This window comes from Alnus glutinosa, chromosome 1 (genome assembly GCF_958979055.1).
Source record: "Alnus glutinosa chromosome 1, dhAlnGlut1.1, whole genome shotgun sequence".
NCBI lineage: Eukaryota > Viridiplantae > Streptophyta > Magnoliopsida > Fagales > Betulaceae > Alnus > Alnus glutinosa.
The window spans coordinates 43,969,741-44,076,104 of NC_084886.1; the positions used below are offsets into that span (position 1 = coordinate 43,969,741).

The 106,364-nt window shown below is 35.3% G+C and overlaps 12 protein-coding genes across 26 annotated transcripts in view; 4 read left to right on the plus strand and 8 right to left on the minus strand.

Annotated features, from left to right (window-relative positions):
* The window catches only part of LOC133851289 (pto-interacting protein 1), a 4,894-nt gene extending 3,396 nt beyond the window's left edge, over positions 1–1,498 (plus strand). For both annotated transcript variants that reach the window (XM_062287629.1, XM_062287638.1), the window contains exons 6-8: positions 251–383; positions 536–622; positions 907–1,498. In XM_062287629.1, the coding sequence (XP_062143613.1) occupies positions 251–383; positions 536–622; positions 907–1,038 (352 nt within the window). In that variant the 3' untranslated portion in view covers positions 1,039–1,498. The remainder of the gene's footprint in view (positions 1–250; positions 384–535; positions 623–906) is intronic.
* A 2,064-nt stretch (positions 1,499–3,562) lies between these two features.
* On the minus strand, positions 3,563–8,309 carry LOC133851279 (probable receptor-like protein kinase At5g18500). The gene is made up of 8 exons (XM_062287619.1): positions 7,819–8,309; positions 6,352–7,021; positions 6,141–6,245; positions 5,671–5,793; positions 5,419–5,589; positions 5,105–5,234; positions 4,495–4,707; positions 3,563–4,014 (listed from the first exon to the last, which is right to left on the minus strand). The coding sequence occupies exons 2-8, from the start codon at positions 6,999–7,001 to the stop codon at positions 3,889–3,891; spliced, it is 1,518 nt and encodes a 505-aa protein (XP_062143603.1). The 5' UTR covers positions 7,002–7,021; positions 7,819–8,309; the 3' UTR covers positions 3,563–3,888.
* A 20,883-nt stretch (positions 8,310–29,192) lies between these two features.
* On the plus strand, positions 29,193–34,600 carry LOC133851302 (probable sugar phosphate/phosphate translocator At3g17430). 3 transcript variants are annotated; one of them, XM_062287665.1, is made up of 10 exons: positions 29,193–29,521; positions 29,648–29,746; positions 29,817–29,924; positions 30,516–30,547; positions 30,677–30,727; positions 32,123–32,184; positions 32,278–32,539; positions 33,055–33,320; positions 33,411–33,505; positions 34,203–34,600. In XM_062287665.1, exons 2-10 carry the CDS (start codon positions 29,663–29,665, stop codon positions 34,383–34,385), a joined length of 1,143 nt encoding a protein of 380 aa, XP_062143649.1. In that variant the 5' UTR covers positions 29,193–29,521; positions 29,648–29,662; the 3' UTR covers positions 34,386–34,600. The 3 variants fall into 3 exon arrangements, with proteins under 3 accessions (XP_062143649.1, XP_062143640.1, XP_062143633.1); XM_062287656.1 differs by having other exon boundaries at positions 29,653–29,746; XM_062287649.1 differs by having other exon boundaries at positions 29,193–29,425; positions 29,587–29,746.
* A 468-nt stretch (positions 34,601–35,068) lies between these two features.
* On the minus strand, positions 35,069–41,745 carry LOC133851320 (novel plant SNARE 13). The gene is made up of 10 exons (XM_062287677.1): positions 41,342–41,745; positions 39,065–39,157; positions 38,482–38,575; positions 38,239–38,276; positions 37,846–37,943; positions 37,214–37,293; positions 37,080–37,136; positions 36,912–37,004; positions 36,748–36,822; positions 35,069–35,569 (listed from the first exon to the last, which is right to left on the minus strand). The coding sequence occupies exons 1-10, from the start codon at positions 41,416–41,418 to the stop codon at positions 35,471–35,473; spliced, it is 804 nt and encodes a 267-aa protein (XP_062143661.1). The 5' UTR covers positions 41,419–41,745; the 3' UTR covers positions 35,069–35,470.
* Positions 41,746–58,077: 16,332 nt separating this feature from the next.
* LOC133851329 (pyruvate dehydrogenase (acetyl-transferring) kinase, mitochondrial) lies at positions 58,078–61,818 on the plus strand. Of its 3 annotated transcripts, none has more exons than XM_062287690.1 (6): positions 58,078–58,578; positions 59,506–59,764; positions 59,916–60,096; positions 60,376–60,523; positions 60,824–61,031; positions 61,446–61,818. In XM_062287690.1, the coding sequence occupies exons 1-6, from the start codon at positions 58,330–58,332 to the stop codon at positions 61,523–61,525; spliced, it is 1,125 nt and encodes a 374-aa protein (XP_062143674.1). In that variant the 5' UTR covers positions 58,078–58,329; the 3' UTR covers positions 61,526–61,818. The 3 variants fall into 3 exon arrangements, with proteins under 3 accessions (XP_062143674.1, XP_062143692.1, XP_062143683.1); XM_062287708.1 differs by having other exon boundaries at positions 61,327–61,466; XM_062287699.1 differs by having other exon boundaries at positions 58,081–58,578; positions 61,467–61,818.
* Positions 61,819–62,611: 793 nt separating this feature from the next.
* Positions 62,612–65,636, minus strand: LOC133879447 (rRNA-processing protein fcf2). Of its 2 annotated transcripts, none has more exons than XM_062318392.1 (6): positions 65,505–65,636; positions 64,906–65,136; positions 64,553–64,613; positions 64,106–64,183; positions 63,845–63,960; positions 62,612–62,943 (listed from the first exon to the last, which is right to left on the minus strand). In XM_062318392.1, the coding sequence occupies exons 2-6, from the start codon at positions 65,133–65,135 to the stop codon at positions 62,832–62,834; spliced, it is 597 nt and encodes a 198-aa protein (XP_062174376.1). In that variant the 5' UTR covers position 65,136; positions 65,505–65,636; the 3' UTR covers positions 62,612–62,831. The 2 variants fall into 2 exon arrangements, with proteins under 2 accessions (XP_062174376.1, XP_062175117.1); XM_062319133.1 differs by lacking the exon at positions 65,505–65,636 and adding an exon at positions 65,271–65,483.
* Positions 65,637–70,508: 4,872 nt separating this feature from the next.
* On the minus strand, positions 70,509–77,179 carry LOC133851344 (uncharacterized). 7 transcript variants are annotated; one of them, XM_062287736.1, is made up of 8 exons: positions 76,971–77,179; positions 75,048–75,184; positions 72,891–74,275; positions 72,110–72,796; positions 71,943–72,026; positions 71,784–71,859; positions 71,331–71,644; positions 70,509–70,885 (listed from the first exon to the last, which is right to left on the minus strand). In XM_062287736.1, the coding sequence occupies exons 3-8, from the start codon at positions 74,214–74,216 to the stop codon at positions 70,673–70,675; spliced, it is 2,700 nt and encodes an 899-aa protein (XP_062143720.1). In that variant the 5' UTR covers positions 74,217–74,275; positions 75,048–75,184; positions 76,971–77,179; the 3' UTR covers positions 70,509–70,672. The 7 variants fall into 7 exon arrangements, with proteins under 7 accessions (XP_062143720.1, XP_062143729.1, XP_062143704.1 ...); XM_062287745.1 differs by lacking the exon at positions 76,971–77,179 and adding an exon at positions 76,309–76,522 and having other exon boundaries at positions 75,048–75,174; XM_062287720.1 differs by lacking the exon at positions 76,971–77,179 and adding an exon at positions 76,309–76,522.
* An 18-nt stretch (positions 77,180–77,197) lies between these two features.
* On the minus strand, positions 77,198–78,985 carry LOC133860598 (pentatricopeptide repeat-containing protein At5g66520-like). Its single transcript, XM_062296178.1, has one exon. The coding sequence runs from the start codon at positions 78,983–78,985 to the stop codon at positions 77,198–77,200; it is 1,788 nt and encodes a 595-aa protein (XP_062152162.1).
* Positions 78,986–80,745: 1,760 nt separating this feature from the next.
* On the minus strand, positions 80,746–81,786 carry LOC133880819 (uncharacterized). Its single transcript, XM_062320072.1, has one exon. It carries the CDS (start codon positions 81,621–81,623, stop codon positions 81,006–81,008), a length of 618 nt encoding a protein of 205 aa, XP_062176056.1. The 5' UTR covers positions 81,624–81,786; the 3' UTR covers positions 80,746–81,005.
* A 399-nt stretch (positions 81,787–82,185) lies between these two features.
* On the minus strand, positions 82,186–85,838 carry LOC133851379 (large ribosomal subunit protein uL3m). Its single transcript, XM_062287785.1, has 5 exons — positions 85,396–85,838; positions 84,795–85,004; positions 84,226–84,330; positions 83,217–83,330; positions 82,186–82,687 (listed from the first exon to the last, which is right to left on the minus strand). Exons 1-5 carry the CDS (start codon positions 85,750–85,752, stop codon positions 82,514–82,516), a joined length of 960 nt encoding a protein of 319 aa, XP_062143769.1. The 5' UTR covers positions 85,753–85,838; the 3' UTR covers positions 82,186–82,513.
* A 116-nt stretch (positions 85,839–85,954) lies between these two features.
* LOC133851387 (probable GTP diphosphokinase CRSH, chloroplastic) lies at positions 85,955–90,072 on the plus strand. The gene is made up of 4 exons (XM_062287795.1): positions 85,955–86,366; positions 86,446–87,369; positions 88,709–88,993; positions 89,700–90,072. The coding sequence occupies exons 1-4, from the start codon at positions 85,986–85,988 to the stop codon at positions 89,832–89,834; spliced, it is 1,725 nt and encodes a 574-aa protein (XP_062143779.1). The 5' UTR covers positions 85,955–85,985; the 3' UTR covers positions 89,835–90,072.
* Positions 90,073–92,170: 2,098 nt separating this feature from the next.
* Positions 92,171–97,105, minus strand: LOC133851397 (CBL-interacting serine/threonine-protein kinase 1-like). 3 transcript variants are annotated; one of them, XM_062287807.1, is made up of 12 exons: positions 96,568–97,100; positions 96,257–96,319; positions 94,854–94,925; positions 94,662–94,769; positions 94,469–94,549; positions 93,834–94,013; positions 93,520–93,729; positions 93,337–93,441; positions 93,110–93,226; positions 92,889–92,951; positions 92,724–92,798; positions 92,171–92,472 (listed from the first exon to the last, which is right to left on the minus strand). In XM_062287807.1, exons 1-12 carry the CDS (start codon positions 96,733–96,735, stop codon positions 92,407–92,409), a joined length of 1,308 nt encoding a protein of 435 aa, XP_062143791.1. In that variant the 5' UTR covers positions 96,736–97,100; the 3' UTR covers positions 92,171–92,406. The 3 variants fall into 3 exon arrangements, with proteins under 3 accessions (XP_062143791.1, XP_062143807.1, XP_062143799.1); XM_062287823.1 differs by lacking the exon at positions 94,469–94,549 and having other exon boundaries at positions 96,568–97,105; XM_062287815.1 differs by lacking the exon at positions 96,257–96,319 and having other exon boundaries at positions 96,568–97,103.
* Between the last annotated feature and the right edge of the window lie 9,259 nt (positions 97,106–106,364).

A 106,364-nucleotide genomic window follows, 5' to 3' on the forward strand; every position in this document is an offset into this window, starting at 1 on the left:
CAAGAAGAAAAGAATATGTTAATTTATCACAATGAAGCTACTGGAAAAAGGAAAACGAAAATGCTGGAAGGGTTGACGAGGGGGATGTAGTCACAAGTCTGTATGAAGTCATTATCCATCTAAGTAATAAACTGTCATTGTGGTTTACCTGCTCTACTACTAATAATTTGGTTGGGCATGTCACTTTCTAATTGCCACTTTGAAGTAGAAACCTTCCATAAGGCCTAAGTTTTCTGAATTCGGATGGCAGATATGCAATGACTGGACAGCTGAGTTCAAAGAGTGATGTATACAGCTTTGGTGTTGTCCTTCTGGAACTCTTGACTGGTCGTAAACCTGTTGATCATACACTGCCGCGTGGACAGCAGAGCCTTGTGACATGGGTACTAAATCTTGGTTCTGCTAGTTACTTATTTTTGTCCTTTTTTTTTAAAAAAAAAAGAGAGAGGGACACACAGAGAAAGAGAGTTTTGCTAGGTTATAGACCTGAAAGTTCTATTCAACCTGACTCGTTTTCAATTCTGGATTCAATTAGGCAACACCAAAACTCAGTGAAGATAAGGTAAAGCAATGTGTTGATGCCAGACTCAATGGAGAATACCCTCCGAAGGCAGTTGCAAAGGTAATCAAGTCTATATTCTGGAATTACAAAATGAATTATTGTTTGCCGTGTTTGATCACTCCATTTCAGCAGCACTCTTTATTTTCTCAAGTCCTTTGAATTTCTTGAATTTTAAATGACCAGTATATTGTAACCTATATCTCCTTTAATCAGTTTTAGACTAAATAATAAAGTATGATGAGCCACTCTCTAAAGAATTTTGCCTTCAAGATGACAACTTGTAGCTGATTGTATACTTCACATCCTTTGATGGTCACATTTTTATTGGTACATGCTGGAAACAGATGGCTGCTGTTGCCGCTTTGTGTGTGCAATATGAAGCTGATTTTCGGCCGAATATGAGCATTGTAGTTACAGCTCTACAGCCTCTATTGAATACTCGGCCCGCTGCCCCACGCGGAACACGGCACTCGTGAATTCCTTCTGACACCTCAATCTTCCTTGCATGGCATATGTCACACGGTGATTCCAAGGAGGAGGAGCAAGCGGCAAAGGTGCGATTTTGGGAGAGAAAGAGAGAGAAGGGGATGTTCTGGAGTTCGCTGAAGGTCAGTTACGTGGCAGCTGCTGAAGTGGTCGAATGGGTGGTGCAATCCAGCTGGCTTCTAGAAGGGCTTAGCAAAACGGTGTGTTTTGGCTAGCCTAGGGTTATGCGTTTTAGTCTTAAGCTAGTGTTGTTTTATGTCTTGATAGTATATGTCGTTTTATGTCCTGGGGGTTGCGTTTTGCAAGGGGCTCTATATAAAGCCTCGGGGTGTTTTTATTAGGTATCTTGAAGACTACTGAATTGTGTTTGTTTTGGAGGGTGGCTTCCTCGAATTGGCCTGGTTCTGTTCTATCAGATTTATCAATATATTTCAGTTAATTTTCTTCCAATTTCATCCTAAAATTCCCCAAAAACCATTGAACAGTAATTGTCCTGTTCCAGCATATTGTTCAAATTTGTTTTGTAGACAGTGTGTTTTATATCATATTAACTTTATGTGGAACCTTTTAGTCATTAAAGCTTACCAGAATTTTGTTTGTAATTTACATAATCAGTCTACTGATTTGATTCTTTTAGTGGCTAGAGAGTTTGTCTTGATAATGGATTTCAATACAGATTCTGAACTGCTTTGGGTGATTGACTGCTCTATGGTTTTCATTACCGTACGAGATCAACATGCATGTACATCTCAAGTTCTCAACTGCTGTGTATTTTTACCAGGCAGTCGTGAGAAACGAGAATTTTGCTGGGCCCTGTGCTTCTTTCTGTTCATGCTTGTCATTACTGTTATTGCCTTCTTCAATCATGTTAGAATCCATAAGATTTTATTCTATATTTCTGAGGATGACAATATTAGTGTGTTTAGGATTTTCGTCATATTGATAATAGTTGCCTTGTATGGCTTAGCTCACCTACACTTGTAACACCTATTACAAGTTGATACAATAAGGCTTTGTTTGGTTCGCAGAATAAACCCCCGGAATGGAATAACTATTTTCTATGTTTGGTATGGGTCTATTTCTTGGAATAGTTATTCCCATTGGAATACCTATTCCATTACGAAGATAAATACATATTCCTTTAAAATATGATAGGAATAGCTGACTAGATTTTTCAAAAAAAAAAAAACACTATTATTTTTTATTTTCTTTCCAAAAAAAAAAAGGAAAAAACGAAACCCCAACCCTCCTTAACTAATGGGTGGTCGGTTAGCTGCATATGTTGTCGGGAATGGTGTGACCACGCCCGGTGCTTGGAGGTAGCACAGGCCACCCTAGATGGGCTTTGGGCCGGGTGGTGGCCGCGGAGACCACTCCGAGGGTGGTTGCGGCCACCCTTGGCTATTTGGTGGATGGCCGACCACCCCACCCTGTAGTTTTCAAAAAAATAATTTTTTTATTTTTATTTTTATAATTTAAGTTTATATATATATATAGTGTGAGGGTTTTTTTTAATAATTTTGATTGTATTCCAATTAAAGTATATGAGTTGTTACCAAACTAAAAATTAAAAATAACCATTCCATTCTACCACATTCTATTCTTAAGAATAACTATTCTTTTTCCTAATGGAATAGTCATTCGTAAACCAAACGAGACCTAAAGATGTAGCCTTATATGATACTTGTTAGTGGTGGATGTAGGCCTTTAAGGCTGAATCATCTCAAATTCTTTATTTTTTTTCTCTGCTTCCGCCTTCTCTTATTCTCTATTTGGTATCATAACGACTTTTCTTAGGCCTCCAATAGTGTTTGCTGGTAAGCTTTTTTTTCACAGTTGCACGTTTTCTTCTCAGTTAAGGTGTCTCTAGATAATCTATATAAAAATAAATAAATATTTAAATATTTTTTTTTAAAAAAAAGGTGTCTCTAGATATACTATTTTACAAAAACAATAATATCCAAAAAGACTAATTATCCCAATCAACACCATGTTGGTAAACAAAGTCATTCTCACTTGCCATGCGCCCTCAAAAGATTATCTCTGCCTTTGACGTGCTTCATACGTCGTCATGGTCATTTGTGAGTATTCCAAGTGTAGACCCACTCAACCAAGGTATCCTTAATTGAGTCAAACTATTGCCAACCCAACAAATCACAACCGAGTTAAAAAAAAAAAAAAATTAATTAATTAATTAATTAAGATATTTGGAAATTGATTGTCTACTTTTGCAGTTTTGCTGTCCTAGAGTGGAAGAAGCTGCAGGGTCGAGAATTTCTTTCAATCACCCAAAGTACATATAAACTATACATAACCGCCATAAAATCCTTTCCATTTACTAGTTTTGCTAAGCCAATATATATATGAGTAATCTGGAAAAGTGGGGAGAGATAACAATTTTATACAGTGAATCTTGAGGAAAAAAAAAAAAAAAATCTTAAATTGCAATCGATATATCATATATCGGCCGTTTGTTTCCCTTCCAATATCTCATTCCACAGCAAGAAATTTCCATTGATAATCCTTGTGAACTGGAATAACCTAAGAGCTATCACCCAAAAAGAAGAAATAAAAATGGAGAAAATATCCAGACCTGTACACACCACCGGTGGCCGGGATGTCCGGTTAAAGTGCCACTTTCATAAACAAAACAACCTTTTTTCCCAGCATCTAAATCTAGGTATAAGAAAAGGAATATAGCCCATCCCTCAAATCACTCATTTCATGTTTCCATCCCACGATCTCAACAAGGGCGCAGACCTAAGAATTTACAAGTTTGAAAGAATGCAAGCTTTAACCTTGAATTAATTCCATCAGATTCTGTAATTGGCTCGCATTGTCTATGCCCGACGGTTCCTTCTGACATCCGACCTCAAATCTGGATTGTCGCCCCTATCTGTGTCAGAATTCTCTCTCAGAGACTCAGGCTCTGCATTCCCTGCCTGACTCCTCCTGTGTCTTCGATCCTGAAAATTCCAAGCATACCACATTTGGAGTGTAAATTTGTGTACCCCTCAGACACTGCTCTGTTTGTTAATGCTTTTTGGAGGGTGCATTTTGTTTTTTGTTTGAAAAAATGTTCTAATGTGACATAAAGATGAAAACAGTTTTGTGCATCTTGTGAGTGTTGTGTTTTAGGTTTTTGCTTTGAAAACAAAACAAAAGTGAGAAAGAGAGTGGTTTAACAAACAAAGCAGAAAAACTTTCGACGGTTATATACATATATATTAAGGAAGTAATTGTGTTTTAACGGATGACTTTTTGGCATTCAATAAATCTAGTTCTGTAAGAAAACATGGATTTTCCAAACTTTCAGATGTTGACTACCCTACACACGAAGTGAAAAAAGCCACCAAGTCTGTATTTCTTACATGCACATTTTTCTAGTTATGAGGCACTGCACTAAGATGGGTAGATCTTGTACTAAGAAGATTATAGAATCAAACCTCTCTAGGTATAGGATACTCCTCAGATTCAAGCATGCGAACAACTTGACTCATCTTTGGCCTTTTGTCAGAATCGGGATCGACACACCTCAAAGCAGTCAAAAGGGCTCGTTTGAGGGCACTTGTTGATGGCCTAGTCTCAATGTTTGGATCCACAACCTCTTCGGAGCGCCTGCTTCCAACCATCAGCTTCAGCCAGTCAACTAGATTTACCTGCAAGAACCACCCAATAGGATCATATCAAGACAATAGTGACTGTAATAGTGCCATATCATGCATTTGATGAGAACTCTGAAGGTCAATAGATCAGTAGCAGGGAAAGAAGAATGCACGATAACAAATTAAGCTGCTAAGAACTGCAAAGTAACTTTGGGATCCATGTAGTCAACTTATTAAATATATATATTTTTTTTTTATAAGTAAATGTAGTCAACTTATTAAATTACATGTTATATTTACACTAACTCATGCAACCTAATGCAAAGTTGAGAGGGGAAAGCTAAAACATATAGAACAGCTTCAGTAGCTGATCAGCAACATATACAGTGAAATAATAATACCATGTCGAATTTCAAATTACTTCAGCAACAGAAGAATATTGATTTTGTACCTCATGTGGTTGCCGACCATAATCAACCGGGTCTCTTCCAGTAATTGCTTCCAGAAGCACTACACCAAAACTATAAACATCACTCTTCTCATTTAGCAGACCCGAATTAGCATACTCCGGAGCAACATATCTGAAATACAATCAAGGTAGGTGGAAAAAGAATAATTAAATTTCAATCAGTGACGGTAATATTTTCTTGTACACATACTACCAACCTAGGAAACAAAGCAATGTAAAAAGGGAAGGAAATAAATTGGTGCGATATTAGCGTTGCAAGAAACTGTTAATCAGAAAAAGGGGGAGAAAAAACTCACCCAAAGGTACCCATAATTCTAGTTGTAATATAACTTGTTCCAGCACACAGCAATTTGGCCAGACCAAAATCAGATATCTTAGAATTGAAGTCATCATCAATCAATATATTGCTTGATTTGATATCTCGATGGATAACTTTAGGCTCAATAGCCTCATGTAAATAAGCCAGCCTGCAAAAATGTAATACGACTCTCAAGGAGATGAACTCAAGACAAGGTTAAATAATCAAATTAAGGTATGGATGGACTTACGCCTTAGCAGTTCCAAGAAGGATTTTCATCCGAGCTTCCCACGTAAGATGTCCATGTTGACGCATAGCTCCATGCAGCCACTGCTCTAAATTGCCATTGTTGACATACTCATATACCAATAACCTGACAAGGGAATTAATTCAACACGTGCAGACTTAGCTCCAAAAACTCACATCCATAGATTAACATAAACAATATTGTTAGATATTCAATTGCAAAGATGCGCGCGAAGTATATGACTATGGGAGTGATTAGAGTTTCCTTTGTTTTCTTTTCAACAATATTCTTGTGGCTAGAATTTTTTATGCTATTATTTTTATATGGAAACTATTAATCGATAGAATAGCTATACTGTATGAAACATTGAGAGAAAAGACAAATTTCATATGACAATTAATTCTTATAGATTTATTCCAAAACGTAGTCAAGAAATTAAAAGATAAGTTACTCATGTGAAATGGATATGATACCTTTCGGTTCCTTCGATGCAATAACCCAAAAGTCGAACTAAGTTCTTATGCCGCACATGACCAATAGCCTCAACTTCCACTCTAAATTCCTTCTCAGCTTGTCCTCTATAAGATAATATACATAATTATATAAAGAAAATTATAAACAAAAAAAATTCAATGAGGGTTAAAAAAAAAATGTGAAAGGGAGACATGCTTGTACACAACTTACAGATTGTTGAAGAGCTTCTTAACAGCCACAGGAGTCCCATTAATCAAATTACCTCGAAAAACAATTCCATATCCACCCTCACCAATAATATTTTCCTTTGAAAACCGGTTTGTTGCACGATCTAGGTCCCTTAATGTAAACCAGTGACCCCAACCAAGGTGAGAGAACTCGGGCAGACCAGACAGAGGTGAAGGAGCAGTTACGGGATGCGAAGAAGGCCTGTATACAGAAAGTGTTCCCATACCTCCCTCTTCTCCCGATTGAGAACCAACGCCTTCTTGCTCTGCATGATTAAATGAACCTGATTGGCTACTTTTATCCCCATTCTTTGGGTGGATAGAAACCTTCTCCAACTCTCTGTCAGTCGATTTGTCAGTGACAGTAAGGAAAGCACCATCACGGGAAACATAATTGTTAGCTGAAACTTGATCAACCTTAATCTCTTTAATTTCTTCCGAAACCGTTGGAATTTGGCTGATGGGGAGCATGTCATTAGCCCTTCTGGATTTCTTTCTTGAAGTAAGATAAAAGGATAGTAGCACAAGGATAATAACAATAAACAACCCCACAATGATCCCCATTAACACCCACACCTTCAGACCAAAAACAAATGTCTTCTTAGACAGTCCTGTGTTAAGATCAGTCGTCATTTTTTCTGATACCAAGTTACCTGCAAAAGTAACAGTGAAACATTTCAAAATGCAGTTCTATTTGTCCAAAAACTCTAATTTTGGCATGTCACCAAACCTGCCACGGTGCCACCCAATTTTCACCATACCATCAACAGAGAACATAAACCTATCTCTAAAAAAGAATAAAAATCCGGAAATTGACAGCATAACTAAATTGTCAACTGCTTCGTGACACAGAAACCACGAGAAAGAAAAGAGACGGTGAAAGAAGATAGTTTAGGCACCAAAACAGGTACGTATAGAGAAAAATAGAAGAAAAGAGAAAATGCTCAGAAGAAAAGGCACGGCTCAATCTAAAAATATTGAATTAGGACGAACAAGAGGCACGCATCAGAGAAAAACAATGCTCAAAATCAATATTTTTCATGTAAAAATTAAAATTAAACAGATAAAGATGTTATTTTCTGAAATAACAACACATTAAACAGGTACATTTCGTATATCATTTGAATAAGCCAACAACCATTCATCTCCCCAGGAAAAAAGAAAAACGCATACAACCCAAAAGACTCAAATTCTCATCGTTACGGACCCAAGAAAACCGATACAAACCACTTGCGCCTATCTGACTTCGGCCCTCACCGACAGTAAGTCTAGCGTGTTAGACTTCTGGCAAACACACACAACGAAGAACTAAACTTCAAAGTTTTCATCTTCTTCTTAAATTTTCCCCAGTTTTCTCGGAAACAAAACAGTGAACAAATAAACATAAACACAAGCAAAAGAGAAGTGATAAACAGATAGTCTATGTACCGAAAAGCTTCTCATTGCATACCTGCTTGCAGAACCACTTCTGAAATCACTTCTCCACAACCTCCTCCTCAGAAAATGAACCAAACTTAAATTCGGGATCTCTTATTAAAAGAATCCCAAAACCCAGACACCGATAAAATCTCATTCCCACTCACCCAAATCAGCCTCATTGTCCAAAATCTCCTAACATACAGGCATTTTGTTTGGGCTACCTTTCTGGGTTCACCCAAATGGCCAAATGGGTCCCTATATCCAAGCTCAAAAATGGAGTTTTCTCCAGCCACACTTGCCCGTTTTGGAACACCAAATCAAAAGAAAGCTCCCAGCTAAAGCATAGACCCCCCCCGTCTTTTGCAGCCCAAGGGAATTGAAGAATTTAAGAGGCACGTGGAATTCTGAGAAGTGGAAATGGTGGTGGGGTTATGAAAGAGAGAAGGAATGGAGTTATCAGTGTTTGGTGACGAGGAGAGGCGTGCCCTCACATTACATACAGTAAAAGAGAAGCATGAGACTTGGAGGAAGCTTTTCCTTGCTGTTTCTTCAATTTTCTTTCATTTCTTCTCTCTGTTTTTATTTTTTTTTTCATTTTTACTTGTGTCCTAATTGCCGAGGTTGACAGATAATCACACTTTTTACTTTTTATTTGAATTTGCAGTAAGAAAAATTTACTCAACCTAACACTAAGATTGTTAAGTCTAATCTATTTAATTACTTAATTTGATTAAAATAAATTTATATAACTTATATTTATACATGGATAATTCGAACTCAACACGCAATACAAGAGTCAACAATTTTAAAACGGCATGCAAATTCAATACAAGTTAACACGAATTTAACTAGAATTAAAAAATCTGACTTATTTAATTAAGTTATATAATTTTATACTTAGTCGGCAAATTCCTAATCAAACGGCCAGTTTATTTTGACAAAATGCTATGATTAGTGGAGACAAGTAATCAGTGGGAATGAGGAAATGTTTAAGTGGCGTATTAGTAAAAAGGTTGAAAGGTCAAATGGACAGACTGGGCACCAAATTGATCCCAGAACCAATGCGGTTCAGTCATTATGAGTTCTTTCTGCACATCCATGAAATCAGCAGCATCATCTCTCTCCTCTTGAGTTTTCTGTCTTTTTTTATTTATTTATTATTGTTTATTTAATGAGATTAGGTTGTCCAGTTTCTTAGGTCGGATAGTCAAAGAAACAGACTGGACACCAATCACCATACCAGGTTGTTCTTTATACCCAAAATACCCCTGTTCTAGCTTCAAAATAATATTAAGTTTATACCTATTGTGAGGAAGTTGTGTAATGTGTACAATCTAAGAAATAGCACAACCACCGTACCCAAAATCTGCAGATCTCTTATGGTGAACCTCTTGTTGTTCTTTTGGCAGTGTAATTCATAATTTTTTTTTTTTATGGGATTATTCAACTTTATTTTAGAAGATAATTCGCTTATGGTTATTCAAGCTTTCTAATTATCCGTCGTTACTCAAAAAAAACAATAAAAATGACGCGATAATGAAAAATTGGCCCTTAGACCAACAAATACTTACAAAAAAAAAAAAAAAAAAAAATTATAATTGATTTATATCATCACGTCATTTTAATTGTCCAACAGCTGTCTGTTGAATTTGTTTTTTTCTTTAGACACTACTGCCCCAAGAATGCAGCATAGTTTCTGATATAAACCAGATGTGAAGGAATCAGAATGGTACGGAGAAGCAGCATAATATAGATGGGTGAAAGAGAAAGCAAAACCCCACCTTTTGCAGTGAGGAGAAAAAGCAGAGTGTCATCCATCCCTGCACATTTTTTAACTTCCAATGCTTTTCTTTTCGATCTGTGTTGTGGAACAGTGAACAATCATTGAGTTTTATAACACTTCTTTCTACATTTATTAAACAGAACCCATGTCCTGTTTTGCTTTTGTGGTCCTAAATAAATTTTAAAAAAATAAATATTTATATATTTATCTCCGGACAAGATGTTCCTTTTGGTGAAAAAAGTGTTGTCCTGATTTTGGATTAATAGAGAAAAGCACATGCAAATAAACAGAAAGAGGTCAGTGATCAAATGCACCAGTTTGACTTTAAGAGTTTTCTCTTTAGGCATGGTTCATCTTAAGGAGCAAGATGGGTCCATTGCTGAATTCTTTTCTCTCTCTCTTTTTTTTTTCTTTTTTTTTTTCTTCAAAGAATTGCCGGCTAAATTGCCTCCAAGCCAAGCAATCTAGCCGAGATGTCAGATTGGAGATTGCTTCACACTTCAAATGCATGGTATGGTCTGTATTTTTTAAGATATTATGTCTGATGTTACAGCATGTTGCACGACCACGAACGCCAGCAAAACCGAGAGAAAACGAGATCGGAAACTTATCGGAAATCTCCGCAGAAATTACTCCGATACCTAAATTAACAAGTATGGAGATCAGGTGTAATGAATTCAAGTAATAATAATATAGGTGTCTCTTTATACTTGTGTGTATCTTCTTCTTAAATATGGGACAAGCTTGCCAGGTGTCGTTTACCAATAGGACAGTTGCTCATATATATATATATTTATGATTGCCTATTTTTATTTATTTTTTAAATGAGAAACAATATCAACGTGAGAATAGCAAAATACGTGCTATTACTGCTAATTATGATGTCGTGACATTGTAATTATTGCAATAAGAAGTCATTATGTATGGTACACGTACTCTTAAATATTTATTAAGTGAAATGAAAATAATTTATTTTATGATTAGTATTTAATAATATAAGCAATGTTATGTTATTTAAAATTTTAAATAATAAATTTAATCTAGACAATGAAATAAATGATCTAAATTTCTCTCACATAAATGTTTATTTTTTTCTAAAAAAAAAATGTGTTAAATGAAGAGATCTTGGCCCTTAAATATATTGCTTTAATTCTCATTTACTTTATGCCGACTGTGATTTATCCTTTGTTTTATGATGCTTTTTAGCAAGTCTAAAACAGGGGTCGTTGCTTTAAAGAATCATTACACATTTTATTTATTTATTTTAATTTTTGGAATATTGAATAGGCCCCGCCAAAAAGGAAAATAGAACAAGACAAGCATGCTTTGAACTTTGAAGGACCTAATTCTCCTTAACACTAATTCAAAGTCTAAAAGTGAGATTAAAGTGTAGACTGGTGATCTATTAGATGGTTGCCCAACCGAATCCTAGGGATGTTTTGATGGAAATTTTGAAAACGAATCACCACAATTAAACATTTGAGGTTAGGGCTTGCATACACTTCACTAGCTGAATTTGAATTAGCATGCTCATATTTAGGGTTGGCAATTTTTGACACGACCCATGAACCCGACACGAAAATACAGGATTTGGGTTTGGGGTAATTGGGTTCGTGTCGGACCCGATTGTATATTCCGGTCGGCCGGGTTGACACGAACCCGACTTGAATGCACAAATTGCCAAGCCTACCCATATTTATACCAGGCATGTGATAACAGTGAATGGGAACGAAATCAAGATTTCTCGTCGAAATGAATCAAGCATAATTTTTAAGCTATATGATAAAAAGCATTGCAGATGTTTGCACTTAAATCATGTGAGATACTAAAGATCGTAACATACCACCATACACTTATGTCTACAACGGCTTATTCTATCAACATTGACCTGATAGTAGTATTTTCTTTTTTGGTGACTCCACAAACTTATTAGTATTTAATTACTTTAGCTCTATACACATGTGTCACCCCTCCATCACTCAACCATATTTTGCGAATCCATATTTTTTGAAAATTAATGTCTGAATTCTACAAAATTAAGGTAGAGAATGAAAAAAGGGGTGAAGGGTCTGACCATCCTAATATCTTAAACAGGCAGATCTCGTAGGGGTGTAAATCCGGAGTCTATTTTCAGTTATTGGCCAATAACCGGTAACCAGTTCCGAGGTCCCCAATTACTGAATTTCAATAACCGGAATCGGGGACCCCAGATAACTGGGAGTTACTCGATTACTTCGAGTGAACCGGTTATCCGGACTTGGTACTTAAAAAAAAAAAAAAAAAATCAAACAACAATCAGAATTTCAATTCTGTTCATTTATCACATTTTCTCAACAACCAAACAGCAAAAAATAAAAATTCACAACCAAATCCAAAACGTTATAAGACCTTAGCTCATACAAACCTCTGAGCCATAGCCGGATCCACTATTTTCTGGTCTCGTGGGCGAAAGCATCAGTGAAATGGTACAGATCAAGAGAACAGCCACAGTGATCAACAACCACCCCACCATTCCCTTCAAGCCTCCCACTCCACCTAGCTTTAGTTATAATCGGGTGTTTAGGAAATAAATAACCGACTCTTGATACCAAACCGGTTTCTCAATTTTTCTGTTACCCGAAGTCGATTAGTGCACATAACCAATTTTTCAACCGGTTATAACTGGTCCGAAATTACACCCTTAAGATCTTGTACATTGAACTATTTAAAATACATGTACTCCAATCTTCCTCTCTCTCATTTTCTATTCAAATCCTAGAAATTTTGAGCAGGAAATTTTAGGCCTGTCCATATTGCAATAGGTCCTACCTAACAAATTATTGCCTTGTAGTACGATATATATAACAAAGATTATTATCTCAGAATTATGTATTAGATATAAATGCTGTCACCAGGTAGTTCAGTGAAAAGGAAATGCAGGACAAGTTATATCCCAATAGTCAAAGTTCAATGACACTTGTTCCTATCCCCTTTTGCCCCATTCCCTTCTTTTCAAGTTAAATTAACTGCCAATCACATCATAAAATCTCATCGCATTTGTTTTTCTTTCTATTTTATTTTACAGGAATTTTGCAGCCATCAACATTGATAGGATAACTAAATTTACCAAACCTTTGAATAATAAATAAAAAACCTAAGACAAAGAGGTATGTTTGTTGATGAAACATCTTTATAATTATTTGTTTAAATTTTAAAAAATTAAGATATATAATTGTGAAAAACTACTTATAGAATCTACTTGATTAAATAAGTGGTTAAGCAGTTCAATTTTTATTTGGACAGGTGAATCTTATAAGTGGTCTCTCACAATCACTTGTCTGAATTCTTTTAAATTTGAACAAATAATTATAGAAAATATTTATCCAACAAACATAGCCTAAAAACATGGAAAGAACGAAATGCTTAAGTGTTTTTTGGTCAACAACTCTAAAATTTTATACTTAATTCCGGAAGCCAACCAGAGTCAACTTCCGGATGACATTTTTTTAAACAAGTGAATCAACGAAAAAACAAATAATGATCTCCACGTCATATCTTTCTTGAGCCAGACGTGTAATTCACACCAAAAGTACTTGAACTAAAATAAGCCTCCAAGGTCTCATGTATTAGACCTTGTCATAAACACAAAAGGTTTTCATTTTTTTATTTTTTATTTAATTGTGCTTATTAAATTGATCGATATAGCTTTGTGTTCGTTAAGTTTACGAGTTGAAAATAATCGGATTCGAACGGCTAACATTTCTCACAGGATAAACCGCTGCCTTTCGAGCGTCCGACTAGAAATGCATGCGATACGTTAATCCTATAAAACACGTATCGGTATCGGAATAATAGATTGAAATATGGCTTGAATTAGAACAGGAACCGGACATTCATAAACCACAATGATTTGTTGAACAGGAATCTTTCAAAAACTATTTTGTTTTCCGATGATCTTCACTGTCGGTTCCTGCGAAGAAGCCATTGGCCGGTGTGGCTTTCACAGCTCATTATCGATCTTGTTGTTGTTGATTAAAGTAAGATGATTAATTAGTGTGCGACATTCGCATGATTAGTGTCCGCATGCGACATTTGTGTGCTCCCAACACATAGCACTGGTGGTTGAAACTGCATTATCTATTTAGCTTATGTGGTGGTTGTTAGGTGGTTTGCATCAGGCTGTCCAAGAAGAGATCAATTATGTGGAACAAAGATATTATTAAACTTGTATCGATTTATATCGGATCGGGATTCTTTGAAATTATTTGTCCGAATTCTAGGGTTTAATCCTAGGTAAGGCGACCGAGAGCTGTGAATGATCTCTTGCTCACGATGAAAGCGAGTTCCCAATACAAGGTATAAACACCGTATCTGCGTGGGGCTTTCAATTGCCTTATTATGTATTGCACTATACGTGATTGTAGGTATGACAGTAGAACTGTCAATTTTTTACATGGCTTGCGAATTCGATACGAGCCCAACATGAAATTAGTAGATTAGGGTTAAGAGGTCTGATCCGTTTAATAAAATAGTATTATATTTTTACTTCGAAATGACCTGAACTCTATACGCGATATTTATGGCTGGTAATTTTTTACACAAAATTAGTATGTTGGGATTAAGGGGTTTGGCTTGTTTAATTAAATGTGTCGAATTATGACTGACTTATATAGTCTTATTCGTATATCTCAACATGACCTGAATTCGACCCGTGAACACGAATTGCCATCTAAGAATGGGCAATATGATGGGTTAATGTAGATGAGGCATTGAGTTCTTGAGCACCATCAATCCTGATGATTCAACATCATGGTGGTCCAAACTGGAATTCTGATCCTATCTTCTCACTATCATCTGGTCCGAACACATTTTACCAGAGAATCGAACAGGAAAAAGTTGGTCTCAACTCTCAATCTCATTTCCTAATGTACTTTCGGACTTTGTGGCTGTAATTTCTAGGAAAGGTCCTACTTACTGACAAAACTTTGGCTTGTATTCATTGTTGTCTACCGAATGTCCTTTGAACGATGGGAAATGTTTATGCACCTTAGATAAAACAATTAATGTTCCTCTTATTTCTTTTATATGTTCTTTAATTTCAATCTTTTAATTTGGTTAATATATCATATAGATATACTATTGGATTTGCAAGGTCCCTCTTCTACAAGAAAAAAGAAATAATAGTACCCTCCATTATATAGAAAATTCAGAAAAACCAAATCAAGAAAAAAATTAACTCACGGTCACATAATGGGTCTGGTGACCCGCCCTTTTCCCACATGGATTATGGGTAAATAGATAAATACAAGGAGGCTCGGATAATATCCACCCGCCTGCCTACACGCATACATGAATTTAAAAAATTTTGTTGTTTTGGTTGCATAAACACCATACCTTTCGCACAACCCTACATTTATTTTTCTTTTTATGACGCTTCTTACAACTTTACTTAATCATTTATGGTTTGTTAATTTATTTATTTATTTTTTTTCCCGAAATCACCTTCATCTCTTAGTCTCTCATTGCTGTCACTGAGTCTGTGTCTCTCTCATTCTCTTAGAGAATCACCTTTACCTTTATCCCTAGCGGATTTCTTGGGCGATTATTTGGAAAAAAAAAAAAAAAAAAAAAATTAAGTTTTTCTAATGTCATTTCTTGGGATTTTTTTTCTTTTTTTTTTTTTTTAGTTTTTTTACTGATATTTTTGTCTTTTCGGGTAAAAGGCGGACATTACAACCCTAATAGTATAACCAAATTAAAAGAAGATGAGACTTGAGAGACCTTACAAATGGTGTAATAGATTGAGACCAAGTATAGCTTCCCTTAATTATTTCAATAAAAAGGACCAAATGAGTCAATAACTTGTAGAGAAGGGAGAGGCAAAATTAGCAGCATGTTTGACATTTTTGATGTATTGATCTGCATCAGGCCATCAGCCATTGGTTGATGATGACCCAAGAATCTGTAGGTGACGTGGACAGCAGGTTGTAGCATATTTGACATTTTCGATTCTAGTAGTTCAAATGTCAATTTATAATCCAGCTATACAAGCCCTACATATTGCCACCATGAAATCAACAAAAATCTTCATCATCATCACCATCATCATTCTGCACACAGATGTTAGCCAAACTAGCCATGACTTTTTCTACTCTTTCAACCTTTCCCTTGTCTTCATTTGTCAATGTATATCTTCATATCAAGATGGTGTCTCACCCAAATCTTTACACAATATTTTATAGGCATTATGATTTGATAATAGAAATTGTTTGAAATACTACAGCTTTTACTTTTAATTTTTTATAAATTTATGTGAAATGCCATATTTTAGTGATTCACGTGATAAATACTGTGTGCACTGCTACGTAACTAGAGACGAAGGGAGGGGAGGGTCGGTATTGACCCTGGCCCTCCCCCTCATTTGATATTTTATTTTTTAATTATAGTATATAAATAGCTAATTTCATATATTTTGGACCAAATGAATTAAGTTTGGCCCCTGCTCGAAAAGAAGGGTTAGGCCACTAGTCCTACTATAATAAAAATAATTTTATACCTAAATATTAAACAACCAAAATCTATCATGAGCAACAAGTCAAATATGTCATTAAAAAAAATTAGGCATGAGTAGTAGCATCTAGGAGCAACTTAAAAGAGTTTTTAACATTGCAAAGGCATCAACGTATGCCTACTTTTCCCCTTTATATAGCAATTACAAAACGAGCATTTTTAGTCATGAATATTGTCAAAATTAGGCTTCGTAACAAAATTGAAGATTTTTTTATTGATTATTTGATGTTATACATCGAAAGAAAAATTGTTACGAAATTTAGTGTAGATTCAATCATAGATGATTTTTGAGATACAAATGAAAGACGGGTTCCATTTTGATAAGTGTTTGAATTGAAAATTGAAATATATTAAGAAACAATTATGTTGTTTCTTTTATTTTGTTTATTTTTGTTAACACTGAATGGATACTATTTTTTATATATATATTAATTTAATATTCTTTCTTAATATATTTCTTATTCATGCTTTGGCTCATATCTATACATTTTTCATTCATGCTTTTTTGGCCCATTCCGATAAAAAAATTATGGCTCCGTCCTTGCATATCAGTTTGTAAATGTGAAATGTACCATGTAAACTGTCACGTAACAATCCACATGTTAGAACATTCTCTATATTAAGCTTTTTATTCAGTTTCCTTATAAGACTATAATTGATTGTAAGGTTTTCTTATTCACCGCTCCTTAATTCCTTTATAAATATCACTAATTGTAATACAATTTTAATATATTTCATTAGTAAAGACGTAGCCTTAATGGTCTTCGTCAATCTCTTTCTCTTAATTTATAATAAAAGTTGTAGTACCTCTCGATACCGTCAAAATTTCTTTGGTGGCTTCAACTGTTGTCTCTCTTGTATTTTGGTGGGATTTGATTTATTGTAATGAAGTAGCTGTTGATGGTATGAAAGCAGCCCACCGATTGAGAAGTAGTCCAATTGTTATGTGTTGAGTAGCTAAGAAATGGCCCAATTCTTAAGAGGGCTGCCTAAACTTTTGGATTGGGGCTCATTTCAACGTCAATCCCTTTTATATCCATTATCCATACCAATTGAATTTATTATTATTATTATTTGTTTGTGGTTAGAATTTATAATGCAATTGAGTAATTATTGATATTATGAATCAGTTTATTGCAAATGGTTCCATTTGTTAATACTTTTTCAACGGTTTTTTTATTTATTTAAACAAGTGTTATAATGTAACATAAAATTGAAGCTCATTTAGAGTGTTTTGTATTTTGTTATTGTTTGTTAATATTTTTATTTTGAAAAGAAAAAAGAAAAAAAAAAGTGTTATCAAATAAAGTTAATTTATAATTTGTGAGAGACTTGTTTTTCTATGAATGTAAAAATTAACTAAGTTATTTATGTGTATAAAAATTAATTTTTCTATGAATTTTGGAAGAAGTAATCTAGTAATAAAAAAATATATATTTAAAGTATTACAATTTTTATTACAATTGCCTTATAAATTGGCTCAATCTTGGAGATGGAAATACTTCTTTCTTCCACAGGTCTGTTAAGATGAGGAAATAATTTTGCCAATCTTGTGAAAGTTTTAAAAGATGATGAAGGCAATAGAGTGGAAGATTGGGAGCAAATCAAATCTATGGTTGTTGGCTATTATCAAAAGCTCCTTGGGAGTACTAATCATGATTTTTCTAGTGAAAAGGCTGATAAGCTGATGGAATCACCAAGTTGATTACAAGGAAGTTTTCTTCGGCTTGTGTTGGTGGTATGGTTGCTGATGTTACTAAAGAAGAGATCCGAAAGGTGGTGTTTTCTTTTAATAAGAACAAAGCTCCTAGTCCGGATGGCTTCCCTGCTGATTTTTTTAGAGAGCTTGGCCGATTGTTGGGGAGGATGTGACTGAAGCTATTCTTGACTTTTTCTCTTATGGTAAGCTTCTTAGAGAGGTTAATGCCACAATTATCACTCTTGTTCCTAAGAGATCAAACCCCTCTGTCGTGGTGGACTTTAGGCCTATATCTTGCTGCAATATAGTGAGCATCTCTAAAATTATTGCAAATAGGTTTCTTAAAGGGCTGGATGACATTGTGGGTCCTAACCAAGGTGCTTTCATTCCCGGTAGGAGTATTGCTGAGAATATCACGTTAGCTCATAAATTAGTCTGCAATTATCATAGGGAGAAGGGGCGTCCGAGATGCACAATTAAGGTAGATCTTATGAAGGCTTATGATTCAGTTAATTGGAGCTTTCTTCTCCATTGTCTGGAGTGTTTTGGAGCTCATAGGAAGTTCATTGGATGGACTCAGGAGTGTATATCCAGCCCGAGTTATTCTGTGGCTTTAAACGGTTCTTTGGTTGGTTATTTTCCTGGCCAAAAAGGGTTGAGGCAGGGTGATCCCATGTCTCCCTATTTGTCTGTCATAACCATGGAAGTTCTTTCCTTTCTTTTGGAAGAGACTGCTGCAGATCCTCATTTTGGGTTTCATTTGAGGTGTCACTCTCTTCAGCTTACACATTTATGTTTTGCTAATGATCTATTGATTTTTTTAGCTGCTAAGATGGATTCTATTCATGCTATTAAAGGAGTTCTTGCTAAATTTGAGGGTCTCTCGGGCTTGAAAACTAACCCTGATAAGAGTATTGTTTTTGGGAAAAGTACACATAACCCCCTCAAACTACCACTCAATTGTCAATGTACCCCTAAACTACCAATTGTGTCAATGTCCCCCCCCCCCCTAAACTACCAAAAAATGTCAATGTCCCACCTAAGACTAACAAAAAGACAAAAATGACCCTAATTTTTTTTGAATAAGACAAAAAATGTCCTCATTAATTCAAAAAATTAAAATTAAAACTTAAAAACTTAAAAAAAATAATAATAATAATAAAAAAAAAAAAAAAAGATATATTTTAAAAAAAAAAAACGAAAAAAAAAATTAAAATAAAAGAACAAAATTTTTAATTTGTTTTTTTTAAAAAAAAAAAAAAAAAAGCAAACAAAAAATAACAGAAATTTATTTTTTTAAAAAAAAATAAAATGAAACAAATGAAAAAAAGAAAAAGAAAGAAAAAACCAGTTTTTATTAAATTAAAAAACGAAAAAGAACAATTTTTTTAAAAGAAAAAGAAAAACGAAAAAAAAAAGAAAAAAAAAAAAAAGAAGAAGAAGCTAACTGAAATTTATTTATTTATTTTTAAAATAAAACAAATGAAAAAAAAAACAGTTTTTATTAAATTAAAAAACGAAAAAGAACATTTTTTTTAAAAGAAAAAAAAAACGAAAATACAAAAAATAACTGAAATTTATTTATTTTTTTAAAAAAATAAAACAAATGAAAAAAAAAACTGTTTTTATTAAATTAAAAAAAAAAAACGAAAAAGAACAATTTTTTTAAAAAGAAAAAAAAAAACTGAAAATTATTATTTAAAAAAAAAACAGTTTTAATTTTTATTTTTTTGGAATAAATTTTTGTTATTTTAGATTTTTTTAATAATTTTTTTTAGTTTTTATTTTATTTTAATAATTTTATGAAGGGCATTTCTGTCATTAGGAGGACATTGACATTTTCTTGTAGTTTAAGGGGGGAGATTGACACAATTGGTAGTTTGGGGGGTACATCGACAATGATATGGTAGTTTGAGGGGGTTATGTGTACTTTTCCCATTGTTTTTTGTGCTGGTTTGACGGGCAAGGGTAAGCAGGATGTCCTAAACCTCTTACATATGAGTGAGGGAACTCTCCATGTACGTTACCTTGGAGTGCCATTGATAACTAAGAGTTTGTTGGTTATGGATTGTGATATTTTGGTGAATAAGATTACTAATAGGATTAATTCCTGGTTAATGAAAAATCTATTATTTGCAGGGCGATTGCAGCTGATCTCTTCTGTCTTATGTAGCTTCCATGTTTTATGGTCTAAGGTATTTATCCTTCATAAGAAAGTGGTTAAGTTGATTGAGCAAAAGCTTAACAGTTTTCTTTGAAGTGGGAAGGATTCTAGAGCTAATGCTAAGGTGGCATGGGATGAGATTTGTACTCTTAAGAAGGAAGGTGGCTTGGGTATACCGTGGGCACTGCTACATCACTAGAGACGAAGGGAGGGGAGGGGAGGTATTGACCTTGGCCCTCCCCCTCCACCTCATTTGATATTTTATTTTTTAATTATAGTATATAAATAGCTACTTTTATATAGTTTGGACCAAAATAATTAAGGTTGGCCTTGCCCGAAAAGAAGGGTTACCCCTAGTCCTATTATAATAAAATTAATTTTATACCTAAATATTAAACAACCGAAATTTATCATGAGCAACAAGTCAAATATGTCATTAAAAAAAATCAGGCATGAGTAGTAGCATCTAGGAGCAACTTAAAAGAATTTTTAACATTGCAAAGGCATCAACGTATGCCTACTTTTCCCCTTTATACAGCAACTACAAAACGAGCATTTTCAGTCATGACTATTGTCAAAATTAGGCTTCGTAACAAAATTGAAGATGATTTTTTTATTGATTATTTGATGTTATACATCGAAAGAAAAATTGCTGCAAAATTTAGTACAGATTCAATCATAGATGATTTTTGAGATACAAAAGAACGACGGGTTCATTTTGATAAATGTTTGAATTGAAAATTGAAATATATTAAGAAACAATTATGTTGTTTCTTTTCTTTTGTTTATTTTTGTTAACACCGAATGGATACTATTTTTGTTGTTGTTGTTTATATTAATTTAATATTCTTTCTTAATATATTTCTTGTTCATGTTTTGGCACATATCTATACATTTTTCATTCATGCATTTTTAGCCCATTCTGATAAAAAATTTATGGCTCCGTCCTTGCATATCGGTTTGTAAATGTGAAATGTACCATATAAACTGTCACGTAACAATTCACATGTTAGAACATTCTCTATATTAAGCTTTTTATTCAGTTTCCTTGTACGACTATAATTGATTGTCAAGTTTTCTTATTCACCACTTCTTAATCCATCTATAAATATCACTCATTGTAATGCAATTTTAATATACTTCGTTAGTAAAGACGTAGCCTTAATGGTCTTCGTCAGTCTCATTCTCTTAATTTATAATAAAAGCTGTAGTACCTCTTGATACCGTCAAATTTTATTTGGTCTCATTCTCTTAATTTATAATAAAAGCTATAGTACCTCTTGATGCCATCAAATTTTATTTGGTGGCTTCAACTTTTGTCTCTCTTGTATTTTGGTGGGATTTGATTTATTGTTATGAAGTAGCTGTTGATGGCATGCATGAAAGCAGCCCACCGATTAAGAAGTAGTCCAATTGTTATGTGTTGAGTAGCTAAGAAATAGCCCAATTCTTAAGAGGGCGGCCTACACTTTTGGATTGGGGCTCATTTCAACGTCAAATCCTTTTCAGCTTAAAGTATCCACTCATGTCTTAGTTGTATAAATTATATCCAATATCCATACCAATTGAATTTATCATTATTATTTTTATTTTTATTTGTTTCTGATTAGAATTTATAATGCAATTGAGTAATTATTGATATTATGAAACTGTTTATTGCAAATGGTTCCATTTGTTAATGCTTTTTTAACGGTGTTTTTTATTTAAAAAAATGTTATGACGTAACATAAAATCGAAGCTCATATAGAATGTTTTGTATTTTTTTAATTGTTTATTAATATTTTTGTTTTGAAAAAAAAAAAAGTGTTATCAAATAAAGTTAATTTATAATGTGAAAGAGACTTGTTTTTCTGTGAATGTAAAAATCAACTAAGTTATTTATGTGTATAAAAATTAATTTTTCTATGTATTTTTGGAAGAAGGAATCTAGTAATAAAAAATAAATAAACAAATGTTTTGCCTTATAAATTTGTGTGCTAGTCCATATTAGTGTCATGTGGCATAATGGGAGTAAAAATAAAGCAACAAAATTTAATAAGTAAATTAAATTATTTAGTAATTAACATAATAAATAGGATTAAACACACCTCTGGTCCCTGAATTTTGAAATCTTTATTTTTTAGTCCTTGAGTTTTAATTCGCATCACAGATGATATTTCAATTTTGGGAAATGACCAAATTAGTACTTCAGTAAAGTTTTCCGTCTAAAAACTAACGGCTCGCCACGTGTCAACCTTAGAAGTTAACACGTGACACCATATAAAAAATTTAAATATTAAAAAAATTAAAAAAATATCACACATTGTCATGACAGTTTTGTAAGAGACTTGTGTTTTTTGAATTCTTCAAATAAGATATTTATAGAAAGAGTAATGTTAGAAACTGTATTTTTATTTGCTCTCGCCGTTATCCGCAACGCACAGCATTGTATGTGAATCCCATCTTTGTTATCTCTTCGATTCATTCTTTTTCAACAATTCGTCTTCTTTCAGGTCTCGTTTGTGGCGAAGATGCTCTGGGGATTTGATAGCTCGTTTGATTTTGTTGATAGCTATGTCACTAGAGACGAAGGGAGGGGAGGGAAGGGGAGGTTTTGACCCTGGCCCTCCCCCTCCCCCTCATTTGAGATTTTATTTTTTAATTATAGTATATAAATAGCTAATTTTATATATTTTGGACCAAAATAATTAAGGTTGGCCTTGCCCGAAAAGAAGGGTTAGGCCACTAGTCCTATTATAATAAAAATAATTTTATACCTAAATATTAAACAGCCAAAATCTATCATGAGCAACAAGTCAAATATGTCATTAAAAAAAATCAAGCATGAGTAGTAGCATCTAGGAGCAACTTAAAAGAATTTTTAACATTGCAAAGGCATCAACGTATGCCTACTTTTCCTCTTTATACAGCAACTACAAAACGAGCATTTTCAGTCATGACTATTATCAAAATTAAGCTTCATAACAAAATTGAAGATGATTTTTTTATTGAGTATTTGATGTTATACATCGAAAGAAAAATTGCTGCAAAATTTAGTGTAGATTCAATCATAGATGATTTTTGAGATACAAAAGAACGACGGGTTCCATTTTGATAAATGTTTGAATTGAAAATTAAAATATATTAAGAAACAATTATGTTGTTTCTTTTCTTTTGTTTATTTTTGTTAACACTAAATGGATACTATTTTTTTTTTTTATTAATTTAATATTATTTCCTAATATATTTCTTGTTCATGTTTTGGCACGTATCTTTACATTTTTCATTCATGTTTTTTTGGCCCATTTCGATAAAAAAATTTATGACTCCGTCCTTGCATATCAGTTTGTAAATGTGAAATGTACCATGTAAACTGTCACGTAACAATCCACATGTTAGAACATTCTCTATATTAAGCTTTTTATTCAGTTTCCTTATACGACTATAATTGATTGTCAGGTTTTCTTATTCACCACTCCTTAATCCATCTATAAATATCACTCATTGTAATGCAATTTTAATATACTTCGTTAGTAAAGACGTAGCCCTAATGGTCTTCGTCAGTCTCATTCTCTTAATTTATAATAAAAGCTGTAGTACCTCTTGATACCGTCAAAATTTATTTGGTGGCTTCAACTTTTGTCTCTCTTGTATTTTGGTGGGATTTGATTTATTGTTATGAAGTAGCTGTTGATGGCATGAAAGCAGCCCACCGATTGAGAAGTAGTCCAATTGTCATGTGTTGAGTAGCTAAGAAATGGCCCAATTCTTAGCGGCCTACACTTTTGGATTGGGGCTCATTTCAACGTCAAATCCTTTTCAGCTTAAAGTATCCACTCATGTCTTAGTTGTATAAATTATATCCATTATCCATACCAATTGAATTTATCATTATTATTTTTATTTTTATTTGTTTCTCATTAGAATTTATAATGCAATTGAGTAATTATTGATATTATGAAACAGTTTATTGCAAATGGTTCCGTTTGTTAATGCTTTTTCAACGGTGTTTTTTATTTAAAAAAGTGTTATGATGTAACATAAAATCGAAGCTCATATAGAGTGTTTTGTGTTTTTTTAATTGTTTATTAATATTTTTGTTTTGAAAAAAAAAAAAAAATTGTTGTCAAATAAAGTTAATTTATAATGTGAGAGAGACTTGTTTTTCTGTGAATGTAAAAATCAACTAAGTTATTTATGTGTATAAAAATTAATTTTTCTATGTATTTTTGGAAGAAGGAATCTAGTAATAAAAAAAAATAAACAAATGTTTTGCCTTATAAATTTGTGTGCTAGTCCATATTAGTGTAATGTGGCATAATGGGAGTAAAAATAAAGCAACAAAATTTAATAAGTAAATTAAATTATTTTGTAATTAACATAATAAATAGGGTTAAACACACCTTTGGTCCCTGAGTTTTGAAAACTTTATTTTTTAGTCCATAAGTTTTAATTCGCATCACAGATGATATTTCAATTTTGGAAAATGACAAAATTAGTGCTTCAGTAAAGTTTTCCGTCTAAAAACTAACGGCTCGCCACGTGTCAACCTTAGAAGTTAACACGTGACACTATATAAAAAAATTAAATATTAAAAAAATTAAAAAATATCACACATTGTCGTGATAGTTTGGTAAGAGACTTGTGTTTTTTGAATTCTTCAAATAAGATATTTATAGAAAGAGTAATGTTAGAAACTGTATTTTTATTTGCTCTCGCCGTTATTCGCAACGCACAACATTGTATGTGAATCCCATCTTTGTTATCTCTTTGATTCATTCTTTTTCAACAATTCATCTTCTTTCAAGTCTCGTTTGTGGTGAAGATGCTCTAGGGATTTGATAGCTCGTTTGATTTTGTTGATAACTACGTCACTAGAGACGAAGGGAGGGGAGGGGAGGGGAGGGGAGGTTTTGACCCTGGCCCTCCCCCTCATTTGATATTTTATTTTTTAATTATAGTATATAAATAGATAATTTTATATATTTTGGACCAAAATAATTAAGGTTGGCCTTGCCCGAAAAGAAGGGTTAGGCCACTAGTCCTATTATAATAAAAATAATTTTATATCTAAATATTAAACAGCCAAAATCTATCATGAGCAACAAGTCAAATATGTCATTAAAAAAAATCAAGCATGAGTAGTAGCATCTAGGAGCAACTTAAAAGAACTTTTAACATTGCAAAGGCATCAACGTATGCCTACTTTTCCTCTTTATACAGCAACTACAAAGCGAGCATTTTCAGTCATGACTATTATCAAAATTAAGCTTCATAACAAAATTGAAGATGATTTTTTTATTGATTATTTGATGTCATACATCGAAAGAAAAATTGCTGCAAAATTGAGTGTAGATTCAATCGTAGATGATTTTTGAGATACAAAAGAACGACGGGTTCCATTTTGATAAATGTTTGAATTGAAAATTGAAATATATTAAGAAACAATTATGTTGTTTCTTTTCTTTTGTTTATTTTTGTTAACACTAAATGAAAACTTTTTTTTTTTTTATATATTAATTTAATATTATTTCCTAATATATTTCTTGTTCATGTTTTGGCACATATCTTTACATTTTTCATTCATGTTTTTTTGGCCCATTTCGATAAAAAAAATTTATGGCTTCGTCCTTACATATCAGTTTGTAAATGTGAAATGTACCATGTAAACTGTCACGTAACAATCCACATGTTAGAACATTCTCTATATTAAGCTTTTTATTTAGTTTCCTTGTAGGACTATAATTGATTTTCAGGTTTTCTTATTCACCACTCCTTAATCTCTCTATAAATATCACTACTCCTTAATCTCTCTATAAATATCACTCATTGTAATACAATTTTAATATACTTCGTTAGTAAAGACGTAGCCCTAATGGTCTTCATTAGTCTTATTCTCTTAATTTATAATAAAAGTTATAATACCTCTCGATACGGTCAAAATTTCTTTGGTGGCTTCAAGTTTTGTCTCTCTTGTATTTTGGTGGGATTTCATTTATTGTTATGAAGTAGCTGTTGATGGCATGCATGAAAGCAGCCCACCGATTGAGAAGTAGTCCAATTGTTATGTGTTGAGTAGCTAAGAAATAGCCCAATTCTTAAGAGGGCGGCCTACACCTTTGGATTGGGGCTCATTTCAACGTCAAATCCTTTTCAGCTTAAAGTATCCACTCATGTCTTAGTTATATAAATTATATCCATTATCCATACCAATTGAATTTACCATTATTATTATTATTTTTATTTGTTTATGATTAGAATTTAGGGTTAAATACATATTTGTCCACCGTGCTTTACAACCTTTATATTTTGCCCCTTTAGTTTCACTTTTTATCAAATTTGGTACCTGTGGTATATGAAAAGACGAAAATGGTACCTCCGTCTGATTTTCCATCCAAAACTAACGTCCACCCACGGCATTTTCTGTCATGTTGTTGTCTGAATGTTATTGGAAACGATGTGTAAAGAATTGGGTTCTAGGCTTCAAATTTTTAGATACCCAATGACGTGGGTGAACGTTAGTTTTGGACAGGAAATCAAACGGAAGTACTATTTCCTTCTTTTCATATACCACATGTACCAAATTTGATAAAAAGTGAAACTGAGTGAACAAAAAATAAAGGTCGTAAAGCACAGGGGACAAATATGTATTTAACCCTAGAATTTATAATGCAATTGAGTAATAATTGATATTATGAAACAGTTTATTACAAATGGTTCCATTTGTTAATGCTTTTTCAACGGTGTTTTTTATTTAAAAAAGTGTTATGAAGTAACATAAAATTGAAGCTCATATAGAGTGTTTTGTGTTTTTTTTTTTTTTTTTTTGGGAGGGAAAGTTGAACTTTCATTGATATAATCAACCATTACAACAAACATTTCAGAATACAAACATTTCAGCACTCATCCACCCTAGGTGTACAAACAATTTGAGTCAGACTCAAATAAATACAGACAGTTGCAAACTAAAAAAATTCAACCAACAGAATGGTGCCTCTGCGTTGATATACACCTTTACTTGAACAAGGAGTCGGTCACACAAACTGGGCAAAAGCCAATGATTGAATTAGTACACGCACAATGCAAACTGTCAGAGAAACCCACAACTAAATTAAATTAAAACACAGGAGAGCTCAATGGGGAATCTGTCTTCCGGGAGAGCCACCGTCAGTGGCGGCGCGTGTAACACACGCGCCGGCGCCAGAGCATCCCCTCAACCCCCAAACACCGAAAACCTCCGGTCACCACTAGCCCCACCATACACGCCGAAAAATCACACGGATTGAAGCCCCGCGCGCGCCCAAATCAGAAAGAAAGCACTGGCGCGTGAAGCCCACGCTCCGACCACCGAGAAACCCCGCGGCCGTGAAGAGCGGCAGAAGCACCGGAGACTGACAGCGAAAAAGGCTAGAAGGCGCGTGTTCACCAGAAGACGACGGAGAAACGTAGATCTAGCCACCAAAATCCGACCATGAGAAACGCAAGCCACAGAAACTCCGCCGTCGAACACACCGAGATCAACCACGCCCCTCCGACATCCTCCACAGAGAACTCTCTTGCCACCACAAAACTAAAACTAGACAAAGCAAATAAACTCCACCGGATCAACACCGAGGAGACAAAACTTCCACACCCCTAAAGGGTGGGAGACTAAACAAACACTCAAAAAACCAAAGAAACCAAAGGAGGAGGGAGGCGTGAAGCCCCCCTCCCCCACCACAAAACAGCCAAAGACGCCTCTCTCTCTCTAGAAAGTCGGGAGCTTCTCTCTCTTGTGTTTTGTGTTTTTTTAATTGTTTGTAAATAATTTTGTTTTGATAAAAAAAAGGGAAAAAAAAAAGTGTTATCAAATAAAGTTAATTTATAATGTGTAAGAGGAGAGCTGATAACCCCTCATTTTAAATATAAAATTAAAAAAATATAAAAAAGTGTTATCTGATGTGATACCAGAAGACACGTTTTTATTATTATTTTTTTGATTTAAAAACACAAAAGGTGAGGGTGGGGGACGGATTTTCGTCCCCACCAAATAATTTCCCGTGTAAGAGACTTGTTTTTCTGTGAAAGTAAAAATCAACTAAGTTATTTATGTGTATAAAAATTAATTTTTCTATGTATTTTGGAAGAAGGAATCTAGTAATAAAAAAAATAAACAAATGTTTTACCTTATAAATTTGTGTGCTAGTCCATATTAGTGTCATGTGGCATAATGGGAGTAAAAATAAAGCAACAAAATTAAATTAGTAAATTAAATTATTTAGTAATTAACATAATAAATAGGGTTAAATACACCTCTGGTCTTTGAGTTTTGAAAACTTTATTTTTTAGCTTTTGAGTTTCAATTCGCATCACAGATTATACTTCAATTTTGGAAAATGACTAAATTAGTACTTCAATAAAGTTTTTCGTCTAAAAACTAACGACTCACCATGTGTCAACCTTAGAGGTTAACACGTGGCACTATATAAAAAAATTAAATATTAAAAAATATCACACATTGTCGTGACAGTTTTGTAAGAGACTTGTGTTTTTTGAATTCTTCAAATAAGATATTTATAGAAAGAGTAATGTTGAAACTGTATTTTTATTCCATAACTATTTCACAATGCTGAAGTGACAGTCCCAACTAACTCTTGAATAAGTAACCATTCTTAAAAAATAAAAATTGAAATAATAGTTAAGACTGATACATCAACATTGTGAGATAATTGTATGATAAAAATGTATAATATAATAGACTAGTTTTATTTACTAGACTCATTTACGACTGTTATACAACTGGATGACATGGCAGTAAAGTCAATCAGATTAGTTATACATCACGTCACGTCACGTCGTCATCCAATTGTATGACAATCGTATAAGAATCTACTATGTATTTGAGATTGCAATTTCGTAGACAATAAATGCGATTTTAAACCAAATCGCAGAATATAAATCGTTTAGGAACTGCGTTTTTAAAAATGCAAAAAATCTGCTTTTTCAAATCGCAAGTAAGATGATGCTTTTTCGAAAACATAGAATTTTAAAGGCTAAACTGCGATTCTGTCAAACGCTTAACTGCGTTTTGAAAAATCATTTTTTGAAATCGCATATTTTAAAATTATTATTTAAATCACAATTTTTAAAATTACAAACTAACCTAAATAACGTTACTTAAAAAGTAAAATAATAATAATAATAATAATAATCACACTCGGAAAACGTGATGTATTCGCTGCGCGAAGACAAAGCCACAAACCAACAGAGACGGTGTCTTTTCTCTTCAATGGTAAGAGCTAAACGGAAGACGAAGGCTCACGCGCTCACTCACACGCTTTAAAGCCTTGTACAATCCACATCTTCTTTGTACTGATTTCCACGCTGTCCCACACCACGCGCCTCGTTCGTTATTCGTTTCTTCTTCTTCTTCTTCCCCGAAGACTCCTCAGCTTCTCAATCACCGGGATCTCTGAGATCAGACGGTGTGTGACTCTGTTTTCTGATTTCGTTTCAGATCGGCGACTTTTCTCTTTTGCTTGCTTTATTTGCTCTCGCCGTTATCCGCAACGCACAGCATTGTATGTGAATCCCATCTTTGTTATCTCTTCGATTCATTCTTTTTCAACAATTCGTCTTCTTTCAGGTCTCGTTTGTGGCGAAGATGCTATAGGGATTTGATAGCTCGTTTGATTTTGTTGTGCAAGGAAAGGAAGAAGAAAATGATTAACAAAACGCTCGTTTTGACTTACCTGTACCTGCTAATCTACATTTTGCTTTCCTCCGGGGTCATATTGTACAACAAGGTACTGAATTTCTATTTCGCTACCGTTTGTGTTTGTGCGTGTGTTTATGTGAATGATTTGTTGGCTGCAGTGGGTTCTGTCTCCGAAATACTTCGACTTTCCGTTTCCTATAACGCTCACAATGATCCACATGGGGTTTTCCGGAGCCGTGGCGTTTTTGCTTGTTCGCGTTTTCAAGGTAATGGGTTTCTTCTCATGCTGGGAGTATGACATTGTTGATGTTAGATGTGCTTTCTTACTTCACGTGATGCTAGGCACAAGTAGCTACAAGTATCAGTCAGCTGCCACAGTTAAGCATGTTTTGGGCGGTGTTAGTTGTTCCCATTTTTAGAAACTTATAGAGCCTCAAATTGTGAGACTGAATGGAGACCATGGGTGTAAAGGCGTGGCCTATGACAATGTTCCCAACATTGTATGTTGTGGTTCTAAAAGAGCAATTTTGAGGTCCTTAATTGTTCTTCTTTTCTGTGGTATATTTGTTCTCCGAGTTACTTTTCTTGTCGCTCATACCATGAAGCTATAATTTGTACACATATGACTTGTCACCTATGCTGCGAAATGCATGATTCCAATACTTATGGTGGTCTTCTGTACGTTAGCATTCTTATGCATGAATGAAATGTGGAGTTCAAATCTATAAAATGATATTTTCCGGCCTTTTTTTTTAGGTGGGGGGTTGGGTCCGTTGGGTTTTTTCTTCTTTTCTTTCTTTTAATGTTTTCCTTTTAAGTTTTCAAATTGATATAGTTAGATTATTTTGAATGTGCAGGTTGTAACTCCTGTCAAAATGACATTTGAAATGTAAGTGTATAGTTTCTCAACTTCCTCCCACGCCCCCCCGCCCCCGGCGTTCCTTTTCTGTTGTTATAATTCTTTTTCTCTGCTTCATTTGTCCAGTTTCTCTTCCTAATTTTTTGTTTGGGTGGACAGATATGCAACATGTGTGATACCAATAAGTGCCTTCTTTGCATCAAGTCTTTGGTAAGCACTAAAATCTAACAGAGCGGACCTCTTGCTTGGCATGTGACTTGGTGATTCTATCATTGAGGAGGCATGAATATGTATATCATGTATTTATTTTGTCTGTGTTCACTATCAGGGGGGAAATCCTTGAATTTTCTTGTTAGATCTGATGTTTGAAATTGGTTTTTGTGAATATACGTACAACTATAAGCAGTTTAAGGTCTCTCAACAATATGTATATGATACTTCAGATAGTTTTTATTGATGTTCTATGACCAAAACTGGAATGCCTGCTTACATTCTCTGCTGTGGATTTTACCAAAAGTATTGGGTGATAGCTTATACCATGAAGCTTTGGTTTTTTTTTTTTTTTTTTTTTTCGTACATAGGTATTCTTTCAGCTTTTTCAGGTATTGAAGCAGCTTTGGACTTTGAGGTTTTATAAATTGATATTGCTTCACTTTTAGGTTTTGAAGCTAAGCTAAAATTGTAAAATGGCCTCTGCCTTGATACTAATGAATGTGGAGATAATAGCAGATTGGACCTTGTGTGAATCCATTACATTCATGATTATTTTGAGTCACAGTTTCATTGCAGATGCAACTCCCTGAGTCGCGTGTTATGTTGTTCAGTTTGTCTTGGTTGAGCTTGGATCTAGATCAAGTGAACTGAACCACTGAAGTTTGATCTGAGTGTGTAGCCTATCTAAGCAAGCATAGTTTATTTTGATTTGGCTGAGCTAGAGCTTGCGACCACGCTTACTTGTTAGCGCTACATTTCTAAATGTGTCTAAACCCAGCAAATCTTACCTATTCCCATGAAAATTTGGAGCTATATTGAATGTTTGTAGTTCACTATGCCCTCTAGTGAGCGGGAGCTTTACTGTCATCAAGCAAGATAGTCTTAAGGTTCTCTAAATAAATTATAATTTGCTTGCTTGTTGAGGCTGGATTATCATCAATTTGGTTTGTTATGCGCAGTATTGCTGAATCTTTGTTACTTTCCAAAAAAAAGTATTGCTGAATCTTTGTCAAGTCATAAATGATTTTGAAGATTAATACTTTTTTCTTTCTTTCTTTCTTTCCTTTGTGTTTCTGTAGTTGCTCGTAATTCGCAATTGCTCTTCTGTTCTGAAGCTTTCCTCAATGATTCTTTCATAGAGAGCAAATTTCCTGTTTTTAATTTTTATTTAAAAAAAGCCTTTTCGGTATGGTTGTGTTTCAGAAGATAACTTTGGTGCTATAAGGTCCATCACTACCTTATCTGGGGTTCGGACAGTTATGCCTTATTACCAGTAGTCAGGTCTTCATAAATGGTCTTAAGGTTTTTAGAGGAATGATGTGTGTTGGAGGGGTTCCTCTTCATAAAAAAAAAATGTGTTCGACTTTTTTTTTTCTCCTCTTCTCATGACAGGTTTGGTAACACTGCTTACTTGCACATTTCTGTGGCCTTCATCCAGATGCTCAAAGCCTTAAGTATGTGTGGAGAAACTGCATATGTTTTACTATCATGATAATGTTCTTTGACTCTACTAAATGGCTACTTACATGTGAATTTGGATGTTTCAGTGCCTGTGGCAACATTCATGATGGCTGTCATGTGTGGCACTGACAAGCCAAGGTGTGACATATTCTTGAACACGGTGCTGGTCAGTGTTGGAGTTGTCATTTCCTCGTATGGGGAGATTCATTTTAATGTAGTTGGTACAGCATACCAGGTTACAGGCATCTTTGCAGAAGCTCTTAGGCTTGTCTTAACACAAGTCCTTCTTCAAAAGAAGGGCCTGACTCTAAATCCCATCACCAGCTTATATTACATAGCTCCGTGCAGGTACTTTGTTTTGAAGCTTCTGGGTTTATTTTCTCTAGAAAGCAACATATTTTTATGATTGCCTGTATGATATATAGATGGTGAACAATATAAGTAAAGGCATTACCTTTTAAGCCATAGGTTAATATTGATCGGACATTGTAACTTGATTTATAGAGATTTTGGTTATGTGGTGATTGACATCCATTATTTATTTGTTGTGTCCAGAAATCATATAATTTCTAAATAGTGCAATTTATATTGCATGAAATATACTTTTTTAGTGGACAAACAATTGTGTTGGTCTTTAGTAGCTATTTACATTATCCATCCCTAAGACATTAACAAGAAAAAAAAAACAAAAAAAAAGAGAGACGAAGAAAAAAGATACATCTGTGAGACCATGTGACTTTCTTTATTTGTTCCTTTTTCATAAATGGTTTTTTTAAAGCCTTCCAATGATGGTAAAGTGAAAAGAACAGACGGTGAATACTATTGCATGAGCTTCTCACTTGTTGATACTTTGTTATTTGCAGTTTTATGTTTTTGTTTGTGCCTTGGTGTTTACTGGAGAAGCCTGGGATGCAAGTTTCACAGAATCAGTTTAACTTCTGGATCTTTTTCTCCAATGCTCTTTGTGCTTTGGCCCTGAACTTCTCCATTTTCTTAGTAATTGGCAGAACAGGAGCAGTTACCATTCGGGTAGCTGGTGTTCTGAAAGACTGGATATTGATAGCCCTTTCAACTGTCATATTTCCAGAGTCCACAATAACAGGGCTGAATATAATTGGCTATGCAATTGGTAAATCTCCACTCATATGAAGTGCAAGCTTTCAATCGCAGACACATTTTCTACTTTTAAAACTCATTAAAATTCTTTTGTACTCTGCAGCACTATGTGGTGTTGTCATGTACAATTACATAAAGGTCAAGGATGTTCGAGCATCTCAACAATCTGTTGAAGGTCTTCCTGAAAGAATGACAAAGGTCAATCTCATGGATTATCCTTGATATATTAATGTTTATGAATATAATTTGTTCTTTCATCAAAGTTTATCCTATACCATAAACTTTGCTTTCTCAATGACAATGCATTGAAATGTTCATAGAATTATCACGTGCTTGAAACAATGAAGTCTGATGTGTTTAATTTAATATGCTTGGTGAGCTCGTATAATTCATTCATGAAGCCAACTTGTAAGAATGTCAGTCTATAGGAATATGAATCTTGTGATTGGAAAATGTTATTCAAAAATTCAAATTAGCAGCTTGGTTTATATTGACTCTCCTTAAGCTGTATTGACGCTTTATTGGCTGGAAAACACTGAAATCTCTCTCTGTAGTAGACTTCTGTTCAAGAATGCTATGCCAACCAAAGGATATTGATTATGTTCAATCCCGGTTAAACACTTAAACCTAATCCTCGATTCTGAACTGCTAATCAGTGAATCAATGATGTAATTTGCCACAAAGTATGTATATAATGTATGCTCAATCTTAATAATGCATTTGGGATTTCTAGCTGGTTACTTAACGATATGTAGCAATAGCCTTATACTATATGGATAATTATTATTCTTTTTTTTCCTGTTAATTGTCACCATTTTGAGATGCTATCTACAGATTATAATGTTAAATGATATCAACCCTCTAACAGCTGTGTTTTTCATATTGGTTAATACAGGATTGGAAGTTGGAGAAGAAGTCATCTGACATATTTGTGCCTAGTAATATCAGTGATAGCAGCAGGGGAAGCAGTGGAGGGAATGGTGCTGCCTCCGATTCGAATGTTGATGAAGAAGCACCTCTGCTTTCAACATCAAGATTATCTCATATCGGGCGTACACAAATCGTGCGTGATTCGTGACAGCCTAAATGTAGGTTGATGTTAGAGAAACAAGTAGATGAAACCAGTTCAAGTGCACCTACTCCTCCATTCTTTCCAGGCAATAGATTTACATATTGAGAGCAAAGGCAATTCATTTGTAGCATGTGTATTGTTTGTTGATTTGCCAATCTTTGAGTTCGGTAATGGACGAATTGACCATAATATAATCAAGGCTCTTTGATTTTGGTAACAAATTTTTGTATCTCCCCTTAAAACCCCAAGCATTCACAATCATCGGGGAAGGATTCCTCAGAAAATAAGGATTAGGAAAACCTTTTCATGCATGAGGAAGGTCCTTAGAAAAGGAAAGAAGATGAAAGTAGCATTCATTCTCAACCAGATCTTCGATGCCATTACCCCTTTGAATGGTACTCTCAAGATTGTAGCTATAGTGCCAAGGAGAGTACACGAGCTACAATGGAAGCTCAATTGAATGTATCTTGATGGAATAATGTTAGAAATCGCATTTTTATCTTACAATTATTTTATAATAATGTACTCCGGGTCGCCCCTCACACTTTTAATGAGATTGGCTTATTACTTATAAAATATTAAAAAAGAAAAAGAAATAAAGAATAAGCTATTTCATAATACCGACACAGAGGCAATTCCAACCAACCCTAGAATGTGGGGAGTAAATTGAAAAGGATCAACTCACAACATACAACATATAATGGATTTCTGGAGGTAAAGAGTCCAGACTAATTTTATACAACACATGCCAATACCCATGGCCAGCCACCAGAAAATAAAATAGCGTGTATACATATGAGAAGACCATACATCTCCTTTCAAGGGAAACATAAGAGTGGAATTTCACAGCAGAGTTATCTTTCTAGATTACAGTGGTCTTGAAAGGTTTACAGAAAGAACCATTCATTCAAAACAAAGCAAAATGGGCTCGCATGTGATTTACACATAAAAGAGAATCATAAACAGGATATGCACATATCAGGCAAGAATGGATAAAATTAAAGAAAATTTAAAAACAAGTGACGCGCAGGCCCTCTGACCTCCCTTCATGAATCATAACTGGGTGGGAAAACTGCTATGAAATGAGGAATCTAATCAAAATGTTCTGCAGCCCACAAAAGCCTCCTTGAGGGAACTGGAGGTGCCAATCCCGGGATGTCCCTGATATTTTTGTTACTGGGGTTCACAATCTGAAGATTTATACAACAGAGAAATATGCAGGGTTAGTGCCAGCATTGGTGTCCATATCAACATGCGCATTAATATGCTAGCCTAGGTTTACAGGACTGAAATATGATATTGAAGATAGGTATTATTAATTTTCCACACTATGCTAGCTTTCATGACATTCCATGCCACAAAGGAAATTTAAAGAAAAGAACCACCACCATCAAGTAACAGCGAAGGTGTTCAAATCAAAGCAATATGGAATTTGAAATTATTCATCCAAAAAAAAAAATATGGAATTTGAAATTTCTAGATACTCTTCCCCCCCCCCACCCAAAATCTTCAAAATATTATTTCCAAGTGTTGGATATAATTTTTTGTTTTCCTTTCAGATTATTGAACCTGAGATTCATGTTAATATTATATTCATAACTAGGCAGAATTTTGACCTTGGACAATCTTAGGAAGAGGAACTTAATTATTGTGGATAGATGCTGTCTTTGCAAGCGGGATGGGGAATCAGTGGACCATATTCTTCTGCATTGCGATCTGGCTTCAGCTCTATGGAATAACATTTTCTCCCGCTTTGGTATTTTGTGGGTCATGCCTAGGAGCGTGCTTGACTTAGTTGCTTGTTGGTGGAAGTCTGGGAGATCTGGGAGCGCTACTTCTTGGAAGATGGTGCCTATTTGCCTTTTTTGGTGTATTTGGAGAGAAAGAAACCTTGGGTGTTTTGAGAATCTAGAAAGCTACCTAGAGGAGGTGCTAGAGTTGTTTCTCCATACCTTGTATGTCTGGTCAATGGCTTATTTGTACCCTTTATCTATCAGCTTTGCTGAATTTCTTGCTTCTTTTTCGCTTTCTAGTTAGGTGTTTCCTGTTGTATACTTCTAATGTACGTAAGGGCACCTTACGCTTTCAATAAAACTATCATTACTTATCAAAAAAAATATATTATATTCATATATAGGCTTACTTCACTTGCATCTTTATTTTTATTTTTTGTCTTCTTCCTTTAAGGATGCTTTACCAAAACAAACCATAGAAAAAAAGAAAACTGTTTTGATGTCTCCATTACTCAAATTCATTAAAAGGTGCATTAGTAGGGACCATAACAAGTTGGTCCATGAATTCCAAAAATATAGAAAGTTTACATACGACAAAGAAGAATAGTGCACTATAAGTGAATTTAAGAGATTACCTTGACAATAATAATGGCTATTACACCACAGACAATAAGGAATAGAAAAAGCATGATGCATTTGTCTGTAGCCACCTGAAATAGATAAATAAAGAGATTTAGTTTTTACAAAGATAAATGGAAAACAAGTTGCATTCAAATGGGGTTGGGAAGAAAGAACTAACCTGCCTACCAATCTCCTTCACAAGCTGGGAGGCCTTCTTAATTGAGAAGTTAATTGTATCCAGCTCATTAACAATACGGCCCATTTGTTCAGTCTGCCAAATATCGGATCAGAGAACAGAAGGCTAAAAGAAGAATAATCATTGAGATCACCGATTTGTTATACTTACTTGGCCCTTTAATGTAACAGCAGTTTGAGTTCCCACTTCAACTGTTTGTTCCACAACCTAAGGATGAATTTCAAGAGTTCAAAACACAAGCAACAGAAACATTTGAGCTAATTCATGTTTCAAAAGCTATTCACCTTTTTAGTTCGTTCAATGGCCTGATCAGTCTCATCCATTGTCCTCGTCCCAGCATTTATAAGTTCTTGATTAGACATAGCTACAGGGCAAGACATGTAAAAGTTGTTAAATAGACTTCTTCTCTGCAAAGCATGAAAGAAACAAATCCATACATGCATACACGGATATAAATCCAGGGTTATATAATCTTTGAAATGTTTAATTCATGTTTATTTTGTTGTCAGATGAAGTTTGAGCAACTCAATACAATCTGTCAAATAAAACATCATCATTGTAATAGTGTGTTGTTTAGTGTGTGCTGCGAAAGGAACTCATGAAAGCCATTTAACAATGAGGGGAGACTTGGAAAAGTTCTTTTCTTTAGTTTGGTAGGTTCTCTAATGTCAACAAGTAGATCGAACATTTGAACTATTTGATAGGTCTCAATTGGAAATAATGATTCTAACAAATAGCTAACCAAACTTTATTACACACTAGTTCTATGATCAAAACTGCTATCAAATTGGATGTATTTCCATAGGTACTAACAGAAATCATATTCATCAAGGGAACACATTAGCAGGTCTTTCGCCCCAAGTAGTAATATCAAACAAGTTGGGACTAATCTGTGAATCGGAGAGAGAGGTCTCACATGATGCTACTTGGACATTGTCATCAGCCGTAGGTTCACTAACTCCTGCTCCCCCATCAAAGAGTTCAACTCTCTTATTACCAAGGGTATTCATATACCTGCAGTTCAGCCAAAAAGACTATGATATACATATTTGAAGGCCATGAAAACCCAACCAACAGATGAAAAATGAACAGAAATTTCGTTTGATTTGCTGATTGAATTCTACAACCAACTGATTTGTTATTTTTTTTTTCAAATTATTAATCAGCTGTCAAATTACACAACTGAAAAACTCACCTATGCTTATAAATTCATGGTTCAAGTAGCATCATTGTAAAACAAAAATTTGACACAAGACAACTCTGATCCAAACTCATAACCTCTAAAAAGAAAATGGATAAGTCAACTTACGTTTTTCTCAATGCCACATATGAATTCAGCTCTTTGACCTGCAAATGTAAAGTAATGCGAAATGAGGCAGAGTTTCATAAGCAAAAACACAGAAAGTATAAAAGAAATAAGCAGGACCATAGCAAAGAAATAAGCAGCCCATCATTTCATAAAATGTATGACAGACCTTGAATGAATGTGTCTCCATTTTGCATGTGTATATTCATGTCATGAATGCAAAAATAAAAGGTTCCAAATACTGACCATAGACTGCTTCTCATCATTGAGTTGCTTGTTAACCTCGGGAGGATTTTTGCCCTCCTCATCTTTAAGTTCACGATCAAACTCCTTGACTAATCTGAACCGATATATTAAAAAATAAGACTTCGTAATATCCTGAATATACACTAAACATAGAATTTCTGAACGATTATTCTTAATTCTTTTCTTTGTTAATTTTTTTTTTCATACGTTGCGAATTGTCAAGAATTGACTCTTTTCTATCCCCACACCATAGGCTTAGGGCATGGCAGAAAGGTGCCAACACTCTAATCACATGAAAACAAGTGAAGCTCTCATCCACCCAGGTCTTAGTCATCTTTCTTGACAGAATTATTTTTAGAATGCCAAAGTGACCTTCTGAGATTTTTGTTTTACAAAGAAAAGTTCATTTTAAAATTTGAGATAAAACTGTGTTTGGTGGGGGCTGCATTATGTTCCAGAGTTCACCTTCTCTTTGAACTTTTTTGTAGGCAAAAGGAAACAATAATATGCTATACATATAAAATATTCAAAACCTCCATTCCTTGAAAATACATGAACAGAGATGAGAAACTGAATGGCATACCTTTTACACTCTCTCATCCTTCCCGTAAGTTCTTCCAGTTGTTTACTTTGTCTATTGGAGTCTTTGATCTTATCCAGCCTCTGGAATCCATTTCTGAATGCAAAGAGTAAAACACCATCATAAATTATAACACAATCATACAAGCAATGTACCCTGATGGTCGTTGAAACGACGCCAAGTATCCATCTTGTGGCTCCTAAACAACAGGGACGACTGACAATCAACTAAACTACTACTCTGTAAAGAATCGGATAAATAAATCTTTTAAAACCAATAATGATACATGGTCTGCAGTGATCATGTATATGTGCAATCGGAAGCAAGTAAACAAGAGGTATGACAGAGTAAACAGCATTCAAGAGTAATAAAAAATGGCTACATCTACAGAAACACGGAATATAATAGTTCAACCATCATAACATATCAATTTACTCATTTAAATAAACCCAAACACTTAGCAACTGGAAAGAACTAGTGATCCTAACCTCCAAACTCACCCAAATAGAACAGTAAACTAAGAAAGCAAGTTCCAGAGGATTAAAATTGAATTAAATCATATATTTCATAGTACTTCAATTTACAAGAGGAACATATTGATTCGATGCTTTCATGGTGTCCATGTAACGACCCAAGAAAAGAGTTAGTCACATTTGTGCTTTCATCCCAAAAGAACTAGTCAATTTTGAGCATCCCTAGAATCACTTATAAAACCCAATTTCACCTAATAAGTAAGCAATGTGAGACTTAGCACCCATGAGTATCTTTCTAAACACCCCACTCTATGTTTGCTACTGATCTTCCCAATATGGTACTGGAGTCTTACAATATCCCCTCCTTAAATCCCTGATGTCCTTGTCAGGGCCACATTATGCGGTGTTCCTGTACCACATGTGTTACTAGATAGCTCCGATACCATTTGTAATGACCCAGAGAAAACATTAACCACATTTGCACTATTACCCCAAAAGACTAGTCCATTTGAAGTTTCTTTAGAATCACTTATAAAACCCAGTTTCACCTATAGTAAGCAATGTGGGTCTTAGCAATCATGAGTGTCTTTATAGACAACCCACTTTATGTGAGCTACTCATTTTTTCAATATGGGACCAAGGTGTTGCAGTCCTAAATGGAGATAATAAACTGACAGCTTTCTAGTGGGCATAGAAATAATTATATACTCTGGAACATCATTGTCCTTTTAAGAAAATATAAAAAGAATTCAAGAATTGGTCAACCAAAAAATTTAACATGTTAAATGTAGATGGTTACTTCATAAATAATAGTGAAGGTTGCAAGATCCTTTGGAATAAACATGGCCCAGTTCTTTTATTTTTGTTTGAGATAGCACTCTTCTAATTTGGGCTCTAATTGAACTATAAAAACTTACCTGTACAAAAACTTAGATGTATGAAACCAACAAAAACAAAGATAACGTAAAAGACCTAAATACTGAAAGATGCACTTCAGTTTGATCTATCCAAGGCACATTAACCTTAATACTAATGTACCACTGTACAAACAATTGAAAACTGCACCCTGGAGTTTATATGCCCTTGTACTAGATTTTCCTTGTCCATTAGGCTCTGTCATATGATTATTACTGATCCAATTCAACCCATCTAACTGTTCCAGAAAAAATCCTCTACAACTTTTAAAAGCCCAGCCTACACATTTTTATAATTGTAGCAGCAGTAAAAAATATGAGAGCCTCAGGCATAAGCATGGGCTCTCCTTCTGGAAAGTTGGCTGCCTTTGTCAATGACTGATAACCCAAAGACATCCACGATACACGTTCTATTAACAACCCACCAAACTAACATCTTCGACATTCCAAAATGGACATATTGGCAGCTAGGAGAGCACAATATTACTCAGCATCAAGCTGGAAATCATTTTGACATTGCAATGAGGTAACCATTCTCGGGAATAAGAATACCCAGTAGCTAAGAGATCACCATCTTTCAGCACTAAAATCATTCCATAATGGCCCCAGTATATGTCACTCAAAGAGCCAAATGGCCTCTTATATTTATCCCTACAACACCAAATTCAAATCCTAAATTGAATGTCTAATAAAAAAAAAGAAATCTGCGAAATGAATAAACCAATTCCATAGCAAAAATCAGCTACACGTTTTCCCCTGCTTTGAGTTCTCGTACATTAAATCGACAGAATAATCAAACCCATGCTTTCAATTAAAGCTAGATCCCAAGATTCACAATCACATTACAATAACCATACAAACCACACACACACACACACAGATGGGGAACATACGCTAGGGCTCGGAAATTATCGCGGATTTCACCGTGGATCTGCTCCAACTGAGGGCCCATCGGCAAGTCGCTCGCCATTGTCGCCGGAGACTAACAAAAATTTCCGGCGAGCCGATCCCCCGACAAACCCTCCCAACTTTACCGATTTGAAATCAATAACCCTTTTGCTTCACTGCCAAATAGAGGTTGATGGAGGCTTTGGGAGAAAAGAACAATAACAACAAAAACCCTAATAGTAGATAATTCAGGTTCTGGTTCTCAAAATATTTGAAAAAAAGATAGAAAAGGAAATTGAAATGATCGAGGGCAAAGAGAAATGCAAAGAGAATTTTCGGAAGGCGTGGAACGAAGAGAAAGCAGCAGAGGACAGATAGAGAATCGCTGTCTGGAAATGGTTTATTTATTTTATTATTATTATTGGTTTGCAATGCCTTTTTTATTAAGCATCTAAAACTATGATTTCCTCTGGGGTAGCTTGCTTTGTCTAATTTGACCCGATAAGGTTATTAGTTTCATCAGATCGTGAGAAAATACAATCTCGCGAGCAATTGGTTTTCATCTGATTACTATTTTTTAAATTTCAAACTTCTTAATAATTCTCTTATTCAGACACTTATTAACAAAAAAAAAATTAAAGAAAAAAAATCTCTTATTCAGACCTTTAGTAACCATGTTAATTAAGTTAAGAGAAAATTAAAAATTATGAGATTATAATGAATTAATTTATTCAGATCCTCTTTTTTTTTTTGGTATTTTTTAAGAGTGAAATAATTCAAATCAAACGAGTCATCCGTGTAACATTACTCTGATTCCTTAAAATAAAAAAAAAAATTAAAAAAAAATGGTTTCAGAAATTTCAATTAAGCCTATTAAGAGTGCGTTTAAAATTGTGATTTCGTAGACAGAAAGCAAGTGCAATTTTAAACAAAATCGTATCAAATGAATCGTTTGGTAATTAGGTTTTTAAAAAATTGTGATTTGAAAATATAAAAAACTGACTTTTTAAATCACAGCCAATAGGATTTTTTTTTAAAACACATAATTTTAAAGGTTAACTTATGATTTTAAAAGCCAAAGTGGAGTGTGCAAAACCTGCAAAGACCCAACCTGAACTGCAACCCCGTAGAACACCAAATTCTTTTTTTTTTTTTTTTTCTTGCAATTTTCAGGTCCAAATTTGGTATAATCGTGCGGGGCGGGGCAGGTTGCAAGTTGGGGTTTAAAAAAAACCCCGAGGACCCAACCTGCCGCGCTGACCCTTATCTAAAGACCTAAAAACCCTACCCCTTCGTCATTTCTTAGCCGCATACCTTTTCTTAACCTAAAAAAAAAAAACCTTGCGTTGCCTAAGGCCTACCCCTTTGTCTTCTTCCTTTTCTCCTTCACCCCCTCACCCCCTTCCGCCCTTTGTCTTCTTCCTTCCTCTGATTCTAATTCTGATTTCTGAGGAAGACTAGAAGAGCCCCTCTTCTTTTTCCTCATTCTTCTTCTTCTTCCCATCTCTCTATTAGCTCTCCGTGATTCTCACTTGCTCCTTCACTTCTCCTTCTTCTTCTTCTTCTTCTTATTCTTCTGGTTCTTCTAGAGTTTACGGAATGGCGACCATGGTTATTCTAATACTTCCTGTATTTGAGAGATTGAAAAAGGTTGGTGATAGGGCTCAATATTCAGTTTCTAGACTTCAAACCTCACATTCTAACCACTTCATCTGCCCAGTTCTTGAGATACACCTATGTAATCTTTTATTGGCAATATTCATGGTTCCTGTAAAGTTGTAAACAAATATATTATTATCTCGTTCTTGATCTTTGATTCTCTGTGTTGAATAAATTCATGATTTTGTTTATTGTTCTTGTCTCTTCATATTCTTCACCCAAACCCGCCTCGCATCAATACCCCCCCCGCATGGATGTAGCTCATCTTTTGCGATTCATGAGTGAAATTTTTCAAAACCACAGAGTTGTGGGGCGGTGGCAAAAATGGCTAAAATTCGCCTCGCCCCATCTCGTGCACACCCCTAGGCAAAACAACGATTTTGCCAAACGCTTAACTGTGTTATTAAAAATCATATTTTCAAATCGCACATTTTAAATTCGTTATTTTTAAATCGTATTTTTTAAAATTGTAAATCCAAACGAACCTTAAATTGACGTGTCTAAATTATATGTAACTCTTACAAACACTTTTAATAGAGTATATGATTTTCAAATGCGTTTTAAAAAATACTTAGAAGAATTACATCCATTTTGAATTCATATTAGTTTAATAGACTAAATTTTTTTAAAAAAGAAAAAAAGTGGATCTCTAAAATAATTTAAATGAAAACTTTATCTATTTTTTTAATCTAAAATCTCATTATTGGCATTTGGCAATGTGGATGTATATTTTTGTTATTAACTATTGAAAGCTTTTTGCCATCAATATTCGTAATGGAACCATAGGAAAGCAATTCTTTCTACCTACAATATTCGCTTCTTTTTTTTCTTTCTCTTTTTTGGCTACACTACAAAAGCAGCTTTTTTGTTAAATGTTCTACTATGTTGATCTTTTGATCAATAATATTAAAATTATATATATATATATATATATATATATATATATATAGTTTTGAAAACAGGCGAGATGTTAAAATGATAATATCGCGATATGTATTAATTAAGATTTAGGGCTTAAGTTAGCTAATTAAGTGAGTAAATAAATAAATTAAAAAAATAAAGAGAAGTTGAGGAATGCGCTGTCTGTCTCCTTGAAGGCTTGAATACAACTGGAGCTTGGAAACTAACGCGCTCCTTTGCGCGCGTGGAAAAGGGCAATGATAGCCTCACCTGGATAAACCTAACGGTGGAGCCATGTGACACCCTGGATAACATTATTTCGTGTTTTTTCATTTAGAGACAGCAGATGGGACTTGCCAATTGCCATACCAAATTTTCCTTTTGTTTTAAGGTTGACTTTTGTCAAAATTGTTGAACCAAATTTTTGTGTAAAATTAAAAAATTAAAAAAAAAAAAAAAATTGGCCGCAATAAGTGATGGGAGACCTTTTGATGCTTACGTCATATGAAATAATTTTTTTTTTTAAAAAAAACTAAACAAGATAATAATAATTAACAGAGATCTAGGGTTAGAACATTCACAATAAATTATGTAAAACCCATTGTAAATCTACAATAGATTACCAAACCACAAAAACACTAGAATAGATGGAAGTTCCGTTTGTAAACAGTGTCATGCTTAATGTGGTGTGATACTATTTACAGATGTATTCATATTTTATTGTTTTTTCTAACTTTGAGTATACTTGTCCTTCTAACTAAAGAGAAGTCATTGAATATGATCCATGAATGTTTTTCACATGATAAGTTGTTAGTTTTATGATTATTTTCCGAGTAGTTGATATTGAGTGGACCTATAATAAACTTACTTGTAACAACAAACGTTATATAAATTTGTTTTAGAATTTGTATGGAGCTCGAAAAGGATAAGAACCAAGTTAATATTGCAAGTTCATGCATCACAGTTAAATAAATATGGACAAAGTTGTTCTCCAAATTAAATTGGAGGAACTTTCTATAATTTAGTCTATAAAAATGTAATGTGTTCATTTGCATATAAGAAGCACGTGTTTTTTTTTTTAATTGCAATGACAGAGTTTGAATAAATTTGATTAAAAATGCATTTGCTCTTCCAACTTTGTCATTGCAATTAAAAAAAAAAAAAAAAAAAAAAAAACCCGTATACTTCTCACATGCAAAGAGACACATGACATTTTTATAGATTGAATTGAAGGAAATCTTTGTCCAACAAATATGAAAAATATAACTCAAGACTCAAACAATACTTCTAATGGGGGTTGAATAAGTGTATGTTAATATAATACGGAATTTAAAAATTATCAACTACAAAAACATTCACCAAATGTAATGAGAGCAGTAGATCGATTAACACAAGTAATTTGGTGACGAAGTAAAAATCTTTTGAATAACTCTTCAAACGTAAAATCACTATGGAACAGCCAAATCCAAAAAATCAATCCACTATAGAAGAATGAGAAATTACGAGAAGTTCACACTTACAAAACCTTTGAAGTTGACATTCTCTTGTACGTATTAGACAAGTGACCCGCTTGCTCGCTATCGCAGTAGTTCTCATAGAATGTCTGAACAATTCTTCTACTTGATCTTATTTGCCGAAACTTCAATAGGTTGAATATTTTTATGTATGAAATGTGGTCTAGCTTCAACAAAACTCTAAGAGATGAAAGATATGCATTCTCTAAGGTCAATGATTCATCTCTTAGCACACAGCTCTATGGCTTACAGTTCCTACAAAGATCGCGTATAAGAGCATTTTTAATGAGCTCTTCAAATTTTAGCTAAACAATTTACTTTTGTTATTTTATCTATCACTTTTAAAAAGCTTTTATATCAAACTTTCTAAATATTTATCTATTTAAACATATATTGTTTTTTATTGATTTTGAGAGTAACAACTTTATCTACCATGAACCACTTTCACAAAATAAATATAACAACTCAAGCATGAACCGTCAATACTTCCTTCAACTAAAAAGAAAAAAAGAAAGGTGAACATGAGAGAAAAAGAATAAGAACAAGAACAAGAAAAAAAAAAAAAATCAACTCAAAAACTCAGGATAGCTATTTATAGTGAGTTTTTTTTTTTTTTTTTTTTTTCCCTGAAAAATGTAGTCTATTCTAATAAGAATAGCTATTCCTCATGTTTTAAATAAATATATATTCTTTTTCGTAAGGGAATAATTATTTCAATGAGAATAACTATTCCAAAAAATATAGACTCCTACCAAACAAAGTAATGAATATTCTTATGGAATAGTTTTTCCATTCCAAGAGTTTATTTTGCGAACCAAACAATACCTTAGTATTTTCCTATCATCTCTTTTTGAAAATGAAGTATTGGATCTGTAGGACTCACACCTTTAATCATATAGATCCAACGGTCTAAATTTTATTTCAATTTTGTTTTTAAAAAAAAATACACGAAGTATAATTACTTTTAGACCATTAAAAAAGAAAAGTATAAAAGATGTGCTATTAAATTTATCAATTAAGAAAAAAATAAAATTGATAATTATTTATTTATTTTGTTCCGGACAATCCGAATCTTCATGGAAGAGAGACAGCGATTCCCTTCGTCTAAAAAAATTGAAGAAAAAAAAGGCGTTTTTAAGGTTTGAAATGATGGTAAATGACGCTAATTAATGATTGCTTGGACCGTAACGACCAGGTCAACAGCGGGCAATGCCCTAAATTCACGCAGGGAATGCCCAAAGAATCCACCCTTTGTCTTGGGGAGCGATTTTCCGCTCATCACGCCGTGGGGATCAGAGCAGATGCATTGGGGCTGTTGCTTTCGACAGCGCGTGCCCTGCTTTGCTTTAGAACCTGCACATGAATATGTTGCACAAACCCAAAAGTTGATGGATAATGATTAACCATACAGAAATTATATTTTTATATATATTCTTTTTAACATTTTATTTTTAAAACTATTTTTAAATTTATGAGATTTACATTAGACCTCGTAAATTTAATAATAAATTTAAAACTTGGTTATTTGTACAATATATCCAGAATGGGTACACTGAAAACAAAGAAATTAATGTGACAACCCAAGTTTTTTTTTTTTTTAATAAAATAGATTATCGCAGTGGCATGACTATAAGCCATGAACCAAACATTAACTCTAAACATCTCATAACATGAGTACATCGGGTTTGTTTGGTAAGCTCCGGGAAATTACAGAATAGTGCTGGTCACTATTCACTTCTTTTTTCTTTTTTTTTTTTTTTTTACATTTTTCAATAACAATCAACATCAAAACATTCCCACTTTTTCACTTTTTATATTACATCAATAATTTTTTATTACTATTCAAATAAAAAAATTCGCTACATACAAAACTTTTTTCACTTTTTTATACAAATTCTTTTTATTTTATATCACATCATCACCTTTTACTAATTTCAAAACTAACAACCCACTACTCTGTTCTGTTATGTTATTTGCCAAACAAGCCCATCATCTCAGATGATACACATAGTAGCGAAAATACCTGCAATAATTTTAGCCTATGAATTAACCTAATAAATATATCAAAAAAATACCCAGAGCTTTTCTATCACTACTCAACATCAATACATCTCAATATACTATAACAATGAGTAAGTCACTACCACATAATAAGAGATTGACTTAGATTAAGTTAATGTCTCACGAGACAGCAACTCAAAGAATCCCTTCAACAACTTCTAGCTCACACGCGATCTATGACTCACAACGCACATACTTGCAACAAAAACAATATCTATGTGAATGTGGTACCACACAATAACATAGGCGGATTAATGAGTTCACTCTCTTAGTGAGTATATAAACCATTAGGGTTTGCATAGAGCCGATTCTTTCTTTCTTTCTTCTTCTTCTTCTTCTTCAACACTGACATTTTATAAATATGTGAATCATACTACTTAACTGTGAATATATGAATATATTTCAGTCTCCCACTTGGAAGTATACACATATAAACTCATTTATACTATATATGTTTGTACATCATATGTCTCACTTATACTCATGTTATTGTCTTTGCCAAGTCTTCTACGTGTGTGTGTGTGAGAGAGAGAGAGAGAGCACCACTTTTTGGGGAGGGCTCCTGCATTTCAACATTTTTTTGGAGAAGCTTCTTCCAAGTTCTCAAGCGTCTTGCCCTCAACCTTCTGTGCTTCAATGCCCCATCTGTCCATAATGCTTTCCTCGGCAACAAAAGAAGTGGTAATGCTCATAATGGGGTACATGGTAATTCTTGAAGCCTGAATTGGAATTTTACTAAATATTTAACTGCGTTTTTAAAAGTTATATTTTTTTTAACTGCGTTTTAAAATGACTACTTTTTTTTAAATAAAAAATTACACATTTTAAAACCGCTAAACCAAACAGACAATCAATAAACAACGTTCGGATAGCCAAAGCCACAAAGTGGCTAAAACAAATGAATGTAGATGAATAGAGAAGCAGACCTAGACGACCAGTGAACATTGTGTGGATGAGAGAAGCAACAGGATCAGTTTACTAATGTAAGGACTGCATGAATTGCGATTCTTAAAATCTCCCGGCCAAGCGCATGCATGCATCCAGCTTGCAAACAAGTCTACAATTTCCATTCACAAAAAAGAACGTCATCTCTTAGGTTATAAATGTTTCTCGATCTAACCCTTTAAAACCACTCTAATTCTATTTTCAACGCGACAGTGTCCATCAGTCATTGTTATAAAAAAAAAATTCAAAAATTGATAGGCACGGCTAGATTAGCCCAGTGAAATGGGACGATCGAGCTGATTTGCTTTGATTCAAGAAAAAGCCCGATCATCCACCAACTCGGTGTAGGTCACGTCTTTCGACTTTCTTTGGAGAATGAAAGTAAGGTTTTTTAGCATTTCTCTTTTTCTAATTTTGTTTTTCTAATTTTTTAAGTTAAAAGTCAAAAAGAAAAAAGGTAAAAAAAATAAAAAAAAGAAGTTAAAAGTAATACATTAACAAATCAGTATATGAATCTCAAGTCTTTTAAGAAAATGATGAAAGGTATATTTGAGGTGCGCTGATATCGTTGTAAATCATCATTCTAATCAGTCTAGCTCGTGTTGCTGCATGGGCGGGCAGCACCATTCTGATTCTCATTTTGATGCGAATCACCATTCTGAGCCATGATATCTAATGGAAAAAAAAAAGAAGGTTTAAAACAAAACTAAAATTAATCACTTTGTGGTTGAAGTGCTGCAATTAATTAATGCAATAAAGCTTAATATCATGATGACTTTGTGGTTGGCTCTTAACAAAATTAATTGAAAATCTATATGGAGGAAAATGGGTCAAGTTAAGTAGATAGAAAAATAGTAAACTCAATTATTTAATTAATACTTTTATATCATTTACAACATATGTATGAATTATGATCGATCACTAGAGAAGCTTAGAAAATGTCTAAGGAAATGAAAACTTGATCAACTAGCTAGCTATATATGCTTAAGAAAAAAAAGTTGAAATATGCAGTGGATTACCAACCCTCTTTGCTGAGATGATCACAATGAGAGGATAGTAGTGGGCTGCAGAAATGGTGATTAATGTGGAAGCTGATTGCTGAATGATGAAGTGCGTGGGAATGAACTTATAGGCTATATATATAGAAGCCTCAAAATAAAAAATAAAATGAACTTTTCATTTATTATTTTTGGCATCGCATACTATTACGCTTCGAGTAATGCTACATAACATCCCATTGTCCTCCTTTTATCCTCCTAAAATTGATGTGACTCTTGAAATCACCATTGAGTTATACTACATATCATCTCTTTGTCATTTTATCCTTACGCCTCATATACATGGGGTTGTGTGATCCAGCTTTCGAGGATCTGGCAATACCCGTGGCCATGGATGTGCTATAGTCAACTGATTAACTTCTTGGTACACTCAGCATTACAATTCGGTGATGACCACACCATCACGTAACCGTAACTTCAGTGTGGTGCACTCCATCCTAGCCCAATACCATGCTACTAACTTTTCCTTATGCCAAATGTCTTATAATTTTTCTTTACATAATATGGTTCCACCTCACACATGATTATTTTTTACTTTCTTAAACTTTCAATAATCGCATAACTTAGCATGTATAGAGGGATACCGTTTCTTTACATAAAACTTTCCTTAAATAAAACCTTCTCTCAATTTGGAAAATTTCCTAAAATAGAAACTTTCATGATTTTTGGTAACCTTATTTCATAAATAAACATTTGTACCAATGTTTGACTAACAACTTAGTTCTAAAACATTTTGGTACTTCGAGCTTTTAAATCACGTTGTAACATTTTAAAACATGAAGTGTACGTTGACAACATGTAATAAACAAAAGGGATAATTGCACCGTTGGTCCCTATGGTATACCATAATTATTTTTTACTCCCTATGGTTTAAAAAGTTTATGGGAGGTCCTCGTGATATGCAATAATTACAAATCGATCCCTGGCGTCAAATTCTGTTAAAATTTTTAACAGATTCCGTCAAATGCCACGTCAGCGACACGTGTCGCCAATAAGATGGCGACACGTGTCTACCGTAATAAAAATATATAAATTTATTAAAAAATAAATAAAAATACTTATTCTTTTAAAAAAAAAAACAAAAAAACAAAAAAAAATTCAAAAAAAAAAGCTGAAGGAGCCGGCCACCCCCAGTGGCTGCAGGGGTGGCGCGCGGCCACCCCCAAGCCACAGGGGGTGGCCTTCGGGCCACCCTTGGAAGATCCAGGGGTGGCCTGATGGCCACCCCAGGCCACTTGGGGGGGCGCGCGGGGTGGCTGGCCCCTTCAGTTTTTTTTTTTTATTATTTTTTTTTATTTTGATTTTGATTTTTTTAAAATAAGTATTTTTATTTTTTTTAATAAATTTTTATTTTTTTATTACGGTGGACACGTGTCGCCATCTTATTGGCGACACGTGTCGCTGACGTGGCATTTGGCGGAATCTATTAAAAATTTTAACTGAATTTGACGCCAGGAATCGATTTGTAATTATTGCATATCACGAGGACCTCCCATGAACTTTTTAAACTATAGGGAGTGAAAAATAATTATGGTATACCACAGGGACCAACGGTGCAATTATCTCCAAACAAAATGACAAATGTGTAACATTCGAACATTTTAAGGCAAAACATGTTATCATAATCATTGAGAATTAAATAAATTCAAAAAGGATAGAGACAAATACTTATTCTAGTATAAAACAATACTTTTCATTATAATTAAAACGTTAAATGAAATTTTACCATAAGGTGCATAATATGAAAAGTGTTAATTATTAAAATTGAAAGCACTTGAAAGGGGCAAGGAGTACCACTTACCTCGATACTGCACTAAAATGTATGTGGTAACTGTTAAAACCTGGACAATAAGTTTCAGCTGAGTTAGCCCAATACTAGGCACACAAATCCATATTAGAAGTGGATTCTAATTTACTTGACATTTCTGACCTTTCCCCTTATTAGTAGAAAAGTTTTCTTCCTAAAAGTAAGGCAATGAATAAACCCTATTAACATATTTCCTTAAAATAGTTTTACCATCACTTTTAAGTGTTAATGTTTATAAATGTTTTATCACTCAAAATAACAATATTATAAGTTTTTTTTTCTGGGGGGGGATATAAAAGTTTATTACCTAACCCAAAATCCATACTCATTACTCATTGTTAAAATCACTTTTCATATCATTTTACAACTATGGACTTTTAGTATGAGATCCTAAGTCATTTCCATGAAGAACATTATTAAAGGGTCATTATGAAGCTTTCATTTCTTTTTTGGGATAATTATTTTCTATAAAAAGATAAACATATTTTGTAAACATAAACTTAATTAATTTTTTAAGTTAGAAAACTCTCATATTACAAAATCATGTGTTTTGGTTACTAAATAGCTTCATAAATTCTTATTAAAAAAACATATTGGGGTTTATGAACATTTTCTTTTGGCAACCTAACAAAACATATGATCATTTAATAAAAGCATCATAGTCATATTTCTATGGCTCACATAGGTTTCTTTCAATACTTTTAAAAAATCACATATGGGTTGAAGTATAATATACATGTTTGGGAAATGATATTTATACTTGTTGTGCACAGCAACTACACTCACACAAGACACATTGGGGTGGCCCCATCCCAATGTATCTTGTGTAAGTGTGATGTGTAAGTACCATTTCCCTACATGTTTTCCATGGAATAGGTTAGTACCTAATCTCATGAATATCCATATGTTTAATGCTACATAAAATTATTTTCCTATTTAGTAATAACAACAAAATCATTATTTCATGTGTTCAAATGGGTTTCACAACATTTAAATAAAACTTCCATAAAACATTTTAAGCATATCATATAATTCAGATTTTGAAAGAGAGAAAGGGATGGGTTATTTACAATAATTCGATTTTGCGGAAGATGACTTGATGAAGCTCTCCTACTGCCAAGTAGTGTATTATATTATAAAATTGTATGTTGTAATAAGTGTTTTGGGTTCATGGAGACATGGGTACTTGGATTAGTTGAGTGAGGACTTGAGGGGAGTTGAGAGGAGATGAAAAAATGGAAGAATGACGGAGGAGAAGAGGCTGCTGTGTGATTGGGGAGGGGGTGACAAATAAAAGAAAATTGGGTGCAAGACCCAATAAAAGTAGCTATTTCATCAACCCACAAATTTGTCTTTCAAATCAAAGGATTATGGGGTTGATCTATACTTTGAAATCTAATGGTTAAAGGTTGGTATAAGCTTGTCTTGAAATCCAAGAGATAATATAGTGTAAAGTTAATTCTTACAAAATCTAGGTCATCAATAGCATGTAGAGTTTCATAAACTAAGGGTTAAAACAATGTGAAGTTTATTTTTTTCTCAACTATAGGTGGTTAATATTAGGTTTTGCCTTAAAACCTTATACTTAAAATCATGTTAAGGTTAATTTAAAAACCATAGATGATGCATGTAAATTACCTCATTAATTCAAAATTTATGTTGAATGAAAATCATAGGATTTTAATTCCTATTGTATGCTATATATTAAAAACTATGAATGTCACTAGGGTTTAAAATATGCCATGGACAAAAACACTAAAATTATGAAATTCCATTTGTCATTATGGTCTTCTACTCTTTTTTATAGGCTTTGATCCAATTTTTATTTAGGGTTAAAGACATATTTGGTACTTGTGGTTTAAAAACTTTTTTTTTTTTTTTTTTTGTATATCAGTTTCAATTCGTATCACTAATAGTATCTAAGTTTTGGGAAAAGACGGACTTGGTACCTCCGTCTATTTTTCTGGCCAATATTTAACGGTCTGCCACGTGTCAACTACTGAGGGTTGGCATGTGGCACAATATAAAAATTAAAAAATTAAAAAATTAAAAAATAAAAAAATAAAAAAACTTTAAAAAATAAAAATATTAAAACTTAAAAAAAATTAAAAAAAGAAGAAGAAGGAAGGGTCAACCACCCCCTTGGTTGGCCTGAGGTGGTTTGGTTGGCCTGGGGTGGTTAGGCCACCCCTATGGACTTTAGAGAAAAAATAGAATAAAAAAAAATTATAGGAGGGTTTTGGCGCTTGAAGATGGCTGAACCTTAATGACTAATGAAGTTTTATAATTTTAGTGTTTTAATAAAAAAATACACTATTTTATCATTCTTTCATTTAAAAAAAAAAAAGTGATGGACAGGGACCGTTCAACCGTCCCTATCTATCATTTCTCATCAATCGTCTCTAAATGTGGCAAAAAAATTATGGCATGATATATATGTTTTACAGGCATACAGAAATAATTAAAGAGAGCACAAAAGTGATCATCAGCTATATGTGCACTCGTTTTTGTCTAATATAAAGTCAGGCAATAAACAATTGATTGAATTCCAATCATTCCAAGTTGATATGGATTCGGTTCGGGTCAATTACTTTCTATTAGAATTGAATCCGTTGAAATTGGGTCACTTGTGTCCATTTATGAAAAACATGTCACACTTCCAACTGGTTTATTAGCAATCCAACCAGTTATATCTTTTCACTGGGAAATATCAAAATCTTTTGCTAATAATTAGGTATCAAAATAATGTGGAGCTTATTTTTTAGTAATAGTATTTTTTTTTTTATTAATTGTTCTGATCATCTCTAATAAATAAGTTTCACATCATTTTGGTACCAATCTCTCGATAAAAAATTCGGTACTCCCAATATTTCCCATTCGAGTAATGTTATCATGCCCCACTACCCTTTGTCATCATTGTCCTGTCCAATGCCTGCATACTTGTGGGACACTAATACTAGAAGCAAACTTTCCAAAAAAACATTATAAGCTCCTTACCATAAATAGCATACACATTGAATGATACCCATCAACGGTCAAATATATATTTCAAAGCTCCAAATGCCTGATCTCGGCACCAGCTCAAATATATCTTTCCCGCCAAAATTCCTCCGCACATTTGGCAAACGAAGAAGAATTTCCTTTCCGTGGAATAGGATCATCTCAATTTCATTTAATGAAATATATATTATTCATTTAAAATGAAAGGTTATAATTTAAAATTGATGTATCTAATGGTATATATAAAGTCAATGTTGGTATGTCATTAAAAAATTTAAAATAATGTGAAATTATGTACACTATTAGATGTATTAACTTTAAATTATGACTATAAAATGAATAGTATCCATTTTATTTGAAATGATGAGGGTCCTATTCCCCTTCCTGTAAGGCTGTAAGCATAAATAGACAGTCCATTCTTTAGCCGTCGATGCCCCCTCCATGCCAAGTTGAAAATTCGATTCCAATTGAAACCCTCTCTCTACCTAAAAGGCTAAAAAGTAAAAACTTGCCTGTCCACTTTGGGAATTTTCATATTTCGTATTTTTCTTGCATTTGCTCAAAGACTATTAGGTTGGACTAGTGGAGTGGGGGGTGGGGGGGTGTTTCTTAATTATTGATGATGACAAAGTTGTATTATAAAGTAATTAAACGCAGCCCACCAATATTAATTAGGAGACAAACTTTCTGTATATAAATATAATATATATTTGAGATTCCGGAATCCGATCATGATTCATGACCTTCTCGTAACCTCGTTCATATCCAAACGTACACATCAATTTTAAGGAAAAAATTGTTAAATTAGTCCATATAATTTGACATTATTATAAGATAAATTTATATAATTTTAAAATAAACTTATAAATTCCTATCTTAATATGTCGTGCCTATCCATCCATCCATCCGTAGACGATGGCTAATGATATATATCATTTTTGTTTTTGTTTTTTTTATCTTCAAAGTTGATGTGATTGATTTTCTTTGGAAAAAGGATTTTTTTTTTTTTTTTTTTTTTTTTTTTTTTTTTTTTTTTTTTTTTTGTGTGAATGGAAGATCATACCTCGTCAGCTTTGAGCGGCCGACTGAATGCCTAGGTGAATTAGGCAATTTTTAAGGCTTCCAATAAAATAAGATCCCAAATAATAATAGTGTAATTAAGTTTATTTTTATAAAAAAAAATTCAAGGCCCCAATTATAACAAAAAAATAAATAAATTATAGTCATTCACTGCCCTTTAATTAAGGCCCATTATGATAAAAATAAGAGAGGTGCTATATATCATTATTGGTCCTTTTCTTATCCTTAAGAAAAAAAGAAAAAGAAAAATTGAAAGTCACATTAATGACATCGTTAAAGCAGTAACTAAACTCATAATTTCATTAGAACTTAAAACCAACATGTCGTGTACGTTCCTTCATTACAATAAGGGAAAATTTTACTTAACCCCATTGAACTTTCACTGCTTTTGCAATCTTCTCCCCAAAGTTAAAAAACTCTCAATTTAGTTTATTAAACTTTTTTGCAAAGTTTGCAATCTCACTTCTCAATTAGGATTTTCTGTTAGATCCTAATGGAAGGGGTGAGAAATTTGGAAAATACCCTATATTTTTCTTTTTTGTTTTGTTTTGTTTTGTTTTGTTTTTTGTTTTTTTTTTTTTTTGTTGTTGTTGTTGTTGTTTCACTTTTTCTTTTGAAAAATTAATTGTAATTTAAGTGTAATTTGGTAATTTCATAAATTATAGTTATAATGGTTAATTTACCCTTTGACCATCTAATTTAACCCCAAACTCTAATGGAAATAGTGAGATTGATTTTGTTAAAAAAAAAGTTTGATACATTAAATTAAAAGTTTTTTAACTTTGGAGGGAGATTGCAAAATCGATGAAAGTTCATAGGGTTTAGGGGTTAAGTGAAGTTTTTCTTTAAAATGATTTTTAGAATAAAGTAAATTCTGTTTTGTTCAAATTAAATTATACAATAAAAAAAATTGTATGTAGCTCAACACAAAATATGTCATCTGGTGAAATTAAATGTCTTGTAGTATAGATGAATTTTGCATGTCATTTGAAAAAATTAAGACAAAAAGTGAGAGGAATAATTTAGAATTAAAATTATTTAATTAAATGTATAAACATAAAAAAAAAAAAAAAGGTCTCACCTAAATTTGTTATTTTAGACTTCAAAATCTATAGAATGGGTCCGCTTCATTAAAATAATTATTGTTGAAATTGATCGTCACTTGCTCATGTAGAAGATTCCCATTATTCTTTAGAGCATTTCCAGCAAAAAAATAGTCACTTTGCCTTATGCTGGATTGAAAAAAAAAAAAACTTGATAATAGTTAAATTTAAGGAAAAAAAATACAATTTAACCCCTTAAACTACCACAATTTTTTCGGTTGGACCCCAAGCCACTAAGGCTTGCACTCTAGCCTCCAAACTACCAAAACCTTTGAAAAATGTCTCTTTTGGTGAAATATCCTCATAATACCCATGCCACGTGTCATTTGTCAATTAAAAAGAATTCAAAACAAAAACAAAAACAAAAATTTTAATTTTTGATTATTTTTTAAAAAAATATTGTGATCATCTAGATGACGTATTGCTTATTTCCAGCATCGTCGTTGGGCACGATGCACGCCTGCAGCTCAGCGAATTCGTCCCCGCCTCGTCGAACGCGGACATGGCTAATTTCCTATCGTTCGATGTCTATGATATAGGTCTTTCGATGGTTATGAATGATTATAATATGAATTTTGTTTTGTTGCAAATGACGAGCAAGTTTATCATCGTTTTGGAAGACCTCGATTGCTTTTTGACGGAGAAATCAACGACCGTGAGCTTGTTCGTTGATGTTCATATCCATTTTCCTCTTTGTGATTTTTTAGCATTCAAAACATTGGTCAATAGCTACCTGGGGCTCAAGGATCACAAGCTTTTATCTTAGGTGGAGGATATTTTTCAGCGTTGCAAACGGACGGTGACCGGAGGGGTGTTGGGAAGATCGGGTTGTGGTTGGAAAATAACGCCACTCCAAACACCCATTTTTTAAAAAATAAAATAAAAATAAGAATAAGAAATAAAATTTTAGTTTATTTATTTTTTTGAATTTTTGATTTTTGAAATTTTTTTTAATTGAAAAATGACACGTGGTAGAGGTATTATGAGAATATTTTGCCAAAATGGACATTTCTCAAAGGTTTTGATAATTTGAGAGACAGAGTACAAGCCTTAGTAGCTTGGAGGCTATCAAAAAAAAATAATGATAATTTAAGAGGTTAAATTATATTTTTTTTCTTTCTAAATTTAACTATTAGGAGATATTTGACTTTTCGCCTAGAGATATCCTATGAATAACGGAAATCTTGTGCGTGGGCAAGGGCGGTCACACATTCCGTGGAGACATGGTCCCCCCGGCGTAAAGCTCCCCTTGCATGAGCCGGATATGGTTGAAATCACACACCAATTGCAACTGCATTTTTATTTATTATTATTATTATTATTTTATGTTAATTATAAATATTATAATAAGAAATTAAGATTTGTTTTAGCTTTTGAAAAGAGTAAAGAGCGCATGACCCATGGTTAACAAGACGGGGCATAAAAAGGCATTTTACTTTCTCAATTTGATGCAACCGCCAATAGGCGCCATTTACCGAAACAGGCGGCTGAGAAGAGAACCCATGGGCTCCCCACGTGTCGCCTTTACAGAGAGGGAGGACCGGCTATAAATGATACGTGGGGGGTGCGGTTAAATATGCAACCCTGGTTAAATTCTCGGACCGGACCGGACCCAACCCAACCCAACCCAACCCTCTTGGCATTTGTTGTTGTTTTTGCTTTTTCTAGCCTTTCTCTATCTGAGAAAATAGCAAAAGAAAAAAAGGCCTTTTTTCTTTATTATTATTTTTTTCTTTATTATTTTGTGTGACTAGCTTTTCTGTAATCTCTATGCGGGTTTCTTCGCATTGCGTGCTTCGCTTGCATGTGGGTGGCGTTATTGGAATCTAGTGGCGGTACTCGCTTTCTGGGTCGTGTTGGCGAGGCATGACGGCTAAGAAACTGTGCGAGACTTTCTCCAAGAGCTTGATCGACGACGTGCAGCGATGGGGGTGTATGAAGCAGACGGGGGTGAGCTTGAGGTACATGATGGAGTTTGGGTCCGAACCCGGCGACAGGAATTTGCTAATCTCCGCTCAGTTCCTTCACAAGGAGCTCCCCATTAGGATTGCCAGGAGGGCCCTCGAGCTTGAGACCCTTCCTTATGGCCTCTCCGAAAAACCTGCCGTTTTAAAGGTTTTTCATTTGCCTTCTTTGCTTTCCGAATTTGAGTTCTGGGTTTTTGGTTTTTGTGTGTGATGATATTTTATTTTGTCGCTTCAAATATGTGATTGTGATTTTTGTGTACGGAACCGGAAATGATACATTTAAGTTTGATAAGATAAACTTTTTATTTTATTTTATTTTATTTATTATTATGATTGTGTGCGCGCGTGACTATAGCAAGAGAGGATTAGGAAAAGTTTACTAGCATTTATTTATTGGAGTACTGTTTGTTTGACCTTTTGAAATCCGATTCTGCATGCTGGGTTCTGGATATTTGTTTATTATGGTAATAGAAAGGGAGATTCCTCCTGTTGTTTTTGGGTTTTGATTGTATACTTGCTCCAAATAAAAAGGGGGGGGGGGGGGGGGGGGGGGGGTTGATTTTATTAAATTTTTTTCTGCACGGCCTTCATGGAATTGCTTTGCTGTGGTTTTTTTTTTTTTTTTTTTTTTTGGTGTGTACGATCTATTACATTTGGTAGACATATTTGAAATAGAAATGTTTAACTCTACCGGAGGACATATTGGATCTGTATCATTAGCATTATGGACGTACCTTTCTTGCTTTCAAAAGCTAAGATCAATTGCTTTCAGTGCTTTGAAATTGTTAACCAAATGATGTCTGAGGGTCGCTGTTTCCTTCTTGCCAATTGTTTGTGGGTCAGCAGCTTCATGATATACTAGTATTAGTATACTGATGTTTCTTTTTATATGTGTTAGACTTAGATCGTGAGTAATATGGAAATGATTCGGTGAATGAGCTCAGTTATTTATCGTTTTGTGTATGGTAGAGGGAGTTGGTTTTTGTTGATAGGTGATTTGTTGGATGGTAAACTCAGGGTTTATTTTGAGATTTTTGAGTGGGGTACTCACTTTGTGTAAATTTTTAACTCTTAGGTTCGAGATTGGTATTTGGATTCTTTCCGTGACCTTAGATCATTTTCTGAGATCAAGGATACGAGTGATGAGAAGGAATTTACCCAAATGATTAAGGCAATTAAGGTGAGACACAACAATGTGGTCCCCATGATGGCTTTGGGGGTTCAACAGTTGAAGAAAGTCATGAATCCAAAGATAGTCTACGAGGATCTTGATGAGATTCATCAGTTTCTGGATCGATTTTACATGTCAAGAATAGGAATTCGCATGCTTATTGGTTAGTTCTAATTTCCTCTTGCCTTGCTATTATGCTCGACTGCTTTCTTAATTGGACTTAGTTCTTTATCTTTTTTCGCCGCATTAAATTTATTGCTATTGGGATTAGTCCTAAATATGTTCTATATGCTTCAATTTTGAATTAAACTCAGGGCAACATGTGGAGTTGCATAATCCTGATCCTCCTCCTCACTGTGTGGGTTATATACATACGAAAATGTCTCCATTGGAGGTAGCACGAACTGCCAGTGAAGATGCCCGTGCTATTTGCATGCGTGAGTATGGCTGTGCACCTGATGTTAATATCTACGGGGATCCCAGTTTTACATTTCCGTAAGTTATCTTGATCTGCCTTGTTTCAATTTGTTCCTTTCAGGTTTTGTTTAATTTTTTATGTTTCTGCATTTTTCTTCCCTTTTCTATTCTCTATCTTTTTCTCTTCCATTTTTTTTGAAGTAAAATTTTCAGCTCCCCATTCCTTGTGGTAGGGATACTCGGCTCATGAAACTTTCCCTTGATATGACCTATATTCATCCATTGACCTGAGATTATAGAGGTTAGACTACTTGCTTACTCATTTGTTCTATAATTGTCTGTTTGCTTTTGTAACAGTTATGTTCCGACACACTTGCATCTTATGGTATTTGAGTTGGTTAAGAACTCCTTGCGTGCTGTCCAAGAGCGTTTCGTTGACTCCGATAAAGTTGCACCTCCTATTAGAATAATAGTTGCTGATGGGATAGAAGATGTTACTATCAAGGTATTGGTTGGTTGTTGTATTACATACATTCATGAAATCTTCAGTGGTTGTAAAATTGTTTGGGTGATGATGAGGTATCATTTTTTATTTTTTGATAAGTATGATGAGGTATCATTTTTTACATCCCACTTACAGGGAAAAGCAAAAATGAAAAAGAAAAAAAAGGAAAACCTTTGTTTGTTTGTTTGTATTTTTTTTTCCCTGATAGCTAGCTTTAAAATTCTACTTTCAATATTCTGCATTGAACTAATTTGTTTGACTGAAGCAATGCTTAACAAGTTAATCTGACTGACACAATAGGTCTCAGATGAGGGGGGTGGTATACCAAGAAGTGGTCTCTCCAAAATTTTCACATATCTTTACAGCACTGCAAGAAACCCACTGGATGTAGATCTTGGTACTGCTGATGCAGTCACAATGGCTGGATATGGATATGGCCTTCCAATAAGCCGCTTGTACGCTCGGTATTTTGGAGGAGATCTGCAAATTATCTCTATGGAAGGATATGGTGAGTTGGATGTTCTCCAGATATGTTGCATTCAGAATGATTTCATACTCTTTAAATGTCTTAATTGTTCTCTATTGGATTATTAGCACTTGGGGGGGCTAAACATTCAAAGTCTCACAATTTCTAAGTTTCAGTAAGGCATATTCGAGTATCATTTAGCAGAATTTGAGCTCATTCTCGTTACCAGACACAATCATGGCTACTTTGTATCAAACATTTTCTACTTTGTCATCATCTTTTAAAGTAGTAATTTATATCGTCTCCAATAATGCTCAATTAGTGTATTTTATTTCAGAGGAGATTGAAGAGCAGGGTGGGCGATAGAGAGTTTCTCACAGTTTATAATTCGTCATCTATATATATATATGTATATATTTTCCTTCATCGACCGAAGACTTTCTAACATATCTCTAGAATTGCGGTGTGTGCATGCAGGGACTGATGCATATCTCCATCTGTCTCGTTTGGGGGATTCGCAAGAACCTCTGCCATGAACCTAAGCTGGAAGTGAACAATGCACTGAAGTTGTCACGATTGATTCATGGAAATGTTAAAACGAGGGGATATGCTTGTAGCCTTGTACGTTGCACCATCAAAAGGCAGACTGCTGTCAATTTTTCAGTTTAATAAATTGGCAGTTCTATTGTATATGTTGTTTGTTTCTTCCTTTATTTCTTCTTGTATGTTCTTTGTGGGGAAAATTGTTAAGTCAGTTCATGGGGTTTGACCCTGATAACTAGTTTCTTGAGCTTTAAAAAAATGATTAATTACTTCCTGTGGCAAGTAATTTCTTCTGTACAAATTTCTGCCATTTTTTCCTTTTACGAGGTCGTTGTAAAATTATAAATGGTGTCTTTGTGCAACATATCTTCCATCTTCAACTCATTCGCATGACACCATTATAAATTTATAATGGCTCCTTAGGGCTTTCCTAATGGCTTAGTTTTTTTTACTAAAACATCTCTCATGCAAATCAATGCAGGTGTGAAGTTACACTATTCACACATGCATCTTTTTCTTTTTTTCACTCTCCTCCCTCTCTCACTAGAACTCATTTATGCCCTAGTAATATTTTAATATATCTCCAAACCTGAAAAATTATACTTCAGAAATATGTCTATATGATAAAATTCATGTTTGCCATTTTAAGGCCACACTCATGCAAACCACTTTAGATTTGAACAAAAATTTTGTTGACTTTATAGCAAATAATTATATAGAAAAACTGACTAGTTGAAAAAATATCTAAGAATTTAAATAAAGAAAGACAAAGAAAGAATAATAATAATAAAAATTTAAATGACATAATAAAATAATAAATAATCAGATGTATAGTACTTTTAGAAACCTATTAGTTAAAATAAATAAAGTAAGTTTTAATTAGTCATTTTTGAAACCCAGTTAAATTAGATAAAATAAATTTTAATTGGCCCTTTTTAAAACCCATTAGTTTAGTTAAAATAGATAAAGTAAATTTTAATTAGTCATTTTGCATTACGTGTGCTCTTATTAAACAGGGGCAGTTATGGAGAAAGTTTTCCAACTTTTCCATGGAGGCTGGCGTGATAAGGAAAATAAAAAAATAAAAAAAATCATCCATATATATTGGCTTTGTCTAGATACAACTAGAGGTCAAAAAATCATTGTTCTTACATGGAAAAATAGCTCAAACGAATTCTGCATCTTTGATACAAGTATCTCTCATTTTGTTACATATTTCTCTGGTTATCTTAGCATCGGCGGTAATAATCTTTCCCAATGTGCTTGCTCCATGCATGCAGAAAAAACTGATAAAAAATGTCACTGTCTTCTTTGCTTTCCACGCTTCCATGACTGCTGCCCAGGCTTTCTCTTCCACTTATCATTTCCAGCTGGTCGATTTTTTTCTTCTATCTCTCGAACCTTCCGCTTCCTGCAAAAGGATTCCAAATTTATAAGACTCATTTCATAGAGATATTCTGGCTATTCAAAAAAGTAAATTCTTCGGAATATTCAAAGAAATTTCAATTTGGCGAAATGTAGTAATCAAAATGTGCTCTTCACATTACATCAGGACTCCATATCATCTTTTGCTTATACGGGGTGGGTGAGTGCTGACCAAGTTTCTGCTGGGAATAATTTCTACGAGTACAAAGCATAGCATAGCTACCAAGATCATGTCTTCCTACATGCTTTTCAAGCTTTTGCAGTGTGTTATATGATAGCTTCTCTGTTCACAAATTATCTGTTTGAGGATGACAACTGAAATCCGTATGCTCTTATAGATTATTCCCTTTGCAAATGAATTGTAAGCCTCATCTTAATCAACCATTCTTTGTGTCTGTTTATTTTAGCAATTTCAAAACGCGCTATTTGAAAAAATAACACACTAATCAAAACGTGATTTCAAAAAATGCATTGAAGTGTTTGGTGCGCGGTTTGGCCTTTAAAACCATGCATTTTTAAAAACGCATTCCCTTGCTTGTGGTTTGAAAATGTGGGCGGATATGTTTGATGAGGTGTTTTGTGGGGGTGTTTTTTGTTTAAATAGAAAACAAAAACACAAACAAATATAGCCGTGAATTTTTTTACGTTTTCAAACTGTCATTGACTTTTTTCCCAAATGGAAAACTTTCTGCGAATTTGTTTAAAAACGAGCGTTTGGCCTGTGAAATCGCAGAGTCAAATGCACATTTTCTAGGCAAAAAAACACATTTTTCTGAAAGATAAGATCAAACAGCATCATGTAGATTATATATTTACTTTTCAATCACCACACACCTCGTTGTGATAGGGCTTTTAAACCAAAAACGAAACAGTGCTGCATATCTCACCTGTACTGAGCAAGGGAACGATCAGATAGCAGTTCATCTGCAAGCGTTGCCTTCCTCTCCTTCTTTGTTAGTCTACCTGTGAAGAATTCTGATGCTGACTCTATCACTGTGCCCACCTGATAGTTGAAAAACCAAATGTTAAAAGAAGTAGACAAGCAATAACAAAATATACACCACCAAGAGGAGAAGACATTCGCATCATATTTACACTACAAATGTCACATACCACACAATTAGTCCAGAGATTATATATAGACTTACCTGGAAATACTTTGGCAGCGTTTTTGATTTTGAATCACCCTTCTTGTAGTGCCTCTTTGGATCAATGGCACTTCTCAACTGCAATCGTCAACACAAGCACAAATTCAGAAGTCCAGACGGTAGTTTCTTTTAAAAGAAATTAGAAATATAATGATCTGCCTAAGCTACAAATTCTAATCACTCCTAGCACGTGGATTATCCATCACAGTCCATAAGGGTGTATCCCTATTATCTTGATAACCCAAAAATCACTGCAAGTATATTCAGGCAATCAGAATAAGCTCTTAATTAATTCTACATGCATAAATATATGTATGCATAGGTTTATCTATTTATGCATAGTGATTTAGATATATAAAATGACTTGATCTACAAACAACTCCTCAAATAATATGACGTAAATGGGACAAAAATAAATTACACAGGCAAAGATAGAGGACACCAAACCTTCAGTAACCGCAGATCTTTTTCGACCTCTGGAGTGATGGTTTGTGCAGGCATGTCAAACCTATGCACATTTTACAACAAACAAAAAGAAAAAAACAAATCAGAAGCCACTCATTGTTTAGCCTTGTTTGGTTGCCAAGAAAAGTAAGGGAGGAAGAAAAAGGAATTCTTCTAGCTGAAATAATTTTGTTAGTCGAAACCCAAAAAATCAAATTCATTCCCTCGTTTGAAACCAAAAACAGCAAAGTTCACGAAATTCAAATCTTTCCTCCATTTTCTCAGCAACCAATCATGTGAAAAATAAAATATAAAAACAATAGCTAAAATAAAATGTCGCTGAAACACAGACATACCAACTCTTCCCAGTGGTATCTTTGAGTTGCGTTCTCATCAATTTGTTTAACTTTTTTGGGTCATTCGGCGGGACAAAAAGCCCATCAACAAGCTCGGAATTGGGTCTCCAAAGTGCAACAGTTTCAGTCTGATCTTGAGATTTGCTATCAGACACATTATGGGTTCCCAATGACAAATTTGGCAGCTTTGGTTCCCATGAAAGGCCAATCACTGGCTTGCTCTCAGGCATTCTTTTTCCAATAAAAAAAAAATATCAAAATAGAAAAACATAACCAAACTCAATCAACTTGCATATAAAACATCAACATGAAAAGATGCCAAAGCAAAATAAATAAAAATCAACTGAGCCCCAATCAGTTATCACCTTCCGTTTGGTTGTCAAGCAAACAAAGAGGAAAAACCCAACTGGGATTGGGTAAAAAAGTCGTACTAACGTAATTAATCGAAAGTATGAAACTTTATGTTCTTCGTTTCGCAACATTTTCTCAGAAACCAAACAGAGAATGAGAAATCGATCACTAAAGAAGACAAACACAAGAATCAACTCAAAGAATTGGAGAAAAAAAAAAAAAGGACCCAAACATCGTGGTTTCTGTACCTGTGGTTCGGGACCGAGCACAGAGAGAGAGAGAGAGAGGTTCTGTGTTGTTAGGGTTTCGGATTTGCAGAGTCCGCAGAAATAGATCGCCCCAACTGCGGAGCCCACATCAGAGTCTAGGGCAGACTGACCCGAATTGATGAGCCTATTTAACCCGACCCATTTATCAATATTCCTAATCCTATTTATTGTGTGTCATAAGGTTTGGAGCTCGTCTATACGGAACCCTCGTCCTCCGTGGCACAGTTTTGAGTTTTTTTTATTATTTTCAAAAAAAAAAAAAAAAAATTCCAAAAGAAAAGGCGTGAAAGACTTTTCCCCTTTCCTCCTATTTCAGAAAGGAAAATGATAAAACCACAACCCCATCACAACTCCCTCACAACCCCCACTCACAATGGTGTGGGGCCATGTATGTGGGCTCCATACCATTGTGAGTGGGGTTGTGAGGAAGTTGTGCAAAAGGGTTGTGAGCCAATCATGTCCCTTTCAGAAAACCCATTTTCCTCAAAATTTCAAAATCCCCAAACCTCATCCCTCCATCTCCACCATCTCCCTCCCCCACCCACCGCCGACCACTGCCACCCACGACCACTCCGACCATGCTAGACGCCGCACGCCTACCAAGCCGACCGTTTCAGCTTCCCCCTCACCCACTGATAGCGTTTCAGCTTCTTTCCACCACGAGCACCGCCGATCGCCACCCACCGCCAACCAGGAGCTCCAAATTTTTTCCCCCTCCTCATCTCCTCTCCCACGCTTCTCCATCCTCCCCCCTCACCTCCAGCCGAAAGCCATTTCGACCACGACCATGCCGCACACTGACCGTTCCGACCACCGTCAATCTCTCTCTCTACGGTCAGTTTCCCTCTCTCTCTCTCTCTCACTTATTCATGGTTTTTTTTTTTTTTTTTTTGGGTTTCTCAGACCCCTTTGCTTACCGTGCTTATCTGTTTGTGGAGAAACTTGAGGGTGCAACTGGAGAGATCATGTCTGATCTCCTCGCCTTTGAGGCTGACAGAAGGGTTGTCAATATTACCATTAATAGGCACTCTTCTACTGTTCACAATTTTTTTTTTTAATGGTTTCTCTTTGTTAATCCTTCCAATCTTCAGTCTGTGGTTCCCTCCAGGGCTTTCTCCTTTATGCAGTAAACATTGATATGTTTTTTTACAAACCTGGGATTTCTTTATTTCTGGGCACCAGATCTATTTATGGTAAGAAGTAGCAAAACATTTTTAAGATTATACAAAAGAAAGATTGGCCTGTTGGTATCTAAAATGGTCATTCCAACCCACTGCCACATAGATAGGTTTATTTCTGGTCTTCTAGTTTCTTGAACTTTGGCATCTTGCAAGATGATACCTATTTGAGGGTTGGAAATTTTTGTCATTAGCCTTAGATTCAGACTTCCACCATGCTTAATAGGAAATGGATTTAGTAGCCTAGAAATTTAACTTTTTCTGATCTGTGTATGATGTCAAAACTGGTGAATATACTTGCACTGGTACTTGTTTTGCTTTGTCGTGTGTGGACAAGGATTTCTTCTTAACCATTACCACTTGATTGGTAGTTATTATGGGACTTGTAGTAACTTCTGTTCAATATTTTAAGTGTGGCAGTGTTTGTGACTGAAGTGCTCTGTTTGGTTGTCATTGTAGGTCCGTGCTGTCATGGAAAAAAAAATTCAAGAGATCTATTTTCTTTGAAAAAGCCAAAGCAGACAACTCAAATACGTGGGAGTGCACAAGAATCTCTTATCCATATGTACAACCAGATCATTGAAGTAGTGAACCACATTGGGTCTAATTAGTGCTTCCTTAGAGTAGTTGGCAATTACTCTACAATCAAATCAACAAATAAATAAACATTTTCTACACCACAAATTTCTCAAACTCATCCGATAAATATCCAAAAACCGAAGAAAACATTGCAATCCTAACAAAAGTTTCTAGCAAACTAAACAGATAATAACAAAAATTAACCAACATATGACCATACAGCCATTTGCAAGAAAGAAAGAGAACCCAAACAATAGCACAATCTATAAAATGGAAATTGGCAATGCCATCTACCATTTAGTTTAAGGTAGAGTCTAGGATTTGTTTGGTTATCTGTGTAGATGGAAGCAACATCAAATCATTATTTGAACTTTTGAAGAGAAATAAAGAAAACAGACAATTAGTTGTGGAAATCATGTTCCGGTACTTTATCATGTTCAAGCTCCAGGAAAGTAGAAAAATTAGGAGGCTGTTTCTTTCTCCTAAAGCTTTGTTTGCTTGAAGAACTGGCGCTGCTACGTTTATATATCCTAGTGAATCATATTTGATTAATTGTAGTTAGGTAGTACTGTGATTTTCTGAACAAGAACCTAAAATACCTTTACGACATGAGCCATCAACGAATACAAAAAAGAACAGGGATTTTTGAAAGAACCTAAATTTTTGAACAATAACGAATACAAAACCATAGAAACCATGGCAAACCAAAAAATCAAGACCTGCTGCTAATATTTAGTCAAAACTCAAATTAACACCTACCCATACCAAGAAATCAAGAAAAAACCATGGATAAGTCAGAGAGAGAGACTGATCGACTGTGGGTCTGCGTTGGAGCTCCTGGTTGGCGGTGGGTGGCGATCGGCGGTGCTCGTGGGGGAGAGAAGCTGAAACGCTGTCAGTGGGTGAGGGGGAAGCTGAAACGGTCGACTTGGTAGGCGTGCAGCGTCCAGCATGGTCGGAGTGGTCGTGGGCAGTAGTGGTCGGTGGTGGGTGGGGGAGGGGGACGGTGGAGATGGAGGGATGAGGTTTGGGGATTTTGAAATTTTGAGGAAAATGGGTTTTCTGAAATGGGGGGGAAAGGGAGAAAGGGGAAAAGTTTTTTTTTTTTTTTTGAAAATAATAAAAAAAAACTAAAAACTATGCCACGTGAGGACGAGGGTCCATATAGACGAGCTCTAAGGTTCGTATTGATTAAAGGGATAATTGTACCGTTGGTCCCTGTGGTATGCCATAATTATTTTTTACTCCTTATGGTTTAAAAAGTTCATGGGAGGTCCCTGTGCTATGAAATAATTACGTTTTACTCCCTGGGTCGATTTTTCGTCCACCATTTTGACGGAATCTGTTAGTTCTACACCTTAGCGCCACGTGTCACCAATAAGATGGCGACACGTGTACATCTTAATAAAAAAAATAAATTTATTAAAAAATAAATAAAAATACTTATTTTTTTTTTTTAAAAAAAAAGAAAAAGAAAAACGTGAAGCAAGGGGTGGCTGCGCGCTACCCCTGGCGGCTACCCCCATTGGCTGGGCCCAGCCACCCCTTGCTGTTTTTTTTTTTTTTTTTTTTGAATTTTAATTTTTTTTTTTAAAATAAGTATATTTATTTATTTTTAATAAATTTATATTTTTTATTAAGATGGACACGTGTCGCCATCTTATTGGTGACACGTGGCGCTGATGTGGCATTTGACGGAATTTATTAAAAAATTTAACAGAATTTGACGCTAGGGATCGATTTGTAATTATTGTATAGCACAGGGACCTCCCATGAACTTTTTAAACCATAGGGAGTGAAAAATAATTATGGCATACCACAGGGACCAACGGTGCAATTATCTCTTGATTAAAACAAAAAACTATTCGGGTATTTTCACAAGGTTTGAGGTTTCTTTTATCATGTATTATTCTCACAATTTAATATACCATAGTTATCAAATTCTATATTTGATTATCCATTACAAATATATTGTAAAAAAAAAAAAAACTACGAAAAATAACATGAGCTGTATATGCAGAGGCGAAGCAAAATTTTATACATCACCCTTCATCCCTTATTACCCTCATTCTCCTAAAATTTAGGTGGCGTGGTTCCACAATAAAAAACTCAATCTTCATACACCAAATATTATGGAGAATCATGCCACATAGGCTTTGGATAGAAATATACAAATTATTCTAAAATTAACTTTTAACTTTCCAAAAAGTGTTTTATTTATTTTTTTTTTTAAAAAAATTTGTCCCCTTAAACCTAAAATTCTAGTTCCGCCCTTAATATATAATTATTTTGTTTTTTAAAGGTTTTTAAGTTTATTCCAATTACATGAGCTCATATAGTGAAAATAATCATTACGTGACACAATCGAAACAAAAAAAAAAGACCGAATCAACTCAACATTAGACCACAACGTTAGAATTGGGTCGTATAGTTTAAGATACTTTAAAAAATTTAAGTTTCACATTAAGTAGTTGGATTGTGCTTAACCTTTCGGGTTATTACATAGTTCAAAAGATTTTATTTGGGATTCCTATAGTGTAACCATGGCCTTTGAAATCCGATCCAATGAAGTTTAGCAACCAAATTCTAATAAGCTTAGTGGTTTTAAATATCATATTTTACACAAAGATAGCCCAAAACAATGGTAGATAAGTGTAGGACGCACAACTTAATAGCTCATTATAACTCTTGTATGTAAAAATTATAGTGGCTCGATTTAAATATTGATATAATTTACCTCTTTTTGTAAGTTTAAGCTTTTAGAATAAATGATGATTTAACATGTTATCAAGGTCATAAGTCATGAGCTCGAATTCTAACTTTACAATTTACCTCTAATTTAAATTAAATACTCGAGACTTTACTTATTAAAAGGGAATTTGACCTCACACGTGAGGAGAAATATTAAAGTATGGATTAAATGATTAAATTTACCTATTCCTATCAATTTAAAATTTGAGATAAATGATGATCTACCAACCCCAAAACATTTTTCTTTAACATAACTCGTCCCTTTGATCACAAACTGAAAGGGTAATCAAGCTCCTTGTTAGGAACAGTAATTATCTAAGAGATTTCACAAAATTGTAATAGATTATCAGAAGAGTGGCAATTCAGGCTGCGCGAGATAGGCACCAAATATGTGCATAAAGAAACTTTTGTATAAAAGGAGAAAACATAATAATTGAAAGAGAAAGTAAAACAAGAGAGGAAGAAAGACACATGCTTCAGTGTAAAGAGGCATCTTTATATTGATTATTTGGACTACAAAAAGAGAAGCTGCCTGGCAAATCTACAAAGTGAACTTCTCATCATCTTTAATCTAATTACTGCAACAGCATCACGTAGATACATTACTTCTTTCCGAGTTAGTTGAATCATTCGAGTCGACTAATCACTCAAATCATCATCAAGAAAATCTATGTCAGCATCATCATCATCAGTGGCAGCACCGGCATCGGCAGGATTAGCATCCAAGGGTTTTATATCGGCCATAGTGGCCAGCTCAAGGCATCCCTTCCTAGTCTCTGCAGGTCCATCTTGATAATCAACCAAATCATTCTCAAAAGCATCGAGCTGTTTCGTTCCATTATAAAGGATTTCCTATAAAAGAAGAGGAGTTGTCAGTTAAATTTGCCTTAGTAAAACTAGAACTTACCCATTTTCAAAAGGGTAGCATTATTTTCTTTGATAAGCATGGAGGTGAAGCTTTTAAATATGAGAAAATCAGCTTTATGTCACACATTCTTTGGAAGTGGTCTCCAAACAGATGAGTAATGTTTTACCATAACCTCATCAGAATCAAGGACATCCTTCAGCTCGTAGGAAAAAGATTTTGTAGTCGCATACGATTGGCTGAGTAACAGTTACTTCTTTATTTCTGCCATAATAAATGCAGTGGATTCAAAGCACCCCCACAAATTAAAATGCTATGCAACATAGTGCATCCTTGCACATAACAGGCACCTTTAGTTGGCCAAATCAACCAACATGTGCAACCCAATTCCCACAACCCCTTTACACTTGAAAAAAATGTGAGCTTGAATACCTCATTTTCTTGCAAGGCATGTTTCTCCGCTTCTACAATCCAGTCATCTAGTAAACATTCAACGAGAACATTGTCAAGAGAGATTTCGTTGAACCTTTCCCTTGATTGGCATTCTCTAAGCCGCAAGTTGTAGTGAACATAGATAAGGTCATCTAATCTTTTCTGAGCTAAACGATTGTGCCTTTGGCTGTATATCTGATCAAATATGCTCCAGTTGTGTTCACACCCAAAGGATGAGCATGTCTGACTTAATATGCGTACAGCTATTCGTTGCAGCTCTAAGCAACTTATCCCATGTTGTTGCCACCAAGCAGCTAGTAAGGAGAAAAAATCACTGTCACTTCAAGATTATATATGATGCAATAGAAGTATTATATCCACATACTCCACGTGAGTGCATGCACCTGTATATAAAATTCTCAAATGAGTAACAAAGCAGTTAAATGCTATCACCTGGATCAAGCTCTGTTCTTGTACTGATTGCCAATTCAGTACCAAAATCAGCCTTTGCGGAAATATAATCAGAAATCTGCAAAATTCATATGGTGAAGTTTTAGACATATAAAATATTTAGGACACAGCAAATGGTAAGCTCGGTAAGGAAATTGTTGCCTGCATAGATGCAGAAACCCTTCTCATTTTGTCTGGCTCCAGCCGGGTTATGCATTCATTAAGTCCACGCATCACCTCTGAATGCTACATCCATATAAAACAAAGATTTAGTTAGAAAAGAAACCCATATGTATATGCAATCAATCAATGGTCATTGTTGCCCCTACCGCCATAAAATCAGGGTGATATCTGTAAGATGGATTTAAGAAGTAAGCAGCCATATATAGGGGGTGGTAGAACAATGAACTCCAGTGGCGGTCTATCGCATGCCAGAATGGTCCATATTTACGTACATCATCACCATGGATGGACTTGACTGCAAGCTTTGCTCTGTACATGTCATTATATATGGATGGCATTGACAAGCTTTCACCATTATCAACCCTTTGAAGCACTTGTAATATTGGCTCCACTGATTTCAAAACATACTGCACCTTCTTCCAGAATGTAGCATTTAAAACGATATTTTCGACCTCTTTTCCCAGGTCTGATTTGGAGAACGGAGATGAAATCCATTTGTTTGATAGAAACATTTTTCTCAGACTGACCTTGTGCTCCTGCAAGCTTTGCAAAGTAGCAAAGTTAGAGACAGACCGAGTAATGGCTGGCCTCAGAAGTTCTTCTCCCCCAGTGAATTCACTCTTCATAAGATTTAACAACCAAATTTGGTTGTAAATGACCTTCGTAATTCTTTTCCCCTTCTCCATGCATTCTCCTACACATCTTATCTTCAAAAAATCTTGAAGCATCCGATCGATACAATAGGTGGCACATGGAGTCCAGAATAACTTCCTTCTCTTCTCTTCAAGCATCTTCCCAGCAGCTTTATAACTGGGAGTATCCTCAGTGATCACCTACAAGAGGCGGGAGGAAGAAAGCAAATTTAGTGCTAGCAGATGATTATTTCAGGCAAGGAACCACTTGAAAATTTTGAATAAAACAAAATACCTGCACCACATAGTCCTCACCAATCTCTTCCACCACTTTGTCCAGCAGCTTAAACAAATTAGAAGCATCTTCTACTACATCAGTGGCATCAACTGAAGTAACGAAATAAACACTATGGGGGCAAGAAACCAAAAAGTTAATTAATGTCCTACCCTGCATATCTCTCCAACTGTCTGCCAGTATAGAACAACCAGTGATTGCCCAGGAGGCCTTATACTCTTCTAGGTAGTTTTTAATTGTTGCAATTTCCTCCTGTAGAGACTGATCAGATATAAGTTGGTTCCGAGGGCATGCCAAACCCTGTCCATATTGACCAACCAACTCCAGCATCTTATGGAAATATATGGAATCTGCTGCTTCTGAAGGAACTCCTGCATAGTAAAAAAATTTGCAAATTGCAGAGAAAACTTCATCGCCAGATTTTTTATTGGACCCTGTATTTACTTTTACTTGTTTGTAAGATTGAGGAGTATGAGTCTTTGGGGTTTTCAGAAAAAGAGAATCTAATCTTGATCTTTTAAATGATGGTTCAGAGCCACTACTAGCAGACATCCCCTTGACTGCCTTTCTCAAATCTTTGTTCAATCTTCTATCACCATCAATCAGGCTGTGATGCAGAGCAGCCTCTTCTTTTTCGTCCTCTTCATTTTCATTGTCTGCCAGCATAAAGAAGGCTGATAATTCACTAGTATCTGGTTGTCTGTGTCTTCTACCAGTACGATGCCATTTCATATTCTCTTTGATTGTAAGATAAACTTCCTCAGGAGCATGTTTACAAGGTGCTACTTCACCAGGAATTCTAGCCAGATGTTGTTTGAACCGATTAATACCCCCACTAACTATTTTCTCACAATAATTGCATTTTACCTTCTTCTTCCTCTCATCCTGAGCAACACCATGTTCCCACCCAGGGTCAACATATCCCAGTGAGCGCAGAGGAGTCAAGTTTGCAGCCAAATTCGTATCACAAGACAGATTCCTATCAACCATCAATTGCTTTCCTTTGCTTCTATACCCAACATGCACTTCCTCTTCATCATTGTTGGCGTGGAAATTCAAATTCACTTGTCCCACGTCTTCAGACTGTCTTGCTTTCTTATGGGAACGGCATTCTTCCAAATTTTCTTTCATTCTCAGGCATACTTCTTCTGGAGCCTTCTCACAATAAGTTACTTCCCCAGAAAGTCTAGCTAAATGTTGCTTTAATCTGTATATTCCCCCACTAACTATTTTCCCACAGTAATTGCATTTAACCTTCTTCTTCTTCTCATCTTGAGCAATGCCATGCTCCCATCCGGGGTCAACAATTCCACAGGAACGGGCCATGGATTCAATCACTCAGGAACTCGTACTCTGGCCATTGTTATCCGTATCTGATTAGTCTGCTGCAATAGGCACAAAAAAAAATATGTTAGGAAAGATATACCAAAAGCTTCAGTATAAGATATACCAACACCTACCATATTTCCACAATTCAAAAGCCTTCCATGTTTCACGAGTGCATGCAAAGGCACTAGCAAACATGATTTTCTTAACTACAACAGCATGAGTTACAAAAACAAGGACCTAATATTAATACAACAGAAACTGGGGAAAAGATCCATGAAAAGAGCATGAAAAGCAAGATTGTACTTGAGCTCATTTGTGTTGATGTAAGAGCAGTCATATAGGTAATCAATAAGAGAATGGCTTGAAATGATCCAAAAACAATAGGAGAGGTAAGCACAAAGAAGCATCAAAAGGAGGGAGGCAGAAAAGACATAGATAAAACTGATATGATATCTCTTTCTCAAGCTTTACTACAAGATAGCTGTTGACAACAGAATTTCATTTAACTGGTCAAATAAAATCTATCAAAACAAGGCACTCGGAATGGAAACTTTTGTCTGAGAAATACAAACATTCTTGTCTATGTACCAAACTCAGTCTTGACTGGGATCAAAATAAGGTCTAGATTCCATTCAAAATTCTTAAAATTTTGCATAGGATCTAATATTAATTATATTTTTCAACGTAAAGAGAATTTTTTGAGTCCTCATTTCTCAATTTTTACAGAATTTGATTTGAATGGGCTTTTAAGATTTCTTTCTCTTCCCAATTGTTAGGTATTGAATTTTTTCATGGAGAGGAATTAGGAATGTCAGTTAAACTACATACATTGCCAGTCCCATGTGCCAAAAATTCTCTAACAGTGGAATGTGTCAGCTGCATGCCCACTTGAAAAAACAGATAACCCTGCTTGCTCAGAGTTACTTCCTCAGATTTCTCGAATGAGACCTTCAACCTAAAATGAACTGATTTTAAGGTGAATGGGGTTAACAATAATAATTAAAAAAATAATAGATTGTTGTAAAACATCAAAAAGATTGAAGAAATCAACTTAGATGAACAACTCTAAAGAGATAAAAGCTATGGTGAAGATATACTTAACCCAAACACTTGAGACTGAAAAGTTATTCATAAGTTTAACAGACTACACTACTCTTTTTTTTTGTCCACACCATGTTACACAATCTATAGGTAGAAATTCGTTTAAAGGTGATGCGACAAGCACACAAAGACTTCTTAGATTGTGATCATCAAAATACAAACGCACCACTTGTGGTTTAATAAAGTATGCTTGGGTGTCCTGACAAATTTCACAGGTTTATCAAATCATGAATTTCATCTCCTAGGCAACACGATCGCACCTCCAAATCCCACATTAGTTATGGTAAACTATATACATTCAGTTTTTCAGACACGCCAACTGTTATAGATATATAGAGACCCAGAAGACTTTTTTTTTTAATAAATTTTTGAGAGCCAGAGGACTTATTATCTCCTGAGGAGCCCTCATTTCTTGTATCCAAATATCAAGTTTATTGTATCTACGTTCCCTTAATAGCTTATAACAATAAAGACATGCCCAATAACCAACTCAGACATATCTAACTTTAGAGAAAGGCTCCTCTTTGAGCTTTAAGGGAATCTATATGAGCAACTATAATTGGTTTGCCACTTTATCCCTAGTAAGAAACCAGTGGAACAAATCAAAACTCAGAGATATAAACACCAATCAATCCCACAAAAACCAAGCTATGAAACTAAAGAAGAAACTACGCGGGGTAGCAGTAGATAACTGACACCAACGTAGAGAGAAACCAGCAACATTGTACCCAACAGCATTGTACTCATCATTTGCTTTCTAAGCATCCCCAAAACACATTATCAATAAGCAAATAAAAGCTATAATTAAAAATCTCACAAAGACAATGTTACCCACAACAGACTAAGCTAACACCAAAGAAATTGCTCTGAATGACAATGAAAAAAAAAAAAAAACTGATTCAATATAAGACTCAAATATTTTCATATAAAATAAAAGTAATTTTTTTCTTTAACCTCTGAAATTGAAAGATCGTCCAAAACTGCATACCCGCAAAAGGTTGTAGAATCGGAAAATCGAGCGTCAAATCAGTAATCAGTAATCAATGCTCAGAGGAAATGGAAATTTTTTGGAGAAAAATCAGAGAAATTTGGGCGAAAGGAAGAAGAACGAGCTGGGATGGGTTTCGGAATCGTGCGAGTCGCGACTCGCGAGTGGGTGAGAAAGGTTCTAACTCGACCCGCCCGCGTTTTAGGGTTTTTACTCAAACCCAAATGTTTTAATTTTTAATTTTTTTTTTTTTTATGACAATGTTTTAATTTTTATTAATTAACAATGATTTTAGAAAAACAAATTCTACGCGCCTTAGGTGGCGAAGTAGAAGCTCTCTGACGGTCGTGTCTTTCACGCTCCCTTAAGCGTGGGTGGGTCCTTTGGCTCTGACATTTTTTTTTTTATATTTCCTCTAAGGACCACTCAATAAATACTACAGAATCGAGAAACTTGGTGAGTTGGCTCAGTGGGTCTCCGAACCCAAAAGCCAAGAAGGATTGACTCGATGGCCCATTCACAGAGTTGTACCAATTCAATCTAATAGATGCAGCCATGTGTTTTTGGAAGGGATGGAGAATTCAGCAATTTTTTTAATTTTTTTAATTCGGATGGCTAGCAATTCAAATAACAAATATAAGAGAGCTTTTATAAGGCTATACCTATCTATTTGGATAGGTCTCGCAGTCCGCCTATTGATTGAAGCATGTGGACACATAAAAACTCTCATGTTTGCTGTCCGAATTACTAATAATTTGGAGATCCGAGTCCCGAAGGAAGTGCCGTGACACTGTTCTGCTTCGGCTTCATGTGATGTTTGGTTTGAGAAATGGAACAACAGCATTCAAACATGATTTCTGTTCAGGTACATATAATATTGACACACTGGTTACCAATAATCTTTACAAGAACACTCTCCCATTCTGAAATGGTGGAAGCGATTTCTGTCCCTGACAATGATTTCACAATCATAAGCCTTTGAGATGAGCTTAGTTGCATGGTGACAATCTTTACAGACTCGCAGGTTCTTTGAGATACGAAGAGTTTGTCCTGGTTTGGCTTTCAACAGGCCAAAGGCGATTGCTAGTTTCTCACTATGGTAGTACAAGGGGTTTTCCTTTTGCTCCTCCTCCTCATCCAGATCATAATGCAATACTCCATCACTGTCGGGTACATAGCCAAAAGATTTTATGCGCTCTAACATCTCATCAACTTTGGCATAAATCTCTGCAGCCTGGGGATGAGCCCTTCCACCTGCAATGAATTCATTGAGGACACCCTCCAATTCAATCATGGAAAAACCAGGAGCCTTCTTCACCCCCCTGTCATTCATTAGTTTCCTTACATTAGCCACATCTTCCCATCTACCAGCCTTGGCATATAAATTAGCTAATAACACATAGCGCCCGCTGTTGTTAGGCTCTAGTTCAATTACTTTCCTCCCTATTTGCTCTCCCAACTCAATGTTTCCGTGGATTTTACAAGCTCCAAGGAGAGCACCCAAAACACCAGCATCGGGGCTCATGGGCATCTCATTGATAAGCTTTCTTGCTTCCTCCAGCATTCCAGCTCTTCCAAATAGATCAACCATGCATCCAAAATGTTCTCTTCTGGTCTCAATGCCATGGACCTCAACCATGCGGCGGAAGTAATGACGCCCCTCCTCCACTAACCCTGAATGAGCACATGCACTGAGGAGATTCACAAAAGTGATGTTATCAGGAGCTACCATCTCCATCTCCATCTCCTTGAAGAGCTGAATGGCAGCCTCCCCTTTACCATGCGTTGCTAGACCCCCAATCATGCAATTCCATGAAGATATCCCTTTATAGCGCAACCCTTTGAAGACTTCAAAAGCCTTTTCCAAGCAACCACATTTACAATACATGTCGATAATAGTTGTTGCTAGCTTTGAGTCCAATTCAATCCCACTCTTCTCGATATACCCATGTATCCACTTCCCTTGCTCTAAAGCTCCTAACCCTGTACAAGCAGATAACATACTAGCCGCCACAAACTTATCCAACACAACCTGTTCCCCTCTCATCCTATCAAACAAAGCAAATGCCTCGTGAAAACGATTGCTCTGGACATAGGCCGCAATCATGGCATTCCAAGAAACAGAATTCCTCTCAGGCATCAGCTCAAAAACTTCAAAAGCGTCATCAACAAATCCCCACTGCGAGTACCCAGTAATCAAACTGGTCCACGACACAACATCCCGCACAAGCATCTTATCAAAGACCCTCCTTGATTTGTCCAAAGACTGGAAATTCACATACATATAAATCAAATTGTTTTGAGAAAACCCATCTGCTTCAAACCCGAATTTCACAACATGGGCATGGACTTGTTTCCCTTCTTCAATAGCATTATCGTCGCTACAAGCTCTTATAACAGAAGGGAAGGTATATCTATTGGGTGCAACAGAGTCTTGCAACATCTGTGAGTACAAGAGAATGCAGTTTCTGGGGCGTTGAGATTGCAAGTAACCTCTCATTATTGTGTTGTAAATGAATGCGTCTGGGTGGGGAATTGTATCGAAGACCTGGAGGGCATAACCCATATCACCATTTCTGGATATTGCACAGAACTTGATGACTCGGCCCATGGCGTCGTTGTCGGCTGAGAGGCCGAGCCGGATGAGTTGGGAGTGATATTGCTTGAGCTCAGCCATGGCTGAGCATGACTCGAGGCCATGCAATGGTGAAAGGTGCGAACTGGGCGAGCTTAGAGAGTGTGGAGTGGCTTGAAGGAGCTGGAGTGAGGTCATCATTTTCTTTCTGATGAGGTTGCCTCAGGAGTAAGGTCCGCATATGCTGCCTGTGCTTATCTTTTGGTGCGTGCGTCGACGATTCAACTTAAAAGCCTAAAACGACTGCCGTTTTCAGCCATTCCATAAACGACTACCGTTTTCTGGAAGCATTCTTGAATATTGTACCTTTATAGTAGCTACAGTAAGTTCAAAAATAGCCAAAGCATGGACAAGCGGGAACTCGTTTTTTGAGACAGGTACAGAACTATAATTTTTTTATTTGAGGCTGAAGCATAAATTAAATGTCAAAATTTAATTTTAATTAATTTTTAGGCCCATAATATATATGAATATTTTCTCTTTTTTACCAAAGATCAGATTAATTTGTTCATGTATGGAGATGGAGTCTCGAAGACGATCATCACAGGAAAGAAAAACTACTGAGATGGCGTCTGCACATACTAAAGTGTCTCATTCTGTGAGTTATTTCCTCGGCTTACAACATTTTGATTAATTTACACCTCCACTGTTTCAATGCTTTGAAAATTTACTTCCATATACTTAATTGCCTCCTTATATTGGCTTCATTTTGATACTATTCGAAACAGATTCTATTATGAGGCTGAAATGAGTGTTAATGAACACTGATCTTTCAATGGCGATTGGAAATGGGTTTATAGCCAAATCAGTGGGGGGTTCCAGAACGCAACTGGTCCTGAAAGACACCGGGCTGTGGCATTCCAAGTTCAGTCAGAGATGTCCCCCTTCTGCAACTGCAGAATGGTCAGGAAACCGGGAAGCCATCGCCGATTCTATTGCAACTATCATATCCAGCACTGTCTATTCCATATTTGGTGACTGCAGCGCTCATCCAGAGCTGTTTGATTTATCGTTAGAAAGCCAATGGACCGCGACCAGAACATGATGACTGCTCAGGGAAGAAGAACAGACATGGCTGAAACCACCGGCTTGGTCATCGAAAACTGCAGAATTGGTCCAGAGCAGAAACTCTATCCTCTGAGATTCAAGATTCCCTCATACTTGGGGCAGCCATGGAAGCAGCAATTGGGGATTTCATTCAACCGGTAGGGTGGCTGGAATGGAGCAGCAATTGGTCCAGGTGCCAGAACTGATGAGAGGTTCAGATGGAAGGGAAACAAGGTGATCACAAACAGAAATGAGGCTCTTCAACGCAGTTCATCCAAGGAAACCTATGAGTTGGGATACACTAGTGCACCTTACATCCATGGCTTTAAAAAGTAGGAATTTTCCATGAGAACATGTAGGCTGTAGCCAACAGCATCAGCAGAGAGAGAGAGGACTTGAAAGAAATCCAATTATCATTATGAGATGATTTATCCATATTTTCTACAAAATGCATTTACCTACACAGAGGAGCAAGTTAACATTATTGAATACAGAGTGAGATGCTACTTGCAAACCCAGTGTATATGTTTGTTTACCATTGAGGAAACAAGACAAAATGCCACCCAAATATGAAGCAGACACACAAAAATTGAACTTTCTCATCCCAGATACTAAAGAAAAAGCACCCGATGCCGTGCAAAAGGAGTATGTGAAAATGGAAAGCACAAACCGATTCAACCCAAAATTATCTTTCAAGCAATTCTATGTAAAAGAAACAAGAAATGGGAGTCAGAACTTGTTAAACACCATGAAAGTAGCAGAAAAAGAACATTGAAGAAAAGTATATAGCAGGAACGGCAAAAGGAAATTCCGATTAACAGAGAGATCCCAGACGAATGTTACAGAGGAAGATCAAGAAGGAAACATCCGTGAATCTACACAAGAAACTAATCTAAACCCATGATCTCTACTCTACAAGATTTTCTGGGCGTCCTATTCAAACTGAATTTTACAAACACAGTAACAACTCGGAGAAAAGACTCAGTCCCAAGTCCCCAACCTTTTTGTTCTTCTCTCAGTCCTCGCTAGCATGAGCGCTCCGTTGAGCAGCCGCGGCGGAAAGAGAAAGCAAGCCGTTGGTTGCGTTCTTGCCACCCTCAACGCCGTTTGGGGTTAAGCGAAGGGGTTTCTTGGAAGTTTCTTTGGCGACGAAAAGAAAAGCGATGCCATCCAAGGCCTCCCTGGCTTTCTTCCTGGCGAAGGCGGCCTCCTTCACGCGGCGCTCGGCGTCGACCCTGGCTGCGGCGGCGGCCTTGTGGATGGACGTGGCGGCGATCCGCGCGGCGGCCAAGAGCGCCTTGGCCAACTCGAGGTCGATGGCCCGCTTGGGAGTGGGATCGAAGAAAGCGAAGCTAGGGTTGGAGCAGGGAGGGCAGAGGAAGGAGGGAGACGAGCCGGCGCAGGAGCGGTGGGCGATGGTGGAGCAGTGGAGGCACATGAGGCGGTCCGAAAGGGGGGGCAGCGGGGACGACTCCTTGTCGAACACCACCAAGCAGAGCGGGCAGAAGAGCGACGGGTGGTTCTTCAGAACGCAGTCCGTGCATATCCGCCGGTAGCTCCCTCGCTGCCGGATAGTGTGGAGCACCCACTTCTCCGACGACCCGCATCCGCCGCACGCTTCTCCCGCTTGCATTGTTGCGCTGCGATCCCAACGGTAACCCTAGCACCCGGAGTTTTTAGGCTTTTCGTTGTATTTTTGGTTGGAGACCACTCTCTCTCATCGGATTGCGAATTTTGGGCCTTCTACTCTCTACGCGCGTTGCCTCTGCCTCTCCTGCTGCTTAATTTGTCCATTTATTTCTTTTTCTTTTTCTTTTTATACCCCTTTATTTTATTTTGCAATTTCCTATTTTATATATATTTTTTTAACTCAACATTATATTATATAAATAGTTTAGTCCATATTTTTCATTTTTCTCCATATCCAATCCATTTTTCTCTCTTTCTTTTTCTTTTCTCACAAATTTAACTCCAAACCATTTTGGAAATGATTATTTACATTTGCTTTGACATTTCAGAAGACCCTTTTACTAGCCTTATTATTGCTCCAACACCAAATGTTCAATTATTGGGTCAAAAGAGAGAAAAAAGGAAAACAAACAAAGCCAATGTTTCAACGGTTGAATGCAACCTATCATGCCTATTCAGAACAAATTGCACAGCCATTTGGAAATATTGAATAAACAAGAACTCAATACTTCAAATCTATGGGTGATGCTAATTGGAAGGCCAAAATTCCAAGTTTACAGCTATTATTTAAAAAGAAGAAAAAGAAACAGTCCCAATGTAGGAGCATGGTCAGCCACTATCAAAAGCAGAGATTGAATGAACTCAAGAATAAAATTACATGCCTTGCAGCTGCAGCCCTGTAATCTAACAAACATAACTTCAAGATCAAATTCCTCAAATGCTTCTTAGAAGACAAACCCACCCGCGCAATCCGGATCACCAAAAAAGTGACAGCAAGGTAATAGATCATGTAAACAAGCAACCAGTTCTCATATTTATTAAGTCTGCTCTTGATTAATCTGCCACCATAAAGGGGTCTACTTCCCCAAGATCAGCAACTAGTGGTTCCAACTTTGCTGGGTCCTCGTCTTCCGGGGCAAAGAAAGTAGGAAATGGAAGCAGTGAAACATCAGGTTTTTTGTAGAAAGCATCTTTTATGAACACAAAGTTCCCTTCGGCACCAGGGACCTGCAAGGAGTAGCAAACTTTACACCATCTGATTGAAATCCAGAATTAACAATGCAACAAAAAGACTCCAGAAAAGGGTTAATCCCAATTGTGAATAGCAGGACTGTAAATGCGTATCAACAAATTCATAAATCCAATCCTGAGCCTCCTCCAAGATAGTAATATTGAGTATGCAGTTTGTTCTTTTATGGCTCAGAACACTAATTATTAGAATTAAGCTCACATCAAGAGAGACTTGAACCAGTCTCCTAAAATACTAGTTAGGTAAGATCCATTCTATAGTTTAGAGCATCTGCGTGCAGGTTTCTTTGTTTTTTTTTCCCTGATAAGGTACACACATCCATTGGAGCTTGAACTCATGAGCTCATCTTCCACCTTATCCTTAATGGGGATGATGTACAATTTGAGCTAAAGCTCACTGGTACATCTGCGTACACGCCTTTCAAATGTGCAGGTCAGGCATCCTCCTTATGCATTTAGATTTAAAAAGCACTAAAGCTGAAAAATAAACTGGGTAAGAGAAACATACTTGGCCTTTCACCCAGATCAGATTCCTTGCCGGGTCAATTTTATAGATCCATACATTTTTAACTGTTCTCTGCTTCCCACCCATGCGCCCAGGCATCTTTTTGCCTTTAAATACCTGTTCAGAAAACGTGTGATTTTCAAAAATTACAATCCAAGTGCAGTTGCAAAGTAAATTTGCTAATATATTTAATGAAACATAATCATAGGATCACTATATAGTTTACAAAAGACTTATATGTGGACAGAGTGGGCAAAAATATGATAATCTTCGTTGTTTGACTCTACCTCTCGCTCTCTAAATTTATTTTTTATTTTAAAAAAAAAAGGAAGGAAAAAAAAACAGATCATGTAAACTGCTATATGTTGGAAGTAAGCCAAGCCAAGTACCTACAAAGTAGTAATCACATTAACTAGGTTCCAGGCAAAATAACCATATCACAACTTACTCAGGTCCTGTAGATGTGGTCCTGGACCAAGTTTCACACAGCATACAGCATCAGAGGAAAAATCCACCTTGCCATGGAAGTTTTAAGTTCCACCAGCTTCAGAATGGCAACAAAATTTGTTCTTAAGAATGAGAGCTACCCTTCAACATATAAATTAGATTGACTATATTCATCCTTTCCAGTGTCTATTTGCTCAGTCACAGAACTACCTTGAATAAGTGATCCCAACATTTACAAAAGTGGTGAAAAAAGGGAATATGAGAAGTGAAACCAAGATGGAGAGATAATTTCAGAGGAGCAACCAATCAAATTTATATTGGTGATGTGGCTGATAAAATAAATTAGAGCTTTCTGCACAAATTCTATTCATGTTTTTCTTATTAACCAAAATAATCCACTTTACTTTAATTCCAACAAGACTCAAGAGGTTTGATCTTGACATGTTCCCATCCATGCATAAAAGAATCTAGTCAATTTACAACTGAGGGTTATCAAATATCAATTGATCACAATGTATTGGAAAAAAGCTAGAAGATCCGAAAAGCTCAAGGAAGTCGTACATACCTTTCCAGGAGCATCCCTCTGGCCTGTAGAACCAAGACTTCGATGTGACAGTGACGCACCATGAGATGCCGGCATTCCTTTAAAACCATGCCTTTTCATCACACCCTAGACACATAATAGATATAATTAGTGATTTCACAAATGAAACTCACCCTTTTCTCAGGGAATCAAAAAGAGCTCTGACAATAAAGGTTTTGAACTTCATGATTATCTCTCATCCTCAACTCCTCATTTAAAGAACTAAACAAAAAATGTATATAATTGGTGGTGTCACAAAGAATTAGCATTTTCTCACTATAAATATAATTCTTGTGCCCATACGGGATGACACAATTTCATCCTCCAAACCTTTACTTAAGGGGAAGAAGATGCCATTCGGTCCAAAGATCATTGGCCTTTTTTCTTTGATACATAAAATAGACGAGCAAATCTCAGTTTTGGAACAAAGTTCTTAAGATAAACCATGCACCCATCTACCACCGTCAAGGTATCAAAAGGAAATGGAATAAGCAACACTAAAAAATGACAAAGTAGATGATGGGAGGGAGCTGAAAACCAAATGAATTCACCTGGAAACCTTTCCCTCTTGTGATTCCTGTGACATCAACATACTGGCCAGGCACAAAATGGCGAACACCAATCGATGTGCCCAGAGGAAGAAGTGCATCTTCGGTCACAGGAAATTCCCTCAATTTCCTTTTCAGTGGAACGCCTTGAGCTCTAAAATGACCCACTTCAGGTTTCGTCAAATGTTTTTCCTTTTTCTGCCCGCAACCAATCTAACTAACACAGCAAAGGAACACCACCACCACATAATTAAATACATACACAAAATCATAAATTATCTGAGGGAAAAAGCTTAACTCTCAACTCTCAGTTTGGTTGCCAGGAAAAACCGACCAAAAAGTTAGGGAAGTAGATAAAATATTTATTGATCTTCCAAAATTTATGCTCTTTTGGTCACCCATTGGAAATATAAAGCAGAACTAAGACAAAATAATGGTATCATTTACAGATTAATGCAAAGAAAGCGTTTTTTCGTGTTTGTGTGAAGTCCCAAATGACCAAAACAAATCATTTTTACAAAATGAATGGAGATTGAACTTGTACTTAAAAAAAATTAAAAAAAAAAAAAAAAACTAACGCTAAAAATGAAATGAGAAAGAGTACCTGTAGAGCAGTGATACCTTCCTTTTGAAGGGTCTTGACCTGAGAGACGATATTGTCATCGACCCAGAGGACGGTGATGGGAACCCTAGCACCCCATTTATCCCAGAGAGCGGACATTCCACACTTGACGGCAATCACCCCGGTCCGCTTGGATTTCAGGGTCATAACCCGAAGCTGTTGCTCTTGGACGCTCTCTTCGGACGCCCCGTCCACCAACACATCCTCGGTGCCGAATCTCCTCAAGAAGAAGAAGAATGGGTACGGCTCTGTGCTAGTCGTTGTTGTTGTAGTAGTTCTCGTTGCATTGGATGCGAGGAGTCGGAGACGAGAAATTAGGCCTCTTGATAAGGCCGACATGGTCTCAGACGATACCCGAAGCGGCGTCGCTTTGGTGGTGGTTTCGGAGAGAGAGAGAAGAGAAGCAGTAAGCCGGGGGGCTAAGGAGGGTTTATACAGTGGCACCGTTGGAGTTATACAAAATGATGGGGGTAGTTTAGGTATTTGTAAAATTCGATTTAAAATAAATAAATGAAGAATTAAAGCGAAAGAAAAGCTCACTCACTCTATCCACCTCTCAATCGGTCCCTCCGATGGAGGCTCTGGTCGGAATCAATCCATCAATAACAACCACAGCGCAACTTCTCCAGAGACGACGTCGTCTCCGTCAAAATTTCCGGGTCCTGGCGGTGGCGAGAGCAAGCAGAGCAGTAGAGCTGGGTGGAGGAGCCGGAGGAGGACCAGAGCTGGTGGTGGAGCAGGCCGGCGGGAAGAGGGTGGTGGAGCTGGTGGGGGCCTTCAACGAGCTGACGGAGACCATGAAGAACGCGCACCACTCCTCCCAAACCCAAACCCTCCTCTTCAAATCCCTCAAGCTCTCCATCCCCATCTTGCACTCCCTGCCTCTCTCCCCCGATGGTCGCTCTCCCCTCTCCAAGGCTCTCTCCCTCGCCCTCCTCCTCGCCCATCTCCAGGTATTATATTCATCTCTCTCCCTAATTTCCACCACATTCATATAGCTAGTGATTGAACTATATTTCTATGACCTTGCAGATGGATGCGGAGGTTATTTCGGCCGGCATACTGAGACAAGTCCTGGAGGCGGGTGCGGTGTCGATTTTAGAGGTGAGAGATCGGATCGGTACCGGTACTGCTCATCTATTGCATGAGAGCCTGCGCGTCAAGAATATGTCTTCCAAAATCGAAGTCTTGGACGATGACAGCGCCTCTGCTTTGAGAAAGTTCTGCCTCACGTACTATGATATCAGGGCTGTCATTCTAGACTTGGCTCTCAAGCTCGACACCATGAGGCATCTTGATTACCTGCCCAGATACCAGCAGCAAATGCTCTCTCTCGAGGTTATGAAGATCCACGCCCCTCTGGCTCATGCCATGGGAGCCAACTTCTTGTCCTTGGAGCTCGAGGATCTCTGTTTCCGCTACTTGTTTCCTTGTTCGTATCTGTCTGTGGATAAGTGGCTACGAGGTCACGAGACGAGTCTGATTGATATATACAAGGACCAGCTTCTTGAAGCGATAAGGAGCGATTCCGTGTTGGCGGACATGGTGGAGGATGTCTTCGTCAAAGGTCGGTATAAGAGTCGTTATAGTACGATGAAGAAGCTGTTGAGAGATGGTCGGAAGGCTGAAGAGGTTAATGATGTTCTGGGTTTGCGAGTGATATTGAAGCCCAGGTTATCTTCTGTGTCAGTAGATGTGGGGGAGAGTGCGTGCTACAGGGTACGAGAAATCGTGCGGTCTTTGTGGGAAGAGATGCCGCACAGGACGAAAGACTACATTGCCAAGCCCAAAGCCAATGGGTACAGGAGTTTACACATGGCGGCTAATGTGAGTGAGAATGGCAGGGCTAGACCGCTCATGGAGGTACAGATACGGACGACGGAGATGGACACGTTGGCAGATGGCGGAACGGCATCCCATACATTGTACAAGGGTGGTCTTACTGACCCGGAAGAGGTAATTGGTATGATTGTGTTATACGATTGAAATTAATTCATTAAAATCTTTGTTTTCCATACATTTAATGTATAAACCACCACATTGATCCCCTGACCTTCTTGATTTGTCCCTCAAGATAAAAGATAATGAAGATTAAAAAATCCACTATTTGGCTGTGGTAAATTGGACTGTGATACTTATGTGTAAATATTAAATCCAATGTCATATATGAGGTGCAATTCATGGTCTTATGTTGGAACAAGTGGCTCCTATTCTCTTGGGCATAGAGAGAAGTTTGAGAGTACCAGTAAAGTTGCTAGTGGGCGACCGTCCGGACGGCTAGAGGAAACGTCCGGACGCTCGCCAGTGTCCGAACTCTTTAGTGGACGCAAACCACAGGGACTTAGTGTTCGCACAGATGTCCAGACGGCTGAGCGGACGCGACTTCCCGAGAGCACATGTTCGCACAAGTGTCAGGACGCTAATGCGGTAGCTGCGAACGGTGAAGTTTTTATACTAGCATCCGGACGCTAGGGCTAAGCTGTCCGAACGCACGTCCGGAGAAACTCGATTTATTGCTAGGTTTACTGGGATATTTTTGGGATAGTAGGGTTTCATTATATATATGTTGTATTGTAACCCAAACTGATTGATTAAAGGAATATAGCCGCACTTACTCCTGTGGACGTAGGTAAATTGTTGAATCACGTTAAATCTGTGTTTTACTCTCTCTTACTTTCTTCTTTTTTTTTTTCTTTTTTTTTTCTTTTTTTTTTTTTTTTTTTTTTTATTCCATATTATTCATCATTATTGTGCACGGTAACATCTTATTACCCTATATGGGAAAGGGGAAGAAGCATCCCCGATCTGAAAAAAAACAAGGCACACAAGAACTAAGGCTAAAGAGAATACTTGATGGTTTGCTGTTGATAATTAGTACAATTTATAGTTGAAAAATAGCAAGTTATACATGATAATTGGTTTATTGGATGATTTGGCGAACGTTGGAGAAGATTTGTTTGCAATGGTCCTTTCCTTTGTGTGCTGAAATATGTTGTCTTGCCTTATTTGTTGCAACTGTTACTTTCCTTCTTTGCTGGTTGATTATTGAGTCTAACATGTTTCCTTTGGAATCCTGTATAAGAGCGTCTTATTCATTACTTCTGTTTTTGGAGTGAGTATCCCCTTTGAAAGTTCTACATTCTATTCATCATAAGGGAAGTAGTTAGGAGAAATGGAAATTGAGTTATTCATGAACATGTATAATTGTCAGCTTCTAACTCAGCATTCCGTTATGTGAAATTTGATTAATCTAGCCAGGTAAAGGAGATTGATTTAGTGATCTGTTGATGTTCAGGCTAATCGGCTCAAGGCCATGGTGATGGCTGCAGCTGAACTTGCAGCATTGCGCCTAAAAGATCTTCCACCCACAAATCATAAAAGTATTGAGGTTGACCAGAGAGATCGAGTATTCCGCCTTCTTGACAAGAATGGAGATGGTAGGATCAGCATTGAGGAACTTATGGAAGTGATGGAAGAGCTTGGTGCCCCTGGTGAAGATGCCTGCGAGATGATGCAGCTTCTTGATTCAAATAGCGATGGTTCTCTGAGCTCTGATGAATTTGATTTGTTTCAGACACAGGTAAGTACTGATATCTGTTGTTTATGGAAGTAAATTTAGAAGTAATCTATCCTCCCCCCCACCCCACCCCCTTTTGTTCTCTCACTCTCCGTAGCTAATTATGAGATATTAATTCCATTGGATTGACAACATTGCATATACATGTTTGTTTAAAAATTTATATTACTTTGATCCTGAAACACCATGGCTGGAGTTAGAAGTTTGAGAGTGAAGAGATTTTTTGCGGGTTTTTTTCTACCAATTGGGTCCTTCCCTTCACCACCCCCATAAGGTAAGGTCAGGATACAATGATCACTCTCTGTTACCATATTACAAATGGACATGATGATAAGGTTCTAACATTGACTTTGATTTTCGATTGATTTGATTTGAAACATCTTATCTATATTGTTTTTCTAACCCTATGAAAGTTTGGTCTTTGTTCAGCGCATTAATTGCAAAAGATGTTGATCACACATCTCCTTGTTTTACATTTGATCATTTTTTTTTCTCCTTCTCGTTTTAACTTCTCAGAATTTTGGTGATTTCATTTTTTTTTTTGGCCTGAATCTGAATTGCAATTGAAACTATCAAGCAAAGTTGCTCGACTTTGTCATGATGTATCTGAACAGTGTCTCGTTTCGAAGATTAGATGGCATATTATTTCTGGAATTGTTTGTTACTTTTCTCTGTATCTATTTTATGACTTTTGTTGTTATTTCTGCAGGTTGAACTTATGCGTAATTTGGAGGACAAAGATGACGAACACAAGGCCATGTTAAATGAGAAGCTTCAAATGGCTGACAACAGTGGGTTAATTCAGGTATATAGCAAAGAGCTTGGCAACAGGCTTGCAAATTAGACTTGCCTGCGCCAGGCTACTTTGGAAATTTTATACTTACAATTATTACCATATTCAGCGTTGAAAATATTGTCTGCTCTGTACATAGTGAAATTTTTATATAATGTAACGTTGTTGTTACAAGGGCCAATGATGGAACCTGCTTTAGTCATATGTCAAATGTAATCAAACTTCCCACGTTATAAAATGATAAGGTTACATCTTAAGCAGAGGGACCAAGCTCTGTTTTAACGGGTCAGATGCTCTAAAATACAAATTCAACCCTAAAAAGCGGGTAAAAAACAGAATTGGATATCGCAGATACAATTACATTGACAAATTTCTCTATTGATATAGAGGATTTGGATTAGGTTGTTTTTGTGGACCATGAACGGTACAAATCGAGACAACAATGCAAAAGAAAATAAAAGAAAAATTGAAAGGTTGCTTTTGGGTATTGTTGGGGTTGTCTAACCCACTCCCAAACAGGTCCAAAGGGGGTGGTTCGGTCACCTCCTGATCGGCTGAACCACCCCCTAGTCGAACAAACGACTGGTTTAGGATGGCCAAGCCATTCAAAGTCCCAAAAGCTACCTTCATTTTTTAACTCTACTCCAATAGATTTGTATTCAAATTCTTCATACCAAGATCTTGCTACTCACTCCTAAAAATGCACTCTAGCTTCTCTTTTCATTTGCTTAATCATTTTTTTCTCATCTCTCTCTCTCTCTCTCTCTCTCTCTCTCTGTGTCCCTCCTTCCTTTATCTCCATCTCTCACCACGAAACGCTGAATTCTAATGCAAAGACCCTAAACCAAACCTCACAAAAAAAAAAAAAAAAAAAAAAAAACCCACAAATGTCTTCACATTTGGCGATCATTCCAGCTGAATAAGCTTCCAGAAGTTCCAAATTCGAGAACTTAGGAGGAATACAGTTTCCCTTGAGTTTCATGAAGAACTCAGAACTTTACTCGATCCCTAGTGCGAAAGTCGTTCGGATGAGTCCAAATGGAAACTTTTCTCGACCGTCCTTTGATCGAGTTTACGGGAATTTTAACTCTGTTTTAAATAGTATTTCTTATCTAACTCAAATTGTTTCCCTACCTATAAATATTCATATTTTACATAATTTTTTTATAAAGAGAGAAAATAGAATGAAATCCTGAAAAGCCCTAGAGAGAGAGAGAGAAAACCTATTCCTTTCATAAGCTTAACCTTCCCGGCGTCTCTCTTTATTACCAAACAACCACTATCAAAATCCTTAATTCCATTTTGAGCGTTGGGGTTTGGTTGATGAGTTCATCATAGCTGGAGTTCCAAATGTTGATGAGCCTGTTTGTGGGAAGTTGCTGTGAAAAAAGGTCGAGTTTTGGAGTCTGTTTATGGGATTACAAGCCTTGATTTGAATCTACAAAGGTTTTGTTTACGATTAGTTGTAAAACTTTTCTTCCATAATAGAATTTGCCGATGTCTGAGTGACCCAAAATGGATTTTCTTTTAAAAAGTTTTTCACTACGTAAGCACATGCACATTGTTGGTACAATTTTCAATTTGGTGACGTGTCAACTTTTGATTCGCTTCCTTCAAGATCTGTAAAATAATAAAGGCTTTTCGGGTGTACTGACGGGGTCTCACTCCGATACCTAACTCAGTAATAGACAATTTCAGGGAGTATTGAGAGAACGTAATATCAGAGAATTCAAAGTCATTTGATACCTAGAGTAGTAGTTTATTTATAGGCACATAGATGCGGTTTGAATGTTGTGAGGATTCCGGATCTTCTGGGATCCACGATCTCCTTAGGGAGAGAGTGCTGATCTTCTAAGATCCATGATCCCCTCAGGGAGAGAGTGGTTTGTGTATCCCGGGTTTTCCAGAATCCACGATCTTCTTAGGATGATTAAGTATCCCGGATCTTTCTCAAAGAGTTATCGATCAAAGTACGAATCTTGGCTGTAATATCTAGAGAAAGATTCTAGCATGCTATGTCCATATCACCTCATGTTAGTCTCGAGAAATCCGTTTCTGGGACCAACTGGATATGGGCATTCCGCACGTCCTTCTCGTATTTCCCAGGCGCAGAACTTTCTGAGCCGAAACATATTCCCGATTCTGGTAACCGGAATGTTCATAAGCTTTTGTAATAAATATTCCAGACCATGATGACTGACAGGGTCTCCTCGGGTCGGTTGAACCGATTGGACCCAGACTTCAATCATGGGCTCACTTGGGCTTTGGGAATTATAATTTCTCCAACACACATTGTCTTTTTTATTTGCCACACTTACATATTGGATTTTTGTTGATTGAATTTTATTTGTTTGCGCTTCTCTTAATTTTAATTGGAAAAGTCTATCTTCAAACAAAAGAATAAAATTCGTATAAAAAATTGCTATCATAAAGTGACATCATTTTATGGCCATAATTGGCTCTGCAAATCTATACAAGTTGAATATTTAGCAGGCTATTTTGAACTGTACAGACATATCTACTCAACTTAAAATGTGTAACAGAGATAGAGATACTCATAAACTACATTGCTTGGGTTCAAAGTTCAGTTCTCTGCAAGAAGGCTCTAATAATCAGATCACACTTATGGGGTCAACAGCTCTTGGCTAGTAGGGCCAACTCCTAACTCATTTGATAGCTTTTTACACAGCTGCACATATAAAAAGAAATAATAAGGATTAGATACCATAATTTGTACATGAGAGAGAGAGAGAGAGAGAGAGAGAGAGAGAGAATTGTTAATGTGTTTCCAATGGCGTTTTTTGTTTCCGGTTTGAAAAAGTGTTCCGATGTGACATAAAAGTGAAAAACGCTTTGAGTGTTTTTGTGTATGGGGTTGTTTGTTTTGAAAATCAAAAACAAAAGGGAGAAAGAAAACGGTTTAACAATCAAAGCCAATACCTGTCTATAAACTGAAGAATCTCCATATGATTTTCTTAGTTCAACAACATACAAGGATGGACTTATCTCAAACACCTGACATAGTTACAGAGACAATGTTAACTTCAGACAAGTACATATATTTCTTCAATTACAAATGCATTCAAGTTTCACAATCACACTTACCTCTGCTGCAACTGAAAGACTACCCACACTTTTCTGCCCCTTGTGCTCCTGCATCACTTTCAACTGAAAAAAGGAAAGTTAAGGACAGAAACATCAGACATCATTATTGCCAATGAAACAACATTAATTACTTTATATCAAACATTGTAATTTATCAATATATATATATATTCATATGAAGAGATTGTGAAGTGTTATAAATTAGAAACAACAGAGCTCACCCTTCCATTCTTCTTCAGAACACTGAATCCCATCTCTGTTACAATATCCTCAATCCTCTCAAGCAAGTCCTTTGCAGAGTGATTGGATGTAAATCTGATCTTCCTCTCAGAGACATCCTAAATTAACTCAACAATGCACAGAAATGGCAATCAGATTTTATGAGGTGTCAACTTCAGCAACAATATTACTTGCAAATCGAGTGATTCTTCACTTTTATTATTCCCACCTCTTTCTCAAAGAAGCCAGAGAGGTCTAAGCAGGAGGACATTCCAATCAACTGAAATGCATTGATGAGAGTGGGTGAGCCTGGGCTCTTCTTTGCTTCAGATGGCTGTATTGCAACAACAATCCTATCAGTTACATAGCACAAAAGCATTCACTACAGAGGGTAGAATTTCCAAGCTCATACCACTTCATGCAGGGAGAATGCTTCATCATCAATGAATATATCTTCTTCGTCGTCTGGATTTGAAGGATTATAGCCCTGCTTAAACCACTCATCTGCTTTGATACCTGCCATTGTTATCCGGCTAACAGGATTGGGATCAAGAATTCTCCTTATCATGTTTTGGGCCCCCGGCGACAGCCATTTTGGCATCTGAGCATCCCCTTTGAAGATCTGAAATCCCCCAAAAAGAATAGAAACATCGAAGTTAATGAGATTCAAATAACAAAAGATCATATGAAAGGGTATCCAAAAAAAAAAAAAAAAATTCTCCATACCTTTTGATAGAGAACTGCAAGATTTCTATCATCAAAAGGAAGATATCCTGTGAGAATTACATACAAGATAACACCACACGACCATATATCTGAGGTGGCACCATCATACCCTCTGTTAGCAAGAATCTCAGGAGCAACATAATTGGGACTTCCACAGGTTGTGTGCAGTAACCCATCACCCTGATATTTTCAGATTAAAACAAAACAAAGTGATTAGCAACTAAAAAAAAAGGGTTAAATACACTTAACCCCCTTGAACTACCAACCATTTTTAAAAAACCCCTACGAATTGACAGGTGTGACATTTGGATATATCAAACTACCATTTTGTTGCAATTAAGCCATTTTTTCTATCATTATTCCAAAAATACTCCTATTTTCTTACAAAAAATACCCCTCATCGAACCTTACTTTATGTATTTTAGTATTTAATCAAAAAAAAAAATTGAAAAGAAAATAGGGGTATTTTTGAAAGAATGACATAAAAGTGGCTTAATTGCAACAAAAAATTATTGTTTGATGTATCTAAGTGTTATACTTGTTAGTTCATGAAACTTTTTTGAAAATGACTGTTAGTTCAAGGGGCTTAAGTGTGTTTAACCCAAAAAATTGTTCGGTTTGGGAGGACTTTGTACCCTAAAATGCTGAGGTAAGGCACTAAGGCCAAAATCAGATATCTTTATGTTCCCTTTAGCATCAACTAGAACATTCTCTAGCTGCAATCAACAAGTGCAGTAATTTTATTAGAACTACAAGCAGGAAAGTGAGAAAAACATTACTTGTACCATTATTCCTGCACTATGTTATCATGAATAGTTTTGAAATAACCTTGAGATCTCTGTGAAAAACTCCTTTAGTGTGGCAGTAACTCACTCCATCAATTAATTGTTGGAACAGCTTCCTGCCTTCATCTTCCTTAAGTTTTCCCTTGGACGCCTGTAATGGATGGATGACTAGTTTAGAAAATTCTGCATCAAAATTCTTGAATATTATTATGCATATATGGCTGAAGCTGCTTACAATTCTGTTGAACAATTCTCCGCCAGTCACATATTCTAAGACCATATTAATCTTGGTTTTGCTTGCCAACACCTGGAAAAAAGTCATTGTGATAATTAATGCAAAGCATAAGCAGAGGAACATAATCATTGGTTCCTTAATTAATGGTTAAACATGGTGATGAGAATATAAAATTGTGGCATAAAGGACTATAAGAAAATTTAGGAGATGTAATCCATTGCTCGTTGGCAATTATGTTAACTGGCTACAGTATGATCAGTTCTTTAGTTATGGGTGCTAATGGCATGATCTCAGCTCTTTTACATGACAACATTGGTGAAAAGTATGGGTACAAAGGAAACAATGTACAAGTGTGGCTGGACGGTTTGTTGAAATTTTTGTTTTTTTGTCTTCTGTTTTCTCGTCTCAAAACAAAAATATTAAACAACCCATATGAGGCTCACTTGCCCGAGTAGGTGACCCGAACTGTCCAAAATTTATCCGTGCAGGTAAGTCCCATATGGGTTCTCTCATGTTACTTGCCAAAATTAATTTCTAGCAATTCGAAGTTAAATAAAGATTAATGACAATTTTAAGTTTGGAAAAGAATCGAACAATTGCTGCTCACAAATCCACCAAGAGGCATAAAAAATCATTGGATCAGGATCTTTTACAATAATTTGCTCAAAGTGCAGAGAATTCGAAAGATCACTAATAAGATCCACCTGACTGATCATTGGCTTAAGAGTGGGCAAAACCCGCTCAATCCAAGGCCCAGCGAATACAAAACATTGTAACCGGGCCACGGGTAAGATTTTTACTGGGGAGTTTGGTAAGTGGGGGTGTGACCACCCCTATTTGGCCCAAATCTCAGTCTTAAGTGGGTGAGTTTGGTAAGTGGGGGGGGGGGGAAGTTTCTTTGATCATACCGATCTGGTCCACCTGACAATTAAGAACGCGCACACCTTTGGAAGCATATGTAATATACGTGGCAAGGTTTCACTGGTGGGCCAAGTGCAGAAAACGATCAAACGAAAAGAGCGGTTGGCCAATGAATGGGGTAGTGCGGTAGCTTTTCTTGACATTTTTCTATTTCAGAAGAGTCTGCGATCGGATTATTATTATAATTAGATTCCGGAGGAGGTAGCACTAACACCTGTGTGCGCGTGGGGTCCATGGACGTGGGTGCAGATTTTCTGATGCGATTTCAGCGATCCTGATTATTGAGACAACATTCGTAAACATCATAGAAACCGCCAAAAACTGTATTTGTTCATGTGGGAGCTAGGCTCTACTATCAAGATAAGAATAATTGCGCTTTCGATCAGAATCATCTTGTTTTACTGTTTTTTGTTCTATATTTTCATTAACATATAGGAAAGTGAAAAAAAGAAGAGGCAATTAATTAAGGCATAATTAAACACCTCATGTAATCTGACGACATTAGGATGTTTGAGGAGCTTCAAGGTGGAAATCTCCCTCTTTATCTGCGACACCATAACCGTTGATATATAAAAGTCATGAATTTTGAAAGAACAACCAAAACCCAGATCATGATCAGGAGCTTTTTCATTTTGTTTTCTGAAAGGAACCCATTAATTTAAGGAACACAAACAATATAATATGCCTAGCTAGTAAAAGCTGGAGAAATTAAAGACGGCTGAGAATTTGAAAACCCATTGATCGATCAAGGAAGGAAGAAAATTGGAAGAGAGAGAGAGAGAGCTCGAGAAACCTGATCGGTGATCTTGAGCTCAATAACCTTCTTCTTCTCGATGATCTTAACGGCGAAATAGTGGCCGGTTTCGACGTTCCTGGCCAACTTGACCTTTCCGAAATTGCCCTCGCCGAGAGTCCTTCCCAACTCGTACTTCCCCAGTCGCATTCCCTTCTCCTCAACCATGTAACCCCCCGCAACCTCTCTGTCAAGCTCGATCTTTTCCTCTCTCCGTTAAACTCCGGCGATTCAATCAATTATCAAATGGCTTTCTCCTGGCCGGTGGTTGTTTTCTCCCCCAAATGCTGGCTTCCTCTTTATCTTCTTTGAACGGATAATTAAGGAAGGAAAGTATTTATACTACAAATATACATTATTTAACGTTTTCTATAATTACAGTTATTAAAGATAATAATATATAGTAAATATAAGTTATAACCCTAGTCGGAAGGACATCGACGATAAACGTGGATTTAACGCATATCTTTTTGCATGTCATCTCGATCAGTCTTTGCCAAATTCAATTTCCGCCTCTGCCACCGGACAGCAGTCTATAACGGTGTCTACGTACGCGCGCTTCTTTTACCAACTTGTCCCACGTGCACCCGCGGTTCCACAGCGCCGTTTTAGCTTTCTTCCTCTTTTAACCTTCTCTAAATAATTGCATGGATCCAGGTCAGCTATGGCCTGCCTATGGTCTTTGGATAAGAATCCATGTGGTCCTCATTTAATTTTTTTATTTATTTATATAAACCAATTATTTCTCTATCATTCATCAATACTATAATACAATTTTCCACTTCATCCCGTTTCCGCTTTCCCCTATTCAATCAATCAATCAAAAAGTAAAAAGTAAAAAAAAAATACAATTTTCAACCCAAATAGATTATTTGATTAAAATAAAAATAACAGTCTACTAAATAGCATTAGTCATTTATTTTTAAAGCACAAGATTTTCACTTTAAAAATTCGTATGAAAATTATATTCTAGCTATTAATTATATTAAAATTGCATGTACGAATCACATAGTTTAAAAGTTTTTTTTTTTTTTGAATGAAAAATCTAAGTATTTCGTTGATCAAAGATCACGAACATAAAGCTCTTATATCACAAAATATAAAGTTTTGCAAAATCATAGCCGTATGCTATGAGGTTACATAGTCATAGATACAAACAAAATTCTTACAATAAAGTGTTATCTATGACTTTCGTCTTCCGCTAGCTAACTCATGTACAAAAATAGTTAAAGAGCAGATTTACTCCGAGCAAACTAGATCTAAGACAAGTGTAGCCAAATATTATAAAAAAAATTATTTAAACCGGCCGTGAGAAATAATCCCTCACACCGAACTATCCAAGTTATGAGAGATAACATATCACACCTACTAACCTTCATCTTATAAATCGCACATGAGGACAGGTCTAAATAGAATAAAATTCTTATTCAAAGTAAAAATACAACTAATAAATATCAGTAGCAGCCAGATTATTATTATTATTATTATTATTATTATTATTATTATTATTATTATTATTATTTTAAAAAAATATATCTTTAGAAAAACTCTATCCTCTTTTTTGGAGGTATATATATATATATATATAATTATTAAATATCAGTAGCCTGCCAACAATGAAGTGCATTTATGTCAATGATATGATATGTTCATTGTATATTAAGCATCTCTCTACTCTCCAATTCCTTCTTAGGTATCTAAGTATCTTGCTAAAAAGCTTATGAATTGTGATGGTAGCATGGAAATTCCGTGGCCCTATCCGTAGTGGAAGTGCGTTTTGTCCCAATTTATTGGTGGTTTACGCCGACATGTCACGGGGAATTTTCCTATTCCACTATTTTCTTTTATAAATTTTTGGCCTCTTCTTTTTTGACTAATCCGTCGCTTAGTGGACGAAAAAAAAAACAAAAACAAAACAACAAAAAAAGTACATGATCGAGAATCACGCAGTGGCGGAGCTAGATAATTGTAATCAGAGGAGACATCTTTGTTTTTAACACATCAATCATGTCTCCCACAAATGCTTTGTTTGAGAATGAGGTAATCTAATATTATGAATAATTACCGCTTGAAAATAATTTAAATAAGATTATAAAGGGAGTCAAATTACCTTCAGAGTACTTAAAATAAAATAAAATAAAAATATTGCTAGAGATTCATAGACTTCATACCAATGACAATGGGCCTTGATTCTTGAACTTCTTTATCTTATAAGAACTTAGAATTAAGAAGAATTAAGAGAAAGTTAGTTATAAAAGCTGAGAACTAAGAAGAATGTAGAGAGCTTTCCATGACTATCTCTAATTCTATTTTAGTTTTATCGTGCAATGACTGGAAATCATTCTACAACAACAAAAATTGACCAAAAAATAAAAAAAACCTAATATGATAATATCGAACTCTAAATAGCTTGTCAAATTATGAACTGAAAAGAAAAAAAAAAATCAAAAAAAAAAAAAAAATCAAAAAGACCCAAACCCTAAAAGCAATTACCATAAGAGCATTCCTAATAACTTCCCTTCCCAGTCATTTTCCCTATATGTAGGAAACAAAAACACTTTTTGCTTACCAATCAAAAAAATTTTCACATAAGCTTCCTTTTACTTTTCCTTATATCATTAAAATATATATATTTTTTTATTTTACTTTATTCCATAAACTTTTTTTTTTCTCTTTTTTTTTTTAACTTTACTTTACCGTCTTTGTCTTCTTCCTCTCTCGCCCGTCACTCTCGCCTCTCTCGTCATGGGCTACTGGTGTATGCGAAATTCGTATTGGTTGTTCCAAAAAGGAAAACTCTTTGTATTTTAAAATTCTTCATTAGTCTATGCTTACGTGTACGTCTATAGAAACGACTAACGAGCTTGAGATTGTGGAATGTGGACCATTTACGGGCTTCCCCTAATCCCCTTATTATCTTGTAACCTAACTTTAATTGCGTCACTTGTTAATAAGATAATTTAAATATTTGTTGCTGCTCCACACGTGTTAATTATTCCTAAGTTTTTCATCATCATGCAAACATGGGCCGGAAAAAATTAATCCACCGGCCACCGGCCATATATATCCTATATATATCATTCGTTGTCCGCTTCATCTTTCAACTATTTTTGAATTTCTCTCAAAACTAACGTTCTCTTTGCTCTTCCACTTTGATCTATATATATATATATATATATATAGACTTATTTGTCGGATAAGTCATAGTTCACTTATCAACTTAGATTTGTTATTAATTAAACGTCTCTTACTAATTACGTGCTGTTCGACAAAGTCCACGTACGACAAATAGTTTTTTTTTTTTTTTTTTAAGTTGAGTTGGAAGAATTCTGTCAAACCCAATTTATTTTTAATTGATATATGTTTTTTTAAAGACAGTTGTTAATTTAATAGACCAAATTTGAAAAGAAACTTTATATATCCGACATTTAATATCAATAAGGCAGCTTGTATATTCATACCCATTGCAAAGAATCATGCTGTAAAAAAATAACAGCACATCTGCTGTAATTTTAAATCAACGGTCAACAGTAAAACTTCTCCATTTTTAATCAACACGACGTCACTTTAAAGAAAACTAACAGAAGTTTCTACACGCGCTTTGCTCCACACGAAAGCTGTCTTCTTCCGATCCTAGCTTCTTCATCCACCGGACCACCTTTACTTTCTCTCTCTTTTTACTCCCTATCTTCCGCAACTCTGACAGTTTCAAAGCCATAATTTTCTCTCTTCTCCATCTCTCTCCCATTTTCGAGTCTCTCCCACTTTGAAAGAAATGAAAGATGTTGCCCCAAGAAACCAAATACTCTCTTTACCTCATTCTAAGAGTAGAGTCTCGCACTCTTTCAAGAAATCCTCCACCATAGGCCCATTACTCGGTTGCTCACTCACCCACTGTTGGAAAGCGCACATAAAAGAATGGCCTTGGGAAACAAACAAGAACAACCTTATTCATTTGAAATGTTTCTGATTCTGTTCTGTGTTGCAGAGAAATATTATGAAGGGAAGTAGATTTAGCCATCGTATTGCTTCTTCTTTTGGTTGAAACTTGAAATAGAATATTCTATGGCTGCTTCCACATGAACAAAACAGAAACTTACTGGAAGCATTCTTTCTTTGTAGAAAATTTCCACTACGAAACATGGCATTAATTATTAGTAGACCCGCTTATTATGGGAAACTTTTCTGTACAGAAAAGCTTTAGTTTTGAATAACTTATGGAATGATTTCTCCAACAATAGAATTATACATAAAACCTCCCACAACAAGTATTGTGGCATAGATGCTTCCATTTGCTTCCTTGTAAAGTGGAAAGAGTCTACGACCATCCAGCAACATAGTTATTAGTTAAGAATATAAACTAGCAACAAGGAAAGTGGATAAAGTTGATTAATTGGTGGAGTTAAATTTATGTTGATTCTGCTAAATCTATAGTCTTGGGTGGAAACTTTGTTGTGTGGTATGAATATTAAGAGATCAGAATCAACCAATGACACATTAGTTAGAGAATGATAGTGATTATAACTTATTAACATGATATCGGTTGCCATATGACCTACATGTAAGAAAATAGATTCAGTAGTTAACTCTGACAACCTTTTTTAAAATCAAATATTGGATATCTATAACCTATATGTAAGAAAATAGATTCAATAGTTAGTTTTAAAAAAAAAAAAAACGTTGGAATTGTATAAAAGTTGTGTCAAGAGTTATACAACAATCATTTCTATTTTTGGATAACTTTATCTCTCGATCTTGAATATTTATTTATTTATTTTTTTTTAAAAAAATAATTTTTAAAGTTTTTAATATTTAGGTTTAATATATTTGTATATTTTTTTTTTATTAAGTATGACATGCGTTATCATTCTATTAGTGCTAATATGGTACACTGACGGAATCCGTCAAGTGTTTTGACGGAATTTTATTGCAGAGACTAAATTGTTATTTTGGCCTACTCCTTTAAATTAATTTTTATACTGTAATAATCGATTTGTAAATTAAGCCAATCACATAGACTGATTTTGCATTTCTTCCTATAAAATATTTGTTTTCTATTTTTTTTAATGATATTTATTTATTTTCTATTTTGAATTGTTCTTGTCATTATATAAATATATAATAGAAACATAGTATATAAAAAGAACAAAAAAAAAAATATTATCTTGTGACTATATTTTATTATTTTAGTTTCGTCCTTTGAAGATGAATTCCTAATAACTTCTCCACTAGTCATACTCATGCATTACTGCTTTGCATTTTTTGCCCTACCTACCCTACGTCCTTGCATGTGTTTATTTATGTGGTTCGTACGTTATCCTCTCATGAGTAATCCATAATTTGTGGTGATTAATTCTGATTTTACTTAGATTAATTATCACTCTAAACACAATTGGTTGTGTTTTAGACCAACCCAAGTTTGAGCCACGAGATTATGGAGTGTTGCTGGTGCAACTTTTTTAAAAATTAATAAATTATACAGCCACAACTACAAGTTACTAAGGCTAGCAATTTGGGTTTAATTCTGTTTATGAATCTAAATTGCATAAAATAAAGATTTGATAGGGGAGAGAATATCTATTGTAATACAAATTTGACTGGATTTGGCTTAGGTGTTGGAAAAAATTATAAAATACGTGTTGTAATTTTTTCAACAGTTCAGATTTAGTTTTATTATCTATTTTTCTCTCTCATGAAAAATTTAGAATTAAATATGAACTATTAAATGCTTGTCACAAACTCACAAGCATTTATGTAATTAGGTAAAATAAATTACAGGTGTTGAAGAAGGGACGAAGGTTGAAGACGAGTAGGGTTTTTTGCTTTATTTTCAAAATGCACCGTTTAACTAAGTTGCAATGTGAAACACTAGTTTAAGCAATTAAGCTTACCTCTGAAAGTAATGCTCTGTTTGTTTTTACGTAAAATGGTTTTCGTCATAAAATATTTTCGACGAAATCATTTTTCTTCCTTAAAATATTTTTCGGCGTTTGGCTCGTACAAAAAAGTCATAACGGCGAAAAATCACCAACGACCATTTGTGCCAGATTCTGGCCAAATTCGCTGGAATCTGGGTTGGTTGGATTCCGACGAATGTGGCCGGATTCTGGTGGCGGTGGCCAAATGTCGCTAGATTCCGGCAGCGGTCGCCGACGCCGGAGTTTGGTAAACGGGAACCTTCCGCGGTAGATTTGGGCTACTAACAAACTCCAGTACCCGACGGAGAAGGATTCTTACTAACGTGCCTGCAAGAATGAAGAGTTTAAATTCGGACCATAAATCGTTTTCTAAAAGTTAAAGAAGCTTTTACTATCAAATTAAAAATGATTTTCATTAATTATTATTTTTCACCTCTATCAAATACCAAAAAATACATAAATTATTTTTTAAAAAATATTTTACACCTAGACAAACAAATAATAACCGAAACTTTTAACTCTGGTTTGTTGAGACTTGATGGCACAGGCGCCGACTTTAATAATTGAACCCATTTATTTTTTTAATATGCGACGACTTTTAAAACTCTTGAGTCTGATTTGCAAAAGTGACATAAAATTGTCAAACTCTTTTTTAAGTCTGAGACCGAGTGATTGTGCTTGAATAAAAGTTTTTCGGTTTTTTTTATTATTATTATTATTTAATTTAAATAGTCATAAAATGTTATTGGTGTGATATATAGTTGAAAGAAGTTTTAAATTTTTTTGTAAGGAAAACTACAAAAAAAAAAAAAAAAAAAAAAAATTGTTTTTGAGAAAAAATAAAAGTATTTGCCAAAGAAGCCCAAAATTGCCAAATAATTAATAATGCACAACTCACGATGAAGAATAATTTTAGAAGTCTCTGAAATGTTACTCTGGTGTCCCTCTCAAAAAATGATGTGACTTTTAAAATTACAATTTGATCAAAATTTAATAGTGACCAGTCACAAACAAATGGTGATTTTAAAAGCCGCCTTTATTTTGGAGGGACATAAGAGAGACATAAAAGAGAGACTTCTAGTATTATTCCACAATGAAACAAGCCAACAACGCGAGTAATTTTACATGTATATTAAGTGTCCATTCAAATGATACTATGTTTAAAAGAGACTTGCAATAATGCACACTAAAAAAATCTAATAAGAAAGAGACTTGTTTGTTACATAAAGGTTTAATAATTGAAAAAAGAAAGATAAGTTACGGAATCACACAGGACTTGCAATAATGCACACAATCAACTTTATTTTTTTAATGAATGTGTGCAAAGTAAGGCAAAACGTGCTTCATATATATATATATATATATATGATCAATTAATTGGAACATACAAGAAAGTAGAAACTTTCAAGTCAATGAATTTCCGGTTTTCAAATATAAAATAAATCTATTGCCTTCGGCGTGCACTTTATGACCGACGCTCGCACGGGGAATCGGATTCTATCCATTTTCAAATAAAATGTTAAGATTTAAAGTTTGTATATCTAACTGTGTATATTAAGTTAATGTAAACATGTATTTTAAAAATTTAAATAATATGAAATCATATATGTCGTTAGATGTATCAACTGTAAATCCTGATCATAAAATAAATAGTATTCATTTCATTTGAAATGAAAATGATCCTATTCTACTTAGCCGTTGGCGTCAACATAATTGCCTTCTAGCTCTTACCACTCAGTTTGGCTTCAACTATTTTTAATATGTTGGTTTCTGTGACTATGGTGGCATAGAGTTGAAAGTTGACATGGACAGAAAAATTTATGATGAAATATGATAATTTGGTTATTCTAAATTAAGGAATTTAATAACCTTAATGTAAGTAATTTATTTGTATTTAAAAATATCAAAATCATATGTAAAGTTATGTAATTAGAGTCTTTTACACAATCAAATAATCAATAAAATATGTACATTTATAGCCTATAAGACTTTAACATGTAGATGTAGATCATAAGTCTAAACCACGTAATTTCTATGTCTTTTTTTTTCGTGCTTTCATCTCTTTAAATTACTATGAAGTCATCTTTTTGGGGCTTTGATCCAGCTTGAAATATGGGAACTTTCAAAATTTGCAATGTTTAAGAGAACGAGAAGAGCCACTTGATTTGCTTGAAAAATAAATGAAAATAAAGCTGATTATATGAGTCTTATTAAATTATTATTTATCTTAAAAGTTTTAGTTGATAAAAAATAATAAATTTAATCATTTAAATTACTATTTTAACATGATTTTTGTTGTCTCCTATTAGTGATGCCTCCGTAGTTAGATTTTTTCTTTCTTTCTTTGTTTGTCAATCCCCCCCCCCCCCCCCCCCCCCAAAAAAAAAAAAAAAACCAACATGAAAAATATTTAAGAAAAATAGAGATTAAGTAAAATCTGAAGTTAAATTTGAATTCATAACCTATGCTTTAATATAATATATATATATATATACACACACACACATTAATTTTTTTTTTTTTTTTTGTCCTGATTCATTTTCGTCAACGGTGTCGCCGAGTCGACGATGGAGAGGACAGAAATAGCGTTCTCACACTAAGCCTTCTGCACCGCGTTCGTCGCGCCGTTCAGCCGTTCACAACCCAGCAAGAGGTCACCACCATCCACAATCCAACCGTTCAGCCGCACCAAACCTCCATCGAAGCTAGACATCTTCATCTGTTTCTCTTTTACTTTGAAAGAAACTAAGAGAGACAAGTTACAGCCCATATCTCCTCCCTCATTGCACAACCCAACAACCATATATAGCCACAACCAAACACCCCCCTTTCACTAATCAACCAAAAAATATAGTACCTCAAACAATCAAAACAAACAAATGGTGTACCTCAATCAATCGATAATGAATTTCAAAACTCCATAACTCAAATCAAATTACCATTGAAATTATAAAACCACCCATAAACACCGAAACCCACCCTAATTAGCAACCCGTCAGCTCCAACCCAAAACGACCCAGAGCCGCCGGCGTCCTAACCCGAGCTCAGAAAATCACTAGGCACAGCTTTCACGGCAAAGGCTGAAGTAGATAGAGGCTTAAGTGTGGTCAATCTACTACATGATCAATAATGATCTATCAATTTAGAGATTAATGATCGAGAGATACAAATGCTAAATAAACGAATAAAAATAAATTATTTAGCCTAGGAAAAAAGAAAAAGAAAAAATTATTAAGAAGTTAACCAGACAAATTGGGGATACTTGTGGTGCAATTAAAATGAAAACAACTTGGAACACGCCAAAGGCATAGGTAGAGCACGCTTTGGTAAATTGTACGCTAAACTGTTAGTTGGCTAGGCTTAAGTAGACTTATCCAAAATATTATTATTTTTATTATTATTGTAAATGGTATAAGAGAAGAATATTCAAAACTCGAAAGATTATTTTGGAGTGTAGTCTCTTTGTGCATGACGTATGGTTACAATAATTGAGATCCCGACAAAACACAAATAGCTACATTCTACAACACATAATAGCTAAATTGTTAATAATGTTAAAGGGTAATTTTTATTTATTTTTTTATTTTTTTATTCCCGTGAAGTTAACGTGACTTTTAAAGTTATAATTTGATCAAAATTTAATAATAATTTATTCTAAAATTAATGGTAATTTTAAAAATTATATCAACTTTGTAAGGATAAAAATAAAAAAATAAAAAAAAATAAATGGTTCTTAGCATTACTCTTTGAGATTATTATGAGTGTTTTTTTGTCTCCAGCAAAAAAGTAAATTATTTTTTTTTATTCTAATATGAATAGTGAATAGGCTATATGTATAACCCCAATAATATTTTAGGGTACAAGCCAAAACCTCTATTA

What these genes read in the sequence shown, in the direction of transcription:
- LOC133851279 (XM_062287619.1), bottom strand. Translation starts at nt 7,001, where the DNA reads ATGACGACTGATCTTAACACAGGACTGTCTAAGAAGACATTTGTTTTT. An exon ending in AAGAAGCTCTTCAACAATCT is followed by an intron (nt 6,246 to 6,351) that starts GTAAGTTGTGTA and finishes ATTATCTTATAG; the next exon opens with AGGACAAGCTGAGAAGGAAT. An exon ending in CTTCTTGGAACTGCTAAGGC is followed by an intron (nt 5,590 to 5,670) that starts GTAAGTCCATCC and finishes ACATTTTTGCAG; the next exon opens with GCTGGCTTATTTACATGAGG.
- LOC133851302 (XM_062287665.1), top strand. Translation starts at nt 29,663, where the DNA reads ATGATTAACAAAACGCTCGTTTTGACTTACCTGTACCTGCTAATCTAC. An exon ending in GGGTCATATTGTACAACAAG is followed by an intron (nt 29,747 to 29,816) that starts GTACTGAATTTC and finishes TGTTGGCTGCAG; the next exon opens with TGGGTTCTGTCTCCGAAATA. An exon ending in TATAATTGGCTATGCAATTG is followed by an intron (nt 33,321 to 33,410) that starts GTAAATCTCCAC and finishes TGTACTCTGCAG; the next exon opens with CACTATGTGGTGTTGTCATG.
- LOC133851320 (XM_062287677.1), bottom strand. Translation starts at nt 41,418, where the DNA reads ATGGCGAGCGACTTGCCGATGGGCCCTCAGTTGGAGCAGATCCACGGT. An exon ending in GATAATTTCCGAGCCCTAGC is followed by an intron (nt 39,158 to 41,341) that starts GTATGTTCCCCA and finishes CTTTGCATTCAG; the next exon opens with AAATGGATTCCAGAGGCTGG. An exon ending in TAGCCATTATTATTGTCAAG is followed by an intron (nt 35,570 to 36,747) that starts GTAATCTCTTAA and finishes ATAAATCTTCAG; the next exon opens with ATTGTGAACCCCAGTAACAA.
- LOC133851329 (XM_062287690.1), top strand. Translation starts at nt 58,330, where the DNA reads ATGACGGCTAAGAAACTGTGCGAGACTTTCTCCAAGAGCTTGATCGAC. An exon ending in GATCCCAGTTTTACATTTCC is followed by an intron (nt 60,097 to 60,375) that starts GTAAGTTATCTT and finishes CTTTTGTAACAG; the next exon opens with TTATGTTCCGACACACTTGC. An exon ending in TAGAAGATGTTACTATCAAG is followed by an intron (nt 60,524 to 60,823) that starts GTATTGGTTGGT and finishes CTGACACAATAG; the next exon opens with GTCTCAGATGAGGGGGGTGG.
- LOC133879447 (XM_062318392.1), bottom strand. Translation starts at nt 65,135, where the DNA reads ATGCCTGAGAGCAAGCCAGTGATTGGCCTTTCATGGGAACCAAAGCTG. An exon ending in GATACCACTGGGAAGAGTTG is followed by an intron (nt 64,614 to 64,905) that starts GTATGTCTGTGT and finishes AAATGTGCATAG; the next exon opens with GTTTGACATGCCTGCACAAA. An exon ending in CGCTGCCAAAGTATTTCCAG is followed by an intron (nt 63,961 to 64,105) that starts GTAAGTCTATAT and finishes TTCAACTATCAG; the next exon opens with GTGGGCACAGTGATAGAGTC.
- LOC133851344 (XM_062287736.1), bottom strand. Translation starts at nt 74,216, where the DNA reads ATGGCCCGTTCCTGTGGAATTGTTGACCCCGGATGGGAGCATGGCATT. An exon ending in GTGAGGACTATGTGGTGCAG is followed by an intron (nt 72,797 to 72,890) that starts GTATTTTGTTTT and finishes CGCCTCTTGTAG; the next exon opens with GTGATCACTGAGGATACTCC. An exon ending in AAGAACAGAGCTTGATCCAG is followed by an intron (nt 71,645 to 71,783) that starts GTGATAGCATTT and finishes TCTCCTTACTAG; the next exon opens with CTGCTTGGTGGCAACAACAT.
- LOC133860598 (XM_062296178.1), bottom strand. Translation starts at nt 78,985, where the DNA reads ATGGCTGAGCTCAAGCAATATCACTCCCAACTCATCCGGCTCGGCCTC.
- LOC133880819 (XM_062320072.1), bottom strand. Translation starts at nt 81,623, where the DNA reads ATGCAAGCGGGAGAAGCGTGCGGCGGATGCGGGTCGTCGGAGAAGTGG.
- LOC133851379 (XM_062287785.1), bottom strand. Translation starts at nt 85,752, where the DNA reads ATGTCGGCCTTATCAAGAGGCCTAATTTCTCGTCTCCGACTCCTCGCA. An exon ending in CAAGAGGGAAAGGTTTCCAG is followed by an intron (nt 84,331 to 84,794) that starts GTGAATTCATTT and finishes TTATGTGTCTAG; the next exon opens with GGTGTGATGAAAAGGCATGG. An exon ending in TGATCTGGGTGAAAGGCCAA is followed by an intron (nt 82,688 to 83,216) that starts GTATGTTTCTCT and finishes TACTCCTTGCAG; the next exon opens with GTCCCTGGTGCCGAAGGGAA.
- LOC133851387 (XM_062287795.1), top strand. Translation starts at nt 85,986, where the DNA reads ATGGAGGCTCTGGTCGGAATCAATCCATCAATAACAACCACAGCGCAA. An exon ending in GTCTTACTGACCCGGAAGAG is followed by an intron (nt 87,370 to 88,708) that starts GTAATTGGTATG and finishes GTTGATGTTCAG; the next exon opens with GCTAATCGGCTCAAGGCCAT. An exon ending in TTGATTTGTTTCAGACACAG is followed by an intron (nt 88,994 to 89,699) that starts GTAAGTACTGAT and finishes TTATTTCTGCAG; the next exon opens with GTTGAACTTATGCGTAATTT.
- LOC133851397 (XM_062287807.1), bottom strand. Translation starts at nt 96,735, where the DNA reads ATGGTTGAGGAGAAGGGAATGCGACTGGGGAAGTACGAGTTGGGAAGG. An exon ending in ATGTCGTCAGATTACATGAG is followed by an intron (nt 94,926 to 96,256) that starts GTGTTTAATTAT and finishes ACTTTTTTCCAG; the next exon opens with GTGTTGGCAAGCAAAACCAA. An exon ending in GTCTTTCAGTTGCAGCAGAG is followed by an intron (nt 92,799 to 92,888) that starts GTAAGTGTGATT and finishes TAACTATGTCAG; the next exon opens with GTGTTTGAGATAAGTCCATC.